We start from the raw sequence: 144,179 nt of genomic DNA, 5'->3' as shown, positions 1-144,179 counted from the left end.
GCAGGCACAGCACAAGAATGCAGACCAGCATGCTCCGAGACCTACCTCCGTTCGGCGAGAACCTGTCAGTGTGGTTCTGGCATGGGAAGAAATGGGACAATGCCGTCATAACCCAAGTAGGCCCAGAGCCACGGAGGTACACATTCACAGCAGCCAATGGTCAAGCGTACCTGCGCAACCGACATCATCTCCGAGTGCGACGCCACTCAATGGATCCCTTGGAAACATCTGCAGACTACTATCCCGTTGAACGAATAGAAGAAAGTGAGCCCCACCATTCCTCACGCCAAATTCTTCCGCCTGACCGATCCTCAGACCTGAAAATGGTGCCACCGCAAGCATTCTCGAAAAAGACGTGCTCGGGAAGACCAGTGAGAATTCCTTCAAGGTTTCTCCTGTGAAGGACAGCAGGCTGGCGCATATGATTGAGTCCAAACAGGCTATAGTACACAGATGGAAAATGCAAAGACTTAACAGGAGGCAGGGAAGAAATATCGCAATTATAACAGAGAAATTCATGATCACTCAAACACCCTCGCGAAGCAAGAGTGGGATGAAATTTGTAACTCGGCCGATGGTTGACTCAAACATGGACGTAGTTGGAACTTCCTCACGCATTTGCTTAACGAGAATGGAACAAGGACAAGCGAGAGAAACTACAGCTAAGTTGGTTGATCAAGAAAGCCAGGATAAAACATAGGGGAAAATCATGGATGGACTCACAGCCAAATATCTCCCACTTAAGGAATCAAACGAAGAAGACGAGAGCCCTCAATATATGGGAGGTGTATGTGAAGAACTTGACCGGGAGTTCACCCAAAGTGAAATCAAGGCTGCTCTTCACAGTCTTAATGGTAGATCGGCGGCGGGACCTCACGGAATAACTAATAAGACAATAAGAAATCTAGACGATGGATCAAATTCTTTTCCAACTGAACATTTCAAGCATGTTGGGGAAAAAAGAGATGTACTCAGAGGAATGGACGGTGGTCAATAGTATCCTCGTACCAAAACCAGGCAAACAACTCGAGCTGGACAACATCCGTCCTATTTCCTTAACGTCATGTCTAGGCAAAGCTATGGAACGTCTCATCCTAAATTGTCTCACGAAATGCGTCGACCAGAACGATATCCCGTACAACTTGACCTGCTTTTGTCCCGAGCTGTCAACTCAGGATGCTGTGCTACTGACCAAACACCAACTTATACAGGCCCGCACGGCACATACAAAAGCTTTTTGGGATTGGATGTGGAAAAAGCTTTTGACCGTATAAAGCATAGGACAACAGACGTTCTGTCGGAGATGGGGTTGTGCAAAAGACTTTTTAGCATGAAGAAGAACTTCCTTTGTTTATGTTGTAGAGAACACACTGAAAACATCTGGTTAAAGTGCTTGGCAGCTAAATGAGAACTCTTGATCATTGAACATCACGGAAAAGGTTGTAAACCAAGAGCTTACATTCCGGAAGATAAGCAGAGAATGTGCTTATACGATCACGAAAGATCCCCAACAAGACTAGTTGTAGAAATGAAGGTTCTTGGGTATCACACCGAAGGAAAATCTGCTAACTATAGAATAATACAACATATCTCGAATAAAACAGATGAAGTAATTAGGTTACTAACAATTACCAACAGACACAGAGGCCTAGGGGAAGACAACGCTTTGAGGCTACTACACGCCTTTGCTCTCTGTCAATTCACATATGTGGCTGGATTATTTCCATGGAAGCAGCCAGGACGTAACAAACTTAATGTGATGCTCAGGAAAGTTGTTAAAATAGTCCTAGGCATACTGAGTAATGCTGTAACGGACAAATCCTTGAGTAGAGGGGTGCACAACACAATGGATCAAGTCGCGGAGGCCTGACAGCTAGCGCAACAAGAAAGATTCACAAAAAGATGATGATGTGTGGTGTTTTGTGGCGCAAGGGCCAGGTTTGGCCAAAGAGCGTCATGACAAATGGTGGTGTTAACGATGTAGTATGAAATATGTGACTTTGCTGTAAAGTGGCCTAAAAATAGTCGCTGTAAAGTGCGTAAAATCTACGTGCTATAAAATTATGGCGATGACTAATGACGAAGACTGTGAAGATTAAAATCCGTCGTAAAAGAATGATGCATTGTTTAAAATATGCGAGACGTTAAATTGCTTACAGCACTATTGCCTCGCCAGAGCCCTTGAACCACAAGAGCCTAGAGGCATGTGCTATTCAAAATAATTATCGCAGCGGCATCCTCTGAAGAGAGGAAGCGCTACGAACGTGTGGGGCTAATCACATGCAACACAACATCTTTCAAAAAACCTAAGATGGCGTTGGTGTCAAAGAGTGGTTCTGGACCAAGTAACATAACAGGATGAAGGGGGATGTGGTGCCTGTATGCTAAGAGAAAATGTTTTTTTCTTTCGGGTTCGGCTTCCCGACACTCCAGTAGGACGTGGAGGACGGTCAGCCTCTCCCCGCATCTACCACAGGTTGGAGGCTCGTTTCCCGTGAGTAAGAAGTTGTGTGTGCCAAAAGTGTGTCCTATTATTAGACGGCAGAATAGGACATCTGTCCGGCGGGATTTTGTTACAGGAGGCCAGAAACCTAATTGTGGCTTTATTACATGCAGTTTATTATTTTTTTCCATGTCCCACGAGCGTTGCCAGTAGTTCCGCAGTTTTCTGCGCAAGGAGGGCCTCAGATCTGTGACAGGGACTGCTGCGGTAGGATTTACAGAATACGATGCAATTGATGTGGCCATCTGGTCCGCCAGAACATTGCCTTCGATGCCCCTATGACCGGGCACCCAGCATATGATGACATGCTGGTTACATATATACGTTTTACATAGGACGGAATAGAGTTCGTTGATGACTGGGTTTTTGTGCTTAGAAAATGACATTAAGGCCTTCACAGCACTTAGGGAGTCCGTATATATAACTGATTTCTTTATATACTTTACAGCCGACAGCAGTGCGTAGGCCTCAGCCGTAAAGATGCTTGTTTCCGGATGCAGTACATCGGATTCCGAGAAGGATGGGCCGACGGCTGCATAGGACACCCCCTCGCGTGACTTCGATGCGTCTGTATAGAACTCCGCGCAGGAGTGTTTGTATTGGAGTTCCCGGAAATGCATTTGTATTTCAATCTCTGGAGCGTGTTTTGTGACTTGCATGAAAGATATATCGCATTGTATCATCTGCCACTCCCAAGGAGGTAGCAGCTTAGCTGGAGGCATTAGGCGAAGCTCGAGGAGTGGAACATGCATTTCATGACTAAGCTCCTTAACACGCAGCAAGAAAGGCTGTCTTATGGAGGGACGATTATGAAAGAGTGTAGCATATGTCATGTCATTAACCGTATTATAACACGGATGTTGAGGATTAGAGTGCACTTTCAGAAAATATGTGGGGCTGATGTATGTTCTCTGGAGATGAAGTGACCACTCGTTCGATTCTGCGTATAAACTTTCAACGGGACTTGTCCTGAAAGCGCCCGTGGCTAAGCGGATACCTAGATGCTGGACAGGGTCTAGCATCTTTAACGCACTCGGGGCGGCAGAATGATAGACCGCGGCGCCATAGTCTAATCGTGATCGAATGAGGCTTTTATAGAGTTTCATTAAACAATTCCTGTCACAAAAAGAGGAGCTGCTAGGAACATATTACAGACAATAGGTGTAGAACTTGGTAAATAAGGCATCCCACTAGAGGTTGAAGTAGAATTAAGGACTGAAGTCATGAATAAGATTAGAACCAACCCTTTCCACAGAATATCAAAAGGAGAAAGAAAATAGTTAAGCATTCTTGCAGGAAATAGAGCAGCAGAACCAACTGGTAGCTATAGTTGATGCTACCTGGATGGAAGATGAAGAAGCACATACGGCCATTGTATCAAATTCTCAAGGGGAGGTCCAAGATGCAATCACTCTTTTTAGCAAGGACCCCATGGTGGCGGAACAAGCAGCAATTGCTCTAGACATCAGGAGTAATAAGTAAGACTGGATTTAGAGTGATTGAAATGCCACTTTAAAGGGTTTGATAAAGGCTAGTTAGCTGGAGCTGCAGCTAAACGTTTTGGAAGCATTGGGAATATGAGAACTGAAATCCGATCGTTTCCTGAGCATTTGGGGAAAGTGGAGGACACTTGGGTCAACCTCAATGAAGTCGCTCATGACTTGGCACGAGGACTTGCTAACCGTGAGAGTTATAACGGAGCCGATCACCATCAAGCCAAATAATAAAGAGATCATTTAACAACTTACAATGGCATTAACAAACAATACTATCTAGGACGCCGGCAATTCCTATTGCCCCATACAAAACTGAACAAGGCTTAGCAAGTCTCACTGCACTTATTGCAAACAGGTTCATATCCCACGCCGCACCACATTAATATAATATATCGAATGAGGGAGATAAGATGCACTGCAACGAATGCAATGGCATCATAGGAAGAAGACATATGCTGCCGGGGTGTCCCGCGACTTTCCGCTACATCAAGATGGCAAGTTCGGACGGTTGGTTAGGATTCATTGTAAAATTAATTACAGGGCAACACAAGACACGGACAACCATGTCTAACATGTATATAGGTGCCAGTTCATAACCATTACATGCTCGAGACACAGAGATACATCGAGGCAACTGTGACCAACTGATGCATAATCAAAAATACCTTCGTTTTGTCTGTGTCTTGTGTTGCACTGTATCGAACCTTGCAATTAATTCTCCCCAACCTCGTTGAAGAATGCACACAGTTGGAAAAAAGATTCAAAGCCCATTTTTTCAACACCAACTAAGGGCTGTCCAGAGGGCCCATGATGTCGCTGAAGACCTTGGATTGACAGTGCCAACGTGGGAGGCTTGGCTTAAAAAGTCGAGCCTCTGGACCTCATTTTAATAAAAGCTTTCACACACAGACACAGAGCTCAGCTGCTACCATAAGAGAAGCAGAAAACTCACGCGACATGACGGTATGCTAGGCGAAGAAGTCTTGGATTTAAATTTCACTACAATTTCTATTTCTGCCATTGTTAAAAGCTACAAACTATCTGCTAAAAAATCGCCGTGACGAGGAGAACTAGCCGATCACTTTGCTATGCTAGGCCGTTACGTGCCAAGAATAAAAGAGCTTGATATTCTCGTAGTCTTGTAAACTAAGCAAACGTACGTGGACATACGCTAAGAAATCACACTGATTACCAAGCTATAGCAACTCAGGCCTCCAAATGGTTCCAAAGCCAAAATACGAGCTAGCAGTGGATTAGAATATGCTGGAAACCTTATAGTTATTTCTCTAGCCATCTTGAAGGTTTGCTTCGCGCTTGATTACTACGCATTTTTGATACGTGGATGCTGACTTACGTGGCATGCGCGAAACTGCTCAGGCTGACAGGAAGGACGGAAAAAGTGGAGAAGGAAAGGCAGGGAGGTTAACCAGTTTAGCTTAACCGGTTTGCTACCCTACACATGGGAGCGGGATGGGGGGGATGAAAGATGGGGAAAGGAGAGAGAGAGAGAGCACATAGCACAGCACACACATCGTCAGTTGGAGTCCATCACTTTTGCGTGGTATGTGATATCACCGTCACAGCAGCTGACAGAATTGGAGGCATGTCTATGAGCAAGCACGCAGTTCACTTCAAGTTTTATAAAAACCTACCAAAAATCCTATAGGCTAATGTTGTACCTGTATTGGTAGGCTCTCATATGGGTAGCAGGGGGAAGAATCTTCACCGTGCAGTAAGGCGTTCTTGTGTGGTCTTTGCCGCGCATATTGTTGTTCATATCTACGTACGAGGTCTACCGACATTTTCTCCCCTCGTGGTAGAAACCTATCTCAACAGCATTGACAGATCACGAGGTAAGCGTGTTGATAAAGCCTTACTGAAGAACAGCTGCGTATAGGAGTATAGTGTTCACGTATAGTATAGTATTCACTGATCACTGTTCGCGAGGCCCCGACAGTGTCGCCGGGGCAGCCGCGCCATGTTTCGGTTACGGTCACGTCGGCCGTGTAGCGACGGAAAAATTCCAGCAGTGTTTCTCACGTGAACAACTTATTCCCATCTTTGGGCCCGCTTATCCTGTTTTGGACTTAACCGCTCGCTGATATTTGAGCACGGTCGTCTCAGTGTTTATTTGTTTATTGCACAGGTCTACCTGCAGTGTTTACGTATCCGGGCAGACTACGCGCCCTGGCCGTGCGTCAAGTGAGCTTCGCCCTCACGGTGAACTGGGCTTTGTTTGGCTGCAGCCATCCCACAAGAGAGAAGCCCGGCGATATGAATGTTGCCCAGATTGTGTTCTTCTCGATACATGCTTATCTCTTCTTCACAACAGCCTCAATGTAAAAGAGCACAGGAAATATGAGCGAGCATGCCTCTGCAAGGCCTGCCGTGCAGGTGAAGCGTGAAGCCAGCACCTAGGCGTGTAATTTCACGAGAAGCCATTGTGGGAGTGGCGTTTCCTTGAATGGTTGTCACTCACGAACACGGGAGGGCCAAAAGAAGCTGTTCTTGAAAGACCAGCACAATTGACGCAACATGAAATATCACGAAGGCTGTGGAATCACAGTGTTTAGTTCTCGGTTCTCTTTTTTTTTTCAGTGAAGCAACGTTAAACATACCTTTAAGACGCAAGTGGACAGTACGCAGTGAATTCTGCAATGAAGGCGATCACGTTACGCGAATACTTTGAGGCATGGCTAGTAGACCGAGCCGCTCGCCAGAAAACTGCAACCTTCCATCGCCTTGTCGGCGTTGAATTGCTCACGCGTCACAAAGCTCGATTCATTCACAAAGTAACCCTTGATATCTCCGAGATCCACGCGAGGCAGTAGTTCGACATCGCGCAAAAGCTAATCGTCTGCTAGTTCGAGCGGGTCGACACAATCCCACAAGGGTACTCAGTTTTCATAGCTGTATTTATCTGGTTCGCGCAACTAACGCACGTGCGCGCTTAAGCGCATCATACACTGGCGACACACCACTCGATAGCCGAGTCACAAAAAATACTTTTCGTCAGAGAAAATAGGGCTCGTGCGTATTGCTGGCTGCTTGACGACTCAGGCCTGCTCCCGTAGGCAGCGCGAACTGACGACCCAAGTAATGGCGTACGCCGCTAACCCTCCTAGTGGATGACGTCATGTGCATACCTCCTATTCGTTAACGCTGCTGTAATATCGTGAGCAGTATGAGAGGGAACACGCTAACGCGTGGCAAACAGCCTAGAAACCGAGTTAGAGCGGTACGTGTATGGCGCTGTCGAAGGCAGAGGGGAAAGAGGGACGCTCTTCCGCTAACTGCTAGCCGCGCCTGCGTTTGTCGAAAACGGAAACTTACGGCATTTAACTGGCCGCCGATTGCCGATAAGGTGGTTACATGCACAGTAACTTACAGCGAGTCATTATTTTTCCGCCATGTTCTCTTTCTTTTTCTTTTCTTTTTGAGAGCTTGTGTGTCTAAAGCGCCCGTTCGTCAGTTTAGCGTGAGGTATCTTCAGATACACCCCCATAAGACCTGAGGTTTATATTATGCAGAGCACCGTGTGACGCATTCCAGACAGAGGGACAGATTTCACAGGGAAGGAGCTCTCGAATGTGTACGCTTCAAAACAGTGCTGCTATTGGCTACGCTTTGGTGCACAGAGTTATCAGTAACCGGAATATCAAATTACTTTATCAATGGGGGCTGGCGATGTGAAGGTCCGCACTTTGTATAAAGAGACGCGTGGTGGGAGTGCCAACGGTGATCAAAACGGTGGCCTCCTTTCCACCCTGTTTCCGACGGCGGCCGCCACATATCGCCCATAGCAGGGTTCGAGGCTATGCGACACATGCACCTCTGTTCCCGCCCATATTGCTCCCGATAGCGCACCACTTCATACTATTTGCAGGTCTTGCTGAACTGCGTTTACGTGGCAGCACTCCGTTTCGCCATCCAGTGGACTGTTGAATCATGTCTAAGGCACCTCATGCAGGCCACGCCGTCGACGCCAGCTATGGGCTCGACAACAGCAGCAACGAATGGAGCGCGCAGAACATTCCATGCACCAAGGGGGACGGTGCGAGCTGTAAGTTACTGGAGCACCATGCGGTAATTAATAGGGTACTTCTAGGCGCTGCCCTGGAACTTCGGGAAGACAGGCGAGGAGAGAGCAGAGGTGATGCCCTTATTGCGGCTGTCGAGGCAAGCACTTGCCGGTACGCCTCGTACAGCTCTCAGGAAAACTCGTGCAAAGCGAGAGCACTGGACCTTGTTGAGCTTCTACTCGCCGAGCACCACTGCATCACGGCGATGGAATTCAACCGCAACCTGATGCTTCGCCCGTCGTTGCTCTCGGCAGTAAAACGACACCCCTGTTTGAAAAGCTTTACTGTATGCGGAAGATTCATTGCATCTGACGGCGCAGCAGTGGTGTTCGACGTGATAAGATCTTTGCCGCAGCTCAAGAATCTAACTTTCAAGTCTTACGAGTTCGAGCAGGAATCCTCGACTACGAGCTGCATCATTGACTACTCAATTGACCTTCGTATAAGTTGTCTGTCGACCCTTGACCTCGCAGAACTGCGAATTCCCAGCACTGAGGCGGGTTGGCTCGTCCGGGCACTCATTGAAAACGAAAGCATCACCGACCTCTGCGTAGGAGAGTCCGTATTCTCGTACGGAGATGAAGACTCCTATCCAAGGTTCCCGACGTACCTCGCCAAGAAAAATTGCCCGCTGCGAAAATTGACGCTGAAATCGAACATCTATTTCACCATCGGGTCACTCATGGGGAAACTCGTCGACGCGTTCTGCGAGATGAATTTTTTGGAGGAACTGAACGTGGACATCGCCACGACAACAATGTTGTAAGTAGGATTGAAATTGTATTTTGCTTAGGCTCTGCAATTGTAAAATATCGCAACGCTCCTTAAGCGACCTTAGCTTTCTTTACACTGTGACGCCCAGCCAACCACAAGTACAGTCGCAATCTTTTTGAGCGTGAACACGGGAGCGCGTGGCTTATGATACTACCACCGAAGTTTAGTGGCGCCTCACAATTTCCGTGCGCATGCGCGGCAAGAGTAGCGTCCCTTCGCGCGCATCACGTCATCGGAGCGCTCGCTTGTCATCTGCTAGCTGCTTTGTTTCCTCGGCGATGAGCGAATTATCACTGTAAGCGAAATCGAGATGTTCCCATTATAAATGGTGTGCTTCTTATTCATAGCGTTACCCTAATTGCCTGGAAATCGTTACCTACTTTTCTATAGGCGCACAACGTTTTTGTAGGCACACAATGCAGAAAACAAGCTAACAAACGCAAACGTCAGAACTTTTATTTTGTCCATTTTTCACAAAATAATGAAAGACTCGGAAAAGTAACAGCTGCAACCTGGAGTTAATCGCTGTTTCACTTTCTTTAATGTTTTGCCATATTCCCTTTTGCAGCGACAACTGCCGCCATTCTAGACGGTAGGGAAGAGTGCAGGGCAGGAACAAAGTTACTTGCTCTAAGATGCTCCCACTCTTGGGAAACAGCTACCCACAGCTCGTCCGCAGTCGCCGAACGAATAGGGTGTCGCACCATGGCTGCTTTTATGCGGCCCCATACGTTTTCACAGATGTTCATGTCAGCGCCCTTGGCCGGCCAGGAGAGCAGATGGACCCCACGAGTTTGTGGGTGCTCTTTCACAATTTTCGCGGTGTGCACCGGCGCAAGGTCATGCTGGAACACAAAATCAGCATCGGGGAAAGTGGCGTGGGCGTAAGGCAGGAGCACGTTGTCCAATATTTCGCTGCAATAGCGCTGCGAAGTAAGAGTGCCCTCGATGCGGCATAGAGGCCCGAGGCCATGTCTTGACACCGCGCCCCACACGTTCACGCAGGTGCGTCCGCTCGCCGCGGCTCCCTGCAGATTTGGCTGGCTCGTAACTGCGTGGAAATTGTATTAAATTCAGTTCTTCCCACAAAATAAAGTCCGTTAAGAAACATTTTCTTACCGTGTTCCTCTTGTGCGCCACAGCCGCACGCGTTGGTCTTGGCGTGTTGAAAAAGTCGACTCGTCCGAGAAGATTACTCGGCCCCAGTCATAGGAAGTCCACAAGGCGTGAGCTTCGGCAAATTGCAGGCGCGACACCTTGTTCGAAGCGGTGAGAGCCGGCTTCTGTGCAGCCACATAACTTCCCAATCCAGCGTTCCTGAGGCGTCGCCGTATGGTAACAACGGAAGCGTCCACATCGAGCAGCTCCCGCACTTCGCTCACCGACTGAAAGGGATTCTGCACTACCGCAGCTACCATAAGTGCATCTACTTCATCTGTCGTTACCCTTGCCCGACGCCTATCTGAGGCGTCAGAAATGCGGCCTTCCTTCCTGAACGCTTGGATGATCCTATTGACAGTCTTCAACGGCCTCGCCACCAATGCGCCGATGGAGCGCTGAGAATATTCCTTCAACGAAAGTTCTACTATTTTCCACCTCTCGTCTTCAGGAACACGGGCCATGCTGACGTTAAGCAGTTGCTGTGATCAATGCGGTAATGTGAACGAATATATACCTTCCTCGAACACAGGAGTGGTAACGGTTACGCCCACCAGTATAATGCGTCGCAAAAGCTTAACTACAGTCCAAAAATGATCTTAGGAACGTTGGCAAAAGATAATATAGTTTCAAGTTTATTCACACATCGTGCGGTATGTAATTTCAAGCTCAACATTGTTACCGCTCTTGAAGCGGTGCGCGTGTAGCAGACGACACGCGCGTGCTTGCGTGACGCAATGCGCGCGAAGATAGAATTCTCACACGCGAGACGCACTGCGCATGCGCACTGCTTCTCGCTGCCGCCGCTAAACTGCGCTGGTAGTACGGAAAGCCACGCGCTCCCGTGTTCACGCTCAAAAAGATCGCGACTGTACACGCTACTCCGAGTGTTATCCCTAAACTTTCTGATTTAGGCACGTAAAATTTAACGCGTACACTATGGTAGCGCAGTTTTTAAGCTGTAGCCAGCATTCAATTGCGGAGAGTTCCGCAAAAAAATTGCTCTTTTACTGTATTAGCTTTTTATTCGTATAAATGACATTTCATGTTCTTTTTCGTGTCTTTAGAAAATGTCTGTAGCCTTCATGGTAGGCATAAAAGTGCACAAATCGTATTAGCTTTCCCTGAGTGCGAAGTTTGTTTGGGTAATATAGGAATAATAATGGCACATACAATCCTGCAGGTTGTGCTCTTTTGGTTAGACTATGCAATGTCCGGTGTTAGCATGTGCCGTCCTTATCGTCGTTACAAGTACCTGTTCTGCTACACAAAACAAGGAAATGAAGCAGGTAATTCTTTAAAATATGCTTTCTTCCAGAGGGTCTCGTAGTCAATTCAAAAACAGTTTAGTCGGTGTCGCACTGTTTTGTACGGTTATCGTCCCTATATTTGACGGGAAATTTCTTGTGACTGCCGCTGAAACGATCATCTTTTTTCGCACTTTTGCAAATTTGCGCCACACGCTCAGATCGACCTGTCGATGCGACGTCATGCATGTGCGTGTTTCCATTTATTTGCATGGTTGCGACGCTGCAACTGTTGTCGCCACCCTGTGGATGCCTTAAAATGCAACACGGTCTTTCTTTATTAAACAAATACTTATGGGCCAGAGTAGACGACGTAAAAACTCATGAGAGCGAGAACCTTCAAGGTGGCGTCGCCTCCGCTTGTCTCTTTTCGAGTCTTTTCTGCCTTACCAGGGCCCCGCTCGCAATACCAGTGAAATATTTCCCTTTTGTTCTTGCTGCACTTTTATACACTTGGTCTCGGCGACTGCCTGGTGATCGCGGCACAATCTCGCGCGCCATATTTGGAGGAAATTGTGGGGCGGCAGCGGTGCTGGGTGGTCCTTGACTCTGCAAACAAGTGCTTACTTTGCGCGGTCTCGTGCGCCGCATCTTGAAAGGTATCTGCAAACGTCTCATACCTTTGTGCGCGCTGTGTTCTAGCCGCTCTTGCATTGAAGCGATAAATGGCACGAAGGTTACTTCGCTCGCTGCTGCTGCCGCACATGCTCACATCAGCGCTATGGAAGCTAGTGCCCGCGCCCATCGAGTGTGATGTGTTCATGTTTGCTTGTGTGTCCTGGCACCATGCTTGTTAATTCAGTAATAAGCGAATTTTTCCACTTTTATACGGCAGATAAATCTACTATCCTTTCTTTGTATGAAGAACAAGCGCACCCCAGGAGGTGCTATTGTAGTTTGAGTGGGTAACTAAAATATGTTGACACCATCCGGTAGGGAGGCCAAGAGGATCGCACGACATTTAACAATGACGAATGCGCGCCTTTATCAATGTTTGTTGAGCCCGATGCACTCAGCCAGGTTTTTTCCATGGGCATGCGGGTTGGGAGACAAGAAGCACGCTGGAGACAAGGCAGTGGGGGAATATGGCATAGACATTAGGAATAGCATGGAAGAGCTATTACTTAAGTTTGCGGAACAGAATAATATGCGGGTAATTAATACCTTCTTCCGCAAGCGGGATCGCCGAAAGTGGACGTGGAGGAGCCCGAACGGCGAGACTAGAAATGAAATAGACTTCATACTCTGCGCTAACCCTGGCATCATACAAGATGTGGACGTGCTCAGCAACGTGCGCTGCAGTGACCATAGTATGGTAAGAACTCGAATTAGCCTAGACCTGAGGAGGGAACGGAAGAAACTGGTACATAAGAAGCCGTTAAATGAGTTAGCGGTAAGAGGCAAGTAGAGGAATTCCAGATCAAGCTACAGAACAGGTATTCGGCTTTAACTCAGGAAGAAGACCTTAGTGTTGAAGGAATGAACGACAATCTTGTGGGCATCATTAAGGGGTGTGCAATGGAAGTCGGTGGTAACTCCGTTAGGCAGGATACCAGTAAACTATCGCAGGAGACGAAAGATCTGATCAAGAAACGCCAATGTATGAAAGCCTCTAACCCTACAGCTAGAATAGAACTGGCAGAACTTTCGAAGTTAATCAACGAGCGTAAGACAGCTGACATAAGGAAGTATAATATGGATAGAATTGAACATGCTCTCAGGAACGGAGGAACCCTAAAAGCAGTAAAGAAGAAACTAGGAACTGGCAAGAATCGGATGTATGCGTTAAGAGACAAAGCCGGCAATATCATTACTAATATGGATGAGATAGTTCAAGTGGCTGAGGAGTTCTATAGATATTTTTACAGTACCAGTGGCACCCACGACGATAATTGAAGAGAGAATAGTCTAGAGGAATTCGAAATCCCACAGGTAACGCCGGAAGAAGTAAAGAAAGGCTTGGGAGCTATGCAAAGGGGGAAGGCAGATGGGGAGGATCAGGTAACAGCAGATTTGTTGAAGCATGGTGGGCAAAGTGTTCTAGAAATCTGGCCACCCTGTATACGCAATGACTCATGACTTCGAGCGTGCCGGAATCTTGGAAAAACGCTAACGTAATCCTAATCCATAAGAAAGGGGACGCCAAAGACTTGAAAAATTATAGACCGATCAGCTTACTGTCCGTTGCCTAGAAAGTATTTACCAAGGTAATTGCAAATAGAATCAGGAACACCTTAGACTTCCGTCAACCAAAGGACCAGGCAGGATTCCGTAAAGGCTACTCAACAATAGACCATATTCACACAATCAATCAGGTGATAGAAAAATGTGCGGAGTATAACCAACCTTTATATATAGCTTTCATTGATTATGAGAAAGCGTTTGATTCAGTCGAAACCTCAGCAGTCATGGAGGCATTGCGGAATCAGGGTGTAGAGGAGCCGTATGTAAAAATACTGAAAGATATCTATAGCGGCTCCACAGCCACCGTAGTCCTCCATAAAGAAAGCAACAAAATCCCAATAAAGAAAGGCGTCAGGCAGGGAGATACGATCTCTTCAATGCTATTCACAGCGTGTTTACAGGAGGTATTCAGAGACCTCGATTGGGAAGAATTGGGGATAAAAGTTAATGAAGAATACCTTAGTAACTTGCGATTCGGTGATGATATTGCCTTGCTTAGTAACTCAGGTGACCAATTGCAATGCATGCTCACTGACCTGGAGAAGCAAAGCCGACGGGTGGGTCTAAAAATTAATCTGCAGAAAACTAATGTTTAACAGTCTCGGAAGAGAACAGCAGTTTGCGATAGGTAGTGAGGCACTGGAAGTGGTAAGGGAATACATCTACTTAGGACAGATAGTGACGGCGGATCCGGATCATGAGACTGAAATAATCAGAAGAAGAAGAATGGGCTGGGGTGCGTTTGGCAGGCATTCCCAGACCATGAACAGCATGTTACCATTATCCCTCAAGGGAAAAGTTTATAACAGGTGTGTCTTACCAGTACTCTCCTACGGGGCAGAAACCTGGAGGCTTACGAAAAGGGTTATACTTAAATTGAGGACGACGCAACGAGCTATGGAAAGAAGAATGATAGATGTAACGTTAAGAGATAAGAAAAGAGCAGATTGGGTGAGGGAACAAACGGGAGTTAATGATATCTTAGTTGAAGTCAAGCAAAAGAAATGGGGCATGGGCCGGACACGTAATGAGGAGGGAAGATAACCGATGGTCATTAAGAGTTACAGAACGGATTCCAAGGGAAGGGAAGCGTAGCAGAGGGCGGCAGGAAGTCAGGTGGGCGGATGAGATTAAGAAGTTTGCAGGGACAACATGGCCACAATTAGTACATGACCGGGGTTGTTGGAGAAGTATGGGAGAGGGCTTTGCTCTGCAGTGGGCTTAACGACGACGACCACGACGATGATGATGATGATGATGATGATGATGATGATGATGATGATGCGGGTTGGGAGGAGTGCATGCGCTGTTGCGTTCTAGTACGTCGGTCCTAAGACAGATCATTTGCTCGACGCATGTGCTTCAATGTGAACGGCAAATATGGCGATGCAAAATCGTATGTTCTAGTGTAAACTGCGCCCACTGCTCGCTAGGCTGTACGTTACGGCGCTGCCCTGGACGCGCAAAATTTCCGCAGTGGTTGCCCATAGCTGTTTACTAATTTCTAACGCAATCAATGCTTCGCTTTCCGGCTGAAGCGCAGCCTTTTCTTCTCACCTTATCGTCAGCCGATGCGAAAATATTGGGGCGCCCGAATGCCTATACAACGCCTGAATAGGAGATCATTCCCCGCTATACCGACACTCTCCGTGCGAATGGCAGCGCCCAATTAGACCTTCGCTAGCGTGCAATCTTGGGGCGATGGGCACGCAGCCTAACTGCGCCAGAGTAACCATTGGTGTCGCTGAATGTTGGTCCGCTGCGGCCCCTCCAACTGCTCCTTCGCTAAGCCACCGCAAGAGCGGTACCTGCAAGGAACCGGCGCTTTTGTGAGTGCAGAAGGTCATGGTGCATGACATTAAGACGCATCATCAGGGTTAAACAATACCGGAAGACTAACTAGGTCCAAGAGGACGGCTGATGTTCACTCGTCAAGGTTAATCAACACGCATTGAGACCTCCAGAGCCGTGGACCTCCGACATAGCGGATGGCTCAGGCTCCTGAAATAACCGTAATAGATAGTGTTGGGTGCAGGTCACTTTATTTATTTATTTATTTATTTATTTATTTATTTATTTATTTATTTATTTATTTATTTATTTATTTATTCCTCAAATGCCCCTGGAGAGGGGTATTACGTGAGGGGTGGGCAGCTTTAAAAGGTGTTCGATGGCAGTCTTGAACTCGGTCGCACTGGATTGGTCCGTCGCTTGTTCTGGCAGATCATTCCAGCCTCTCGCTGACGTTGTACGTTGGAAAAACGAATGCAGATGGGATGATGTGCGCGCATGCGGGGGCATACTGACTTTCAATTATTTGTCCGGGATGAATTATTCCGTTATGAGACTACAATTTCAGTTTTTAGCACGAGTTTATATTGGAGTCCAAATATTCATCAGTTCTCGCGTTTGTTTACTTGAGGTCAATGTTCATTCAACTCATGTCTTTTCTGTACGTGTTTCCAGCGTACCTACGTTCGCCCTCTTCGCCGAAGTGGCCACTCGGAGCGCCAAACTACGCATCCTGAAGTTGCCTTGGACGTTAAGATATCCCCGTCTCGGTGCCCACATTACAAGTCCTGAAGCCACGCAATGCATGAAGTCCTGGCAAACAGCCTTGCAAGGATCGAAGTCACCGCTCAAGCAGCTGCGCGTCGACTTGAAGGGCTTCGGTGAAGCCGAATGCGACATTTTCTTCGACGCAATCGCCAACAATGAATCTCCGCGGTCGGTGGAAGTCGACACTTTGCCATTCATCGATGGGCTCGACAGGGTCTCCAAAACTATACTGGAGCGAGGTCTGAACGATCGAGTGGTCATCAAAGGACACTACGAGCACAGCAACGCCAACCAGCTGCTGAAATGCCCACAAATCAGCAGCGTGGCCGTAAGGGTGGGGCGGTTCGTTTCCCGCCAACGTGTCGACCTGCAGTCAGTTATCTCGACTCTCGAAGTGGTCGGTAGCTCCAGGAACGTAACGTCACTGCTGGTTGAGTGGACTAGATTCAATCGCGACGCATTATCTGCCTTGGCGGCATGCCTAAGAAACGCGGCTGTGCTCACTGATGTCGACATAAACCTGAGGGGCGTTCTGGCTGTCTTATCGGAAAAGGATCGTACGGATGTGCGGGCGGAACTAGTGTCAGCGCTGGCCTCCAACCTCAAACTTGTCAAAGTCAGCATCAAAGGCGTGCTGCTGTCCAATGACGACTTGAGCGTCCTCGCACATGGTGCCAACAAGAGTCTCAGCCTAACCGAATTCACCATGACCCCTGTCTGTTGTGGCAATACCGCGACTAGCAAGCATTGTGAAGAGCTGCAAACTTCTGACCAAAGGCCCGGTGCGTTGAAGGAAGCATTCAACTTCAAGAACATCGCACTTGCAGACATCCTGGTATGGCACAGTGATAACGTCTGTCTCCTTCGTTTCTGAGCCCAAAAAGAAATGTTATGTTACTGAAAACAGCGAACAAATATATTTTGCAGAAGAGTTGGGAGGATTACCAGAGGGTTCTTTGATGCTAGTGCCCTAACGAACCGCGGCCTGTTCGAACGTTTTATGTCTTCGCCAATACATAACTTTAGACACCAGAATGCGTCATAAGCGATATCAATCGGACTAATATGCGCAGGCTTTGCGTCTTTTAGGAAATGAGTGAAATAACGTCGTGGAAGGCATCACAAAACCATTCGAGGATTCAAGTAAGTCGTGCGAAACAAGGCACAGAAGCTGCAGTGAACACTCAAGGCGATTAGGCGAGATATACCAATGGAGCACGGTGAAACAAATGGAGGTGAAGTGAAAAAAGCTCCGCCTTAAAAAGAACAGAGAGCATAGCTGTTGCATTAGCAGATTGCAATTTCTCCACCAGTATTTATTTGCGCGCAGAAAACAGAGGTTGTCCGCGATTTTGCTCTGCATGCATATTTCGGCAGTTTCAATCTTTTTTCTACTCCGAATGCTTCACTCGCGTTGCTATGACTTCTTTTCGACAGTTTCCGAGATCACCTCAGCTACAAAATAAGCAAAGCTATGATGTCGAAGTTATGTTGGCTGTTTGAAACAGCGCTATTTCCTTATTAGGAAGCGTCGTTCGCTTCCGTTTGCGCGCACACCATCAAACACTTCAGAAATATTGACCGGTTCAGGCTTATCGTAAGTTTTTTTTTTCTGCTTTAACCATCATGTGCTTTCTTTTTTCATGCAGCAAGCGACCATACGGAATGCCTCCACCGTCACGGCCGCTTCACAATTCGTGCTAGGTCAGCAAAATACCTTGGACGGTGCGGATGCCTTCGAGCTTATGCACCACCATCCACGTCTCCTCGAAATGGTGATGGAAGGAGCTGACGTCACAAAGGCCCAAGCTAAAGAGAAGATCAGCAGTGCTCTTCTGCGTGTGTACCACTGTAGCCTTGATGAGTTTATGAGAATCGCAGGCGTCGTCAAGGAGAGGGTGGAGTGCCTGCGTCATCCCGGTGCCAGGCGGCAGCTCGCCGACATTGACCACAACTCTTGGCTACACATTCGCCGTTTCCTGAAGATAAGGGACGTTGTCAAAATTGAGCCAGTGTCGGTTAATCAAAACGACGCATGGGCTTTTGAATGCGATTAACACGCCATAGATAAAACTCGTAGGAATCTCCTACGTGGAAATTCGCTTAGTCTGCAGTACGAGTGGCACCGAAGGAATAAAATTGTGCAATATTTAGTGACCTTATACTCTGTTAAAAGGCTAACCACCGAAGCTGTACTGAGATGACTACATTGACAATTATATTGATTCGTATGATTATTGCTATATTGGTTGAAAAAAAAAACGCCCGCTACTTCGTGGTTCTTCTGGTCTTTATTTCCTCATTCGTTACCACAGTGACCGCAGCTTCGAGGTCACTGTGGTACACCGCGATCGGTTGTACGGCCAAGCAAGATACGTTCTTGCCAAGGGTTAAGTCTACATACGGCCGGTGACACGCTGTCGGCACATTGGCCGCCGTGTAGCACTCAATTCCAAACCGTTCCAACCAGTAGGATACAATCCATTCTCTGTCGTCGGGGAATCGGCTAGGAAAGGACGCCTGCCCAAGTACATGCGCCCTTTCCCAGGCCTTCCCGCGACTAACAAGCCAGCTAAATAATAATCGACAGTGCCTGTGCCCCTCGTTATTTTATTGCGAAGCAATACTACTTTAGGTCTCACTTCAGCCCGTTCCGTGGCGAGGCGGTGGTAGGCATCATTGACCTTTAGCGTGACCTCGCTGCGTGACGTCACACCACGTGACCTAGAGTGACGTCACACCAGCTGTATAAAAACGGGGCCCCATCTCACGCCGTCGCGAGGCGAGGCGGTAGCCACCAACGGCGGCCTAACTCCCGCTCCTCTCACCAGGGGCGCTACGGTCGGTGTGGCGTCACACCAGCTGTGTAAAAACATGGCCCCATCTCACGCCGTCGCGAGCCGAGGCGGTAGCCACCAACGGCCATCGCCAATCTTGGTTAAGAGAGTTGAGAAGACTGCGTCGCTTTGGCGGACAACTTGGGTTAGGGGGAAGTATTCCAGGTGATGCCACGGTAGAACATCTGTGTTATACACGGCTCCACACGACTTTGGCCGCTTGTACACCTCGGATGCTCTAACGGGCGGTAGCTGCCTCATGTCTCCACATAGAATGATATCGAAGCCCCCAAAGGGTTCCAACATCCTGTCCGGCCTTATTTCACGAAGCCGCCGGTCCACTTGTCGAAGCAGGTCCGAAGATAACATGCTGACCTCGTCGATAATGATACATTTCACTCCTCTGAACAGGGATAATTGTCTGAACAGGGATAGTGTACACTCCTCTGTGTACACTATTGCTTCGCAATCACCAGCCTTAACCAAGCTAAGCCACGGCCGTTTTTTTTATTTTATTGAAACGCTGATGAAAGTGTTCAGAGATTTCTTAGCAACGGACGCCTCCGAATGGGTAACAGTCAAAAGAGCTCTGCCAAGGACAGCAACCACGAGCTCATACCGGTGGCGACGGTAACGAAGACGAGTACTTCTTTACGAAAGAAATGTGTAGTCACCCTATAACTTCTCGTTTTTCTCCCTCTCCCCTTGTCTGCCCGATGAAAGACACATTGAGAGCGACCGCCGCGACTGATAACATCACGGGGAAACAGTTTTACGACTTATCGCTCTCATCTCAGACACATTTTTTTTTTTTGCCATATCTTAGCCATGGACAGCTTAGCTGTAAAAATGTGTTTTTAGTGAGTGAGTTTGCCGTTTCTTTTGCCGACTTGTGGCTGAAAGATAGATCTCTATTGAGCGATAGATCGTGTTTCAGGAGGCAGGTATAAACGGGCATGAGTGCAGCTGAGTTCGAATGCATTTGTCATTTCTTTGTGCCTTACTTCAAAAGAGCTTGAAGTGTCTGCATCTACGACACTGCAGAGCAAACGACCACCTCATTGAATTGGCGCGCCGGCGCAACAGGCATCTATATGTTCTCCCGAGAATGCTGCACGCTCTCTAAATATTCGCTTATCCACGCCGTTTCTGGTAACAATATATCGTCGAGCCAACATGTTGTGTTCAAGCTAAAGAAGGAGAAATCGGCACTATAGCAGCCCTCCGTATGGCACGGCTTTGAGTCCGCTGTTTTCTAAAAAAGCCCAGAGCCTCATGTAGTAGCTGGTCTCAGTAGGATGCGACACTGTTTAAAGGCGCAACTTGCTATGTTTTCCAGTATTTTGGCCTCAGTTCATGTCTGAGCTTACGATATACACTGTATTTCAACGTTGGGGCTTCTTTCTGAATCTTCAAAGCAGCATTCCTGCACTGCAAAAATTTGTGAATGGCAGGGAAACCCCTTTTAAGTTTTCCTAGTAAGGGAAAACTGCCTGTAGGTTTTGCAAATAGTCTAAATTTTCGTTATGCACAGTGCTCAGCGATCGGACAGCTATACTGGGACCGCATCAATGTCACTTGTTTTCCTAGCGCATTTGCATGGATGCGATGACCTAAAACTGCTTTGCGATGCAATGAGTCACTTCTCACATTCAACTTTAGAAGCCAGCGTCCTTTGCCACTCATAGATGGATGCGCACGTGCCTCGGCCAATGGGCGCGCACTCTAGGCCGACGTCATGAGCTGGACGACTGGTGGTCCCGCTACCAGATGGCGCTCGCATCCGCGGCAGCGGATTACTGACACCACTCATTGCTGAATTACCGCGAATTCGGGCGCTATTCTTGAGATTCAGCCATTTTCTCCGATGCGTGACGTAGACGCGACGCGAATAAAATCGCACTGATGGCCCCATTTAGCACTCCCAATGTGAAGCCAACTTGACGTTTTCCCTAAGAAGCTGAAATGAAGGCACTGAATGTAAGGTTCTCGGTAAAGCAAAACAGTTTCACTCCGCAGTAAAAATAAAGCACCTAGCTCAGAGCGCATGATTATTCCGTCGAAAACGCTTCTCGCTTCTGTCGTCTGCTGCGCACAAGCCGTCGTCTGCTTCATTAGCAGATAAGTGTCCCCGGGAAATGGAATGAGTCATCGTATGTTAGCGCCAATGCGCTTGTTTTCTGCCTTCGTACAACATACACGACCTACCAGTGGTGATGCGCACACGTTCTAGGCCACGTTATCGCCGTCTCGTGAAACGCAAGTGACTCAACCCTACTCGGCTGGCTGAGAAAGGCTGAATATCACCGATAGCGTTGCGCGCGCCAGAGATATCTGCTTGGGCGACGCAAGCGCCGGCGCTGCCATCTCTTGTTCAATTTGCTGGTTACTCACACTGCGGGAGCAATCTTCAAGACGCCTCGTTAGGTACATTCCTTTTTATAAATTAAGAAGACGCCGGTGTCATAACTTTTGATCATGCCAGAAAGCATCAATAATGATTACAATACAAACGCAGCAGGGAAAAGTGGACAACGTTGCAGAAAGCTTGCTATCTTAAAACGCTATTATTGCGTATAAACGCGTTCTTTTAAGAAATGATGGCCCAAAACACAAATGCCAATACCACCCGAGAGCGATGCAAATACTATGAGCACGCGTTGTGAACAAAAGATTTTCATGGCGCCAAATGACGGGGGAAATGTGGTGATACGCATTCCTCTCGGCCGCCATTGCATATGGCTGCTCGTTAGCATAATTCGCGTGGCTCGTCGCACCACAAATTATGGCGGAAAATCTCTGCAATTGCGGCCCAGCGCAACGTCACGCAACGTCAAATTGACGTTTACGAAACGGTTCTTGCTGTGTCGCTCCCCAAAGCATATTCCTTCCGTCAATAAGCAAGCCGATATGGCGCCCATCTTGGATCTCCACCGCATATTCGCGAAATTGAAGATGCATTGCACTGGCTTCTGTACGTTATCGCTCACTTTCTTTTTGAAGCGCTAACATCGCAATATAGCTGCCAAGAACCAAAAGAATGTATTAATCGATAAAATTTGCAGTTCCACGATACGTTTCGCCTTGATGAAAACGCAAAATTTCATTTTGCAAAACTTCCGTTTCCCGGCAAAAATTTCAAAGCACTTGAGCTCTCCACAGCCAATGAGAGAGTCAAAATAGCGGATAATGGCGGCCGACCGACAGCGTCGCCCGCGACCTTACAGACCGGGCCGCTTCTACATATGGTTTTGATTCTGCTGGATTGGAGAACTTACAGAGAGATACCCTCATTACATACAATGAAATTACAAAACATTACTACATGGGAAGGAGGGAGTTTCCACCCCCTCACTATAGACTAAACAGAGCACAAGCAGTTACACTTAGGCAGTTACAAACAGAGTCTTATTATTCACCTGCACAAATAAAGGAATGGTATGACATTGCAGACATGAATATTATATGCAAAGCATGCAAAAAGGAGATATGCACGCTTGAACATATGCTCTGGGAGTGTGGGTCGCTCGGCCCTGGCATTTCCCGGAATCGGTTTTTAGGAATGATAAGATCTCCAGATCATATCCCTCAAGTCCTGGCTGTCCAGTGCGCCCGTGATAGGGCTAGGAGGCTTGACCTCCCTGTCCCAACATGGGACTAGCCAGGCGGGTGGCAACACCTTGTACAGGACAAGAATAAAGTTTTTTCCTCCTCCTCCTCCTCCTCCTCCTCCTCCTCCGTGCAGCCGCCATGCGTATCGAGAATAGCGCCCTTACTGACAAAAGTTGGCGCACGTACCAAGGTTTTCAGACGCCTGACAAAGCGAGTGCCTGAAAAACAAGGGTTGCTGAAGAGTTTCAAGTGAAATGGGAAAGAACAATAAATATCCACCTTACTGAGAAAAAAGAAAGCTTATTTAACGTAACTGGAGGCTCAAATTTCAAAACAATTAAATGTGGTTGGAAAAATTAGTTCCCACTTGCATGGCTCTCGAAGTGCCAGACAGTTTCATACATGCGGATAGCGCAACCGCAGACACGAACCGAATAAAAGAATACGAGTGCTAGCACCGCCATGAATCGTTACAACGAGCTCGTATTTCGGTCAGTAAAGATTTCACAATCCCGATTTCATCACGTGTCTTCATGTCCTGGAGTTCTGCCGTCTGCGCCTCGTCCGTGCATCGTACAGAGAGAAAATCTGGGCTTTTTATCACATCTGTATTCCGGTGCTCGAGCATGACACATACTGATGACACACATTGCAAGGGCTTTGTCCGCAAGCTTCAACATGCCGACGAGTGCCCAAAACCATTCGGCCGGCTCGTGGGACAACAGGAAACACAAGATCTTCGAAAGGGGAGATGGCAACGTCCCATGCATGGAGAAGGGAACCAGACCATCGACATAGAGTAGGGGCGCTTTCTGGCGGCTTCGTCTGCATAGCCTGAACTTTGTGTGGATAGCTTCAGCTAGCCTTCCTTGAGTTTTCGTTGCATTCTTGGTGATGAGGAATTGTTGTTATTGAGGCGGAAGGGAACATGCTTCGCGGCCATTACCGTAACTTAATCGCACAAGTCGGACGTTTGAACTATTCTACTGCAGGCAAAGCTATGATCAGTCAGCGTTGCTGGAAGTGATCTCTCTCTCTCTCTCTCTCTCTTATGTACTAGCTAAGATCAACGCTGCTTAACTTCGGCGATTGCAGGAGCCGGCACTTTGCACCGTCTGGAACATGGCCGTCTGGAACATGAAGCACGTCTGGCGTTTCATGTTTTTTAAGAGCTGTAAGATTTCTTTTTGAGAGTTGTCGTCAAGTCCAAGATTGGTTTCAATGTCACCACAGCAAAGAAATTGGCATATTACGAAAACTCATTCGCCACTCAAACCACACACCAGTTGGGGGCACGGGAGTAGCAGAAGACACCAATTGCTAGAACGGTTAGTCTAAAGGGAAGCGTAACAAGAAACCTGTATGAAGTGGAAGGAAGGAATGTCAGCCATAGTGGCTGTAGTGCCACACCTGTGCCCACTGAAGAAAGCCGTACTTTAGGGCGGGGCCTTTTAAAAGTTCGGTTGGAATTGGAGTTCCTGTCGATAGAGCTGTCCTAGTTTGCCAGAGAAGAGTGCCTCCAGCACCATTGGCGATCACCGAGAGGCGGACCACTTTAGGCACAAGCAAGCAGAGGGCAGGGCCACTCGCAGACCAGACACCCTGGCCCAGGAATAGCGCGAACCAAGCCACGGCATATATGAAGTGGAAGGAAATAATGTCAGCCATGTTGGCTGCAGTGCCATTCCTTAGCCCGCATTTAATTCTCACGGCAGCCCCTGACACAGTTGACCAAATTGTGTCTATCAATGGTTTTAGCGATCATTCCTTACTGCAAGTAACTCTTAACGTACCCTCATCTTTTACAGGTTTTGCTACTAAAAGATACCTGATTACACTAACGTCAATTGCGACGTTATGAATTCCGAATTAGATATATTCTTTTCCCACGTAATGTTACCTTCATATTCTTTCGGTGGAAGAGAATTTGATCCTCTTCAGAAAAAAGATTTCTGCCTTGGCTAACCAATACGTCCCCCTCATTAACATCCCCAATGGTAAATCTAACCCATCGCATCGTTCACCAGATACCTACGCGTACTGAGAAACAGGGAGAAGCGCCACCAGTATAGTGCTAAACGCTTGCGCACGCGAGTAGCTTGGGACACCATACAAGGCAAGCCTGAAAATTAACTGTTCTGCGCTGTCTTCAGCTAAAGATAAATACTTTGCTCATGACTAAGCAGCTCTTCAAAAATCTAATCCCAGAAAGTTCTGCGATTACTGTGCTTCACTGTGCTTCTACCTTCAGTACTTACTTTTCTTCTATATTCCCCACAGACCAACGTGATCCGCGGGATATATATCTGAACTAAACTACCAATATATGTCACCTATAAGAACAGTGGACGGTGTCCCACGCGTGATAAATAACCGCAAGCTAACGACATCATGCGGCGTTGACGACATTATTTTTGAAATTGTGTAAAACACCATCATAGTAACTAGTAAAGGTCTGTCTTACATCGTTAGGGAATCGTTAGAGACTGGAGTGCTGCCCTCAGACTGGAAGATAGCAAAGGTCATGGCCATATTTAATTCAGGTAATAAATACACACCGGAAAACTACCGTCCGCTATCATTAACATATATACGCTAAAAAATGGTATAACATGTTTTGCATCAAATGTCTACAGCCATGTGGAATCCGACAATTTTTTTTTTCTAATCAACACGGATTTTGGAGAAACTTCTCGTGTGAGACGCAATGATTCGAGTTAAGAATTGATTTACATACTAACATGGAAGAGGATCTCATAACTGATTGTGCTTTTCTAGACATTTCAAAAGCGTTCGACCTTGTTGCAAATTGGCGTTTAATTTTGAAATTATCTGCTTTTAAATTAGATTCTATTATACACTATGAAGCGTTCACAATTTTCTATCTACTTATTAGCAATTGTTCCTCTCCTCAATCGCACGTTACTTGAGGTGCACCCCAAGGCAGCGTTCTTATGCCGTTACTATTTCTAATATACATTAATGACTTACCGAATAACATTTCCTCACATTTGCTGCTTTTTTTAACAGCACATTTTTCAACTCTACATAAACAAACGTATTATTTTTGTCGCTCCCTTTCACTTTATTAGTTTGCAACCAGGCGTTCAATACTGTTTTGTTATAGCCTAGTTTTACCCCTCTCGCTCTGAAATTCTATGGATTATACTTCGCTGAAATATTATTGATGAATGAGCTGTCACGTTCAAAAGCGTTCGTTTTGTTCCTTGTTGATATTGTAAAATTATATTACTGTATATTAGCGCATTTGTTACCCTGTATCTATTGTACAAGTATTCACATATGGATTCTAAATATTGTGTGTTTTATACTTTCATTGTACTCTTCCCTCTTACACAATGCGTACAGAAGCCTGTAAAGTGTCTTTAAATAAATAAATAAATAAATAACTTTCAGGGTATTACGCTTTTTTTTTCAAACCCCCTTAATACCTTTGTTTCGTACCACAGCGAGTGTCCGTAGATGTGACATTAGCTTGGTTATATTTATTTTCCTTTCGCCATAACTTACAGGGTGTCTCGTTTTCTTCCTTGTCTTCTTCCTCAGCTTGCCGCAATTCAATATGTACTTTCGCCTTGTTGAGAAATAGAAATAGAAACTTTATTGCAATGGAAAAGATTTGAAGGAGGGGTGGTCGGAGCCCCTCAGTCCAGGGCCCCACTGGCCTCTGCCGCCTGCCCGACCTGGCTAATTAAGGACTTTTGTCCTGCCAGGTCGGAGCGGGCCATCTGTGCATACCACTGCTCCATTGTGTTACTGGTATTTGGCCTATGAGGGTGCTTAGTGCACTCCCAGGTTATATGTATTAGGGTAGGTATGCCACCGCACCGAGGACAGTTGGCCCTATAACGAGTGGGATACATGGCGTTTAGCAAGTTTAAATGGGGGAATACCCCAGTCTGTATTTTACGAAGTTTCTGTAGGTTGACTGCGATTGATGCACATGGCACCATGTAGCTGTGCAGCCGCTATTCTGCGGGGGGGAGGGGGGGGAACCCTGTGGCTTCGTCAGCCAGGCTATGGCCAAGATGCTTGCGTTTCACAATGGCACCCCCTTATGCAAAGCTGTGTAAAAGTTGCAGTTAGTGTTACCGCTAGGTGCATTCTCCTGACCGCCGTATTTTTAACGACCCGATTCTGTGGCAATGTTACCGAAAAAGGCCTCTCACCCCGCGAAGACCGCTGCTGTGTCAAACTCAGAGCCCACTCTGCCCGCAGTAAATTTTGACTTCCAGATATCTTGCGAACAATGCCGGTACCATAAGGCGGTGCTGAGCCTACTTACAAGCCCTCCGGAATTTCGGTGAGTAACCACACTCGAGGAACTATATGCTTTATCCCGAAGCTGTGTTCTCGAACGTCGTGCCTCGATAACCTTGCATAATAAAGCGGCCATGGACGCAGTAATACTTGAGTTGATAATATTTGATGGCCTCTGGCATTCGGCGTGCGCTGTTCCCCCAGTCATTTGCTCGCTATTCTCGATGGCCGGGGCGTCGTGTTTCCGCAGCTGCGCATGGTTTTCTGCGCTGCATCTGCGCATTTCATTCGTCGAACTGCGCCAGGGTTGCGAACTTCTCACCGACAGCGGGAGGGCGACTTTCAGAAATGTTCGCGGCAGTATTTCCCGTCTCTTGCGTAGGTGACGTTCGCGTCGTTCCTGATTAACGGAGCAACTCCGAGCTAATTTCATACATGGCCACTAATGCTGTCTTAAAGAATATCCCCCCCCCCCACCCCAATTTGACGAGCCGTGTGTGACGCCGACGATGCCGATGGCAACATGTCCCACGTGTGAAATGCGGAGCGCAGCTAAATGACGAGATATGTGACGCTGTGGCCACGTGACTCCGTCAGCCAATGAGATTCGATTGCCAGCAGAAGTTCGAAAACGTATTTCTCCCGGCTACCGGCAGACTAGCCATCCCCCCCCCCCCCCCCAAAAAAAAAAAAACCGCCGTGTTTGTTTCGTAACATTTGAGAAAAAAAATATAGCGGAGGAAAGGTGATGAAAACACCCGACACTGAAAGGATTAAAAAGGCCGTGTTCGGTCCCACCATGCTGCCTACCGGCCTCTTTCCTCTCTCTCTCTCTCTCTCTCTCTCACACACACGCGATTTCAAAGGGGCGTGGCGTAATGCTAGCGCTATCTCTCGCATTCCCCGCTAAATCGCCACTGAACTTCATTTCGCGCGCGTGACTCCGAGAAAAATGATTTTGAACCCCAAAACACCTATAACAAAACTTCGGACCACTCCTGAAGTATGTGTGGACGAGTGGTTGGTGATGACGAAGCTAGACGTTCAATATTTGCGGTTTATATCATATACTTAAGCATATGTCGTGTGCACAGCTTGTTTTCTTTTTCGACATCAGGACGGCTAGCTTCTTTCATACAGTAAAAGAAAAACTTGATGGAAACTGTAAAAAAAAGACAGAGGCCCCTATCCGATGACCATTATCGCTCTGTCTCTCAAAGTTGGTGTAGAATAGTTTTGAAGTGCGCATGTACTTTATCTCTATCAGGTGTTAAGTGTGTTCAGGTTGTTCCGCGGATTGGGCACTCTATTGCATGCCCCGAGAACTACATTACCTAAAGTCAACTTCTCAAGTTCACTTCCACAGGCCAAATAAACTGTTTTACGGAGCGTCTCTTCACAGACCTTTGTTCACATCATGTATCCACAAGGGAATAAGCGAACTTGAGAATCTAATAATCACCTTCTTCGTGTTAGTAATTTACTAGTGTTAACGACGTACACTAATGCAAGACGCGCACGCTTTTCACCGTAGCGATTCACGGACGGCACAACATTAATCGCTGTGGGGCTTTTTTTAGCGGTGTTTCTCTGTTAACTGCCCCAGTATGGAAATGTCGACCGTTGAAGAGCTCGGTATTTCGCAATCGCATCTGAAAAAACAAGCGCTAGAGTAGCGGCATTAGATATAACAATTGGATTCAGTAATTTCTTTGCCGCATTTGCTGCCTAAACGATGCGCAACCATTCTCTCTATTTGCAATTTCTCAACTGAGCAAGCAGGCTCAGCAGTCATGGACGTTTGCGCTGAGATAAAAAACGACTGAGCAAACTGTTTCTTCTTTTTTGCTCACGTAATACATTTGACGTGCCTGCGCACAGTTTTCATCGCACCACTGGAGAGTTTTGGCCAACGTGGCTGTGATTTCTGTTCCACGTGAGCTTCGAAGCATTCTTTTCCAGGACGAGAATCACGTCAAGGCCTGCACTGAGGCAAACTCGCGCACACTGTCGGCGCACCACTGCTGGCACGTGTTCAACTTCTACAGACGCCTACGTAGCACTGCTATGTTGCCCTTATAGTCCCTCCATTGACCCTCCGCCACTCTTTAGTTTACATTATCTAGTCTAGCTTGGCACCGTCACGTGATGTTTTTGTCGCGCTGCAGGCGCTCGCGGCAGCCGAACACGTGAGACGCCATTACGCACGATTTTTCAAAGTGAAAAAAAAAAGAACACCTAAAAGAACTACGCACTATCACCTGGGTAGGAGGACTTATCCTCCCCCTCACTGCAAACTGGCTAGACCTCTGGCGTCCATTTTCCGCATGCTTCAGACGCAGTGCTATCCAAACCTGGCCCTTTTCCACACAATCACTCCAGAGGCTTTCAGCTCTACTTGCCCTAGGGCAGCTCTGCCCTAGGGCAAAGCTTCTCAGGACCTTGTTATTAACGTTCTTTGTCCGTCTGTCCCTCTTGGTTTTATCACTCGACCATTCTACTTACGAGAGCGCTTAAGAGCAGTGGCGTCAATAGGCTTCCCGGCACCTGGTAAGGCTGCTCGGCGTGTCGCACCCCTCTTCTCTCTCTCTTACCATTCTCTACCATTTCCTAACGCATATTTTGGATAGTAATTGTGTTAGTGATTTGTGATAGTGAGTGCATCGCATGAAAGCGTGCAATGCCCCTATTTTTGCCTCTAATTCGGCATTTCTTTTTGTAAAAAAACATTTAAAAAAGACAACATGGTGGTAGTGTGGCAGATTATGTTTTGTAAGCGTTCTAGAAATCGGGCAGCAAGACATGGCGAATTCGGAGCCTCCACTTAGAAGCCAGCATATCTTGCATTAAAATGATGTAAAGCTAACACTAGACCGGCATGTTGGATGCAAGCATAATTATATAAAAATATAATTACTGTTCTTCGTAACCAGAGCCGCCGCTCAGCGAGCTGCAGCCAGTGCACCTCAACACATATTCTGGTGGTACGGGGTAAGAAGGTTGTCTTTGGCTCTTGTTTAGTGGACCTGAGCGCCACTCGTACCGCAATATGGCACAGTATTGGAGTAGAATCGTTACCTTAGACGAGGTCTTGGCGTGCGGGTAAACGTAATACCGTTGCCGGCAATACCGGGTTCCCGGCGAGGCATAGCACATGGTGGCGCAAACGCTATCGGCGGCATCTGGTGATGTAGTGTCTCGTCACTGAGCGTACAAGACTGACATTGCGGTAACTTCTACTTCACTGCTGGCGTAGAGCGTTGGCGGCGACATAATCGTACTTTGACGATTTTATTTTTTCGCAGATAACAATGACGCGACATGAAATAATTTTCAGATATAACGCAGTTGGAGACAACGCCACAAGGCGTCGGCACCAGCTTTGCTACAGTATGCTACTCCTTTCTACGAATACGACTGCCCATTGTTCCGAAAACGTTAAGAAACTTGCGGAAAAATTAAGGCTCTCTGTCATAGAGTGCCTGGGCTGTGTTCCCAATTATCTTTCTGTTAGAATATTTCCGATGCAAATCACATCAACAGGCGGTTGCTTCCTTGCCCGTACAGGATTCAGAAGCGAAGTGCCCCTTCGGCCGCTCTTTGGCCACATCAGCACTTGAGCCATTAAAATATATGCATCAATATTATTTCACGTATAAATCCCTATATAAGTCCCCAAATAGTGCGTGTCATTGTGTCGCAAATTAACAAAAAGAAATCTCAGCGCCATTCCACTCTGTGATAATAATAATAATATTTGGGGTTTTACGTGCCAAAACCACTTTCTGATTATGAGGCACGCCGTAGTGGAGGACTCCGGAAATTTTGACCACCTGGGGTTCTTTAACGTGCACCTAAATCTAAGCACACGGGTGTTTTCGCATTTCGCCCCCATCGAAATGCGGCCGCCGTGGCCAGGATTCGATCCCGCGACCTCGTGCTCAGCAGCCCAACTCCACTCTGTGAAGAAATATGACCAGCGAACCTGTGTGTGTTGGCCCCTTTATTGCGAACTGCACCTCCGCCGCGGGTCGGCTCGGTATTGCACTACCTTAGGGATCGGTCCACTTATAGGGAGTGCCTAACGCCTGCTTCACCTCCGCCGCGGGTAGGCCTGGTATCTCACTATGTTCGGGATCGGCCCAAACATGGGGAGTGCTTAACGCCTGCGTCACCTTCGCCGCGGGTCGGCCCGGCATTGCACTATCTTCAGTATCGGCCCACGTATCGGGAGTGCTTAACGCCTGCTTCACCTCAGCTGTGGGTCGGGCCGGCATTGCACTATCTTCGGCATCGGCCCAAGTATGGGGAGTATTTTGGTTACTACAACGACACGAAAAGAGAGAGAGAGAGAGAGAAAGAATGAAGAGGAAAGGCAGGGAGGTTAACCAGATAGGAGTCTCCGGTTTGCTACCCTACACTGGGGATGGGGGATAGGGGTTAGAAAAATGACAGAGAGGAAAACGCAAAAAAAAAAAACGAACGCGCACACATGGAGGCACACACACAAAAGGCGTTCCAGTTAAAGTCGTTCACACAGGCCGGTAGATCGCAAGAAGCGCAAAAGCGCTTGCACGGCCTTCTTCTGTGACGGTAGGTCCTTTCGATGTTGCAGAATTCTTTTTTCGGATAGCGGTTGGTCGATTTCCTTCTGCGGTGCAGGTATACAGCTTCACTGCGAAAAATCAGTTTCGCCGAAAAGGCGAAGCACCGATTGTAAACGCAGACAGCTATACGAAGGATAATAGTTTTATTAGCAGTATAAACTTGTAAACGCTCGCTTGCTAGCTAAATTAACAAGCGTGGTGTCACACGCGCACAGCATGAACACATTTCACTCGATGACTGAGGAAACTCGCTGTGAGAACGCTGTGGGGTAGAAGCGTGGCAGCAGCAGCAAGCGCAAGCCTGACACAAGCTATACTATGAGAGGCTCGCAACTTACCTCGCATCGTCGTGTGGAGGACGTTGGTCTCCCTCCCAATTCGATGAATCCTTTGTCTTCACCCGGCGCGCTTACCGCACGCAATCGAGAAGAGCTCCTTGCCTTTCCGAAACTATTTTGGCATCCGAAGGCGAAGCAGGTCATGGTGATGGAAACTGCCGTGAAGCGACGCCGCACTTACGGGGAAACTGAGTTCAACGCGTTTTGAAACCAAAACAACGCGAAAGAGCGTCAACCTGTGCTTTTCGACCGTCGGTAGACGCTTCTCAAGGGAAAGTGATGGCAGAGCGCGACGCTAAACAGACAAAGCATGCGTGAGTGCACACGTGATGTCACTAGACCAATAGCGATGCGGCGTAGGCCTCGGCCAGGGCGCGCGAGGAGGAGGCGGCAATCTTCAAAGCGTGTCGCTCTCTTACGATGTTTGAGGTGCTTTAGTATTCGATAACACGGTATTTCACAAATTACACGTACCTGTACCATTTTAGGAATCAAACTTGTACTAGCAGTAAATCCCTATGGATTTAGCACGAGTAACTATAGAACAGATGGCAAACACTCACTCATCAGTTTTATTCCCCGTAAAAGCATACTAACAGCGCGAGAGTAGTTATTCCTTTCCCGTGCACGGCGTGGCCTTCCGTTGTGTTGATGTCTTCGAGAATTTCCCATGCATTTCAAGGAAACATTATTGGTGCCTCCACCCCACTTAATCGTTATAACGGCTATGTGAAGCATTCACGCCAAAACAATGCTGAGCCACACGTCCGCTGTTTGGCGTAGTCCTGTGTGATAAGTGTGATAAGTTTCAGCCCCTACTGCTTTCAAATCATGTTTCGTGTGACCTTACTCGCGTTTTCCCTGCGTTATATTCCGCATTTGTTCTTTTCAAGTTTTTTGTCGTTTTTTTTACTGCTTTATGCCCGCATATATCTCCAGTAAATGTGAATAAAAATTTCAGCAGTGCAGACGCGGAAGCATTGGCTGTTTTTTTTTTTTCCATGCTCCGCTGGCCAATTTTGAGAGTACAACACAAAGAAGCCTATCACTGAATGCGCGAAGCGGTGGCGAATCGATCGGTACCAAGTCTCGAGGTGAGGCTTGCATTTTCAAGATTTTCACGGAACTTTTTCAGCTAGAACATGCCGAGTTAAGCTTATCGGAGCTAAGCCTAGTGAGGAGTAGGGCCTTCGTTGAGCCCACTACACCCATATGCCTGCAGGCATGGCAGATACATACAGTTAATATGAATATTTTGCGGGAAACGGAAGTAAATAACGCTGAAGACGACTTCAGTTAGCAAGTAGTGGCTGGCCGAAGATCACGAACTACCACGAAGGCTGGGTATGAGGAGAGCACATTGCCACGTAATCAACGAGAGCACGGTGTCAAGGGAACCACCGTACGCGGAATGCTTAGAAGTTGGGTTATCAAACATTCCAGAATGCCTCAACTGCCTGACGAGCGCAGTAAGATCATTAAACGACATTGAGGAGGACTCAAATTGAACAATGTGAGCCCCACCACGACTGTTCCCTCAGTTATCGAGGCGTCCGGCCAAACGGAAGAGCAAGCCTATGAAGATGTCTGCCCAAGCTTCACTCAAGATATCATCGTAGTCAGCACACCTAAGCCCGACAATGCGGCGAAGTACGTTAGAATCATGTCCTTCCAGATTATGGAAGCGGAATGCGGGGTAAATGCATATGAAGCGGTACCACATGCCGCGTGCAAAGGTGTCATCCGAAGAGTAGCCATTAGAGACTCGCAAGCTGTGATAGCTAGAAATATTGTGCATGGCTTGAATCCACTTGCGCTGGCTGCCAAGCGCATCAAGACGTCCGGATAGGTCATTGTACTTTTCGGTGGACTCAAAGTGCCCAAGTTTGTTAGGTATGGATCCGCACTAGTGAGATGCCACCTTTACAGGAAGCAATTCGACCTCTTCTTTACCTGAGGTAGGGCCGGGCACCGCTCTGATCAGTGTTGAACCCCTGACTTTGTTCGGTGCAGGGGATGTGGTGGAACTCGCAATCCATCAGACGAACATGTGCGTGTACCTAAGCGTAAATTTTGTGAAGGCGATCACCCTACTGGCGACAAGTTTGGCAAGCTAAGATTTCAAATCCCTTACGTCGTACGACTCCATGGAAGAGAGCGCCACAAGGACACGGTAAACTCACGCTCCAGGAGTCGCTCCAGATCCAGGCATCGTTCACTATCCAGGGAGAGACGCCGCTACAAGTCAAGGGAAGCGCACGTGCTCTTCGTGGAAAGGGGCTCAACACCTCGCGAGTCGGAGACGCCGGGAAACGCCTGGGCTGAGAAAGTGAAAGGTAGGTGACTACGCGGCGTGGCCGTACGTCAAGTCAGCTTCGCCCTCACGGTGAACTGCGCTCTGTTTGGCTGCAGCAATCGCACAACAGAGAAGCCCGGCGATAGGAATGTTGCCCAGATTGTGTTCTTCTCGATACCTGGTTATCTCTTCGTCACAACAGCCTCAATGTAAAAGAGCATAGCAAATTTGGGCGAGCATGCCTCTGCAAGGCCTGTCGTGCAGGTGAAGCGGGAAGCCAGCGTCTAGGTGTGTAATTTTACGAGAAGCCATTGTGGGAGTGGCGTTTCGTTGAATGGTTGTCATTTACGAACACGGGAGCCCCCCCCCCCCCCCCCTCTAAGAAGAACAGTTTTGGAAAGACCAGCACAATTGACGCAACATAAAATATCACGAAGGCTGCGGAATCACAGTCTTTAGCTCTCGGTTTTCTTTTTTTTTTTCGGTGATGCAACGTTAAGTCTACCTTTAAGACGCAAGGGGACAGTACGCAGTAAATTCTGTAATGAAGGCGATCACGTTACGCGAGCACTTTGAGGCACGGCTATAGTGGACCGAGCCGCTCGCCAGATAACTGCAACCTTCCATTGGCTTGTCGGCTGTGAATTGCTCGTGCGTCACGAAGCTCGATTCATTCACAAAGTAACCCTTGATATCTCCGAGATCCACGCGAGGCAGTATTTCGACATCGCGCAAAAGCTCATCATCTGCTAGTTCGAGCGGGTCGACACAATCCCACAAGGCCACTTAGTTTTCATAGCGTGATTTAGTATCTGGTTCGCTCATCCAGAGCACGGGCGCGCGTAAGCGCAACGTACACTTATGACACACCGCTAGATAGCCAAGTCCCAAAAATACTTTCGGTCTGAAAAAATAGGGCTCGTGCGTATTGCTGGCTGCTTGGCGACTCAGGCGTGCTCGCGTAGGCAGCGCGAACTGACAACCCAAGTAATGGCGTACGCCGCCAGCGCTCCTAGCGGATGACGTCATGTGCATACCCCCTATTCATTAACACTGTTGTAGTATCGTGAGCAGTATGAGCGGGAACACGCTAACGCGTGACAAACAGCCCCGAAATCGAGTCAGAGCGGTACGTGGGTGGCGCTGTCGAAAGCAAAGGGGAAAGGGGAACGCCCTTCCGCGAACTGTTGGCACTACCACCGTGCCTGCGTTTGTCGAAAGCGGCAACCTCCGGCATTTCACTGGCCGCCGACAGCCGATAACGCGGTTACCTGCACAATAAATTGGAGCGAGTCATTATTTTTCGGTCATGTTTTCTTTTTTCTTTTTTTTGAAAGATGTGTCTGCTACTATTGTGCTGCTACAGTGCTGCTACTGGCTACGCTTTGGTGCACAGAGTTATCAGAAACCACAATATCAAATAGCTTTATCAATCTGCGCTGGCGATGGGAAGCTCCGCATTTTGTATAAATAAACGCATGGTGGGAGTGCCCACCGTTTGTTTCCAACGGCAGCCACCAGGTATCGCCTATAGCAAGGTTCGAGGCTATCTGACACGCGCGCCTCCGTTCCCGCCCATATTACACACGACAGTGCAGTACTTCTCTCTATTTGCACGTCTTACTGCATTGAGTTTACGTGGCAGCACTCCGTTTCGCCATCCAGTGGACTGTTGAATCATGTCTACGGCACCTCATGCAGGCCATGCCGTCGACGCCAGGTGTGCCCTCGACTGCAGCAGCAACGAATGGAGCGCGCAGAACATTCCATGCACCAATGGGGGCGGGGCGAACTGTCAACTACTGCAGCACCGTCCGGAAATTAATAGGATTCTTCTAGGCGCTGCCCTAGAACTTCGGGAAGACAGGCGAGGACAGAGCAGAGGTGATGCCCTTATTGCGGCTGTCGAGGCAAGCACTTGCTGGTACGCCTCGTACAGTTCTCATGAAAACTCGTGCAAAGCGAGAGCACTGCACCTTGTTGAGCTTCTACTCGCCGAGCACCACTGCATCACGGCGATGGAATTCAACAGCAACCTGATGTTTCGCCCATCGTTGCTCTCGGCAGTAAAACGACACCCCTGTTTGAAAAGCTTTACTGTATGCGGAAGAATCATTGCATCCGACGGCGCAGCAGTGGTGTTCGACGTGATACGATCTTTGGCGCAGCTCAAGAATCTAGCTTTCAAGTTTTACGAGTTCGAGAAGGAATACTCGCCTACGAGCTGCATCATTGACTACTCAATTGACCTTCGCATAAGTTGTCTGTCGACTCTTGACCTCGCAGAGCTGCGAATTCCCAGCACTCAGGCGGGTTGGCTCGTCCGGGCACTCATTGAAAACGAAAGCATCACCGAACTCTGCGTCAGAGATTCCGTATTCTCGTACGGAGATGAAGACTCCTATCCAAGGTTCCCGACATACCTCGCCAAGAAAAATTGCCCACTGCGAAAATTGACACTGAAATCGGACGCCTATTGCAACAGCAGCTCACTCATGGGGAAACTCGTCGACGCGTTCTGCGAGATGAATTTTTTGGAGGAACTGAACGTGGACATCGTCATGACAACAATGTTGTAAGTAGAATTGAAATTGTATTTTGCATAGGCTCTGCAATAGTAAAATATCGCAACGCTCTTTAAGCGACCTTAGCTTTCTTTACACTGTGACGCCCAGTCAACCACAAGTACACGCTGCTCCGAGTGTTATCCCTCAACTTTCTCATTTAGGCCCGTAAAATTTAACGTGTACACTATGGTAGTGCATTCTTTAAGCTGTAGCAAGCATTCAATTGTGGAGAGTTCGGCAAAAGAAATTACTAATTGCTTTTTTACTGTATTAGCTTTTAATTCGAACAAATGACATTTCATGTTCTTTTTCGTTTCTTTAGAAAACTTATGTAGTCTAAATCGTTTTAACTTTCCCTGATTTCGAACTATGTTTCGGTAATGGAGGAATAATAATGGCACATACAATCCGGCAGGTTCTGCTCTTTTTGTTAGACTATGTAATGTCCGGTGTTACCCGTTGTGGTTGCTCAGTGGCTATGGTGTTGGACTGATGAGCACGAGGTCGCGGGATCCAATCCCGGCTACGGCGGCCGCATTTCGATGGGGGCAAAATGCAAAAACACCCGTGTATTTAGATTTAGGTGCCGATTAAAGATCCCCAGGTGGTCGAAATTTCCGGAGTCCTCCACTAAGGCGTGCCTCATAATAAGAAAGTGGTTTTGGCACGTTAAACCCCATAATATTTTTGTCCGGTGTTAGCATGTGCCGTCCTTATCGTCCCTACAAATAGCTGTTCTGCGACACAAAACAAGAAAATTAAGCAGGTAATTCTTTAAAATATGCTTTCTTCCAGAGGGTCTCGTAGTCAGTACAAAACAGTTTAGTCCGTGTTGCACTGTTTAGCACGGTTATCGTCCCGATATTTGAGGGGAAATTTCTTGTGACTGCCGCTGAAACGACCATTTATCTTAGCACTTTTGCAAATTTGCGCCACACGCTCAGATCGACCTGTCGATTTGACGTCATGCCTGTCCGTGTTTCCATTTATTTGCACCGTTACGTTGCTGCAAGTGTTGCCGCTACCATCTGGCTCCCTCAAAATTCAACACGGTCTTTCTTTATCAAAAAAAAGAAAGATTTATGGACCAGCGCAGACGACGCAAAAATTCATGAGAGCGAGAACCTTCAAGGTGGCGTCGCCTCCGCTTTTTTTCTTTTTGAGTCTTTTCTGCCTTACGAGGGGCCCGCTCGCAATAACAGTGAAAGTTTTCGATTTTTTTTTTTTTTTTTTTTTTGCTGCGCTTGTATACACTTGGGCTCGGCGACTGCCTGGCGATCGCGGCACGATCTCGCGCGCCATACATGGAGGAAATTGTGGGGTGGCAGCGGCTTTGACTCTGCAAACAAGTGCTTACTTTGCGGGGTCTCGTGCGCCGTGTCTTGAAAGGTGTCCGCAGACGGCTCCTACCTTTGTGCGCGCTGTGTTCTAGCCGCTCTTGCATTGAAGCGATAGGCGGCACGAAGGTCACTTCGCTCGCTGCTGCTGCCGCGCTTCCTCGCACCGGCGCCATGAAATCAAGTGCCCGCGCCATCGAGTCTGATGTGTTCATGTTTGCTTGTGTGTGCTGGCACCATGCTTGTTAATTCAGTATTAAGCGAATTTTTCCACTTTTATATGGCAGATAAATCTACTATCCTTACCTTGTCTGGGGAACAAGCACTGACCAGGAGGAGCTATGGCAGTTTGAGGGGGTAACCAAAATGTGTTGACACCATCCGCTAGGGAGGCGACGAGGATGGCACGACATATTTAACAACGAATGCGCGCCTTTATCAATGTTGAGCCCGATGCGCCCGCCCAAGTTCTTTCCACGGCCATGCGGGTGTCGAGGAGCGCATGCGCTGTTGCGTTCTAGCACGTCGGTGCCAAGACGGATCAGTTGCTGTGCTTCAATATGAGCGGTGAATTTGGCGATACAAAATCGTAGTATGTTCTAGCGTAAACTGCGCCCACTGCTCGCTAGGCTGTGCGTTACGGCGCTGCCGTGGATGCACGAAATTTCCGCGCTGGTTGCCCATAGCTGTTTACTAATTTCTATCGCAATCAACGCTTCGCTTTCCGGCTGAATCGCAGCCTTTTGTTCTCACCTTATCAAGTCATCAGCCGATGCGAAAATATCGGGGCGCCCGAATGCCTATACAACTCCTGAATAGGAGATCATTCCCCGCTATACCGACACTCTCCGTGCGAATGGCAGTGCCCAATTAGACCTTCCCTAGCGTGCAATCTTCGTGCGATGTGCACACAGCCTAACTGCGCCAAGAATAGCCATTGGTGTTGCTGAATGTTGGTCAGCTGCGGCCCCTCCAACTGCTGCTTCGCTAAACAACCGCAAGAGCGGTACCTGCAAGGAACCGGCGCTTTTCTGAGTGCAGAAGGTCATGGTGCATGACATTAAGACGCATCATCAGGGTTAAACAATACCGGAAGACTAACTAGGTCCAAGAGGACGGCTGATGTTGTCTCGTCAATGTTAATTAGCGTGCATTGAGACCTCCAGAAACGTGGACCTCAGATATAGCGGATGGCTGAGGCTCTTGAAATAACCGTAGAAGATAGAGTTGGATGCAGGTCATTTCATTCATTCATTCATTCATTCATTCATTCATTCATTCATTCATTCATTCATTCATTCATTCATCAAATGCCCCTTAGAGAGGGGTTTTACATGAGGGGTGGGCAGCTTCACAGAAGGTGTTCGATGGCAGTCTTGAACTCAGTCGCACTGGATTGGCCCGTCGCTTGTTCAGACAGATAATTCCAGTCTCTCGCTGTACGTTGTACGTGGGAAAAACGAATGCAGATGGGGATGATGTGCGCGCATGCGGGGAGTATACTGACTTTGGACGATTAGTCCGGGATGAATTAGTCCGTTAAGAGACTTCAATTTCAGTTTTTAACACGAGCTTATATTGGAGTCGAAATGTTCATCAATTCTCGCGTTTGCTTACTAGGGGTCAATGTTCATTCAACTCATGTCTTTTCTGTACGTGTTTCCAGCGTACCTACGTTCGCCCTCTTCGCCGATGTGGCCACTCGGAGCGCCAAACTACGCAGCCTGAAGTTGCCATGGGCACACACATATTCTTACATCGACGCCCCAATTGCAAGTCCTGAAGCCACTCAGTGCATGAAGTCCTGGCACAGAGCCTTGCAAGGATCGAAGTCACCGCTCAAGCAGCTGCGCGTCGACTTGAAGGGCTTCGGCGAAGCCGAATGCGACACTTTCTTCCACGCAATCGCCAGCAATGAATCTCTCCGGTCGGTGGAAGTCGACACTTTGCCATTCATCGATGGGCTCGACAGGGTCTCGAAAACTATTCTGGAGCGAGGGCTGAACGATCGAGTGGTCATCAAAGGACACTATCGGCACAGCAACGCAAACCAGCTGCTGAAATGCCCACAAATCAGCAGCGTAGACGTACCACTGGGGTGGTTCGTTTCCGGCGAACCTGTCGACACGCAGTCAGTGATCTCGACTCTGGAACTGGTCGCCAGCTCCGGTAACGTAACGTCACTGGTGGTTACGTGCAATAGATTCAATCGCGACGAATTATCTGCCTTGGCGGCATGCCTGAGAAACGCGGCTGTGCTCACTGATGTCGACATAAACCTAAGGGGCGTTTTGGCTGTCTTATCAGAAAAGGATCGTACGGATGTTCGGGCGGAACTTGTGTCGGCGCTGGCCTCCAACCTCAAACTTGTCAAAGTCAGCATCAAAGGCGTGCTGCTGTCCAATTACGACTTGAACGTTCTCGCGCATGGTGCTAGCAAGAGTCTCAACCTCACCGAATTCACCATGACTCCTGCCTGTTGTTACATTATCCCAGATGCCAAGCGTTGTGAAGCCCAGCAAAGTGGTTTTCAGCACAAGCACAGTGCCTTAATGGAAACATTCAGCTTCAAGAACATCGAACTTGCAGACGTCCTGGTATGTCAGAGTGATAACAGCTGTTTTCTTCGTTTATGAGCACAAAAAGAATGATTCTGTGACTGAACACAGCGAAGGAATGTAATTTGCTGAAGAGTTTCCTGTGAAAAGTGCCAGAGAATTCTTGTATGATAGCGTGCACACGAGCAGCGGCCTTTCGAAACAATTTCTGACTTTCCAAATAGATCATTTTCGATAGCAGACTGCATCATAAGCGGCACAAATCACAGTAATATGCGCAGACTCTGCGGCTTTTAGGAATTGAGATACATAACGTCGTGAAGGCATCGCAAAACCATTCGAGGATATAGGTAAGTCGTGCGAAACAAGCCACCGAAGCAGCGGTGAGCACGCAAGGCTATTATGCGTGATATACCAATGGAGCAGGGCGAAACAAATGGTGATGAACCAAAAAAAGCCTCGCCTTATAAAGAACCGCGAGCAAAGCTGTTGCGTTAACAGAGTGCAGTTTCTCCACCAGTACATATTATTTGTCCGCAGAAAATATACGTTGCCTTTGATTTTGCTCTGCATGCGTATTTCTGCATTTTCAATCTTAGTTCTACTCAGAATGCTTCACTCCCGTTGCTTTGACTTCTCTTTGACAATTTTCGAGGTCACTTCAGCTACAAAATAAGTAAAGCTATGATGTAGACGGTACGTCGGCTTTTTGAAACAGAGTTATTTCTTTATTATTCGGGAACGGTGGTGTGCGGCCTTCCTCCTGCACGCACTATCAAACACTTCAGAAATTTAGACCGCTTCAGGCTTATCGCAGGTTTTGTCTACTTTAACCATGACGTGTTTTCTTTTTTCATGCAGCAAGCGACCAGAAGCAATGCCTCCGCCCTCTCGGCCGCTTCACAATTCGTGCTAGGTCAGCAAAATACCTTGGACGGTGCGGATGCCTTCGAACTGATGCACAACCATCCACGTCTCCTCGAAATGGTGATGGAAGGTGCTGACGTCACAAAGACCGAAGCCAAAGAGAAGATCAGGAGTGCTCTTCGGCGTGTGCGCCACTGTAGCCTTGAGGAGGTTATGAGAATGGCACGCGTCGTCAAGGAGAGGGTGGAACGCCTTAATCCCGATGACAGGCGGAAGTTCATCGACACTGACCACAAATGTTGGCTGCGCCTTCGCCGTTTCCTGAGGAAAAGGGACGTAGTCAACATTGAGCCGGTGTCGGTTAATCAAAACGGTGCATGGGCTTTTGAATGCGATTAGCACAGCATAGATAAAAGACCTAGCAATCTCCTGAGCAGAAATTTGCTGAGTCTGAGTACGAGTGGCACCCAAGAAATAAAATTTGGAAAGAAATAGTGCCCTTAAACATGGTAAAAGGATAACCAGCGAAGCTGTAGGGATGACTGCATTGACGACTGTGTTGATAACTGAGTAATACTTGTTGGGGGGGCTAGTTGGTGCATGTTTCCAGAAGAGGGTTATAGCGCCGAAAACACAACACACAGCAAGCGAGACGGGACAGGACAGGCGCAACTTCCAACTGTTTATTCACCGCTTATGCGAATGAGTATAAGAACAAAAAAAAGATGGGTAGCCAGAACCACACATGCGCGCGAGGTTTTTACAAAAAGCGGATAAAGATAGGTGAGGTACATACGTATCTCACGCACGTGTATCTAAAGAAGCAGTTTCATTCTTATAAATGGAGATGGATGGGGCGCTAACACAATCGCTACAGTTTCTTTCAATATAGAAGGCCTCCAACAGTTCACGGGCTGTCTGGTCCTTACTTCTGTTTAAAACCATTGCTTCTTTCAGCCTTGCCATTCACTTAATCTTCCTTTCTTCTCCGCAGGCTTCACAATAATGCGGCAGATGAGAACCAGTGCCATTTTTTTTTAAATCCCGATTATGTTCCGCTAATCGTTCGTTAATCCGCTTTTAGTTTATCCGCTTTTTGTAGAAACCTCGTGCGCATGTGTGGTTCTTGCCACCCATCTTCTTTTTTTTGTCCTTATATTCATTCGTATGCGCGGTGAATAAACAGTTGGAAGTTGCGCCTGTCTCGTCTCGCTTGCTGTGTGTTGTTTTTTCGGCGCTATAACCCTCTTCTGGAAACGACTGTATTGATTCACACGGTTATTGCTATATTGGTTGAAGAAAGACGCACGTAAATTCGTGGCTTTTCTGGTCTTTATTTTCGCATTCGTTACCACAGTGAGCATGGCTTCGCGGTCACTGTGGTACACAGCGATCGGTTGCACCGCTATGCGAGATATGTTCTTGCGAAAGGTTGTCTATACACGGCCGGTGACACGCGGTCGGCACATTGACGGCGGTGTAACGCTCAATTCTAAACAATTCCAACCAGAAGGACAGAATCCACTCGCCGTCATCGGGGAAGGGCCTGTGAAGGGGCGCTTGCCCAAGTGCACGCGCCCTTTCTCAGGTCTTCCCGCGACAAACAAGCGAGCGAGATAACAATCGACAGTGCCTCTGCGCCTCCTTTTTTTATTGAAATGAAGATAAATGTTCCGACATTTATTAGCAACGGACGCCTGCGAATGGGTAGAAGTCGGGTGCGTTCTGCCGAGGACAGCAACCACGAACTCGTACCAGTGGCGATGCTGTTCAGCCGCAGGCTACTCTTCTTCGTTACAAATGAAAAATGCAGTCACCCTATGACCCCTTCTCTACTCTCTCCACTTGCCTGCTCGAAAAAAGAACGTATTCAGAGCCTCACAACATCACGCGGAAACAGTTCGACGACTGATCGCTCGGGCAGATTGTTTTTGTCAACATCTCGGACAATTTTTTTTCCGAGATCTTGACCATGGACTGCTTAGCTGTAAAAATATGTTTTTAATGACTTTGAGATTACCGTTTCTTTTGCCGACTTGTGACCGAAAGATAGAGCGCTATTCAGCGTTTGAGCCTGTTTCGGGAGGCGGGTATGAACGGGCATGACTGCTGCTGAGTTAGAATGCATTTGTCAGTCATTTCATTGCGCCTTATTTCAAAAAAGCTTAAAAATTGTCTTCGTCACATTCCGTCGTCGTCATAGGAAGGCGGGAGAGACAGTCCGCATCTGCGTGGCGACGCCCGGACTTGTAGGAAATAACGAAGTCGTACTCCTGCAGTCGAAGAGCCCAACGTGCCAGTCGTCCACTCGGGTCACGGAGATTCACCAACCAGCATAACGCGTGGCGGTCAGTAACGATGGTGAACGGGCGTCCGTAGATATAAGGCCGAAATTTGTGGACAGCGAAAACAGCTGCCAAGCATTCTTGCTCGGTCACAGTGTAATTGCGTTCCGCCTTGGTCAAAGAGCGACTAGCATAAGCCACAACGTGTTCAGCTCCTTGATGACGTTGCACTAGTGCGGCACCAATGCCGATGCCACTGGCATTGGCGTGCACTTCCTTAGGTGCGGATGCATCGAAGTGACGCAATATGAGCCCCTGATGTTAGCAGAAATTTTAGCTGGCGGAATGCGTCGTCGCAAGCCGATGTCAAGTCGAAAGGGACGGCTTTTTGGAGAGGACATGTTAGGGGGTGCACCACGTCGGCGAATCTTGTGACGAAGCGACGAAAATACGAGCACAGGCCCAAGAAACTCCTTAACTCCCGCGCTGACTTCGGTGCTTCGAAGGAGCTGACTGCCTCAATCTTCCGTGGATCTGGCCTCACACCGTTTTTGTCGACCAGATGCCCAAGTACTAACGTCTCGGTTTCTCCAAAACGACATTTCTTGGAATTTAGGATCAAGCCGGCTTGTTTGACACAATCCAGAACAAGACTGAGACGGCTGTTATGCTCACTCAATGTGCTGCCAAAAATCACCACATCATCGAGGTAGCACAAATTTCCCATCTAAGTCATCGGAGGATAGTATCCATGAATGGTTCGAATGTTGCTGGCGCATTACAAAGGCCGAACGGCATAACGTTAAATTCATAAAGACCGTCTGGTGTCACGAAGGTCGTCTTCTCCTTATCGTCTGGGTGCATAGGTATCTGCCAATACCCTGATCGCAAATCCAGTGATGAAAAGTAGGCAGCGGAAAGTAGACAATCGATGACATCATCAATTCTAGGAAGCGGATACACATCCTTTTTGGTGACCGCATTCAGTTTCCTGTAATCAACGCAAAACCGCCACGATTCATCCTTCTTCTTTACTAAGATTACTGGTGCTGCCCACGGACTAGAGGACTCTTGAACAAAACTTTTCCGCAGCATGTATTTCAGCTGTTCAGCAATAACTGTCCTCTGTGTTGAAGAAACGCGGTAAGGCTTTTGCCGAATGGGGTGCGCAGATCCGGTGTCAATTCTGTGGCGAGCACGCGAACGCGGGAGTGAAGCCTGCTTGTCGCCTTGCGTAAAATCAAACACAGAAAGGTGTGCCCACAAAGCTTGTGCGAGAGCGTGACGCTCATGTGAGGGTAGCGCCTTGTTGATCATCCGTAGCATCTGCTTTTCAGAAGTGCTTCGGTGGGGATCGCTAGTATGAGACTGCTCCTCCTCGCTTAGAACTGTAATGGAGCTGTAAGTAATCTCGTCGAATTCAGCGAGCTTCATATGGCGCGGGAGAACAGCAGGGACGCACGAACAATTGAAAGCCCACAAATTTGAGGCGCCATTCACTACTCTCACGACAGAGCGTGGTACAAGTACATCTTTCTTTGCGCCGCTCGACGTAAGTGGCTGTACTTGCACGTCAAACGATGAAAGGTCGGTAGCAGCGAAATTGACCGGGATACGTGACAGCGACCAAGGCGGTAGCAGCAAATCGTTCGAAACAACACGATAGTTTTTCACTGGTAAGGATGCGTCGGCAAGGGTGGCGAGAAGCGCGCTATTCAAAGTAATTTCGCCTGTGCCACAGTTAACGGATGCACAACAATCCTGAAGAAAGTCAATCCCGAGAATCACATCATGAGTACACCGCGGTAGTACGAGAAATTCTGTTTTAACATCTTCTCCTCCGAATAAAACACTTGCAACACAAATACCAAGGGGGACTAGGCACTCTCCACTGACACCACGAAACGTCACACCATCATTCCACGGGAACATAACTTTCCGACCCAGCCTCTCTTTGAAAGTCACACTCATGACGGAAACGGTAGCACCAGTATCCACTAATGCTGTTGCAGGTATACTATCAATTAACACACGCACTTTGTTCTTCACCATCATAATAGGCAGAGGAGTATTTCGCAGAGACGCAGACTGTCCGGCGACCTTACCTCCATCGGCCGCGCCGGCTAGTTTCCCGACGGCGGTGGAGACGTAGCACGTCGCCGTACTTTTTCCGTCGCCGTCGCCGGAAAAAGTACGTCGGTGCTGTCGCAGCTTTTTGACTCGACAGTCTGCAACGCCTGGCATGGCAGACAATGCGGACACAGCAGATGCATGTTCTTGAGGTTGGTTGGAAGCGCAACCAAGCTGTTCGACAACCGCCCCTTTGGTGTGTCGTTCAAGTTCTTCGCGGACAATTTGCCTTATAGTTGCCGCAAGGTCAAATTGAAAACCGTAGTTGTCGCTTGCGTCAACGCTTGCCACCGTTGTGACATTTGCTAACCTGCCGAACTTTGGCGTGATACGGCGCAGCTTCAAGGCCTCAAATGTGCGGCAATGCTTGATGAGGTCGGCGACCGAGGCGAGACTCTCCTTTCCGATTAAATAATTATAAACATCCTCGGCTACACCTTTGAGAAGGTGTCCAACCTTGTCCTCTTCGGACATTCGAGGATTGACCGTTCTGCAAAGCTTCAGGATTGCCTCTATGTACGTAGTACAGGTCTCACCTGGTACTTGAGCGCGCTGAAGCAATGTCTGCTCCGCCTGCTTCCTTTTCGTGCTGGAATCGCCGAAGCACTCTGTGAGGTGAGTAACGAAGCTGTCCCACGTTGTGCAGGTATCTTCATGGTTCTCGAACCACACTAGCGCAGTGTCTGTGAGGAACAGGACCACATTGTCGAGCTGAGCCGTGGAGTTCCAGCCGTTGTACTCGCTCACACGTTTGTAGTGGGCGAGCCATTCCTCCCCGTCCTCACCGAATTTTCCTGAGAAAGGGCGGGGCTCCATCTGATGCATCCAGGCGCCGGTTGTTCGCACTGGAGCAGCCAGAGAAGGCTGTTGGTCGCCGCTGTGGGACATCGGGATCTCAAGCGGTGTTGGAGGCGGTCGAGCGAGGCGTCGGCTCCGGCGTGGCACTTGCTGCAGCAGCTCCGTCGTCTTGGTCGAAGTACCCAGCACCTCCACCACAAAACTGTTACGGTTAACATTAAACCGGCTTTATTTAAGGGACGAGATTGATGGTGAAGTCAAGATGGCGTCCCGAGGCTGCACCAGCTAACCTCTTCTTCGTCTTCTCTTCGCCCGGCTCATGCCGTAGCAATGTAAATATCAAGCGTTTCAGGTTGCTAAGTGTATGATTTACAGTGCCTTGGGAAAACCAGCTGGGCAGTTTCGTACCAAAATTAAATCACTTAATAGAGCATTGCGAATAAAACAAGGTCTCCAATGACGGGAGGGCCTTTTTGAAACTACCCGGAGCAGACGAAAAATGTGAATTGCATTTTTTGCCCATGTCCACAGCCGTGCGATAGTACCCCCCTTCACGAGAGATAAAAAAAAACAGTAAATGAAGACGGTGGTCGCCCCGCTTATTCAGAAGTTGCAGATTGAAGGTGTATTAGGTATTCGCAAAAGTCCGGCTGAAAAGTACTTCTCGCCAACCAGCGGGTAATCAGTGGTAAATATTAAGCAGTCGCATCACACGGGTGAACATTCCTGTTTTAACACAGCAAGGAAGCCCTATTGGTGGAGCGTCCCGCCGGTTGATTTTATCGAAGCCTGAGGCAAGAAATGAACTGGAGAAATTTTTCTTCGACAAAAGCAACCCACGTTTGCGAACCGATATGCATCTTAAAGAGGTTTCTTATCAGATTTTCATCGTGTAATCACAAATTCGGCTTAATACCGTGCGTATTCCGCTGCCAGCTATGCTGGAGACGCGCCTTCTTGCCTCTAGCAATATGGCCGCAGCGACTTCACTTGCTCTCGTAAATCAGGAACTGCCACTCCAGAAGTTCTATATAATCTCCTTGCCGGTGCCTTGCGCACGATGGAAGAAGGCGCGCTTCCTCCTTGCGTGGGCGAGATCGCGCCGCCATCCTCGCCTCACCTTCGTTAGCTTTCACTCACACCCACAGCCTACGGCGGTCATGTTGCTATCGCATTTGGACATTATGTGGAACATTACGGCGACGGCGACGGCGGAAGTGCACTTGGAGCGTCCATATAGTTGCAATCGCAAGAAAATAACTGTAAAAGTAGTAGTACACTGAGTGAAAATGTTTCGACGAAAAGGGCAGTATAGCGCCTAACGACAAGCCAGGGCCTTAGATACATCAAGTGAAAACGGCCCACGCAAGTACTAGTGACACAGATGCTTGTATGCCATTATTTTCTTTTAATAACCGGTGAGTAACGGGAGGGTAACCAATCTGTTAAGTCATTCACAGTACCTTTGCTACTAGGTCCAATACCCTCGTTAATCTCGGCTTCCTTACGTCGTGTGTAAAGCTAGTAGAGAACTTGATTTGAGGAATATCGCTTGAGGCCTAAGATTGTCTTTTTCCCACGTGGGAATGATAGTTCTTCCGCGTCTCTGGAAGAACCGCCGTTGCAATACTAGTTCCAAAATACCAATCACTTTGCTGCTTTATATTTGTTGTTTACCACGCTTGTTAACGCGGCTGTTATTTGTCGAGGCCACGCTTTTCTTTGGCGAGGAGCGAAGTGGATCGAAGTCGCCTAAAACACTCGGCAGCTATTGTTGATATATTTACTTGTGTGGCAGCCTCCGACGCCTCTAAGGCCCAGTCAAAGGCACTAACTGTCGTTCAAAATAAAAGCCTGTTCGGTGGCCCTTTTTCGTTTCGCGACCGTCATACAGCTTTAGAGGAATTTCTATGAAGAGAACGAGGAGGTCTACTTGCGATAATCTGACTGCGCCATTACTACTGTAGTCCGCTGTCCGCAATAAAGCGTACTTGTACTCTTACGCGAGTTCTTGTAGCGTTACCGGAACGCTAAAGAAAGACCAGTGAAGTGTGTCATGAATGCGCACGCGTGACAAGTGTTTATAAGTTGAGGCTGGTGCTACGTGAAGGCTGTTTAGAAAGCTGTGCAATAAACACAACCTTTAGCTACAGCATAGCGGGACTATTTCAGAGTGCTCCGTCTAGAGCTCGTGCGACTGTTACGGTATTGCCGGTTTTAAAGTGTGCTAAGGTCCGTCGTAAAGACAATAATTAGAGTAATTCTGTAATTGTTAGTGTGTCGTTATCATGCGTCTAACGCTACGCGCAGTCGCCGACCACATAACTTAAAGTCGATCGTAGCGATCGTGCCTGGTATTTTTTTGTCGAACCACAGCAAAGGTTGCTAACCTTAAGTCTTTCGACCTCGCACAAGAAACGACTTACCTTTATTCTGCACAATAATATACGTACATTGCGCCACGTATTCTGGTGCCAAGCATGAGGTGAACAATTCGTTAGTATGTCATCATTGATGACTTTGTATTTCTTGCGCCGATCATGCAGCGCATGACGATACTTTAATAAACAATGCGCACACGTTAAATTGCATCGCCGTCTCTTTCGTTCAGGTCCATCCGAACGTCAATATCGCTTGCCGCGCGACAGCGACAGCATCTTCCATTGCTTGTATGTCGAGTGGGATACTTCGCTGTATCTCCTGGAGGCACTCCTAAAGATGAGAAATATAGCACGCCTGAATGTGCATTGGCAATGAAATAATCTGGCACAAAAATGACATTATCGGGCATGCTGCCAAGATCGCGAGAAAAGATTGTCTCGCGAGCAAGCGAAGATTCTAAAGCTGTCACCTTGTAGCGCACCGAGTACAAATGAGTATAACCAATTATCTCGATGGGCACACCAGTCTCTGTCATCCTTAGAAGGATAAGATAAACTGAGCGAGTTGCTCAGTGTGCATTATTAACTTTTCAGCGTGAAAATAGCACAAGACCACACGACCCGGGCTGTGACTATCAACTGAACGCCTATTTTGAAAGGAGGTGTCAGATAAACGGGATCAGCAATTTGGTCCCCCCACTTCGCTTTCAGATATGGTAACTATGTTGACCTCAAGTATTTCCCTGCAGTTTATTGGTCTGTCTCAACTAGTCTATGTGATGTAGACGCACAGTTCCATTGGTTCAGCGAGATCGTTCTGAATGGCATGCATGACTAAATACCCCAGTGCAAGCCCAAGCGATGTAAATTTCTTTATTAGTTTTCTACCGACCACAGAACTGTTCTAAAGCGTAAAGAGCGTGTTCACAGAAAAGCCAGAAGTTCCGAGCTAAACAAATGGATAGAAGATGTGGAATCAGGTACGCGTGATTGCGAAATAAAATAACCAAAACGTGCGTCTTTATCTATGAAGTCGCTTCATATATAAACGATGACGGACAGTCTTAATCGAAACGATGGAAATTTGCCACCTCTGTACCCTAGGTCTCGCGGACACGCCACACGGCCGACTGTTTTATAGCTTTCAGTCTCATTTGTCAACAAGGTCCCCTTGTGGGAGTCAGAATGTTAGCCTTACTAAATGTGTTGTGGTCGGTTTCCTGTTTTACTTCATCATGTTTCATCACGACCCGACGGGAATCTGTCACGCTCTCAATTTATTCCAAGAATTTGGCCTCTTGTGCTCCTTTTGTAATCACGTGCATAATAGGGATCACAATTTTCACACTGAGTCGCTGGGTAAGAGCGCTTCTAGCTAGCCGGCGGACATTTGGAGACAGTTTCGTATTCGCTCCCGTAAACTTGGGAATCGTATCCGTCTGCTCGACTCCTGCGGTAGATAAGCGCAGGCAGTCCCTGATTATTTCGCTCTTCATTTTTCCTCTCTATATAAACCGTCACATGAAATCACTGTCCATGAACCTCGCTCTTCTGCTGTAACTCCTTGCTTGGTACTCTCTGGCGCGAATCTAATCACGGAAGGCCTCAGGCGTCTGAGGCTATCTTTGTCCTGCGGCCTAGATGGCATACCGGCCACCATTGTCAAATCCTACGGCAGTATGCTTGTGCCTGTCCAGTCACCAATCTTTAATAACTGTCTGAAAAATTGCCCTTGCCCGCATGCATGGAGAAGCGCTCGCGTTTTTCCCGTCTTTAAATCCGGCCCCAATACGGATGTCCCAATCTATCGGCCAATTTCTGTGCTATCTGCAATATAATGTAAATAGCTTTTCAAATTAGCTATTTACATTGCGTTGCTGTTCAGTGCAAAAAAAAATTATTGTAAATCAGCATAGATTTCTTTCTCGCAGCTCAATGACTACCAGCCTTGTCAGTATAGGATGTAGGCTTGCACGCTCCTCACGTACAGAGGGGGCAAGTTCATGCTGTGTACTTCGACTTCAGCAAAGTCTTTGACGTAGTGAGCCATCCCCTACAGCTAACGAAGCTTGCGCACGCTAGTCTCGAACCTGATATCGTAGCTCTACTACACAGCTATATTTTCGATAGCCTAACGATAGGCCCTGTTTCGTGAGTGTCAATGATCGACCTTCTTTTGCCTATACGGTATAGAATGGCTTAAGGAGGATTTAAGGACTGGTTTTTGGTTTAAGGAAAATATTTAAGGAGACATACGGTATTGAGGATTGCCACGCCTTGCAGTCCGACCTATCTCGATGCTCCGAATCAGGCTGGTTAAATGAACCCACTCTAAATTATTCGAAAACCAGAATTTTCTCATACTCGCGTGAAACCTATATCGTCTTCCCTTATTTTTTTGATCACGCAGTGTTGGCGAGAGTTGTTGAAGTAGGCCACCTCGGTGTGCTTTTTGATAGTGCGTTAAGCTTCTCCACCAACTCTAAGCGCGTTGTATCACGAGGCCTGTGCGCGCTGGTTTCCGCCTGCAGTCACAAACAACTTCCGTACCCCGCATCCCTTCCTCAGATTCTTTAAATCTATCGCTGTCCCATTGCTTGAATATGCCTAAGAAGTGTTAAATGGCGCAAGCAATTCTAATAGCAATTTAATTGAGCCTGTGCAGACAAAGCTCATTAGCTTATTAAGCATCGTTTTCTGACTTCATGCACCAATAACTTTTCAGGCCTGAATAATCATGCTACACTTCTGTCACTTAGCTGCAGGCATAGCCATAGCAACGTCCTCTTTTTATTCAAAATCCATCAGGAAAATATTACATCTTCGGAACTACTGGCTTCCGTTTCACTGTGGATTCCGCAGAAGACTACCCGGGAACGGAGGAAGGAAAAGGATGGAAGGAGCATACCGCAGCGCGACTGAAGCCGAACCTGGTGGCCCAACACGTGATCGCACGTCAAAGTGCGGGGTTGGTTTTAGTGTTCCCGCTCAGCAGGCAGAGCCACGGTGGGACAGCCGAACAAGCACGCACCGAATAAAAACTACTGGCACAGCTACTGGGAACCAAACGTCTCGGCAAATCTCGATTCTTGATCCGTGATATCGAAGCAAGAGGTCACGTGTTGGGCCAGCACTGCGGCTCCACGGAGCGTTCGCTTGCCAAGGCTGGCTGCGGGACTCCTCCTGTATTTTTCCTTCCGTCGTGGAACATGGGCCCGTGCACGTTCCTGCCTCTTTCAGCAGACACTCACCTTTCCGCAGACTCTCTACAACTGTCTGTTTGGTATCTTCCAGAGCACGATGTCTTTCATCTGTCCCGAGCTTCGCTCCTTCTCTTGAGGCTTGTTTCTAGCTGCGCTTCTGACTTCCCACAGTTTCTCGCCTCCTCCAGTACATCTTCTCCGTCTCTCAATTGTATGTTATTACTGTATTGTTGTTCATTATGTAGCAGTTTATCCAGTGCATTATTGTTTTTGTTTTGGTAGTGACTACAGTGACGGGGCCCGGTACTTTAACATCTGCACTACAGTGACGGGGCCCGGCACTTTGCCATCTGCACTACAGTGACGGGGCCCGGCACTTTAACATCCGTACTACAGTGACGGGGCCGGCACTTTAACATCTGTACTACAGTGACGGGGCCCGGCACTTTAACATCCGTACTACAGTGACGGGGCCGGCACTTTAACATCTGCACTACAGTGACGGGGCGCGGCACTTTAACATCCGTACTACAGTGACGGGGCCGGCACTTTAACATCTGCACTACAGTGACGGGGCGCGGCACTTTAACATCCGTACTACAGTGACGGGGCCGGCACTTTAACATCTGCACTACAGTGACGGGGCCCGGCACTTTAACATCCGTACTACAGTGACGGGGCCGGCACTTTAACATCTGCACTACAGTGACGGGGCCCGGCACTTTAACATCCGTACTACACTGACGGGGCCGGCACTTTAACATCTGCACTACAGTGACGGGGCGCGGCACTTTAACATCCGTACTACAGTGACGGGGCCGGCACTTTAACATCTGCACTACAGTGACGGGGCGCGGCACTTTAACATCCGTACTACAGTGACGGGGCCGGCACTTTAACATCTGCACTACAGTGACGGGGCGCGGCACTTTAACATCCGTACTACAGTGACGGGGCCGGCACTTTAACATCTGCACTACAGTGACGGGGCGCGGCACTTTAACATCCGTACTACAGTGACGGGGCCGACACTTTAACATCTGCACTACAGTGAGGGGGCGCGGCACTTTAACATCCGTACTACAGTGACGGGGCCGGCACTTTACCATCTGCACTACAGTGACGGGGCCCGGCACTTTAACATCCGTACTACAGTGACGGGGCCGGCACTTTAACATCTGCACTGCAGTGACGGGGCCCGGCACTTTAACATCCGTACTACACTGACGGGGCCGGCACTTTAACATCTGCACTACAGTGACGGGGCGCGGCACTTTAACATCCGTACTACAGTGACGGGGCCGGCACTTTAACATCTGCACTACAGTGACGGGGCGCGGCACTTTAACATCCGTACTACAGTGACGGGGCCGGCACTTTAACATCTGCACTACAGTGACGGGGCGCGGCACTTTAACATCTACACTACAGAGACGGGGTCCGGCTCTTCAACCACATTGACATATGACAAAAATACGAACGCATATATGTACAGGTGCCCCCAGAATAATTCGGAACGTCGGACACGCAGCTGCTCGTCGGCGGAGCGCGCCGGCGGATAAATACAGGCAAGGTCTGCGCATGCGCAGTCTCCCTAGCGAGCAAGTTTCGCTCCCTAGTGTTTCTAGATTGCCGTTGTCTTGCTCCAAAAAGGTAGCGCTAGGTGCCCTTTAGCATTGTGCAGGGGGGGGGGGGCTGGGCGAATGAATGTCTGTAGCGCAGCATGCACCATAATCTATAAATAAAGGCTTGTGGACGCCGTGCAGCGTATTCTCGCCATGGTCTGCATCCCGTGTGGGAGATAATAGCAATGCTTTGCGTGATTACGTGCTAGTCAGGCGGCTTGGCTACAACGAACTCGCTGCCCTATTTTTTCAACCGTGTTAGCCTGTCCTGCGAAGTATTAGTTCTTAATAAATTATCTCCCTCTCCGTGGTACTAATGGCTTCGTAAAACGAGGACAATTTCCACTTATAGATGACCCCTCTTAAAGGGTGTGTCTGCGATAGTGGCAATAAAAGAGTTTACAAAATGAAATAACGCGGCACGTTCCTCAAGGCCAGTTTCATGCACAGGAGGCCACCTCATTCCTTTTCCTCGTGGGAAGCCGCTCTTCGGGCCACTTGCTCGCATGACCAGCTCTGGCTGGTGGACCGTGCTTGCCTAGAGATGTCCGCCAGGGGGCTCCCGGACGTCTAGGGGCCCAACCACATTTAAATAGATCCAGTAAAGTTTTATCCATCCATCCATCCATTCGAAGGGCACTTTAATGAACTCTTCACCACTCCAGTCATTTATTGGCGCACCACATTACGTGGTTCGCATATATTGTGCGCCAATCAATCACGGGAACTGGATCATTGGAAGCGAGTATTCTTATGTATTGATCGCGTGTCGGCGTTTGTTGGTGTAGATATTCATTTTCATACTCATTTTCATTTGCTCAGAGGGGATATACAATGATAATCAAGGGTAGGCTGTGTGAGCTGAATGAAAAAATATAGTAAGGAGAACATAGCAAATATAAATAACAGGAAGAACACTGGGTTCATTTTTTCCACAGAAAACAAAAAGAATCGAAACGTAACTTTGTTTCGTCTAAAGCGCTTGTCATGTTCTGCTATCAACATCTCGCGATGTCCACGCGAAGCGCAGCTTGTAGGCAGCGTGGAATTGACTCGCAGAACACATCTACGAAGTCCCTCCTGTCACCAAAGCCCTTCCACTCGCGCGTTATGGCGAGCCAGAGCTCGTCGGCACTTGCCCCTCCAAGATTCAGCTTGGATAAACTTTCCTTCATCGTGCCCCACACGTTCATAACATTGAAGTCTGCACCTTTCGGAGGCAAGTAAAGAACGCGAACACCACATTTTTAAGAAGTTTTTCCACAGCTCTGGCCATGTGCACCGGCTCAGGTCTTGGTGGAACAAGTAGCAGCCATCTTTAAATGGCCCGTCAAGAGCGTATGGCAATAGGTGGAAGTCCTGAATTTCGCTGTAAATTTCAACTGTGAACAATGGGGACAGCCGGATTATCGGACCGAGGCCCTCTTTGCTAATTGCTCCCCAAACGTTGAGGGCAGAGTGGCCGCTGTTGTAGATCTCGGAAACATACTCAGGCTCATATCTACACGAAAAGGAGGCAATGGATAATGGTCTTTTCAGATGAAAGACCTCTTCCGCGTCCAAAGAATTTGTGCTTAAAAGGTCAGAATGAAAAGGAAAATACCTGCAGTTGTATGGTCTCCATACCCGGCGCTCTTAATCCCATCTAGATGAAAATGTCGATTCATCTGAGAATATGACTTCCTTCCATTCTTCACAGTCGTCCAGCGCTCATATGCCCTGCCAAACTCAAGGCGCCGGCGTTTTTGGCACTCCGTAATGTGTGGCTTTTGTGCCGCGACAAATCCACGAAGATTAGCCTCTCGCATGGGCCTTCTAATTGTTTCCTCACTGGCTTGCAGGTTGAGGGCTGTCTTGATCTGGCGGGTGCTCTAAAAAGGATCGGCAACGGCTGCAGCAACAATCAGAAGGTCGGACATGCATCGGTGTCGTCCCGATCGTGCTGCATCTTTGAGTCGGCCATCTTCATCCCTGTATGCTTGGATTATTCGGTTGACCGCACTTATAGGCTTTCCTGTGAGGCGGCATATCTCACGTTGAGGTATATCTTGTGAACTGAGCTTAATTATATTTCTCCGCACATTCATCGGCACTTTTTTCGGCATGTTGCCTCGATTGTAATAGGGCGGAATTCGCGTAACTGTCATTGTTTGAATATGTTCGTATCTCTTTATCAATCGAGCCGCCGATATCATCACGGTTGCATCAGACGCAAACGCCGCCCTTTGCCAGCGCTAGTCACGGTCACCTACCATAAATATTTTGAGCAAATGATAAATACGGCCCACATGAAAAATGAAAAACAAAGGCGCCCAAGCACCCGACCATGCAGACACGAGCGCTTATGCTCCAACGCGAGTGCATGCGCAGACACAGCATGTCACGGACACCATCGGCCCAGCCCCCTTGACAAAACGTTAAGGGGCACCTAGGGCTACCGTTTTGGAGCAACACAACCCAAACTAGATGCACTAGGGAGCCAACCCTGCTCGCTAGGGAGAAGGCGCACGCGCAGACCATGGTACTACTTTTTCCACGGGCGCGCTCCGTCGGCGAGCGGCCGCGTGTGTTGCGTTCCGAATTATTCTGAGAGCGCCTATACATGTTGATATAAGAACGGTAATCGAGGTCCTATGACCAGGATCGTATATGACAAAAGGTGAAGAATAGCGCTTTTGTTATTTCGCTAAGTTCCATGTTTAGGGCCCTCCTGAATACACGATACATTTTTGTTGCGTATGAATATTTTCTCAGCGATCAAATCTCTATATATCTTGCGTGAAGGTTGCGCTGAAAAGTGGCTTCTTCGTAGCGCGTAGCTCATGGAGAAATGTTTAGGATATTTTCCAGAATAAGAAGACAACAAAAGAAATATTGCTTAGTGTTTGAAACAATACAAGTTGTTGGGCTTACATGAGAAAACACTCAAGCATGACAAAAAAATTGTGCATGCAGGAGGACCCCTGACTTGGAACTTTGCGAAATCGCAAAAATAGCATGCTCCATTTCTCGTCACATAAAACGTTTTCTCAACAAAACTAGAGCGTTTCATGCAGAGCTAAGGGTTATTCCTTTGCGTCAACATATTCGCCCATCACATATAACAGTTCTATAGAAAACAAAAGAAATTGTAATGGGACTTTGATTAGCGTAATCTGAACACGCCCATATTGAGAAAACTTTGCATAATTTGGAAAATTTCACACAATTCCGACAAAACCACGCCTTACTTTTTGGCGTAGATGTGACACACACACTTAAAGTGCAGCCACTTCAGGCACGCGTCACACCCAATGGCGTTATCATGAACCCTTTGCCGACCTGCACTACATGTCCACAAACTATGATTACGCTTGTGAGTAATTGTTGCAGTGAGCGCGGCCCACCCATCTACGGTGAAATAGTTCCGGATTTCACCTATCTCAACTCTATCGTCCAGAACTGCTGAAGGAACTTTCTCAGGGGCGACTTCAATTTCTTTTTCACCAATCTTGTGTCTCCTGATAGCCTTTGGAGACATGGAACAACATATCCTCCAAAAAAAAGCACAAAATTTCGGCAAAGCACTACAATCATATTTATTAGCTATAAACCACTGATTTGGCGCCTGTATTCTAGCTTGGCGTTCTCTTTCTTGCGGTTTGATAATTTATGTAACTGGTGATACTTTTTATGCATGCTGTAAAAAAATTCATTTTTCCTGTTTTGAATGGGCTAATGTGTTGCATTCATCATGTGCGTTGATCCCCCTATGTTTGTACCGAATGTGTATTATATTTGGCATCCGGACCCATCCACTAGCCTGTAGCTATTGGTTCCAACAGTCTTTTGCGTATGCACTGTTACACCTATGATGATGATAATAAAGAAAGAAAGAAAGTTTACTGGAATGGAAAGGGAACGGTACAAAGCGCATTAAAAAAAGGCATGGCATATGTCGACGCTTGTGTAGCACCAGCCAATGAATACTGTACTGGATTAAGAAAAAGAAGCAGCGGGTAATTGCTCGCTTAGAAGACCAATAAGCATCCAGTGCGATGCAACTTGAGAAATAATGATATCGAAGCTTCGAAGATTTTAGAAGAAAAGAAAAAGAAAACACTTAATCATCGCGACGGCACAGAACAAGTCGCCGTATAGACGTCGAAGTCCCTAGCTATAGCGAAATTATTTTTGAACAGCTCTGATAGTGTAGATGCAACAATGGTTGCTTGCGTGCGGTCAAATGCTCATATACTGCGGCATAAAGCTCACGGCACGGTGCGAAAACGGGCTCGCAGCGAAAGCAAAACATTGTGCGCGGACATGCATGCAGACGCGCAGTCGGTCACCGCAAACCCGTGCGATCACTGCATTGAAGCTTCATTCTGTGATGCTCCATTTGGCTAAACAGACGGCTCACTATAAGAACATATTTTCACACAGTTTTCTCTCAGTGATTGCTGCCTTTAACGCAAGAAACCTGTTCGGGGGAATCGATCGCGGCGACCGCGCGCAGTGTCCCAGCTTATCCGTACGTAGTAGGTAACGAGATAGCTTCTGTAAACCATTCCGTGCCTTCTGTTTGTCCAAGATTATTATTTTAAAGGCAAGATGATTCTGTCATTTCGAGAGTACTTGCAGAAATGTCCAGGAGGGCTCCCGCTTAGTATGTTTATTTAGCGCCGATATATCCAAACCCACGCGGAGCGCGCCGCGTTATCCCTCAGACTGCACTGTAAAAATTTTAACACCCTTAAGGGTGTAAATGACTTGTCCCATGGGTGACACCCTTTTTGGGTGTATTGCTACACCCCAAGCAAAGGGGCAAATTAACACCCCACAACAGAAGGGGTGTTAATATGACGTCACCTCGCCTATGGGTGTAAAACAAACAACACCCTTTCTATATGGGGTGTAACACAGACACCACCCTTTCAATATGGGTGTAGCATGGACAACACCCTTCCAAAAGGGTGTTATCCCTGCAAGTATTTTAGTGTTCACTACAGCCATGTAGTTAATGGGCAGAGTAGCTGTTGTGAATGCTGCCTAGCCTTAGCTATGGTACTACCTTGTTCAGTATGAGCCAGAATCTGTGAGGCGTCGTCATATTGCGCTTCTGGTCCGTCATGTGGTAGCATAACGTGCGACCCTTTCAGGCAAACAATTTAAGGTTTCGCCATTGCAGCAAGGCACACACGCCATGCTTTTTGTAATCTTCCTCTGCAGTGATAGTACACTGCCGGCAGGATGCAGAGCGCAATAACAATGCGCGCTGCACTAAGGACACAGGATCTCCCGCACCTTGGTGCACCAGTACTTATAACCCCGTGCAAACAGCACACAGCCAAAAGCATGGTTACATGCATTCCAGAAATAATTAAAAACCTCCACTTTTCTTGGTCAAAAATTTTCGCACCAGCTCGAACAGGAGGGAAAGACACCATAGCTCGTTGTTGTAGCTCATATTGAATGCAATAGAGCGCAAGCAATGCATAGATTGGCGACGGTAACAAGTGCAGTACTACAGAAGCATACGTTTGCCTATCAAGCAGTTTTTTGCCGTTTTAAGCACACACTTTATACCTCTATTCATCAAAGCTGTCATTTATCTCCACGGGATGCTTCTACTAGTACTTTCACACATGACTTAAAGGTAGCACTGAAAGGCAAAGAACAAAGTGCTTCCACGTCGAATAATGTTTCAGCATTTACGAACAAAACAGCATGTGTAGCTGTGTGTGCTGTTCAATATATAAACATGCACTATTTCCTGAAATATATGTATGCTCCATTTACTGCCAGTGACCTGCTTATACCCAATAATTTAGTTTATTTTTCACCATGTGTTTGCATTGAATATTCCACAGGCATGGTAAGTTAAGCTACCAGAATAACAATCAACTAGTCTAAGGTTACCTAATCGAACAAAATCATTGTAAAATTTGTGACAAAATGTCAGAAGTATTTATTTCATTAATGAGAAATGGTTACATAATAATATTTGCACATTTTAAAAGTAAAAAGGAAGATAAGGAGTAAAACCATACCAATACAAAGACATAAGCACCGGATTATGGCACAGGCTTGCTCAATTAAATTTTAAGCAGAACAGTTTTTTTAAATAACCTCACTACGAACTATCACATGTTTTCATTCGAAAAGCACTGCATCTTATTATAAAGCACAAAAATAACCGGTCACATAAGTAAGAACAAGTCTGAGTGTGTCTTTAAGAGGAAGCTTTAGCTCGGGCCCAACTCCGACGCGGCCTATTCAAATACATGTAAAACGCAAAAACGTTTTTATGAGATAACCCCTGGACCGATTTTGATTAAATTTGTTGCATTTGAAAGAGAAAGTTAAATTCTAGTGACTGTTGGAAGCAGAATTTCGATTTAGGGCTTGAATTTTCTTAAAACTATTTTCAAATATTTGACGGTTTGAAAAAAATAGAAGCACGAAGTTTACAAATTCATAGCTCTGCATCAAAAACTGATATCGCGGTTCTGTAAACGGCATCTATTTGATCATTCAAAGCGGACAAATTCAATATGTCATTTTACATCTTACGTGAATTTGTTACGTTGGTTACAACGGTTTTGCAAAAGTTGTATTTTCCTATGATTAAATTTTTTTATATTCATGTGTAACATATCAATTTTGTCCGCTTTAGATGTACTATTAGATGCAATTCACAGAATTGTATTATCATTTTTAGTGGTTGAGTTACAGAGTTGTAAACTTGATAGTTTCGTTTTTTGGAAATGTTCGATTTTTGCCAATTTTTAATAAAACATTTACGACCTAACTCAAAAATTCGAAACCAACAGTCACTAGAGTTTAGGTTTGTCTTTTAAGTGCAACAAACCTAGTCAAATTTGGTGCAGTGGTTGCCGAGAAAAACGAATTCTCCTTTTACATGTATTTAGATAGGAGCACCCGAGCTAAAGCTTCCTCTTAACACAAGGATATAAAGTTGGGCGAGTTGGTACAGTAACATGATCTTGGATTGTAGCGCGAAGTGACACGGACACAGACTAGAAGCAGACAGGATGAGCGCTAACTCTCAACTAAATATTTATTGCAACGAACATATATATATATAGGTGACTGCAAGAAACCGCAGCACATCTAAATGAATATTGAATACATAGTAGTAACATGAAGACGACAACAGCCATCAGCCATCAACTGCGTGGCAAATCTGAGTGCAAGCTATTCTCTTATCAAGTATACCTGTAGGCATTGCAACCAATGTGCTCCCAAGATGCATGAGGCATTAGTCATTGCAGAGTTGTAAGGACATGACAATCCTAGGATGATTATGTTCTTGAGGCTTTTTCCCCACTTTCCATCTTTTGAAACTAGTATACTTCAGTCATGAAAACAAAAATGCTACAACTGGCGTGTGATAAGTTTTGCGTCTTATTTCCTAGCAGCTCATTGAAAAGAGCCACGATGAGAAATTCAAATGCTGTTACCTCATCAGACATTCAAATTTCTTAAACACAAACAAAACCAGATAGGCATTAGAGCGAGCATCACTTAAATACATTACACTGGTTTAAAGTTATTGCACCACTTTGTGCCAGGTAAAAATCTTAGAAACATCAAAAATGTTAAGATTCTACAGCCAACCGTGAAAACTAAATAAAAAAAAAGCATTAAGCTCTCTTAAACGGGTACGGGAGCTTTACAACTGGCCGTCTTGGTGATGGACACGCAGATAGATGAGCAGCCATTCCACTGAGACGAGAATGTTGAGGGCTTCGCATGGAAGTCTGTGAGACACTGCAGAGTAGTTCTTGGTCTACGTGAAGGAGGTTGCTTGCATACACATCTGGGCCACCATACTGAATGCATGGTGTTACCGGAACCTTTTCCCCCTGCACTGTGGTAAAAAAGCATGGTTAAGTTTATACGATATTTAATATGCAAAAGAAGAGGTGAGGCATGCAGACAGGACAAGAGAGTAGAGAAGTGAACACGAACGCGAAAAACATGAAAAATTTCATTAAATTGTTTTATTAGATTTATACTATGTGTCATTCATTATGAGGGTTCATAACCGCAACATATTTAATATATAATCAGGTAGAATTATCTGCTTGGTCAGTTTGTACAAGCTCGTTTGAGGCAAGAAATCAAGTTGTACAAACACAACCTCAACATTCTTGATTGAAAAAGGAACACCTCAGATGACATGCAGTCCTGTGAGTGGGAATTGCACAGTTCAAGAAAAACAAATTAAAACTCACAGACCGATCTTGAAAAAGGAATAAGCAGCTGCTACTGCAAAAAGCGAATTAATTGACAGGTTTTAGTAGCACAAGGGCATCTTTAGCCAATGAGCCCCAAGTCTATACTGCAAAAGATAAACTTAGTGCATCTTTACAAAGCAAATATATAAAGATGACTAATGCCTCTCTGCACTACAGTTGCTTTGCTCTAGCGTGAAGTCATTTTAATGCATGCACACGTACATAGACACGCTACACCCAAGTGTAACAGCTGCAGAATTAAAATTGGGCAGCAACAAAGTCGCAACCTTTAACCATTGATCCCAAGCTCTAGTAGTGACTGGAGGTAGTACCAATATCGCCAATGATGAGTCGCAATCTTTCTGCCCAATGTTATGCTGCTCTGATTGTCAGAGATGAGTTACAGTCGGCATTGAGGGAAAGCTGCCCTCAAGAGCAGCTCTTATTTATGTGTTATTTCTAACCAGAGACCAATGAAGTAATATATTTTTAGAATGAGAATGACACCGAAAAATTGAGTACGTAAGAAATTTGGAAAATTTGGTACATTTTTCCGGAATTAACTTGGGGTTTAACGGCTAAAGCGACAATCCAGAAACTAGAACAAGTTTTGACATGTTTGCTACCAGTGAATGCTAGAAAATATGTTGGCATTCTGTAGTTTTGTCCAACAATGCAAAAGGGATTCTTAATAACTGAGGAAATAAATGGAAAAGTATCATGAAGTATATTTCGTGAATGTAATGCAGTATCACTCAACTTCTGTTACTATATAATCTCCACTTGATTAACCTGCACTTTCTGAACTAGTTCAGGACGTGCTGCATTTCACTACTCATTCCACCAGTTCAACGTGGCAGCAACTGCACGTTGTGATTTGTTTTACTTAGTGCAGGCTTTGTACAGGGCGAGTTCACAGCATTCCCTGCACTTGGCCGAAAGGTAGTGCATGTTTACGCAGCAGGTGTGGTGCCGCTGCTGCACGAGCGAGGTGCGGAAATCAGAGTTTCATACAATTGCTAGAGGGAACTCTGACGTTAGTGTCCACAGGAGATCAAACAAGAACGGCTGTACCAGCATGGAAATTATGGAAAGTACATGGATTTGCCTAAACTTCGTCTGTTTCGATTCAAACGGCTTTGCGACTTTGTAAACTAGTGATTTTCAACAATATACTGTGTAACAAATTAATAAGCATTAAAATCGTCCGACGACAAGATTCAAACACAGGAACTCTAGAACAGAACATGAGAGTGGCCTGTTGGGCTAGTTGGTACATGGTTATGCTAGAAGAATGCCAGCAAACTTGAGAGTAGGAAAAAATCGAGAGGCAGACATAGACAAAGAGACAGGAAGGTGGCTGGACTAACAACTGAACTTTATTCATGAAAACGACGTCCCCCAAGTCCGTCCCCCAACAGAAGTCTGATATTGAAACCATTAAGCCACGGAGGCATGTAACGACAAGCGAGTGCAACGCCCTGATGAATTTATCGCGGGCATACCAGTGCCTTGAGACTCTTGGCGCCTTTCGATTTGGCCACCTGGACAAGCTCAATCGTTGCAATTAATAGCAATTGTGCGTGTTGGCGCCGTCTTCTGCACTTCGAAGAGTATAGACTGCGCTGAAATTGACGACAATAAGATTTATATAGCGTATAATATACGAAGCCACAAGAACGTCTGAATTCACAAGCACGAATATCAGACAAATCCATGTGCTTCCCGTCATTCCCATGGTGGTACGACTGCAGCGCCAGAGCTCCCTCTAGTAATTACTGTAAGAAACTCTATGGCAGAAATAACCGAAGTGCCTCGCATTTTGTTCTGGAGTAATAAACTAAGTTTTGCTGGTCCCATAAATCATACTGGTCATTAATTCCAAGTTTTAGTGCAGTCACATGTCTAGTAGACAATTGTGGTATTTTGCATAAACATTGCAAAGCCAACTGTGATGAATGTTCACTCTGGTAAATTGTTTATGATCGAGTAGCATAGACTACTGAAGCAATCTCTGGAAGGCAAATAAAGTAATTTTCTTATTAGCAGCCTTTAAACAGCATTCGAGCATATGGCACATGCACCTCAGATATGCAGATATTTCCTTTGACTCAGCAAGAAGCGATGCTTCATGTTCCACGAGGCTACTTCTATCAAAGCAGTATTGGTGCTCTCTAAAAACAATGCCAATGCAGATGATTCAAATATTTTTCAGGGGCAACAGTTATGGCTGAAATCATGCTAGATTAGTTTTTTTAAACACATGCTCAGACCATGTTAGAAGTGCTTCTTAAAATCCTCCTATTTATTAGACTAGTCATATATCTGTACACAAAGGCTACTAATTAGGTCCCATGCTATATCATCATCTTAAAACTTCACTTCGTAATACATATGCTGTGATAAGATTTGAGACCACATTGAGATGCTGTACAAGGTGAATTCATTATTTTAAAATGAAGCTCCTGTTCTTCCAAACGAGAAGAAAGGCTACTGAGGGTCAAAATTTTTCTGAATCACAGCTGGAGGGTGCCAGGGAAGGCACGTGGAAACTTATTTGTAATTTTCTATTTAAATGTAGAAATGATAAAGGGAAATGAAAATGGTCAAAAACAACCAGGCATGGGGGGAGAACGAACCTACAGCCTTTGCATTAGGCATGCGATGCACTAACCACTGTGCCACCGAGGCAGCATTCAACCGTCCACAATGGCCCCTCAGATTGTCGACGCTCGAACACGGCCGTAGTACCCCAGTGGTTAGTATATCACATGCGTAATGTGAAGGTTATGGGTCCGTTCCCCACCCACAGCTGGATATCTTTTAATCCACTTTCACTTACCTAGAATTTATCACTTCTGTACTTCATATAAAAAACTTAAAACATGTTCCTGTATGCTTTCCTTGGCCTCATTATCTGCTGGCTTCTTCCAGTTCTGTTACTTCCAACACTTATACAATGTCATATTCTAATCTGGTAAGTAAACAGTTTTGCATGATGCTGGAATGCAATATAATACATTATTGCGGGGCCGTGTTATGTAGAATGCCTTACATTGCCCAGGCAAGGTGTATTAATGTCAATCTGAAAAAAAAAACAATTCCCACTCCAGGCAGAAATGCTGTGTACTGCTGTGTGCAACAGGGTTTAACGAAAACAACTTGTTCAGAAATAAAGCCACCAAACAACGAGGAAATATGAAAACTAGATGAAAATTTGTGTAGTTGCATGTTAAAAATTTAGCACAGCAACAGATGAAGACATAATGAAGGAAGCGCGAGGATGGTTTATTTTGGACACACGAGGCAATATACTTGAAAGATGCATATGAGCTTACACGTGGAGAAATATTGTTTATGTAGCAGCTAAACTACGAACAGGCCTAGAACACACTGATACAAGGTGTCGAGCATGTAAATCTTATCATGCCCTTAAGTCAAAGAAACATGGCTGTTTCTCATGATTCGCTACACATGGCTGGCTCACACAACTTAGCCACTTCTATATATGCCTTGTAATTAGCAGGTGGTCTGTATGACATGTGCAAGCTTTAAATATGTACAAGTGCCACGTAGCTGGACAGCACCAAGGTAATGTCGTTTGCCATCGTTTTGAGGAAGTGAAACCAATTCTTGCATTTTTCCTAATTAGGTAATTAGTTATAAAGATTATTTAACTGCTGAATTATATTCAAAGCAAAAGTGTCAGTGCGAAAATTGTAGAGCATCCTGAAAAATTCCCAATCCAGCTTTCTACTGCTCAATAGGTGCAACAAATTTTTTTTTTTCAAGCTTGAAAGAAGCCTGTGAATGCATGTAAGAAATGCCGTGCAACTAACCGCTCGTGCACCTGAACACCATTTGGCTCCTCCTTTTATGCTTGAAAAAAACTTTTTGAAAATAATATTTTAGAAATTCATTAATTATTATTGACTATGTTTTAGGCAAAATGCATGAAATAGTGTGACTGCCACCTCCATTTCGGCGACATGAATTGACTCCATTTGCATGTCCAAATCCAGCATACATGGTGCGTGTTTTGAGCTGGTTCTGTAATTTAGGCTGGTTTTGACTACTTGAAGCTTCGCACTCTAATAATGGAGTCTACAGTCTAAAAAGAAATGGGTACATAAGCGGTCGCTGTCAGTACTCCATACTCCTTTAACTTAGTGCAAAGTGCTTGTGAGCCAAGAAGTTGGTAGTTCTAAGCAGTATTTCTCATTTTGACCTGGTGTTATAGCCCACTTACTATGATGCCATGCTGCTCAGTCATGCTGGTCCCAGCTTCAATCTAGGCCATGGCAGCTGCCCTCCAATGAGGGTAAAATGCAATAACGCTTATGCACTTAGATTCAGGTGTACATTAAAGAAGGCCAGGTTCCCAAAACTTCAGGTTGTGACTTTGGAATGTAAAAGCACATAATTTAATTTTAAAATCTAAAGGTGCTTTATTAGGAGCAGGGGCATCATTTTGAGCTTTTACTGCACTGCCATGGCACCAAGAAGCTCCAAGTAAATAAAAATAATTTCTTAGACAATGTACATATCTTGCAAATATTTACAAACACTTCTCTGCATGCACCTCTATTGCTGCTATATTTAGATCCGTATGCCAAGGCGGGTTATGATGTTAGAACATGTTTCAAACTTGTTTTTTTTACCGCTTTAAAGTTGTTGGTTATTTTGCATCTCATTGTGTGTCGAACGCACATTTCAATGCATCAATTTCTTCTGAAAGTGCACTCCTTTTTATTTATTTGTGCATGCAAAAAGGGTTCAGAAGAACTGCTTTCTGAAAGTCTGTATAACAAGCAAAAAACAATTCTATGTAGGCTGCACAAAGAGAAAGGATTGGTTTGTAAATATGTTATTTAGTTCTTAAAAAAAGAGGCATCTGTCAGTATTCTGTTCCAAAGTGAAGATTGCCCCTACCTGGCTCTGCTTCATTTTCCGATGTTGATGGTCCATTCGGGGGCACTCAACTGATAGGCTGCACTTTGGCAATGTCGGGTGTGCTGTCACCAGGCCCAAGGTCGATCGACATCCTCACCAAAAGTCGAGTCCAAACGCTATAAAAGAAATATCTCATCATTTTGCTATCAGTCTTGTCATCTTGCGTGTTTCACACACAGTCGTCAGTGAAATATTTCGTCACTTGGATACTGAAAGAAATTCAAGCATTTTCTGGCAGCCAAGCTGATGATGATGATGTGTGGTGTTTTATGGCGCAAGGGCCAGGTTTGGCCAAAGAGCGCCATGACAAGTGGTAATGTTGACGATGTATTATGGAAGATGTGACTTGGCTGTAAACTGGCCTAAAAATTGTCGCTGTAAAGTGCGTAAAATCTACGTGCTATAATATTATGGCGATGACTAATGACGAATACTATCAACATTAAAATCCATCGTGGAAGAATGATGCAAAATATAAAATATATAGGATGGTAAAATTACTTGGAGCACTGCTGCCTCGCCAGAGCCCTTGAAACACAAGGACCTAGAAGCATGTGCTATACGAATGAGCTATCACAGCGGCATCCTCTGAAGAGAGGACGGCAGCCAAGCTGAATACACAGTAAATGGAGAACATTAAAGAGCAAATGCAGTTGTCACATTAGATTGATCAAGTACAGCAGAAATGGAAAATAAATCAGCGATACTGTGTCTGTTGGCTTTGAATGCAAGAAACGTAAAAACAGGAAATTGCAGCCACGCCACTTTGAATTTCCCGCGTTAGCTACACCTCACAAGTTTGGCATCGTCCGGTACTCGGGGATAGTAACCGCTTAAAATCAAGATGAACGAGCGTCGGCATAAATAAACAGGATACATAACCGGGCAATATTGGCGCATAAAACAACTCACGTAGCGAAGCTACTGTCAATTACCCGATGACGCATCTCCGGGCGGTGCGGTTTGGGCGAACAATTCAACAAGGAATGAGAGTTTCACTTGTTTCACGCCTACTAAGCTAAGACAGAATTTGAGTTTCTTACTAAACTATACTGGATATTTGCGCTCCGAATAAAACGCTGGAAATTTTGTTACGTCACATTGCATACGAATGAAAGTGAGGGAATTGCTTTTATTGTATTCTGCCCAGAGGGCATGTAGCAGCTACCACTCTCATGCAACAAAAGCATGAAAGTGGTACTCGTGACACCGAAAACAAACATAAACAGCGCCAATGTTACGCCCTTTGGAGTTGGAACTAAGCACGATCAAGCCAGTTAGTTTTCTAGCTTTCATAACGCCATGAACACGACCAAACATCGAGCGAAACAACTCTCTGCTCTCGAAAATTGTTACCACTTGTATTTATATACCTATCGCTGCCACAAGAAAAAGTCAATGGGCTAGCTGTCCACAAGCCGCAGATTAGACTGACAGCAACATATTACGGTAACGTAAAACAATTTCCACGCTGACTTAGCAGCCGCGGTGTGCTCTAAGTGCCAAAGTTCTCGTTTGGCGCTCGAAATTCACACCATGATGACGGGCGCTGCATCTTTCCCATGAAATATTGCACGCTTTGCTCCGGAGCTCAATAGGAGGGCGAAACGCATTTGCACGTACCTGAAATCCGCATGCCGGAAACCCGTCGACGCTGCCGAGAACGGGGCACACCGCCTTAGCACCCATATGGCCGCTTCACTTGGACGTGAGGCACTTCTATCAAACATTTCACATGCGACATGTCTCACACCGATTGCGCGAACACGAGAAAATGACGCAGGCCGCATTGCGACGCCGAGCAGACGTGCATCCACCGATGAGTTATGTGCGCGGATTGCAGAGAACAAAACCATACAAAACGTTAGGCGCGAGAAGATGGCGGCTCTCGTAGCGGAGACGAAGCGGACGAAGCAATGACGCGCGAATGAACGTTGCCAACCGTTGGTTCCGCGTTATGCCGGCGGTGGCGGCTTTAGTGGCGTGTGTTGCGGCTGTCTAATTTTTTATTCCTTTTCCCCAAACAGTATAGCTAAGATCAGTTCTTTGAATTTTTAACTGTGTCGTTTGGCATTATCTTTGTTTTTTATGTTATTAAGCGGCCAATTATGGCCTCCCAGGTTCGCGCGCGCCAGCTTCGCGCGCAAATCTCGGAGGCCATAAGACAGCTCAGGAAATGCCGTTCTTGTCGTTGTTAACGTTTCATCATCGTTTCTTCAACTGAGATAGAGAGGTAGTGTCCCTTTTCCCGGGGTCGGGAGGGGGCGATCAAGACGGCATCGCTCAGCGGGGGGCGGGGGAGTGGGGTTGGTGTTGGTACTTATCGCGAAATTCGCGAACCTTGCGAGTTTTTTTATAACGTAAGCATTTCTATACTTACCCAACAAGAAAAACCATCCGTCCATCAGTCCGTACCGCACGATATCTTTCAAAATAGAACCGGCAGCAGCGAGTGAATTCACCTACGTGCTAGCTCTCGCTTCAACGCGACCGAAGCGGCGAAAACACTGCGCTCACGAAGCTTTCAGCTTATGCCGCACTATGCGCTTTTCGCAGATCACTTTCAAGATAGGTGTACGCGCGTCTGTTTTCAAAGCGAAGTAAACGGTGAGAACACAGCGCGTGAAGTTTTCAGCAGTGGGCACACTCTGTCCACAATGCAGTTCGCTTTCAAGATACGGTTCACACGGCCGTGCTACAAGCAGCCGGCGCCGGAGAACGGTTGATAATGGTTCGACGCGGATGAGGAGGGCTAAAGAGCGATACCGGCTCAAAACGAACGGAACGTCACCAGCGCGCCTGGCCCCGTCACCTGCAGTACTTTGCTTGCGCCGCCGACCAGAGCAGCTCGTGTCGCCGCAGCGCTGTCGCTTATACTTGTCGGATCAAGTCTCATAACATTAATAACGACATGGACTGCGTGTAGATGAAGAAGAGTCACAATGCTCACGCGCACTTAGACAAATGCGAGAGGAGGTCCTGTGTGATTTTTTTTTACCGGAAATGTGCAGTTAGCGGTGGGACCCAGAGTTGACAATGCCTGTAAGAGGGGTGCCAAACTTTCTTTTTTGTGAGAGTCTTGCCCAGCTCCCAAAGATCGGCTCAAGCTAAGACTTGCTGATGGCTGTATGTGTGTTTTTTTTTGTTGTTGTCGCATGCCCTCGAACCGCCACGAATCCTACAGTGTAATGACATTAGAACAGTATTCACGTCCAAAGGGAAATGCAGCCGGTAATTGGGCTGCCTAAGGTTTGCGGCCCGGCGGCAGCTGCCCTCCCGTCCCCCGTTTCCGTTGACAAGTTAGGGGGAGGGGTCTAGAGCGATCTTACACCTCCCTCCCCACAGTGGCGTAGCCAGAAAATTTTTTCGCGTGAGGGGGGGGGGGGGTCACAATTGACCGTGGAGGGGGAAGGAGCGGGGCCATTGCCATAGCAGCAAAAATTTTACTGTTAGTGAGCGTTACAAGTTCCCGGCGTGCCCCACTTGGCTGCGCCGCTACTAGCCCCCCCCCCCCCCGAAATCGACGCAAATCGAGCTATCAGAACGTGCATGACACGTATGCATGACATAACATGAATGACATGCCGCGAAGCAAGCATGGATGTCGTCACATCATCAACATCATCATCATCAGCTTATTTTGACGTCCATCGCAGGATGAAAGCTTCTCCAGCGATCTCCAATACCCCTGTCTTGTGCTAACTGGTTCCACGTGTCTTCAAGTTTCCCAATTCCATCACGTCCACATTATTCTCTGCCGTCCTCGACTGTGCTTCCCTTCCCTTAGCACCCATTCTGCAACTCCAATAGACCAGCAGTTCTCGCCCTTACGCATTGCAATGTCTGCCCAGCACGACTTTTTCCTCTTAATGTCAACCACAATATCAGCTATCCCCGTCCGCTCTCTAATCCACATCGCTGTCTTCCAGTCCATTATCGTCATGCCTAATAATTTTCATTCCATCGCTCGTTGCGCGGTCCTCAACGTGTTCCCAAGCTTCTTTGGTAACTTCCAAGTTTCGGCCCCATACGTTAGTAACGGTAGAAAGCAATGGTTAGCAGTAAGCTCCCTGGTCATGATTTAGTAATGCCTGCCGTAAGCTCTCCAGCTAATTTTTTTATTTTTGTTAATTTCGTTGATCAGAGGCCCCTGCGAGTAATTAACCTCAATAAACGTATTTCTGCGCAGGTTCTAGAGGCTGACTGCCGACCATGACATTCGTTCTCTCGCCAGGCTGCGGAACATTACTTTTCTCTTCTGCATACTAACTTTCAATCAGACTCTTACGCTTTCTTCGACAAGGTCCTCAAACGTTTGTTGCAAATAGTCTGCAGCGTTGCTGAGTATGCCAATGTCATCTACAAACCGTAAGTTGGTGAGCTATTTACCGTTAGCCCTCACTCCTAACCATTCCCAGTCGAACTGGTTGCACACCTTTAAGTATCAGTGATAGCATTGTAAATATTTTGCCATTGATCATATGAAGCCTTTTGCAGATATCTGGCTATGCAAAGTCTGCGCGTTAGTATCATCCGTTCGATATCAACATTCGTGGGTAACTTCATTTTTGACCACTGTTCGGAGCCAGTGCGCTGCTGCCTAGATGTCCCGATCCAATCATTCCAGCTACCTAATTCAAGCGCAGGTAGCGCGCGTTTCATGTATAGCCAATATCAACGCCTTAACTGGCAATGTTCATTTATCATATACTGTAAGCTTGTTCACTTACTCCCTTATAATTAGGGTGTAAATTAGAAAGACTGGGGTGTTCCAAGGGTGTTTTCTTGTTGAAGACCCTTTTCCGTTAAAAAAGGGTGTTTCAAGGGTGTTTACAAGGGTGAAAAGATGAATACACCCGCATTACACCCATAAGGGTGTGAAAATTTTAAGAGTGTGCGCAAGTGAGGCGCTTCCGACAGATGGCGACTCCGTAATCCTCGCCCCCGATACCGACATCGTTATAGTGGCGGCCCCGTCGCTACAGTGTTGTTGTTAAAGCGACGGGCCCCGTCACTGTAGTGCTGATGTTAAAGTGCCGGGCCCCGTCACTGTAGTCACTACCTTTTGTTTTTCTGTGCACCAGCAAAATACCTTAGTGTTGTTCCTGGGAATATTGGTAAATTACTGACTGACTTATTGATTGTTATTGTTATTATCATAATTACTAATAATATATTCATTAAATTATGTTCTAATTCTATAGTTTTTACCCTCTTATATAATCATTTTTGTGTCTATGCTTTCTTAAACGTATATTGAGCTTGACTAGAATCAATTTGATGTCCCGTGCGGCATTTTTACTTGAGACGTTTTATATGTGATTCATTTGTGTTTAATTAACACAAGTAAACCGCAAGTATACGAAGCGATAGTGTGACTGACGCAGTAGACTTGCATTATACAGATTCATGCAGGTACATTTTACATAAATCAAAACGTCTCCTTTTTTTCTGGTGTCGTTATGACCAAAACACTTATGCAATACTCTTCTAGAACCCCCATGTGGTCAAATAATGGACCAACCAGCACCAGCGCTTTCTCTAACTGACCTCTTCTCTGCATATTTAATACTTTGTTTTTCCTCTAGAGTGATACTTTTACTACAAGGCTCCACAGGTGAATGAAGGCACCCCAAGGCGTGGTGAAATATTTTGAAAAGAAAAAAATATAAAGAAGCAATTAGGGGAAACGTTCACTGGTTCGTTCTCTCAATCTCTCGTTAGTCCGTTAGTTTGTTTGTTTTAGTTGGGTTTAGTTAGTTTGTTTGCTAATTAGTTAGTTAGTTAGTTAGTTAGTTAGTTAGTTAGTTAGTTAGTTAGTTAGTTAGTTAGTTAGTTAGTTAGTTAGTTAGTTAGTTAGTTAGTTAGTTAGTTAGTTCATTTGACGCTTTAAAGAACGCAATGGCAATACTGAAACGAGTCGCTCAGTGCTTTGCATTGCGTGGATGCCAACTGCAGTGGAGTGTGTCGAATGTTTCCTTTATTCCAAGTCTCCAACGTTGCCCGAACGAGCGTGGCGTCTATTCCACGTGACTATCACGCAAGCGGCTCGCACAACAAACGCGATGGAGGCTACGCACACCCCGCGGCCACAGAAATAGCTGCCTCATTTGTTAACCAATAACGTCTCTTCGACACAAAATGCGTGGAAACGCGCATTTGTTCTTGTTTATTACATACTTCTGCAGTAAAGGTAGCTTTCCGAGCGAAGGTCGACTAGTTCACTTACCAGAGCCTCTCGTGAAGTTTCGTTGTAAGCTTCGGAAATGTGCAGGCGCGTTAAATGCGAACTCTGGCAGGAAAAAAAAGTCGTTAAGAAGCTTGAATACTACTGTGGAACACTGGAAGCGCAAATGAGAAAGTCACACGAGCGTTCTTATTATTATTGTTCTCATTTCTATGTTAAATTGCCGCATATGAAGACATGAGGCTACAGGCAGCAGGTGCCTGGCAGGGCCTTGCCGCCATCGGCTTGCCATAAGCGCAACACATAACTATGCGCAAAACTCAGAATAAAATTTAGTAGTTATTGCGCAGTTTATTGTAAGTGACGCTTGAGATGACTCTTAGCGGTGAGAACAAATATATTAAATGAGATATATTTTATGCAGCACAGCAATAAACGAACCCAGTAAACTTCTTAAAATTTTGTGACTGGGACCCCAACGGTAAGCTGCTCAGAAATTTACGAAAAGGTTCCGCCAGACATCTGTCCGGTTATTCTGCAAAGCAAAACACTGGCATCATAACGTTGCTTATTGTTATTCCTTTCTTTATTCATGTGCGTAACTGACATTCTCGATTTGTTCTTTATGATGACGCATAATGTTTTTCTTGTGCCTTGTAACTATGCTCATGAATTTTTATTGTGATTAGGTATACCTACTGCTGCCTTAATCCTGTGTCAATTCTTCATTTCCCTGTATTAATTGTGGATATATTACTTTGCTGTCGGCGCCCTTGTAACAGGTGGTTGGGAGCTTGCCAGACTGCTTCAAAGCAACTTTACTTCTCGTCATCTCTCATGAACCGTGTGTGAAATCAAAGACAAATTCAAAACTGAAAACTATTGCACAATAATTGAGAGACAGAAAACAAGTGTTTATGAGAATGAACTTATTCTCCTCTTTTACGTGCAAAACTATTTGATTATGAAGCACGCCGAAATGGGGTACTCTGGATTAATTTTGACCACTTGGGGATCATTAACACGCCCCCACTGAATGGGTCAGGGGCTCTTTTTGTTTTGTATTTTGCCCCGATGAAAATGCGGCCACCGCGGTCGGGATTTGATCCCCCGACCTCGCGCTTAGAAGCACAACACTATAGCCGCTAAGCCAACACGGCGGGTACGTTGTGCAACAGAAGCTCACGAAAAGTGGACCTCCGCTATGGCAAAGCGGTATGTTAACAGGGAGCGAGAGCTCTGGTTTTCCTTCTTTGGTTGCTGCACGTTCTCGCGTTGCATTGACCAAAAACGTCAGTCAAGTCTTGCCCAACCGCAACTCCAAAAATTACGTACATTTTACCGTCGGTAACGACTTAAAAGTACACTGCAGAGAAACATAATCTCAGCTGTAGTAGTAAATTACTCTTCTGTAATGCCAACAAAGCCACAGTCATCGTGACTGGAACCTTCATAAGTCAGAGAAGGCGCAAAAACGAAAGACTGGTGGTTGACCGCACCAGCCCGCCATGATGTCATCAATTCTGGCGGGGACGCTGAGGTGTAGTTAATTTGGTATCTGAAGATGTTGACTGCGTCGTATATTAAAGGAGCCAGCTACTAAACTCATCAAGTTTCGAGGAGATTTATTGAGTCACAACGTCCTAAAGACTAGGATACTTTGAAATCTGCGACGTCCTACTAGCGTTAACGGCGCTGACGTTTCGGACAAACTTCAAATAATTCTAAGTTTGATCATCGTTTCTTTCTTCTCATAATCAACCGCTTAGCGTTAAATGAGCGCAAATAATCCCAAAATACTTCATCAGTCTAAATTCATTAAGTGTTCTTCTTTAGCGCCCCTTTGAAGTCGCAAACACGAACCACCGCTGCACGCCACCATGGCTTCGCGGCTGTGGTGTTGCACTGCTAAACGTGAGGTCGCGGGAACGAATCCCGGCTGCGGCGGCCGCATTTCATCATCATCATCATCATCAGCCTGGTTACGCCCACTGCAGGGCAAAGGCCTCTCCCATACTTCTCCAACAACCCCGGTCATGTACTAATTGTGGCCATGCCGTCCCTGCAAACTTCTTAATCTCATCCGCCCACCTAACTTTCTGCCGCCCCCTGCTACGCTTCCCTTCCCTTGGGATCCAGTCCGTAACCCTTAATGACCATCGGTTATCTTCCCTCCTCATTACATGTCCTGCCCATGCCCATTTCTTTTTCTTGATTTCAACTAAGATGTCATTAACTCGCGTTTGTTCGCATTTCAATGGGGGCGAAATGTGAGGAGGAGGAGGAGGAGGAGGAGGAGGAGGAGGAGGAGGAGGAGGAGGAGCTTTATTATTGCAGAAACCGTTGCGCGGTTTATTCCTGGGTGGTTCCCTCTGACAGGGCTCCACTGGCGATCGCCGGGCCTGCTCGAGGGTCGCCAGTTGGCTTCCCAGGTCCAGTTCGGAGAGTCTCGCCTCCCAACACCACGTAGTGAGTGTGTGTGTTGTGACTCGCCCGGACGGTCGGTGCATTCGTGTGTTATGTGCGCGAGTGCCGCTGTGTGGTTGCTACACCAGGGACATGTCCGGGACGTATAAGTGTCTGGGCAGATTGCGAAATGAGAAAACGCCCTGGTCCCGTGCATTGCGGGCATGTTAAAGATGCCTTGCCGGTCAAAATTAATCCTGAGTCCCCCAACTACGGCGTGCACCATAATGAGTGGTTCTGACACGTAAAACGCCAGAATTCGATTTTATTCAAGCAAACCGCCGCTTTGCCGCTTTCACAAACTACAAGTCCATGTTGCGACAACTGCGGCTCTACGGGGTCGGCTGAGCGGTGCATTCTGCGACGCGGAAAACACTCTATCAAGTGTCCGGTGATTTAGATGGCTCGGAACAAGAAGGCATTGGCCGCACCGTTGACCGTAAATCGTTCAATCGTAATTCATTTTGCTGACAAGACGCCCTGTCTTCTCTACCTAATGCGGTGCAGTAGTCCCGCCATTGATCATGTAACAGCTTCTTCCGGTGGCATTTCTGGTGACATCTAAACTTATCTAGTGGTTTAGCAACGGTCGTCTGTGCCCACGGATGGGCACCAGGAGTGGGCGTCACTGTTTTCAATTCCTACGTGGGATATCAATTTGTGGACCAACACTGCTGCCGCTGCCTCCTTTCGCGCCTGTTTGATGTGTCAACGGAGGATTGAACGCGCTAAATAATTCGAATGTTTTGATACTACAGCTATGGCGCCTTTAGTTAGAAAACTAGAGGCACCATAGTGTATCCAATGTGAGCAGAAAAAGGGAAAAGAGCCCAGTGTTTATTTACTCCGGCCCCTGAAATTGCAGTACAGCACTTTCGGAGCCTTTGCAGCGCGTAGTTTCGCGTTACTGTGTGAATTATCTCTTTTTTTCCATTTTTTTCCCTCTTCTTCTTTCTCCTTTTATTCCCTTTACCCCTTTCCCCAGCACAGGGTAGCCAGCCGGTACTTACACTGGCTAACCTCCCTGTCTTTCCTCTCCTTTGTCTCCTCCTCCTTGCTGCGCATTGTGCAGGACAATAAAGTTTTGGCTCGATGCAACACTCTCCCGTTTTAGGCCTGATCCATTGGACTTATACAAGTGTTATAAGTAGGAATGTCGCTGAACTCAACGCTTATAAAGTCCTCGCGTCGAAATGTTGGGTCCAACGAGATTGCTTATCCTTCCAAGTGTTTTTCACTTCATGCCTCTATCTTTCTGTGAACCTGTCTCTCGTTGTGGATACAAACCTGCCGACTTTCGGAAACAATGTGGAAGCGAACTATAGTAGCGTGATGCAGCAAGCCCTGCACATTCCTTCTCTTAAGGGTCATGTGACCCGAGTACCATAGGTGGACAAAATAAACAGACGTCCCTCAGTTTTAGTGATGTCAGACTTTACCGGACTCGCAAGGACTGCGCGCTCAGATTCACCTTGCCTCACTTACGCACCTACGTGCACTCAGCTTGACTCGCTCACACTCACGCCTACTAAAATTAACTTCGGCTCAGTCAGACTCAGAGTTACATTCCCCGCAAGAGTCAGTCGAGCTCACTAAGACTCGCGTATCGGTGGGAGTGGGAGTCATTCTGAGTCCTCGCATGAGTGAGCTCGTCGACTTGTTCCCGAGCATGTATAGATAGAGTCCACCGCAACGCAAGTGTCTTCAGTGGAATGCAGTTGCGAACACCCCCAAACTAACCAATAAAAACCCAATTATTCTCTTGTACACTTCACTCTGTCGTACAGCAGGTCTCTTACCTGTTTATCAAGTGCCTTCAGGATGCAGTCGTACATCTGTAAAAATTGCGGCAGAATCCATCCCACAATCCAAGTCGGCGTTAATGCGATTAACATGAAGCAATGTAGCGATACACCTATTGCCATGCCGTCGAAACGCGTCATGTACGACACGTCTGCTCATCAGGCTCCTCTCTCGCAGTTCCCTCTGGGCAAGCTGCGCCATCAGGCCGCGAGAGAGAGAGAGAGAAAGGCAAGAGGGGAGAAAGACAGGGAGGTTAGCCAGTGTAAAGATGGAGGCGCCTATAGAGCTAAAATAGCTTAAGCACAGGGCAAAATGTTATCAGCGTATGTGTCCAAGCTGCGTTTGAGGACACATGTGTCAAAACCGGTGATAGATAATGGATGATGGTTCGATGCATTGCGATCTACGCAAACAAGAACAGCGCGGCCGTTTCGCCCTATGCCTTACGGTTGAGAGCCTTGCCGTGTAATGTACCGCCGTGTGCACCGAACAAACTGGGGACGGAATCGTTGTGGCCACCGTGCGCGTTCATCCCGGAACAAAGAGGAACCTTGAAGGCTTGATGACCGACACATATGGGTGGATCCTCCCGGTGGACCACAATCCCATTGTCGTTATGGGTGACTTTAACGTTGACGTGTCTCGTCCCGACGGAAAGTGGTTCTTGGCGTTTCTCTCGGAGAGTTCGGTCTTCACAATGTTTTACGCCAACACGAACGTCTCAAGGCAAAGCAGAAGGCAGCAGGCAAAGCAGAAGAGTGGGTCTAAAAATTAATCTGCAGAAAACTAAAGTAAGGCTTAACAGTCTCGGAAGAGAACAGCAATTTACAATAGGCAGCGAGGCACTGGAAGTCGTGAGGGAATACATCTACTTAGGGCAGGTAGTGACGGCGGATCCGGATCATGAGACGGAAATAATCAGAAGAATAAGAATGGGCTGGGGTGCGTTTGGCAGGCATTCTCAGATCATGAACAGCAGGTTGCCATTATCCCTCAAGAGAAAAGTATATAATAGCTGTGTCTTACCAGCACTCACCTACGGGGCAGAAACCTGGAGGCTTACGAAAAGGGTTCTACTCAAATTGAGGACGGCGCAACGAGCTATGGAAAGAAGAATGATAGGTGTAACGTTAAGGGATAAGAAAAGAGCAGATTGGGTGAGGGAACAAACGCGAGTTAATGACATCTTAGTTGAAATCAAGAAAAAGAAATGGGCATGGGCAGGACATGTAATGAGGAGGGAAGATAACCGATGGTCATTAAGGGTTACGGACTGGATCCCTAGGGAAGGGAAGCGTAGCAGGGGGCGGCAGAAAGTTAGGTGGGCGGATGAGATTAAGAAGTTTGCAGGCATGGCATGGCCACAATTAGTACATGACCGGGGTTGTTGGAGAAGTATGGGAGAGGCCTTTGCCCTGTGGTGGGCGTAACCAGGCTGATGATGATGATGATGATGAACGTCTCCATGACGCGCCATCGGTCGTGCATAGACCTAACGCTCGCTGAGAATATCTCCAGTGCCGTCACAGAGCCCGTGGCCGTCCATCATAGTGACCATAAAGCCATAATTACTGTAGCCACAAGATAAACGTAAATACAAATAAACATACCAGTGTCCATATTTGTATTATATTGTCTTGTTGCTTTATTTTATTTAGAGTTATATACAGCTCCGCTGGTCATCCGCCTTCGAAGAGAGGAAAGGCTCAGACTTTTTGCTCAAATGATCTTTTTTTGTGTGTGATTGAACAGTGCCACATGCCCTGGGGCCCATAGGCAATTTCCCGTACCCAGCAACCCAAGTTTGTCAGACGGTTCGTTTCAAAATGTGTACTCTCAGCACAGCCGCCCGATGCTCTACCCAGTAGGCTATGACTCAAGTTGGCGTAGGTCAGGAAAAATGGATAGATAGATAGATAGATAGATAGATAGATAGATAGATAGATAGATAGATAGATAGATAGATAGATAGATAGATAGATAGATAGATAGATAGATAGATAGATAGATAGATAGATAGATAGATAGATAGATAGATAGATAGATAGATAGATAGATAGATAGATAGATAGATAGATAGATAGATAGATAGATAGATAGATAGATAGATAGATAGATAGATAGATAGATAGATAGATAGATAGATAGATAGATAGATAGATAGATAGATAGATAGATAGATAGATAGATAGATAGATAGATAGATAGATAGATAGATAGATAGATAGATAGATAGATAGATAGATAGATAGATAGATAGATAGATAGATAGATAGATAGATAGATAGTGCATGTACAGTAATTTTATTCTTCCAATAGCACTGCCGAGCGACATCAAAGCCTTTCACTGCTTTTTAAAGTCCAGGCGCTGTAGTTTAACACGTGCTCGCAGATCCTGCAAAATGTTTTCCTTGCCTGCGCTTACGTAATCGAAAACAGGCGGACTTCACAAATGGTGTTTTTCATGACGGTCCACGTTGTGAGCCACAAACCGTTGCGCACACGCTAACTAATCGCGTGTGTATTCGTTTTCGTTTTCTAACGTTATTTTATTTCGCGCTATCTGTTCATGGCACATCTTTTCTTTTTCAGCATTGTGACAACGGTTTTTAAGAAATGGACACTGCAAACATCTGAAGTAGCATCCTTATACTTATCGCATCCATCATTCTGTTCGCTAAGATATGACGCAGGTATACATAAATTGTTCCGTGCAGGTGAGACCATTTATTTATTTCATAATGCCCCTAAAGGCCCCGAAGGGGCATTTGATAAGGCTAAATGAATGAGTAATGATTCAGCTAAACGCCAAACTTTACTTCTTTGTTCAAATACATGAGTAACAATGAATTTTTTTAATTCGTACTATTCAAAGCCATCTCTTCAAGCCATTCGAATGAAATTCGCTGCAGTCATAAAAAGAGAACTATAAATTCTGTCGTCTGTCGAAAGCGGTATTTTGGTCTAGGGCATGTTCACAAGGCATACGTACAGAACATTATCTACGAATAGCAGGCAAGTGTGCAGTTTTTTCGCTGCCTAGGGAAAACGAAAGGGCGCAGTTGTTAGCACATCAGCTTTCGTCATGGAATGTTGGCCCTCATTGCATTTCGCTAGGCGGCGCAATGACCGCGCAAGGACCACGCACTTCATTCCTCGCGTTTCTATTGACGAATGCAGTACCTGCAATGTCCTGTTTTTCGCTGCAGACAGCCTTATTAGGCGTTCGCCTGAATGCGTTAATTCATTACGCATGCGGTGCACTTCGTAGGACAATGTCATCACAGGGTTGGAAAACAGAGCTGTGTAAAATAGATATTGCTGCGGATGATACACAGAATGACAAAGCAAAAATTTCGAGCTGTTCCACTAAATGCAACATTTGAATGTTTTTTTTTGTTTTGTTTATGAAACATACTTAAGACGTGCATACGTACAGGTTTTGGCACTCCCTTTCGTGCGAAGGCCTTGCATACTTTGTAATTGTCACAAACCATGTGAAGGATCTGCGAATAAACAGACGCAGGTGCTTGGTATATTTCCGTCAAAAACACATTGGTTAAGGTTAACAAACGGTACTTTCGCACTTTCTTAAACCACGAAAGTAAGACCCGCAGCAATTGAGACTTATGATGGGCATAATGCTTTACTTTTGTGCGGATTGCTCACCGGTCTACTAGGTGTAACTGCACGGAGGAAGAAAAAAGAACACATGCTTCGCGTGACAGTCTTGAAGCCTAGTAAAAACATAGCACACTTGTCTGACCTTGCAGAATCACAGCCCACTTTTCAGAGAAGCTGCTCCATTTCGAGCATTTGCATTAAGTAATTTTGTTATTTGAAATAAACCACATGTTTAAAACAGGTTGACTGTGTCTGATTGACCCGTTGGAAGCCTCATCCGCATGTAATATGCTTTCAAGCAGATTCTCAAGTAATTTATTAGAGATGCTGTATGCAGGATGTCCCAACTATCGTGCAGCAAGATTTAAATATATGCAAATACCACGTAGCTGGACGGAACCAGGGTAATGTTGTTTGCTGTCGCTTGAAGGCACTGAGATAATTTTTGCATTCCGTCTAAATGCATAATTGCTCATAATTAATTAACCAACTTCTCAAGTATTATAATTAATGGGAAAGTGTCAGTGGGAAAATTGTTGAGCAACACGAAAAACTCTCAATGCAGCTTTCTGCTGCTCAATACATGCTGCACGAATGTGTTTTTCCGAGCGTGAAAGCAGCCCGCGATTACACGCAAAATTGCCACGCGACTGGCCGCTCGAGGCATAGTGCGTGTCCTCGCAGGCTTCTTGTTCACCTAGGACATCTGCGAAACAATATACTATGAACCTCGTATAATTCACGAAAGAAAATCGAGAAAAGAATACAACGGTTCAGCAGTTTTTCACGACTTCTCATTCGGCCAGATACGATAAGTTTCGCCGTATTACGCATAAATATCTCCCCCCCCCCTCTTTCCGCCAAATATAAGTAGCTCGCTGTAACGCAGAATTTTTTCCAGCGCACTGGGAATCAACAACGCAAAATGCCCGTTTAATGATTTCGAGCACTCGTTCAAGTACTTTTTTACTAATGGTGTATTGGATCCACGCACAGTTCCTTTCGCACGCCTTATTGCTTTAATGGTCCCCCCTTCCCCACCGTTCCTATTCACTAAATGTTATCCTAGTGGCATTTTAATGCGATAGCAATTAAACGTACGCTCCAGGCGCATTCACGCCGTCTCTGTCGTCGTGGTCGCCGTTCTCGGGCTGTCCCGGTACACTAAAAAAATGTACGCCCTATAAAGGAATAAGGGTGTTGATCGATCTATAACTCGACTGTTACCCCCAAAAAGGTTGTACGGGTGGGAGTTATAGATAGATTTATACCCTTGTTCAGTTATAAGGTTGTAAATGATTTTACACTGTATCGAAGGGCACGCTAGGATATCTCGGGGAAGCTTAGAAGGTCTCCAGAGACAATTTGCACTTTGCCTTAACAGCATCCATAAAGCGCCCCCTTGTTTTTACTAAATCTAAACTTAGTGTATAGTGGAGTTCCCTGGCGCACTGATAAACACAGCATACAACTGCCATATAACGGTTTTGACCCCATGCTAAGGAAGTTCTTTTACAAAGATTGTATTTATTGCAAACACGCCTATATAAGGGTCTCCCTGTGTTGCCCAATCTAATCTAGGTGAAGAAAACGAACGTTTAGGCATAAAACAATACTTAGTAATTATTGTCAAATCTCCTAATTACCCACAAACGTAAAGCATTATATTCCCATCACCTCTGGCATGACACTCATTTCTATCGAGTGTTGTTAGATACGGGACCGTTTCCTGAGCCTCCTTCGAGTTCACCAGACCACATCGAATCGCGTTACAGCTAATTAAGGAGCGCAGGAGCACATCTACCCCGTTCCCGAGGCGCGGCACGTGCAAACGAGTTGGAGTCCCCCACCTCGTGCGCCGCAGGTGGAGCTATTCACTGCTTGACTCTTCCCGAAAGTGTAGCGAGCGCCTGGCATTGTTCCAGGTAACGTGGGTTCCGAGGCAAGACTGCTGTAATGCACCGTGAAGCCCTAGCAGCAATCCCCCCATCCGCCTTTGTGACGGCGCTTGCAAGCCAGGACGGCAATACCGCAGAGAGCAGTAAGCCCTCGGACAATTCGGGCCCAAGGAACGACCCTCTGCGCCGGGTGTGACATAATCGCACGGGCGCCTACCAGTGGCCGAAAATGACGCCACCTGAGCGCTCTCTCCGATTGGCCAAAAAAAATATGCCACCTGAGCGGGCTCGCCGATTGGCCGAACGTGACGTGACTTCGAGACACCGAAAGGGTTAAAAGCCAGAGACCGGGAGCAGCAAAAGAGCATTCCTAGAGCATTCCTTCATTCATCTTTTTCGAGCTTCTTACTGATCCGAGTTACTGCCGGCCCGTAATGACTGTATGACTGTTAATTTCTTTGTACTCTCACTGTAAATAATGTAAATAAACCTCCAGTTTTCATCTCAAAGTCCTCCTCAACTTCGGCCAACTCCCGCACTCAACGGCAGGGTCCAAAATCTGAGGGACAGCAATTGGGATCCATCAGTGTCAACTCAGTGTCGCGTACAGTTCTCCTGATATGTCAATGTAGAATATTTCGTATAACGGTAATCGGACGCTTTCCAAAACTCTTATGGTTTACTTATTTTCTAAAACTCTAATTCATTCATGCCCGTTCAAGTGCATGCATTGCGCATAATGTCTCTTAATTTTCATAAATTTTCTCTTGGTGCCACTTATAGTTCTCTCAGAACTCGCTGGGCTAAATTCTGCACCGTTCGTAAAACAGGCAACGCTGCGGAACGCTTCAATACGTAATTTACTGCAAACGCCTTAATTAACCTCCACGCTTTGAACTTTGGGTACAAATAACCCGTAACTTTGTCCTAATTTTCGTCAAATATAAAAAAGTTAACTCACATAGTTCGCTAAGTAAACCGAGGAAACTTGCTACGGACCACAAAGGCTATGCTTAATTCTATCGCAGCCACTTTTGCATGAAAGTGTGAACAAAAGTGAGCGCCTCCTTGATTTCAGCAGTATATATAGGTCTGTTACCCCTGGACGACTACTTACGGTCACCAGTTTCAAATGCTCATGGGTGTATTATTAACATGCCTGCCTCCAGGAGCGACGCGTTAAGAACCGCAATTATTGTTCTACTGCTTCAAAAATGATAGCAATAATTTAGAAGCTATCCAGGTACAAGCACAGGTAAAAAATACATGGATGAAAAGCTCCAGAAGAGAAGGTGGCCAACCTGAACTAAAAACCGTTATGTCTTTTTTCGGTGTCCATCCGGAGTTGAAAAACGAAATGCGAGGTCCTGGTTCAGTTCCGGTTCGGGCTAAAAATAGTTTTTTCCCGGTTCTCTTTTAAGTTTCCATTTCATACTATGATAAATGGAAAGCAAGGATGCTGATTAGGTGGGGAATCCGTTAGTAAGGCGCTGAAGGGAAAGAGTGTTGTAACATATTCAACAACAGAGAAAAAGTAAAACAATGATGTAGCAAGTCTGATTTCATTATGCCACTGTTCCTTCAGACATAACTTATCTATCAGGAAAGAGAACATTCTCATCCATCCGAGTGTAGCGCAAACTTACAAAGATAAGCTAGACAGATTTCTCAGAAAACAAGCTTCGCAGTTAAAGAAAATTTTTTTCTTGGCGCGGGGATTGAACCCGGGACCAACGCCATTCCGGGATGGTCGCTCTAGCTTGTAGCGATCGTCTGTCATTGGGTTGTCCTCGCCGTGGAGGTCGTTGCCCCTTGCTCCGGAAAACCAGTTTGCCTCGCCGTGAGGGTCATTGCCGCCTGCTCGAACTGAAGCTGCTGCCTGATTGGGACGCCATCACTGCCACTCGGCAAACCTGCTTTTACTTTTGAATAAAGCCAGTTGACACTCCGTTGTCAAGCTGTCAAAACGTATATTCCTTGCCCACCGTTAAACCGAGCTCACTAGAAGCTTCTAGGCAAACCAGGACGCTGGCAGATTGCGGCGCGAACGTAAATTACTTGTAAACTCGAAACACATGAAGATTGAATGCGGCAAAGCAGATCTGCGGAACCCCGCAAGGTGGAAGAACGTTCACAAACCTTCCTCCACCTTGCGCTATACGCCGGAATGATTTGCTACATTCAATAACTTGCGGCGTTTTACACGGCTTTGATATGCATATAGAGGCGCAGAAGTTCAGGAACTTGGAACCTTAGGAAGTATCTGGACTGTGTCTAGTCCTATACTCACAGTGTGCAGCTTGTCATGCCGTATCGTCCTGGCGTACGCGAGAATTTCCTTGCTGCACACTTGCATGACTTTTCCGAAAAAGGCCTTCGCGCTGAGGAGACGAGGTCCAAGCGCTGGAGTCGTAGATGAGAACAATAAATATTAGTGCTAGCGTGACGAACAGCACGGCTAAGACTCGGAGGAGTGTTAAAAGAGAAGGAACTTCATTACACTTCAGACTTCATCATGCATCATTTCTTGCGGTGCATCACTTTGCTAATAAAGGTGGCATGGCACGTCGTCCAACTATTCACAGTTTACCAGTTGAACGAGAGCTACAGCGTCCAATATGGTTATTAACAACTGGTTACAATGCACTGCTTTGCCGTCCATTGCTTAAGCGGGTCAGTGTCCTGTAGATCGTTTACAGCGCGTAGCTTGCGGAGCGAAAAAGGGTTAGCGGTGCGGGCTCCGAAGCCATACGATGCCGTCTGAGTATAGCAGACTGTCTGAATCACCACAAAAAGTATCCTCAAACACAATTCGATATCAGCGTTCATGCAGTACAGAGAAACGCGTGTTGTACGGACAGTGTGTTTAAGCTAATTAAATGCTCTTTCATAGATTAGTTATCATTTTTACAGATTAGTATACTCAGTATTGAAACAAAAGCGATCAGTTTAGCTCCGATCTTTATGCTACATGAATAGTTAGGAAAGCGAGTGAGCTAGGAACGATTGAATGCCGTTTTGCACATTTTTCGCTGTAATCGCAGTGTCACGCTTCTTAACAAAGGTTTCGCGTCCAGTAATGCACATACTATTTACAGGAGAAGATGGTCATTCAGAGCTCGCGTGGTACCCGGAATCGCAGTGAAGTGTACATACGATTCATAAACACATTTTTCCATGTTGAGGCTAGTGCGGTAACTAAGAAGACGTTCTTTCACTGTAAACATTTTCCTTAACCGACTGCAAGTTCCTTGGAGGTCAAAACTCTTTGGACGCAAATGACTAATTATTTCTATCTTTTTTCTTGTTATTCTATAGCGAACACGAAGACCGCTGTAGCCACATCGCCATCGCTCCGCTTGTGGTGAAGCTCGCCTTCTGGAGCCCGGATCGGTTTTGAGTAAGCGCCGCCGCTGTTGTGGCCATTCATCATCTTGCCTTATAGTTTGGTGGACCCTGCTACGATTTTCGCCCCAGCCTCGAATCGCACCGCCAAACTTTCCCGTCTGACATGACTGGCGGCGCCAGCCATATTACGCCGCCGGCGTCGCCAGCCCTTGTTTGTGCGCGTGACCTCCGTCAGCGAGGTCCTGACAACCACGTCGAAGATTTGTTTTCGTCATATGAGAGACATATCACCCACAACAAATATAAGGACACCATGAATCTCAACTACGTCATCTTTCTTTAACGGGTGTCGCCAATGTACAGTTTAACACCACGAAGCCGACCTTCGCAAGTGGACCGGCTTCAAGTCAAGCTTGACTGAAGCTTGACGACCGGCCGTGCGCAAGCTTCGTGAACAACAACGCCTGCGAGTCCGGTCCTTGCAAACTGGTGAGACGTTCTTGAGCTATATAGAGGACCTCTGTTGACGCGTCAACTCGACGATGACAGTGGCGGACAAGGTGCGCCACATCATGAAAGGGATTTCGAACGATGCCTTTCGCATGCTTTTAAGAACCCTGACGCTATCGTTGAGGTCATCGAGCTTTGTCAAAGCCCAGCCATGCGCCCTTCGCCTACGCCGGGCCTCTTGCACGGCCACCACGTCAGACTTTCTCACCGTTGCCGATAACCGCACCACGGCATCCAGCTTCTGGCTTCATTCAGCCAAGGTATCCACCAAGCAGTGGGCGATGGCGCACCCTCGACAACGGGCATATAATTTGTTTTAGAGCGCAGCTCTTTGGCGTCCGTTCCTGGGTTTCGCGTCGTCGTCGGCCTCGTAACCAGCTCCGCCCCCCTTTCATCCCCCCAGCGCTAGCAGCGACGGACTGATACCGCTGGATGCCGCTGACGCCGCTAGAGAGTCAAGATAACGTGACTGCATAGAACACCGTCGCCGCCATGCAGAAAGAGGAGGAAAGGGTCCCCCCCCCTGTTCTTGTGTGGCGGATAGGGTGCTCTTCAGTTGCCGACGCGCCGGTTATTTCACGTAGGCCCCGGCACGTCGACGAATACGTGACCACCTTCCCACGGCTACACCTGGTTCTTAGCGCTGCGGAAGCGAGGGTATCATATTGTTTGTGTCGGCATCGGCGGCGTTGTCCCTGAAACCAACTCCGCAGCTGGGGTTGACTCACTATCGGCGTCAGCGGCATCAGTCAGTCGCTGCTATCTCTTCCCTCCTCCCTTTATCGTGTTGTCCGCTTGCTGCGCGCGCTTCTGCCCCCATCGTTTGCCGCTGGGTGTACACGCCGCCCCCCTCCCCCCTCTTCCTGCGAGTCTCCGGTTGTCAAAGCGCCGGCTCGAACTTAATTCCTTTCTTCGCTCCTCCTCCAATGCAACCCCTGTGCGGTGGCAATCAGAGAGCCAGATCGGTGGCGGCGGATCTGTATATGTGCACCGCCCGAGCCGAAATTGCCGCTGCCGTTCGCCCTGTGCGGTGGCAATCAGAGAGCCAGATCGGTGGCGGCGGATCTGTATATGTGCACCGCCCGAGCCGAAATTGCCGCTGCCGTTCGCCACTGCGAAATTATCTGCCAGTTCTTTCTGAGCCATGAGCGAGACGACCGATGGAAGTCCTCCGTCTGCTGCTGCTGCTGCTGCTGCTAAACGAGCTGCCAGAGCAGAGGCCCAGCGCCATCGCCGTCAGAATCCAGAGGTGCGTGCCGCCGAAGCAGAAGCTTACCGTCGCCGCCGTCGAGATGATCCAGGAGTACGGGAAATATAAAAAAAAAAATTCTGTGATGGCGCATACATGTGTTGCTCGATTTCTTTGCCTCAATCTATCGAAAAGGTGAAACAGCTTATTTGCTGCGCTCAAATTTCGCATTAGGAAGTAACGTAATCGTCGGTAATTTTTTCGTATGGTTTCACTGGCCACGATTATGCCGTTGGAGCGTGACGCCCTATAGGCAGAGCTTCCAGCCTAACCCGTACTCTTCACCCTACCCGCTGCCCTCTGCTCCGCGGGACCCTAACCAGACCTCCCTTTGGTCAGACTGCCTACCTCTCGCTGACTGCCGCTCGCAATCTCCTCAACGCCGCTCGCTTACGCTGACGCGTCATCGTCCCCCTAGGCCCGAACAGAAAAACTAATTGCCAGAGTTCCCGAGGCAAGAGCTGCGTTATCGACGAAAATACGAAGGCCCCTCTCCGACGAATGTGATCCACGCATACGTGGACGGCCTCGCTGCACGTGCCCTGGCGCAGCACTGGTGCAGCAGTCTGTGTCATTAGTGTCAAAGTTTGAAACGTGCTACAATATGTTACGGCACCATCGTCATATGTCTCAATTGACACTGTCAGCGCAGACTATCTTCCCCTCTTCTGTCCCCAAGGCCGCATGCACTGCCCTTGTTGTCAGTGGCGACCTACTCTACATCGTTAGGTTTTTGGTGCTGTGTTCCTGTTCCCATGGCCGACTTATTTTAGGCTGGGACCCCTCCTTCCGCTAGTCCGGCAGTCATTGATTGTTCGCGTGCTGAAGTAGAATTTGCTCCACTTTGCGACGATCCGTTTGTTGATGTTCAGAAAAGAGGTAATAAAGTACTCGTTGAGGAAGGCATCTCAATTCCACAGCATTCTTCTGCCGTTATCATGTTCTTCTGCAAGTTTGTTACTGTTAAAAGCATCCTTGTTACACCTTCTGCCATGTGCATTCACTGCAAATGTTCCCCGCTGCCTTTTGCTCTCTTCGAAGTTCGCGACGGCCTCGCCAGACTACTCGTCAGCAAGCACCTCTTCGTTGGCAGCGGAGCTCGTGCATCTGGAGCCCTGATTAGATTTTAGTAAGCACTTCTACTGTTGCTGTGGCCAGTCATTCTCTTCCCTTATATTTCGTATTACTGATTCAGCGACCAGCGAGCTAATATAATAATAACTTAGTTATGTGGGCAGCTTTGAATGTTCTCGTTGCTTATGGATCGCCGTTGAGGCGGTGACTATTAGCATCTTGCTCGGTAAGAAAAACAGATGGCGGCGAGAGGACGTGAAAGCAACTCAACTTTTTAATGGCACAGAAAAAAGCATTATTATCAACAGCCTTCTCGCACATACCGACTGTCACAACGAATTAACAAGTACCGAGGGGGTAAAAGTTACCCACTGCTACGAAATATCTGAAGAAAGAATGCGTGCATTCGCCTATCACTTCAATGGAAGACGCACACGTGGCAACTTTGAGTGTTCGCTCACCATAATCAGGTTAAATAGTGCGACATGTAAATTATTAACAGTGATAACGTTCCTTTTGCGCTTTTAGTTGAAAGCACTGCCGTGCATTAGTGGCGAATAATACTCTTTTTACTAGTCGAATGAAGAAAGAGAAGGTCATATTGTAACGGTTAAGGATAAGCAGTGTTTATTTACAGGACAAATGTAGACAATCGATCACATCGTCAACGCTAGGAAGCGGATGCACATCCTTTTTGGTGACCGCGTTTAGTATCCTGTAATCAACACAGAACCACCACGATCCATTTTTCTTCATTACTAAGATTACTGGTGCGGCCCACGGACTAGAGGACTCTTGAACAACACTTTTTCGTCGCATGTCGTTCACCTGTTCAGTGATAACTGTCCTCTCTGTCGAAGACACGCGGTAAGGCTTTTGCCGAATGGGGTGTGCAGATGTGGTGTCAATTAATGGTGCGCACAATAATGCGGCAGTGAAACCTGCTTGTCACCTAGTGTGAAATCGAACACAGAAAGACGTGGCAGCAAAATCGGGGATCTCTAGTCGCGTCGGAGGCAGTCGAGCGATGGGTCGGCTTCGACGTGGGACTTGCTGCAGCAGCTCTGTCGTTTTGGCCGAAGTACCCAACACCTCCACCACAAAACTGTCACGGTTAAGGTTGAACAGCGTTTATTTATAGGACCAGGTTGGATGGTCAAGCAAAGATGGCGTCAATAGGCTGCGACAGCTAACGCCTTCTTCCTCTTCTCCTTGCCCGGCCTAAGCCGTAGCAATATGTAACAGCATATATTGTCTAATATATGGTAGCATGCCGACTATCATTAGCAGAGCTCACCCCTTCAGCAGACCTTTAAAAATATACTTGCTAACAGGCGCGGAAGACCTCGTCGATCGCCCGCATTTGACAGCAGGCTCCTGCGGTGCATTTCGGGATGGGTCGTTAGAAAAAGAGTGGGAGAACAAGGCAACATTAGAAAAACGTTGACTCGCAGTTCATTAAACGTGCAAATGTGGCACACTTCAAGGCGTGCGCCGGTAAGGCAGAGCCGGAGGGGTATCGGATCCGTGAACTGGTTGTGGAAATGCCGCTGTTTTAACGACTCAGAACGAGCACCTCAACGCGTGGGCATTCCCGCGTGCTCCGCTCAAGGGAGTGTGGATGAAAATGGCAGTGAGACAGTGAGCGCCGCGAAGCTCTGATAGCGCGTGCGTGCAGTTGTGGCTTCCTCGATAGCTGCCGCTTGCGAGACGCTTGAGCTTGCATGGTCAGTGTTGTCCTCCAGCGTGAAAATGACGACAAAGGAAGGATCAGTTGACGGTGTGGTGGGTGTTATCATTTTACCAAGAGAGCATAAAGATAGCAAGTGGCTGAAGACATTTAACATAATTCAGCTGAATGCCAATGCCACCTACGCAACCCATGAAACAACCGTAAGAGCAATACCGGAACCCGGAAAATGACCTTCGGACCTTCCTCGGAGGCTCCGACGGCAGCCTGAGCCCAGACGTGGTACCTACGTAACGTAATAAACAAGTTGTCGACGATCAGACTTCCCGACTGTTCTTCGCTCCCCAACCTATAATGTATAAAAGTAAGGACAGTGGATGGCGTATGTAGAAAAGCAATTATATTCAATCGACACGTGATGGCGATAAAGCCGATGAGGCAGTGCGTTACGAAGACCAGGCGCTTGGGCCCTGTGCTGCCGTGCCTACTGTCCGCTGTGGTGCCTGCTTTTTCGGGATGTGCCGCTACGTTTGCCGCGCTTTTGTAGTCGTGTTAAGCTAAGGGGAGGGGGGGTACATACGTGTTTGCAGTCGTGTGACCGTAAGCACACGGACAGGCCGGCTCAAGGGCTCGACGGTACGCATTGATAAGTGTGGCGATGTTAGAGACATGAAGCAAGGTTGGTGAAGACTCAAGAGACGTGGCAATTGGCAATGACTTAACGGGGACGCAGTCTGCACTAACTTGCGTCTTGGAAGGCTCGACCAGGTAAATAGTAGCCGCCACCATCAGGAAAACGGTGGCCGGGACTTCAACGCGACTGAGGTGGCGGACTACAAGTAACTGTTGTTGGGGAAGAGCTCGACGCGCCTAGCTCCGTAGCGAACGAAAATGTGCGGAGTGCTCGCTTCGCGGCAGTGATAAAATGACATGGCACTGCCGGTTCTGGTAGGACAAGCAGGAAGGTCCGGAGTCCGTCATAAGCCGGTGACCCTGGAGGCAGAACGTTACGGTGTAGAGCAAGAGGAAGCATAGCTACCGTGATGTGGTGCCGGTCTTGCTGTGGCGTGATGCCACGGAGCTGAAAGCCTGCCTCCTGCTTGAGTAGCCAGGTTGTCGGGTTTCCCAGCCGGAGCTCACGGAAGGTTGGCGACTGGAGAATGCTCCTCAACACTGTCTTCAGGCTAGAGTGATATGCTGCCGACGTCCGTGGTTACCCAATTTGGAGACGGCGTGGTCGGTGAGACCGTCTCTATTTATTCGGAGGATCCGAGGCAGAGCATGTTCCACGAGGAGAAATGAAGGCGATGGTGCCTGGGTTGCGGCCGCATTGTTCCGGAGCTCACTTAGTTCTCCTGCGTGGGCCCCGCGTTCACTCCGAGCCGATTGTTGGGGGCTGCCACAAAACACTTCACTGTGCAGTACTTATCATACGAGCAACTGATGACGCACGTGTACAAATACGAACGCAGTTCGCAAGAACTTTCACTGTTCATTCCATGTCCTCAGGATTTTATGATTTCATGCGTTTCCAAAAACAAATAATACATCACCAAAAGACAAAGCGATACAACCATATCGAATAAACGCGACTATAGACTGGATGCCAGCGCCCCAGTTGCTCGCTCAGGTATCTTGCCCGACAATTTATAGATGTGTTTGTCTTCAAATAAATTGACATATTACTTCGACACCACAGTAATACAAATTTGGTAGCCAGAAACAATTCAAACTTTTTTAGAGCGCAGCTCTTTGGCGTCCGTTCCTGGGTTTCGCGTCGTCGTCGGCGTTGTCATCGGCGTTGTCGTCGGCCTCGTAACCAGCTCCGCCCCCCTTTCATCCCCCCAGCGCTAGCAGCGACCGACTGATACCGCTGGATGCCGCTGACGCCGCTAGAGAGTCAAGATAACGTGACTGCATAGAACACCGTCGCCGCCATGCAGAAAGAGGAGGAAAGGGTCGCTGCTATCTCTTCCCTCCTCCCTTTATCGTGTTGTCCGCTTGCTGCGCGCGCTTCTGCCCCCATCGTTTGCCGCTGGGTGTACACGCCGCCCCCCTCCGCTTCCGCTTACTGCTGGTTGCTCTCGACGGCGGCGATGAGCCTCCGCTTCGGCGGCGCGAACTGCAGGGTCTTCTCGGCGGCGGCGATGAGCTTCTGCTTCAGCCTCGCTTACTGCTGGTTGCTCTCGACGGCGGCGATGAGCCTCCGCTTCGGCGGCGCGAACGGCAGGGTCTTCTCGGCGGCGGCGCTTAGCCTCTGCTTCCCCCACGGCTGTGACAACCTCGCGAGCCACTTGTATAGATCTCGTCTTTGAAAATCAAGCATTGGTGTACCAAGTCGAACATATATCAGTCTATTTCTCCGACCACAAAGCTTCCTTCATGACTGTCAAGAACTGTTAGTGGAGTCTTTGTTAAAGGAATACGTGTGAAAAAAAAAAAAATTCTGTGATAGCGCATACATGTGTTGCTCGATTTCTTTGCCTCAATCTATCCAAAAGGTGAAACAGCTTATTTGCTGCGCTCAAATTTCGCATTAGGAAGTAACGTAATCGTCGGTAATTTTTTTCATTACACCACAGCCTAAGTTCTTCGCAATATATTGAAACAAGCCGGCTGGTTTATGCAAGTATAAGAAATTAGAGGGCGTTCCTTACGTGGAAGCTGCGTGTTGCACGAAGAACTTGTTCCAAGCAAAGAAGACCCCAGCAGAAAGGTGACACCTAGCCATGTGGCTATGCCCATGTGCCATTGAGCCATCATAGAGTGCTACCACTGAATCAGGAAGGGGAAGATGAGAGAAAAGTGTTTAAAGAAAGTCAGTTCCGCCCGACACGCGAAGCGTTGATTGCGATCCCAAATTTTAAGACAGCTATATAAATTAAGGTCCCTCGTTTTATCAGCTGCATAAACTGTAAACATTCGCTCACCAAATAAATTAACAAGCACTTTGTCACGAGCACACAGGCAAAGACGAGCACATCTCACTCGATGACCGCGGAGACTCGCTGTCAGAATCCTGGCGTGATGAAGAGCGGCAGCAGCGGTGAGCGAATTTGCCTTGTTGCAGCCTCCCACTTCAACGTGAACTAGGCCGGCGAGAACATAGCGGACACGAAGCCATAGGCTAGAAGCGTTCAACGAAGTGAAACGAACAATGCATACATTCATAGCCAATCACCCATACAACACACAGAACAGCAAACATTTCAATAAAGACCAAGCTAAATACAACCATCCGAACCATCAGTCAGGTATTGCACACACCCCTCAGCAGTTGTAGGGGTGTTTTGCAACAGCTTCGCTGGCCATTCACTTTCGCAGGACTGCGATGGCGAGTCATCTTTTTTTACCTTCTCATCACTTGTCGGCATATTCAAAACTAAGTTGCGCCGCCGGAGACACCGTGACAGGAAGGACTAACGAACAGTTCATCGGGCTGCTACGGTGGAGAACGATGGTTGAAATACCACCATCGGACGCGTGATTTTCTTTTCTGAAGGGGCCCTAAACGAGGTGAGAGAGACCTACGTACCGCATATTGTCTTCTAGGAGACAAACAATGCCTCGCATAAAAAGTGTGTTCAAAAAGCGAGAATTATCGTGCACAATGTTCTCAATTTGGTGCTCGTAAATAGTGGGTAAGAAAATGTAGTGTGCCGCAGAATGACGAACCTTTTTTTCTCTCCTGGCCGGCAGAGGATTCACAGTTGTTCGCCCCGCTCAGGTAGCCCCTCGTCGAGTACGACTGAGCTTCACATAGGGCCTTGCAGGGGTCGCTTCTGCTTTCTGTCTAAAATAAACGCCATGTCCCATTTATCAATTAAGGCTAGGGCAGGCTTTGTGCAAAAAAATCGACCTGGTGAATACATACGTGAAGCTCTCATTAATTTTAGTTTGGATGCCACCGTCAGTCCATGAAGAAGATAATGAGAAAGCAAACACTGCAAGTGTGCATTGGCGGCTGCAACAGCGGCACATCCTGCCTGCTTTTGGAGCTGGTATCCTCGATATGCCACACCTTGGTCGTGTCCTTTCCTTCCTTTCCCTCTCTCCCACATTTGATGCCTGGGTAAACAGGCGCTGCTTATTATCTACGGAGTTAGATAAGCACTGCCGCGTGCCCCCTTAATTTCTCATTCGCACAATTATAATCACGCGTGTACACTGACCGTTATGTTCATAGTACGTGCAGTCAACGAATCTATCCACTCACTACAGCGATGAGTCCGAAAAAAACCTTGAGTGAAGCTTTATGGGAGGCGTGGGCATATAAAAAAGGAACACCTCCAATCAAGGAGGGTGGATGCCATTATTGAAAGTAATATGAATAAAAAAGTAATTAATAAATGCAACGTCTCTACCTAGGAAAGAATGGTAGGGCATAAGGTCCACAGTCACAGCTCTGGCTAGAACCAGTGCCTTTTAGGTCGCAGTTGTGTCAGACGTTGGCTTGCTGTCTGAATATGATTCAGTGCAACTTAAAAAATTTCTTTAGTCGACTGACACCTAAATGAGTATCCGCTGATCTAGCAAGGTTGGCGTTGGCGTCAGACAACGAATTACGAACTTGCGTTTTTAGTTATGCGTGTGTGGTTGTGGCGCAGTTCCATAGCACGAATCGTCTAGTAATGCGAGGCTTCCTTTGCCTATTTTCCCGGGTTTGGCGCGGCAACCAAGCTGCTGCTGGCTCAGCCACTATTTCGAAGGATATATTTGCTCATTTATATACAAAGACTGTATGCGCGCCGAATAAAAGTACCAGCGAACGGGCTCGATGGCACGAACCTCATCTGGCAGCGGCTTAATAGTTGATATGCTCTCCAAGTCGACCTTTCGTCACGTTGATCCCGACCCCATGGCTTCTAAGGCGCGAGAACAGTACTCTGAGATGCTGCATGTGCTCGTAAGGAGAGCAAGTTTGAATGAGCAGGTCCTCGCAGTAAGCAAATACACAAGGGAGACCGCGATTGACCGAGTCTGTAAACATTTGGAAAGACTGGCCGGCGTTGCCCGAAGGTCAAAAGACATACCACCACATTCGAAGAGGCCAAATGGGGTGGCTAACACCGTCTTCAGTATATCGTCTTCCGCGACGGGTCGCTGACGGTAGGCACTTTCCAGATCCATCTTCGAGAAAACTGTTACTCCGCGAAGGGCAGCCACTGACGTCCAGGATGTTTGGGAGAGGATACCTGTAGGGAACTGGTACTCTATTTAGTGCTCCTTAGTCGCCGCAAGGTTGCCAGACGCCAGTTTTTTTTAGGAACCATGTGCAGCGGAGACACCCCGTCGCTAGAAGAAGGTCGCACGATGGCCGATCTGGAGCATGCGCTAGAACTCTGCTCGCGCCATTTTTAGTTTTTCATGCGCCAAGCTACGCGCAAGTAAATTGTAGGCTTATGCCTCAGGCGCGAAAGAAAGAGACAGCTCACGTGAATCGACGCCGAAATAGAGCTGCGAGCTGTGGCTTCGCGTGTCAAGGCCAGGCGCCATCTTTATTTTCCTTTGATGCGGGCGCGTGCTATCCGGGTTCTAGGCGCCGACCAAGGAAGGGCGCTGCAAAAAGTATTGCGCGATCGGCCGCTTCCGATGATATGGTGTCGTACATTCTGTTGCACAGGTTGCGTCCAATCAGGTAATTGAGGGAGGCTCGGAAAGGCTCGAAGCAGCGCGGCGAAAGGACCGTCGGGGACAGTGGTCAGTCGTGCAAAGAGTAGCACATGAGTAGAGGCTACGCTTGTTACTGACATGTGAGTCACGCTGTCGAGAAGTCGTCGACGCATGACATCGACCAGCAGGCCATGACTTGTCAGGAAGTCAGCCCCGATGCTTACATGGCTGACGTCGGTAACAAGAAATACCCAACGAAATGCTCGGCGTAAGCCAAAGTTCAGGGTGAGCGATCACTGTGTGTAGGCAGGAATTCTAGTGTCGTTTACCTCCTGAAGGTAGAAAGCTGGTGGCCGTTTACGATCTTTGTGCTGCACTGGGGCGATGCCGACTTCAGCGCCCGGGTCGACCAGAAACTATTGACGTGTGGCATGGTCGCGGGCGTAGAACAGGCGACTGGCACCTTGGACTGGACTGCTCGTCGCCTCTAGAGGCCTAGCGGACGGTTTCCCTGCCAGGATCTATAGTATAGACACTGGCACGTGCGTTCTCCGAAACGTCTATTGTACCAACAAACTCCAACTGGTGTAGGGTAGCGTGCGCAGGAGGTAGGTGTGCGTCGATAAATACTGGTGCGCCGTCGACGATTATCAGAACGCTAAGAGCGCCGATGTTCTGCGACGCTGACGATGCACTCAAGGCTATCGCAAAGGCTGTCAAGCGATGACAGAGTGGTGGAGGAGCTCAAGCATGACTGTCTGCTCACGGGAATTGGTGAGGTGAGAGCCGGGACTGATGATGGCGCGACTTTGTTCACGTTGTCGACCAAAAAACAAGGTCTGTCAGGCTGACGTTATCGGGAGCGGCAAGGGCCATCTGTGCGTTCGTTGGCAGGCGCCACAGGAACCATTTCCTTAAAAGTGCATCGTATCCAGTGGCGTAGCTAGGTCGTCTGGCACCCGGGGCCCATAGGTCTTCTGTCACCCCCACCCCCCGGCTGTAGTTGAGGAAGGCGAGGATATCGACAATTTCCGGGTTTCAGCAACCAGTACAGCCGCCTCGGATACCGCGCACGTCCCCCGGGTCCCCCTATTCTTCGCTTTCTTTCCCAGAGATCACCAATGCGGCAGGTATCGGCGCCTCGCTGGCGTAGTATGAGGGATCACGCGGCGTGCTCCTCATAGGTTTTGCTGTCAGCGCTCACTGAAAAAACCACGCGGGAGCTCTCCCGGACATTTCTGTAAGTACTTTCGAAACGGAAGAAGGTTTTTACTGTCTAAATTATAGTCCTGGGCAAACTGAAAGCACAGAATCGTTTACAGACGCCATCTCTTTACCGAATACGTACAGTGAACGCCACTGTGCGCGGTCGCCGCGATGGAGTCTCCCGAACCGGCTTCTTGCGTGAAAGGTAGGCAAACGCTGAGAGTAAACTATGTGAAATATGTTGTTAGAGTGGGCTGTCTGTATATCCAAATGAGGCATAACAGAATGAAGCCTCAATGCAGCGATCGCACAGCTTCGCAGCGACCGACTGCGCGTCTGCATGCTTGTCCGCGCACTGTTTCGCTTTCGCCGCGTGCGCGTTTTCGCACCGTGCCATGAGCTTTAGGCCGCAGAATATGAGCATTTCACAGTATGCGAGCAACCATTGTTGCGTGGGCGCTATCAGAGTTGTTCAAAAATAATTTCATTTTAGAGACTTCGACGCCTACGGGGACTGTGAAGTGCCGACGCGACGATTCAATCTTTTTTTCTTCTAAATTCTTGGACGTTTCAATATTATTTCTCGAGTTGCGTCGCACTATATGTTTATCGGTTTTCTCAGCGTGCGATTTCCCGCTGCTTCTTTCTTTGTAATCCAGTGCATTATTTCATAACACAAACATGACCATATGCCATGTTTTTTTTTAATGTGCTTCTTACCGCTCCCTTTCCACTCCAGTGAACTTGCCAGTATCTATAGCATCGACAAGTTCATAGACCAAACCGTCATGCCATTAGTCGGGCAGCGGACTCGGGCGAGAGTCTCAGTGGGCGTTTTTCGAACATTGCAGACCCGGCGCCGTAGCAGAAATCTTCCTCGCGTCTGTGCTTGCTGCATACCCGAGTTGTAGCCGATGACTGTTTGCCGGTTTTATGTTTCGCGAGCCAAGCTTCACGCAGCATCTTGTCCTGCGGCTACGTATGAATAAGGCTGACACCGGGCTCCGTTGCGTACGTCCTGCATTGCGGCACCGAGCAGTAGCCTACCATGTTGCGCGCCTGCAAAGGCAGCCACTACGTATTGTAGTGCTTTCAATCGTGTTAAAGGAGATACTCGAACCGGGAAAAGCTCGCCACTAAATGAGGACCGCAGCGTACGAGGGAACTTGAACTCTCATCTCCAGCTCGCTGCGGCGCTCCCGAAGCAGCCGACGCGGCCGCTATGTCCACGTGATCCATCCTAGCACGTCACGCCGACGGTGGCGCCAGCTTTTCCCATGGTGGAGCTCGAGGCCAATACACGCTGTTTTTTCTGCGCCAAATAACACAGGGTGCTGCACTGATAACTTGTGATAAGCGCATGTGCACATCTTCTGTCAGACTGTAAGGCTTGGCAACCAATACAAATGCGGCATCGTGGCAAATACGGCTGACGTCACAAGTAAAAAAAATTTTTTTATAAAGTTTTAATTACCAATTTTAGCGGCAACATTGCATTTGCAAAATTGAAGGCCGACATTCATATCTTGCCCAACAACAACTTCACAAAAATCGTCGTGGATACTACTGCCCGCAGTATTTTGGTTGTGCGCAGCCCTAAACGAAAATGAAATTGTGTCTCAGTGACGCTGATCTCCCCACCAAATTAGAAAAACGGAAAACGCCACCTGCCTCCCTGCTGCGCGGGCGCCAATGCTATGACGATTACGAGTTCTCTTCATTCTAATCAATAAAGTCTTGTTTTTATTTGCTGCTATACGGTCAAACGTGATTATTCGAGCTGCGGTACCACCAAAAGATTGGGAACAGAATAGAGCACGCTTCGCGTCGATTCTTGGCGTCACCATAAAAAAAAAAGAAGAAGAAGACCGCGATGAAGCCCGTGCCAGCGAAACCTGTTGGTCTGCACTCGCAATGGAGAGGGTTGAGGGATCAATCTCACTGGTCCACTATTTCATATTTCTTTCGCTACTCCCATACTGGGCGCCGCCCGCCGTGCCAAAGTACCGTAGGTTGTAGCACCCAAAACGATTTTGTTTAAGAAGTTTTTGTTCAGTTAATAATATTACTTTGAGTCCTCAATTCTTGGAATTGAAGTGCTTCCTCTATAAGTACTAATTAAGGAATTATTAAGAATATGGTTATTACTTATCTGCCATATTTTTCACGCTACCGAGTTCCTAGCAATCACAAAGACACGTAACTTCATAGAATATCGGGAAGTATACTTACAAAATTCATGTTTTCTTTTGTAAAATTCTGTGCAGCTGACACAGACACTGTACTTGTGACATGAAGTCACACAATAATAACAGTTTTCTGAAACTTTCGAGGGTAGGAAGGAAAACGTGAAACATACCGCCATGTTTCGCAGCGGCTTCTCGGAGCGAGCGGGAGAGGGGAAGTAAAAGCGAGCTGAACATCGCAACACCCGCGACTATATGCAGCCTGTCGAGTCATACGCCGCCAAACTCTTCGGCCACACCTAGTCTGAAGACGATCCAGAGAATCCGATTCGCTCCGTGAATTCGCGACTTTTGACGGTCGCACTTACGCAACGTCGCTCAACGAACGCTTCGCCGTAAACGCGAGCGCCGGGTGCGCTGGTTGAACGCCCTCTTTCTGCTGTCTTTGTTCGTCTTCGCTGCGCGTTCTGAAGGGAAGAGGGACTCAAGAGCCTCAACGCCTTACTACGCCTCACTGCATGTTTAGCGACTCCTGCTCCCAGCATCAACACACGGTACGAGCGCACCCCACATGAAACGTTCCGCTAAGGCGAGTAGATTAGCGACCATTTCGCGAAATAAATTTTTTAGCCCGCACATTCGTGCAATTATTTAGTAGGGTGTTTATAGAGCTGCAGCCGACAATTCTGCAGCGCAACGCATCGGGTACATGAGCTCGGGCTTCTGGAGCATTCTTTGCCATTTGCGGCCAGTCAAGCCGGCGGAAAGAGGGGTGTCTTCAGGCGTATGACACCCCCCCCCCTCCTCTGACCCCTTGCACCCGGGGCCCACGGCCCCCTGGCCCCCCCCGTTACTACATCATCATCATCATCATCATCATCATCAGCCTGGTTACGCCCACTGCAGGGCAAAGGCCTCTCCCATACTTCTCCAACAACCCCGGTCATGTACTAATTGTGGCCATGCCGTCCCTGCAAACTTCTTAATCTCATCCACATCACCTAACTTTCTGCCGCCCCCTGCTACGCTTCCCTTCCCTTGGGATCCAGATTGGGTGAGGGAACAAACGCGAGTTAATGACATCTTAGTTGAAATCAAGAAAAAGAAATGGGCATGGGCAGGACATGTAATGAGGAGGGAAGATAACCGATGGTCATTAAGGGTTACGGACTGGATCCCTGTTGCTACGCCACTGCACAAACATTAGCGTTTCCGCTGAGCAGCTGTTGCTGGGTGCGTTCAACGCCACCAGGGTCAACGACGGGATAAATTTACGTAATCCTTCAATCTATGGACGCCCACCAATGCCAGCGGCTTTCCTTCGGTCTGCAACGCCGCTGGCGATGCTCGTCCCGCCGGCGTTCCGAGGCCCCTTCAGCACTCCACGCTAAACCTTGCTACTGGTTTCAATGCTCCGGGCGAAACCGGCAATATGTTTAGGCAGGTGTTGACTGCACAACTACGGTGCGAAGCCTCCATTCCTCGACGAAGCCGCAATTATATACAGCCCCTTTTACGCGACCCTATTCGAAACCCGCGCCAAGTGCAACGCGGCTTCAGAGGTGAAAAAAAAAAAAAGGTGTCTCGTTACGTCACCAAAAACAAAGGTGGCTATCGCGTGGAATCACAAGCTCAAAAGCGCGCCAGTCAGCCCGGTGCAGTAGTTGAAAGCAAAATAAATATTACGTTGCCAAATTGGACATTCTAATTGCGATGTTTCCCTGGAAACGCTCGGGAGGCGCTGACCCCTCTTGTTCAGTCGCGTGTCCTGAACAGACTACGCACGGTGTGTGTGTGTGTGCGTGTACAGTTGAATGCAAAAGTCTAGATACCACCCGGCACATGCAAATAAAAACTAAAAATTCTAGCACAGCCAGGCAACGTGAAACTGCATGAAAGCACGGCGCTGGTAAAGCAGGCGCACGTTGGCAGTACACTTGATTTCAGCCGTGATGCCTACGCTGAGAAGAAAAAAGAAATGTAGCGGCAACGCCGGTCCTTAAACTTCTGCATGCGATTGTACGTGTGTGTGCACATCAGGGTTTGATGACATGAACAGTCACCTCCTTCGCGCCCGAAACTGCGCAGCACTTTGATTTAGGACCTGGACTTATCGACAAGAACTCCGAAAAGCTGGTTTTCCAAATAGTTGAAGCAGTAAGTTTACAAATCTGCAACTCTGCACCAAAACAGATGTTGCAGTTCTGTAAATTGCATCAGTTTCATATCTAGCGGATAAATCTCAAAAAATTTTGAAGGCTTACATAAAATTGTTACGTTTTCAAGTATTTTGCAAAAGGTCTGCTCATCGATCCACTCATAATTAAGCAGCATACAATACATCAATTTTGTCTGCTTTAGATGGCATGTCTGGCATAATTTGCATGATTGCAAAAATTTTCACTGCCAAGTTAGAGCTGTAAACTTGACACTTGAATTTCTTCAAATTTCAAAATTTTAAAAACTGTACTTCTTGATTTGCAGCTTAAATAACGAGTACCTCCCCGAGAGTCATTAGAACGAAACTTTATTTTGAATTCAACAAACCCCATTAAAATCGGCGTAAAGGTTGCTGAAAAGAAAACCATTTCCACATCCATGAATTTAGGTAGAAGCTACCGAGCTAAATTTTCCTAAAATGAAATGCTGACGGAACCACGTTATCACACTTAGGGATGACTACCTCTGCAATATGCAACAGTGCAAATCGCATTCAGTACTCTAAGGTGGGTGATCAAACAATACATTAAAAGGCCAAACAAGTGCATTTTGGCCAACAAACAAAAATTTTCTTTATTCTCTATAAACAAAACATCTCCCAACACGTTATATTGCAAAAAGTGGCTTTAATTTTTCATAGCAAAACTTTCTGTACTCAAAAGTCACAATAAAAATATAATTGCTTTGAAATTTGCTCCCAGCATATCACCATAAGGGCACACATTGTGCGAAAAAAGGTGTGTAGGGGGCGAGTGGGGGTGATGACAGGTAAATCAAGCCGACAACCGATGACGGCGCTGAAGTGCTGTCCTATGTGAAAGCCTTCATCAATGAACCGCAATCACTTGAGCTTCTCGCGGAGAATGTTCTCAAGCTTGACAGCGTCGGCAGCGAACTTGCGGATGCCATCCGACAGCTTGTCAGTTGCCATCTGGTCTTCATTCAGCTCCCAGCGGAAGGTTGGCTCGTTTACTTCGACCTTCTTCAAGTCCAACTTCTTGGCTGCAATTCAGAAAGCAGGCTACTGAGCAAATAGAGTGTAATGATCATTAATTAAAATTATTCAACTAAGACCGTGTCCAAACAAGCGAGTCCGTTTGAATATGTACCACATTCAGTAACGAATGTGGGGCAGCGTGCGATACTGTCGGAGAATGATAATTGGAGGTTTGGTCGGGGGCGACTACCTAAAACTCAGAATGGACAGATTACGAAATGAAGAATTCGTCAGAAAACAAGTCTTTATTCCATAAGTTGCTAAAAAAGCTGTTCAATACGTCACTGCACACATACATGCTTGCATGCGACCTGGCCAGTCTGTATCCTGATCATTGCTGGTTGTCTCTACAGATACACCAAAGTACGGTCAATGCAAGCACCAAAGCCCTATTCCCAGCTATTAAAACAAACCGACCATGCTCTGATAGACTTATAAATGCATGTTTCTTCACAACAGTGATTTTCCGGTAGTTCACTCACTGAATCGCTGTTCTCGTTAACAGACACACTGAGTGTAGAATTGGCACTGTTTGAAGTTGCTTGATGATTGCGACCGACCAAAAATTTTAATAGAAGTCAAGGAAGTCGCCTAACAACATGTTGCAATTGAGTATGCAAAAGAACAAATCTGCGGAACTCATGACAAACTGCAAATGCAGTTTTTTTACTTAGCGGCCTTACTTGGCTTGTGCCATAGGTTTCGGCAAAGATAAATATGACTCGACTGGCTAGGCAACTAGGCTTTGCTACTTTCGGTTTCGAGGAGCTACCAGATGTACCAAAACAAAAATGTTACTGATCTGCTTGACACGGTCAACCCAGTTGCCGAATTGGCACACGGTTGTGCAGGCAGAGCTGAACAGAGTCCAGATTAATAAATGATGTGCTGTAAGGAGTCCAAAATTTCCACGGAGCTGCCCTAATGATCAGTTAGCAACTGTACTGTATCACTGAGCGCAACTGACTTGCCATGCATTTCTGGAAGAACTGTCTTGGGGAATTACGGATTACCGAGAAAGTGCAGCTAATTTGAGCTGGGAATGCAAAGAGAAGGATAATCGCAACGGCGTGCCCCCCAAATTAAGTGCCTATCATATGGCGTCACAGCATTTAGCACTGGTTTAGGCTTCTAAGGCGACGCAGAGCGCCTTAGAAGCCTAATTCTTCACAGCACTGTTAATTTGCCTATCTGCTAAAGCATGCAATGTGATGGCATTATGCTAAAACATTGATAGTGCGGCATTTTACCTCCATGCCATGGAGAAGTACTGCATGCACTGGGGACAATGCATCATGATCCCAAAAGCTAAAACGCTCAATTCTCGTTAGATTTGAACTCAAATTAGATCATTCCCATTTGCTAAAGTCCTCACGGTGGGCTCAGCTTGAGTGTGTAATGCCAGTAATTTCAATGCGACAATACCGCTGCAATGGCATTACGCGTCGCTGCAGTGGCTGGCGTTGCATCGGACTTCGGTCTTTGGCTTAGGTTTTTCAGAAAGGGGGTTTGTAGGAGTGAGCAATTTTGCTCAAAATAACGATTGCACAGGTTTTGGAGTTCTAATTCAGGGAATTTTTTTCCCTATTCAAATATTTGCAACCCTGCCGGGACCAACTGATCCCTTTGAATGACCTGTTAAATTGAATTAAGAGATTTCAAATTACCGGCACTGCGCACTCAAGCGAGGCCAAACCTTGAAGGTTTGCTCTGGGAATGATCAAACTTGAGTTCAAATCTAACAAGGAGTACACATCAAAAAGAATGAAATGAAATAGTACAAGAAGCTTGATCCAAACAATGGCTGAAAATCACTTCAGAAAGCATGAAGTTGGCCGAATTTTGCCCATCATGGTCTATGCTTGGTAAAGCAGCAGGCTGAAAGCTGCAATATTTGAACCAGGAAATTGTTATCAAGTGACAAACAGTGGGTGTCAAACAAGGAATATCACTGAAGCCATCTTCGTCTGTTGGGCTAGTTTGTCTAGGATTGTGCATTTTTTTACGCTGCATTTGGAATTTACATACACATAAATAAGACACGACAGATGCGGACGCGTGCTTGTCCGTGTCTGTCCCGTCTTCTTTATGTGTATGTAATAATGTGTATATTATACACTGTATTTGGAATTTACTGAAGCCATCGTTCTGTCAAAGGGACTGGTCTTCATCAGAGCAACTACTTCAGCGATGAAAACGACTGAAAGTGATCTGCAATATAATGTACAAGGGGTCTCTGGCACTTTTGCCATATTTTTTTTTATGCATGTGGCTAAAGCCAGACAAAAGAAAGTTGCTAAACTTAGTGCCAAATTCTGTCACTAAGTTGCTAAAAATGTCACTAATATGTTTATGTTAACTTTGAATACCGTATCCATTTTGGAACATAATAATACAAGTTAACGTGGTGTAAATGACTTGCCTAAATGTTTGATATTTGTCTAGGGCCCATGCGGGTGAGGGAGAAACAGTGAATTCACCGGCCGTGTGGAGGGCTTTTTTCACTAATATTGATATGCATACTTATTTATCCCACTAGCCACTTAATGTTATCGCTCAGCACAAGTCGTGCCTGCATGACTGTATCTTACTGGAATGTTATATCTTACTTATATCTTACTGGCATTGTGTAGTACTTTCTGGAAGACACGCTGGCACATGAGATTATTTTGGAACCTTCGACGACTTGTGTATAAAAGCCGACGCGCTTGACGAACAGTTCAGATTTTCGATCATCGCCAACTGTGTTCGCCACTGTTGTTGCACTTTGAGTGCAGCCCATTTTATTGCGCGAACCTGTGCCCAGGAAAGAGTTAATTTTGCCATTCACAGTGTTGTTACTGTGTTCTTCACCGTCACTCCCACGCGACAATATACAGTTAAACCGCAATACAACAAACTTCAATATAACAAAATTCTCAATATAATGAAGTACAGTACTTAACTTTTCATAACTCTTGTCCATAAAACACCATGCATTTAGAACCTCGATATAACAAAGTTTTTACAAACGATTTCAACGTGACGAAATTTCACAGCCACCACAAACGAATACCGGGACAATAGATGGAAACTCCCATGGACGCAGATGGTCCAACGGTTGAATTTCAAGTGGCTGCTTGCGAAAACACCTCCCAAATCACGCACCGCGCAACCAAGAGCGACAGCGAAAGTGGAGCAGCAGTCACATTCCGATAAAATCCAAGTCCGATAGGATCCTATCGCATTCCGTGCACTGTAGGCTTTGGGTGCAAGCGAAAGCATGCGAGGGTGAGCTGAGGAGGATGGTAGCTTGACGAGCTTCATCTTGCGGCACTAACGAGGGGAAAGTGTGGGAAGGGAGCGAGCTCTTGGTAATGCAAACAAGCGTGACCGAGAGGTAGAGCACAAGCCCGGGCCGACCCTTGAGGTGCTTCTTTGAGGTTTCAGATTTGAATTCTGAACAACTGCCTGAGCAATTACCGTATTTACTCGCATAATGATCGCACTCACCTAATGATCACAACCCTGAATTCTGTTGTCAAAAGTTGATTTTTTTTCTTTCCCGTGTAATGATCGCACCCTGAACTTGTCGCAGCGATATGTCGTGTGCCAAGTCTAGCTAATGATGACCCCGCTTACCATCTGTCGAACGCTATGTGACCGACTCTTGAAGACATACCAAGCGGTTTGCATGCATCAAACATTCTTAAAGGGACACTAAAGGTTACCAGAAACTCAAGTTAAAGTGGTAGAGCAATGTTCTAGAACATCTAAGGCGTCAATATAATTGCGAACAGAGCTTTAGTAACAGAGAAATCGAGGTAAATGCATGACACGATTTGAGACCCCCCAGCGACATTCCGGTACTAGCCCGATGACGAAAGGACTCCTCATAATTTGTGTTACTAATACTCAACTACTCGTATTAAAAATATCATTTCATTCGATTATAAGACGGAAAAAAATGCTACTTGTCTACGTCTATTCGATTCTAAGAAAAAATAAAATTTTAACGTTGCCCTTCAGTAATATGGGTGTTCGAAAGGTTTCGTTTTCGCTCGACTCTGCGCGCTCGACTCTGCGCCGCGCACGCTTTGGAGTTTCAGTAGTTTCATTATCGTGTCGTGCTGTGAGGGTTCTGCTGGCTCGCGAAACTTGCATTTGGAACAAGCAGCGAGAATGCCACGTCCATGTGATGTCGTGGGAAGCCCTCGTTGCTTTCCCGCTCCGGAGAGCCGGTGTCGAGGCCGCCGTCTTAGTACGCAACGACGCCGGCAGTGCGAGCCCTCAGCAGCAGGTCGCGCTCGTCGGTGCTCAAATCGCTGAAGTTGAGCCCACCATCGCGAGCCAATCTGTCGTTGTCAGGGTCCATTGCGACGAGCGTCAAAGTTAGCGTCATAGAATGAAGTACCAGCTTATGGGCGTCTTGCGCTGGAGTTTGAGGTATAGTAGCGGCGCCTGGTGGCGGTGCGGGATACGACATCTGGGTCGTGCCAGCTTGGGTCGTATTGAGCCCTGGCTGTGGCGAAGCACGTTTCTAGGCCGAGTTTTGCGTCGATTCACACATTTTTATGCCCTGTTGCGAGTGCGAAAAGGCTCGTCGCTTCTCATAGACCACGCTGCGAGCTCGCCGCACCCTATATTTTAACGAAAACGGACTCTCCGTGTGCCGTGGGACGTAATGTGGGACGTAATTCGTTTCTCCTTCCGCTAGCCACCATACTCCCGCTTTCGCTCTGCTGTCGGCTCTCTCTTGGCTCCGTTTCTGGCCGCGCGTTCGAGTTTTGCGCAGAAAAGCCGTAGCGCCGTCTGCGGACGCCGTTCTACTCACCGATGGCGCAACGTCACTATGAGACCATGATGTCAGTACTCCTCGATCGGAGGGCGGGCGATTTGAACTGCGCTAGAGGTACGCAGACGCTTCAGAACGCATTTTCTCTTAAAATAAGTCTCTCCTTGGCACGAAACAAGCGTTTCGAGGTTTCTGTGATGGTATTTCAACAGTCCACATTGACTTAATAGTAACCTTTAGTGTCCCTTTAAGCAGATGCCCCATTTCATTCCTTTTATCACTCTCCACGCTTTCATGAAAAAACAAAAGCTACAACCAAACTTGCCTCAGCTTTATTACTTGTAGGCATCATAATGGTCTTCGTCAACAACAAAAAGGCGCCTTTCGATTCCTCTCGCCTGCACTCATGGGCACGCCACAAATCATGAGCGACAACAACAGTGGCCACGTTTACACCGATACGTTAGAAGTGTACCCTATTTATACGCCGACGCTTGTAACACAGCTAAGATATTCCCCCACCCTTAGCGGAAACGTACCGTATTAGAATAGCAGTGAAGACAAATACCGCAATTTCTGCAGCATGTCCGCCATGTGTTTCTATGTCACTGCCAGCTAAGCGCGCCCATCTCCATTTCTGTCGCTCGAAGTGGACATTGCTACGTTATCGTTGCAAACTTGCCGATATTAACAATATTATTCATTAGTGATACGGAAGAAACTGTTTCAATGTGCGTAATGTGCTCACGAGAAGAAAAATAATCGCGTTCGGCGGGTTCGGCTCGCTCCGCCGGCCGCCATTTTTGTTTTGGTGTCCCGCACTGACAGCGGCAGCTGCCTGCTTGTTAACCCGTTGTCATCCCGCTGCAAACGTGGGATGAAAAAAAGAATGTTTCTTTTTGCGGAAAATTTAACCCACCTAATGATTGCACCCCTGAATTTGCATCAATTTCTTCGACAAAAAAGTGCGATCATTATGCGAGTAAATACGGTATTACTGCTTTACATCTACTCTAAACACCAGTGATCAGGCTATAATGATGTGTGTTGCGGTATACGACTGAACTATAATACATCTTGAAATAAGATGTTAAAATATAGAAGCACCAGAAATGACCACATTTCTAGCGGTAAGAACAGAGCGTAAACAAAGCGAAGTTGTGTGAATGTTATCACCTTTGTAAAAAATTTATTACTGTAGTTTATCCGTGAATTCAAGATGAAACTATGTGTAAAAGTGCACACATTTAAATAGAATGTCGCTTTACTGCTACCTGAAACTTCCTTTAAATTAGCTTTTTTTTTTCTGAAAATAAGTCACTGAAGAATTTGAATTGGCAATAAAAGCATCTGATGCTGGGATGATTGTCTTCAGAAAAGAATGCGACCCTCAAAGGGTTAACATGCAGAAAAGGTTGCTTTCAGGAAATGCACCAGGTTCCGCACCCCATCATATATAAGTATGGCAGCACAGCACGACCCTCTCAAGCAGCAAACTTTAATTCCACGTTTTTCAGCACACATGATTGTGCAGCACATGGCGCGCTCACTTCGGATTTCACTTGGCTGGCCTAGTTAAGCGCTCAACAGGAAGCATTAGTCGATAAATCAGATTTTATTTAGACATTAAAAAATGCCAAGCAGGACCAGACCTCAACCCCTTTCTCTTCTGTTTCTTTATTGAGCATCGTTTTACTTCAATGCAATATGAATATCCATTCCAGCCAGACAAGGTACCATTCCATCATCAATTGCTGTACTTGCAAATGAGCAAAATAAAAAAAAATTTGTAAGAATATCGCAACACAAGCAATGGAGAGGGGGAGGTAAGACACTTTTTTTAAAGTATGCCCCAAGCACAATCTTCTTGTGGGATACTCACACACATTTATTAACGACATTACATTGAGATGCAGCCCACAAGCAGCTGCAACCTTCAAACTGCAAAAAGCGACAAGCAACATCATTTTATGATCATTTTCAGCGACTGGTGTTGCCGATGTGGCCTGCTTCCAGAACTTGCCTGAATAAACCTGTTTGAAGGATGCACCCTTCTAGGGTCACATTTTGCACTACCACAAAAGAAGGTAGAGGTACCACTACAGTTTCTTTTTTGGGTGCATTTTTTGCAATAGTGCGGTGCTTGATCTTACAACCCTTCTAAATCTTTTTTTTTTTTTTGTGCGAACAGAATTTCTTTTCACAAAGGCTGCCACAATAATTGTAAAATGGTAGAATGAGCCCTAATTCATAGACTTGATGAAAAATTCGGGAAAGCTGGAAGGCTATGAAGTCTCTCACCCTTAGCTTCAGACAGGTGGTGGACAATGGGCTCGGTAGAGTTAGCCAACTCAGACAGGAGTCCGGGGCTGCAAGGAACAGGAGAACAACTTCTTGGTCAGTACAGTACAAGTGCGCACACACACGCACAGTGCCAAACCAAAAACTTTTTTTCGTTCTGGTTTGGTGAATATGGTCAGATTCTCGTTCAACCCCGAAATGAAGAATAATGGTTCATACTGTTTTGAATTTGTTTATGTTTGTTTGCATAACCAAACAACTGCAAGAGAACAACACAAATTGACGTTAAAAACTGAATTTCGACAATGTGAAACAATGTTCACAATAAAAGCATTTTGTTGCGAACAAGGCTCTCGTAAAGGAGCTGAGACATGAAATTTCGGTACTTCATTTTGCTCTGTTTCACTTCGCGTTTTTTTCTATATGTACTACACTTTGCCACAAAATTTTACGGAACACAAAAAAAAGAAAAAGCTGTAACTCTGCAGCCTCACAACACACCCTAGTATTCACATTTACAGCCTCTACCAGTATCTGAACAACATTGTGGTGTTTGGTTTTACCGACTACTGTTACAGGCTGCTTGAGAATTGCTTTTCCCAAGATGCCGTGGTCCGTAAACTTTTGTGGTTGACTGCAATTTCCCGACCAGGTGGGTCGCCATCAAGCTTTGAATTTCAGAATAATCATGATAACGTAAAACCTACCCTGACCCATTACATACCCATCATAGGATAGATAGCTAATCGCATTAACGTCACCAATCATATCCAAAAAATGGATGTGCCACTATTTTTTTCCTCTTGTGAAGGATTATGATAGTCATGGAATCACGGACTCTGGTATCTCTGGTATCTCTGCTGAATTCAACATCTCTTTATAACCAATGAAAGCCATATAACAAGGGCTTGTATTCCTCAAACTTCTAAAATTACCTGACTGATGAAATGAGTGTGGTCCATTGTGGAATGTATCTCTTTCTAAGCGCAGCCCTGTCTCTGGGTTCTTACGCATAATTGCCACCATGTGCTATGCACTGTGCCATTCATAAAGGGACGGAATGCCACTGCCACTCCAATGCCCCACCGCAATTGCTGCATTTAGTTACCCTTCAGCTCACAAGATGGAGCCACAGATGGCCCCTTTGTTTTCACGTGGTGCCTTACAAGTTAGGCTTTCGCTCAGTTAAACTGGTGTGCAAGCTGTACGTGGCTTGCGTAGGTGCACTATTCTCATTAGCAAACACACTGATCATGTGGATTTGCGATCAATAAGGTTCATTACCTTTCTTGTCTTCAGCAGCTAGATTTACTCCTTCAGGCACCAATTGGTTCACCCATTGAAAATCTAGTTTCACCGAAATTCTTGCACGTTTAGAACCATGAAAAGTACACAGCTGCACAATGGATTAAGAGTTTTCAATTCTTCTGTGAGGTTTCTCAAGTTTACAAAACGTGGCCACTATGCAAGATCGCTACAGGAACGTCAGGCATGAAATCAAATAATTTATGGCTAGCATACTTGAAAAGCCCTCATACAGCCACTTCAAAAACATGCCAGATGCAAAACATTGTGAAACAACTAAACAAGTGAAGCCCCTACAAAATGACGTCAAAAGCAAATACCGAGCAGTGTGCCGCCTTCCAACTCGTTTCACAACACACCACAATTAATATCTAAACATGAAACGCAGGTCCGATCTGGAGTCTTATTCAAGATGAGACACATTTTAAATATTTTTATCGGCGCTTTTGCCTTTCGTGCCCTATCATGGCATGGTGAATTATGCACGCAGTGACTGAAGCGGTTATGCTGGAACCTTGACAGCAGTCATCTTTTAAGGCAAGTTTATTTTGTTCGACCTTTCTGAAAAGGTCATGCAGGGAGGTATCTTTCGGAAATTTCGAACCAGGGTGGCCAATTCCCCATTCCGAGGCACAAATACCAGCACAGAGACCCACCCATCCTGGAAAGATGCAGCTGTGTAGTTATTGCTTCTTCCCACCAGGTGCAAGCAAAAGAGCAACCATTCCAAGCTGTAAGCTGCTTTCAGGCTGGCATGTAATGCCCGGCGAGCTTCATCCCTTTAGCATGTGTAGCACATGTTTAGCACGCGTTTTTCATACTTTGAAGCGAGAATGTCGATAGCAAAGGTGCAGCATGCGACAAATTTGGTGATGAATGTCTTGGAAGATAAGCCTGCTAGTGAAACCAAACGAAATTAACTTTCCTTAAGATGCAACTGTCGTCAAGTTTCTAATGCAAGTGCTGACTCCATTAAATGTAAATGAAATTTATATTTCATTATTTCAGGTAATTGGACTTTTTACTATAATTTCCCATGCAGAGTGTCAGCCAATGAGCCTAGATTACCTGTGCAAGCTGCATTTGTGCAGCCAGTACAGCGTTTTAATAAGGTTTCTGAAAGTTCCAATTTCGAATGCATGACACAATTTTATTGCAAGTAAACTCTGTAGTCCTGTTCCTAGTCCTATATGTTCTACCTGCATTTTTATTTGCTTACATTGCAAATTTTTTTATGGACCTCAACTACCCCCCCGAGCCTGGAATCCAGATCCCTTTTTTTTTTTTCAGTTTTCACTGCGCATCGTAACAAAGAATGCAAGAGTCAACTCAAACACATCTTGCTCGGCAACTGCCCGGGCTGCCTTCTACAATAGGCCGAGTGAGCGCGATACCCCACACAATAGTTGACAACAGCCTAGCTAGCGCACGTCCAACAAACACACCTCGGCACGCACACACAGACAGCTGCCAGCGCCCTGGCCGCACACACTTGCCTGATGGTGAGCAGGTCGCAGCCGGCCAGGGCGCGCACCTGTCCCACATTGCGGAACGACGCCCCCATGACGACGGTCGCGTAGCCGTGCCGCTTGTAGTACTCATAGATGCGTGTGACGCTCTTCACACCTGGGTCCTGCAGGGGCTCGAAACTCTTCTGGTTGGTGTTGGCCACGTGCCAGTCCAGGATGCGCCCCACAAAGGGCGAGATGAGCGTCACGCCCGCCTCCGCACATGCCACCGCCTGCAGACGTCACCAAGGAGACTGGCTTCACCAGAGTGACGGATCTCGATCCATCGCCAACGTGCCCCCCACAAATCAAGACGATAGCTTCAACTACCTTCTTTTTGTTTTCGTAAATGTCGAATAAAATGGTCGTTGCACTCGACTGAAGTATGCCCAACAATGCAGCAGGAAGTAAAGGTTGTCTGTGTAGCTCAGAAAACCAATTACAATTAATTACACTTACTAAATATTTACTCCGTTACATGTACTTTTCTTTTTTCCAAATGCAGTACTTTCCCACTGCTAGAAGAAAAGGCGAGTACGTTTTTCTTTTTTTTTTTCAGTTTTCTTTAACGTGGAACTGTGTTTGATTTTTGGGGGGCTAAAAGAAATAAAGCCCTCTGGTGAATTCATACCAAAAATCAAGCGATAGTCACTTTTTCTTTCCCTCGCTCCCATGGCGGGCCGCCTAACTTGACAAAAAGGCAAAGTCACATCGCTAGCTACCCTAACATTGTGTCCTGGAAAAAATGGAGCATTTCACCTTCGCATAACTATTATGATGTGTCAGGCCCAGGGCACAAGCAGCATGCTCTCCAGTGAATCTAATGCGCATACAGCTTTTATAGGGTTCAAACGAGAATATTAACCTAGAAATAACCATTGTATTTTTATGCTACTAAAACAGTTCTGTTGGACAGCCCCACGATGTCCTCCCTTCATAAAAACCAGACATTAGAGTTCCTAAACACACAAGAGAAATGTAGCACGACTGATTCTGGCATTACTTGTTACCACTAGTTCAACATGTAAAATAACTTACAACTTGAATGTGCTTTTGTAGTCACGCCATACGTCACGCTATGTGTGAACTAGTTCTGTCACCATCCATGGTTGCCATCGTGCGATGGCAGTGATACTGGCTAGGCTCACTTGACTGTAGGCTCTTGTGAACGCCACCAATGCTGTTTTAGTTTCCTATCGGATTGCACCACCCAAGCAATTTTCGGATAAGTTTGCTTGGAAAAAGGAGGTGGCATCATAAGTAAACACTAATAATTCATTATGATCTACCATTTTCACTTTCAAATCTTCCAGAGGCAGACGGAAAATAGCTGTTTTCAGTGAGAGATAACGCATGTTCAATACATTTGCTGAACCTTAAGCGCTATTGGAAAAAAAAAATTGTGGTGTTTTACGTGCCAAAACCACTTTCCGATTATGAGGCTCGCCATAGTGGGGACTCCGGAAATTTCGACCACCTGGGGTTCTTTAATGTGCACCTAAATCTACGTACACGGGTGTTTTCGCATTTCGCCCCCATCGAAATGCGGCCGCCGTGGCCGGGATTCGATCCCGCAACCTCGTGCTCAGCAGCCCAACACCATAGCCACTGAGCAACCACGGCGCGTAAGCGCTATTGGCGTCACCACTGTAGTCACCATCGAAGTCGGGCAAATGCATGATGTCCAGCCAAGTTCTAATTATCCGACGAAGGCTAATTTCAGGATCGAAATCGCGAAGGTTTGGTCGCTGGAAATTTGTGGGCACTGGCCGGGACCTTTGGTCGAGATCAAATTAACAAAAAAAAAATCGAATTAACGGAAGCCTACTCTATTAGTGAAGCTTACAGCACAAGTCCAGTTCCACCACCAATGTATACGGCCTGTCTTAAACGTTTTCATCTGTGTTTTTGCTTTTGATGCATTATGTTGGTGAGCACTTATGCACACAGTGCCAGAAAGGGATAAGCACCAAGTTTCATTGTAGTTCCCACATGTCACGAGAACAGGTCGTGGCGCTAGATGGCGTCAGATGCCTTTGCACCACAAAACACTTTTTGATCATACCACATGCTCTTATTCAACTGTTGCAATGAAAAGTGTCTCAATTATTACGGTTTTTGAAAAAGAAGAAAAGCAAACGAGCTTAATGGAGGCTGTGTGGAAGTTAACAGAACAGGGTGCAGAAGCCAGTCACATTTCAGCAATAGTGACACAGCAAACTTCTCTGCCACCCACCTGCGTGAAGTTGAACAGCAGGGTCATGTTGCAGTGAATACCATGTTGAGACTCCAGAACTCTGTGTGTGGAAGAGAAAAAGAACAATGTGACTAAACCACTACTAAATCAAAGCTATTTAAAGAAAATAATCGGATTTATTGTCCCGACACCGCACAGCGGGTACGGATGCACTATTGGTAGGCTCTACGTTAATTTTTGCTTACATTGGAGACAAATCTTTGCTGTTGCGCAATGATAAAACCAGACGGTAGCTTCATCCCCCTAATGACTCCATGTTTAGTTGATCACACAAATGATGAAGCGCTTACAGTTATGATAGGGCGACTGATATCACACAGCTAGCTTAACAGCGCCGAATTAGTCGGGAAAAGACACTGGAGACAGCAGGGCGGCCTGAGTGTATAGGTTTTGGAGCCAATTTTACGGCAAGTATCAAACAGCATGCAGCACTTCAGTGGCGACTCATCGCTAAAGAGGCAAAAAGTAGTCACCATGCTGCTTTCTCAACGAACTGATAACACTGTGTTGTTTCAAATGTAGAGTAAAGGCGTAAAATGTTTGTCAAGCCATTTCTGTGGACACTGCAAGGAAGCAGTTGGCGCGTATAAACAGCAACCACGGCCGACGATGAGAATGCAACCTTCACTGCACGGCGAGCGCAACCCGATGGTGCTGGCGCCCTGTAGCAGACGACACGGCTGAGGTCACGCCTATGGCTGCCACTGTGCCTGTGCGTTAATTACCCAGGCGCCCACAAGCGGCGCTGCGTAGAGCGCCAGCTGCCCGGAGCCGTGTTCAAATTGGAACAGGACGACCGTGTATAAAGGTGCTGTTGTAGATATGGACGCGCATTCCCGGACGGTTGCTTTCGGCTATATCACTTTCAGTCCACGCCTACTGGTTTATTGAGCACTAAATCATCTGAAAGCGATAGTATCGCCGAAAGTGATCATTCAAGAAGATGCCCCGTCCCTAATTCTATTGTTTCTCTTGCAAGCACAGAAGCCGGTTTTTATAACAAAGTCCAAAGTTGCTCAAGAAAAAAAAAAAAGAAACAAAGCAAGGCACACTAAAGAAATGTGAAATAATACACAAACTATAGAGACCTCGGTGGTGAATACGTGTACCCAATCTTGCTGTTATATCTAGTTCTATGAAGTACCAATGAAACTCCACTAAAGTTCAATGTTCTCTCAAAGAGAGAGCAACACTAAATCATGCATTCTTATGCTGTTCTTCCAAAGCACTCTTTCCCTCAGCGTCACCTGTGCCACCACCACATTCAGATGGTACAGAGATACCATTGCTTCCATCGAGCAAGCAAAAAACATGTACCAAAGGCATCGGAGCAGAGCCACAATGCTGCTGCTGCCTAGAAATAAAAGCAACAAGGATTGATAATACCACTGAGGACTTTTCCGAAGTGACTAACTCGGTCCTACAGCAGAGAAAAAAAAAAGGCATGCCCAGCAGTTCCAAGTCAAAGACTATGTTCAGCAGCTCCATTGCAATGTACCCTTAGCAAAAGTGGCCATACAACTGAACAAACGTTTACATAAGTAATGCTCAAGACTGGTCTTCAATTTAACACTGCTGTGCACCAATGTCACTTTATGCCCTTACAAGCAGGCAAATTCATAATAGCTTTATTTTCATTTCCACAGCTTCGAATGAGATTTTACAAAGGGCTGTGATGGCTACAATGATGTCCTGATACCTAGCTTGCAACTGCTTAGCCATGTCAAAAATCGAAGTGGTGGTTGTCAGTGCCAATTGCTACTTAATGCTCTGCACAGGACAACAGCGATGATGGATTAGCATTGATAGCATAATTTTAGAAAGTAGTAATCTCGCCAGAGAGGACATGCAACAAGCTGTTGCAGTTATTCAATGGAGCACTGAAGGGTTATGCATCAGCTTCAGCTTATTCTGTGGTAACTAACTGTAAGCCCTCATGTCTGCTAGCCTCCCGATTCAGTCAAGTGGCAGAACGACTACTGCGGAAAGGTGGTGGTGCACTGTGCGGTACCCGAGTTAAGACAAGTTTTTCTTTAACAGCAAGCTTTCTACCTGGGGAACCTGTACGTCTTTCCTTCATAGCTTCGGGCTACTTTCAAATGGATGACAATTATTTTTTTTTCTCTCATAATTCAAGCCCTCGTGCAAGTGGCGAAGAAGCAGCTCACTTGGCAGCCTGAATTCCTTCCCAGGTGGAGGCCAGCTTGATGAGGATGCGCTTCTTGTCGATGCCGTGCTCTTTGTACAGGGCGATGAGGTGCAAAGCTTTGGCAATGGATGCCTCCTTGTTGAATGACAGCCTGCACCAGAAGAAATTGCAACCACATGGCTATTGCAGAGAGCTAAGTGAGGACTATCCAGTTTCAAAAGAGCCGCTAAACAAAACCTGCTATAAGTGAACAAGCATGGCATGAAGAGCATAGTCAATCACATCAGGAAATCGCACAAATCTATCGTTTCAATTTAGTGTTTGGCATGAGAGAGTAGACATCAGTGATGCCTCATAAGTGATGGAAACGACCCCTCTTGGTAGCCCGCCAGTTGCCAACACTGTTTTACAAACCATACCTTAACAAGGCTCCTCCTGGCACAAAGTGAAACAGATTACAAGGTGTTGATTTTGGCCACTATCAACAATGCGTTTCACTTGCGTATTTCCTTTTCGTCAATGACGCAGACAAGCGAGAGCTGCACCACCTATGCCCTACGCTTGTACACATGCGAGAGTTAGAAATTTGGGGACTGCGCATAGGTACTACAAAGGAGCACATGCTTTGGTCCAATTGGTCTCTAGCTGAGGGCAATGTGCACTACACGAGAACTGGCACTTAACTTCCGTTCAAAAGGAATCAGCAACCAATCCAGACAGCATGGTCAGTAAGCATACAACACAACAAATTCACATTAACGCATGTCATTATTCATCAGTCTGCAGCCGTGAAGGTGGCATCTACCTAAGCCCCCACCAGCACACTGGATTGCCTTGCTCCCTTTGGCAGGAACCCTCCGTGTTACACCTGGCTGTAAAGCATAGGTAAAAAACAGCTACTGCAGAAGTGAAAGGGGGAAATTATATAGTAATGAAGATTTTTTTTAAGCAGTTAGAACACGTTTGAACTACAGACTTCCAAATCACAAACTCAGTGCTGTGATCGGTACACCACGAAAGACGTATCGTAGGAAAGCTTATTCCGGAGTATTTATCTATGGTCACATAGTGTAGCTTGACTAGGGACAAATGGGCAAAAACGTGTCCATGTCTGTAGTACCTAGGCGCAGTGCCCAAATTTCCCTGTTGCAACTCGCACATGCACACATGAGTAAAGAAAATACACTGCATCTTTTGCATGTCTCTGCCCTTGAGAAAACGGAAACGTTTCCACTCAATACATGCTAGGTGGTGGTTAGACTCAAACAGACCCAAGCTTGGTCACAGTCAACATATCTTTAGCAGACTTTATGCTTAGGACTTTTGCCATTGAAGTATAAAAGTTTGTTTCACGATAACTATGCAGAAAACAAAAGTAATGTTTAACAGCCTGGCACGAGAATGAGAATTCGTGGGTAGCCGTCAGCCTCTAAACTCTGTACAAGATTATGTTTATCTAGGCGAATTTGTTTTGAGAGACCCTGATCAAGGACATTTACAAAAAAAGTTATAATGCCTGTTGCCTGCCACATACACAGGCTTTACCAAGCCATCCTTATCCACCCCATATGTAATAAATACCCTTTGCAGGGGTAACAAAGTGAAGTGAAATCATGGCTTGCCAACTACCACTACCCTTGAAAAGAAAACTACTATCACTGCATTCTACTAGTACTGACATAAGGGGCAGAAACTTGGATCTTAGTAAATAAGCTTGAGAAGTTTGGGATTATGCTACGAGTAATGGAATGAAAAATGACAGGCACAACATTAAGAGACAGGAAGACAGTGACGTGGATCAGAAAGCAAACAGGGGTAGCCAATATACCACATAGTAACAATTAAGCAAAATTTGGGCAGCCCATTTAATGCTTAGGGCAAAGAACATGTGGACTATTACAGTTACAGAATCAGTGCGAAGTGAAGAAAAGTGCCGTCGAGGATGGCCTAAGAGGCAAATGATGCAATAAAATTAGAAACGTTGGCCGACAGAATACTGGGGAAATTGAAGATCGCTGGGAAAGGCCTTCGTTCCCCAGTGGACATATCAGATGATGGCCAACATGCCTTAATTATTAATTTATGGATGTAATGAGCCTTATAACTGCCACTATAACGCATGATGCATGCACAGGGACTTCCAACAAGGCCGACTGGTTGACAGAGCGACCAACATTGTTTAACATAAGAAAGCAGTACGGTGCAAGACGCCGTAGTGGAGGACTTCAGATAAATTTTGACCACCAGCGGTTCTTCAATGGGACCCTAAAGAGATACAGTAAATCCATTTAGACTGATAAAATATCCTCTCAAAACTACTTTCATTGATTTGACAGTTATGTTTTAATTATTAGAAGAGAAAATGAAGGTCAAAGTCCCAGTTTATAAATTTTGCGTCAACACCCCAGAGCTGGTAGGTCAGTAGGGGTGTGCGAAAAGATTTTTGAAACCAAATCAGTTACGAATTAAACAGTGCCAAAAGCGAATTGAATATTGAATACTTCTCAAATAATAAATAGCCATTATAATATAAAACGAGGTTCACACCTCAGTATATTTGAAGTTATCAAAATTCTGTCATTGCACAATACTTTATGAAGCGTTGCTTATTAAAAGCACAAATTGAGCATTAGAAGCCAACAAGTTTCTTCGCGTGGACAGGGCTCTGCAATGAGTGCGAATGACCACTGTACAGCCTGTAAAGTAAGGCTAGCTAAATGACGTAGCCTGCTCCACTACACACATTCTCATTAAGTCCTTGTTATAACTGCGGGGGTGAAAGCTTACTGTACTTTCGTTCCAATTTTATGTTTATTTGGGTGCAGTTGAAACTGAAATATTTGAAAAGTATTCTAAACATACTTGCATTTACGAATAGTGACTATTTGATTCAAATACCAAATCGAATAGGACACTACTCAATTCGTTATTCGAAAGTTTCAAATATTTGCACACCCCTACACATCAGTACGACATCATGAATTTCAAGGTATTTTTTTTTTCAATTTGGGTTGTTGTGCCCGAGTAAAAGTGGCCGATGTCTGCATTTGCAGTGTATCTAGTAATAGCTAGCCTAATGGCCGAAGTGGGAGCTTCAGCAGAAACGGCGATTCTGCAGTGCCCCTGAAACATCGCTTCAGCCGTGGAACACAACTGGCACGGCGAAGTTCCTAAGTGCAAGTGTCTACCAAGGTGGCCGTATAGTTACCAGCCCATACCCATCGTCTACTCCCAATTCTAGCACATAATGCAACTAGTGAGTTGTAACAATGTTCTTACTAAGTGCAACGACTGATAAGCCATTATTTCGAAGAATCATGAGCGCCCGCTTGCACCCTATGTGATTGAACCGTTTAGCGCCGAACAGCTGACCATTACTTTTGTTGGTTTGGGGTCACTTCAGGTTCAGGCACATTCTAAGAGTATCTGTTCGGATTCAGTTCTGGCTGTAATTCCGGTTCTGGTACGGTTTTCGGTTCGGGGTTGGGCCAACACCCCCCTGGTTGAGACACTTGGCCATTTTTAGAGCGCAGCTCTTGGCCGCTTTTTCTGGGTCGAGCATCGGTGTCCCTCGGCGTAACCGCGGGAATGCGCTCGTGCTATTGCTTGCGCATTAGTCGTCGTCAGCAGCCGGCTCCGATGCCGCTCATCATGCCAGTGTTGCAATACTGCCCCTCCCTCTGCGAAGGTGCTGACAACACTGTCCCACTACCAGTTGGTGTGGTGATTTCGGTCTCAAGTCTTCAATATATGTATTGCGAAATGAAAACACCTATCGAGCTGCACTCAAATTTCGCATTAGGGCGTATCAAAATAGTCTGATCTGCAGTCGACAATTAACTTGTTCATGTCCTTTTACCTGGTAACCAGATTACATTTATTTTTATTTGAAAAAAAATTAAACTTGTCTTGCTGCACAATAACCAGATATTTAATAAACGTATAATGAGAACTGATTTAAGACATACAAAGCACCATCCTATTACCTTGAGTATATTTCTCTGAAGTCTATGGGCCTCAGAATAAAATTATGCGACTGACATATTTATGGCCAGTCAATCATAACTCATTTTTGAGGAGTGTAGTGTTGCAATGAGGCTTGTTGGTTTGCCAACTTGGAATACCAGTATAGTGCCTACAGAAGAGGACAACAGAAGGCACATTGACACACAGACACGGTGCCAAGTTCTAACAAAGTCCTGTTGATGTTGAACACATCTATGCATTCATTTGCCTGCTATTATCCTCATCTGTATACACTACACTAGTATTTCATGAAGTGTGCAAGTCTGTTTTATTAAGTCTGTATATGCTAGATACATTCAATGTAGCAACTCCGGCCCCTTTTGTAACACACTGTAGCCACTTGATGGTTTAAAGAAAGCAGTTTTCTCACCTGGCATCAACTTCAGTAGACACTCTGCCGGGGATGATCTTGAGAATCTCCGAGCCAAAGAGAACCACCAGCTTGTCCATGGCATGGACCACCTGTTCATCCACAGTCCTGAGGAACACAGAGAGAAAAAAAGTGTACTCAGTAGATGTTCCCCTTTCAATAACTGGAAAGTTCCTGCATAAAACTGCAAAGCCAGATTGGTATCACACCCCTTGCACAAACTTGTGACATCAAGTGCACAACAACTACAACAAATACTTACCCAGACAATTGTTTACCCCAACACAAGAAGACATTTCGGAAAAATGTGTAATGAGGGTCAAGGAGAGGGAGAAAGACAAGGACACGTTTCTTCTGAGCCTTGTGCTTTGTTACGCACACCTTTTGCAAAGTGAGCTAACTCACCGAGTTCGCTGCTATTCTAAACAAAAGAACACTTCACTATAAGCCGATCAGTGACCCCCTGCAATCTCCACAGCAAACAGATGTTGAAGAGACATTAAGAAGGTGCATTAAACTGGGTCAGCAAATGAACTTTCAGAATACTAGAATTGCCAGTCTTACCAGTACCAGTGTTTTGGTATGCGTTAAGCCAGCAAACACAAAAACAAAGGATGAGTTTAAGTTCCTACACTATGCCCTCATGAGATCTTGAGTTTTGAACAGTGTCTGCTCAGGACAAGGTAATAAATCATCTGTAAGCGTTTCATTGCACTGCAATTACACTGCATTCTAAGGGGACAAATGACTACCCAATGAGGACAGATTTTTCCTAGCGTAAGTGCTCTCAAACTGTGGTTTAATACAGGTACCTTGAAATATGTGACATCGTACTAAACATCAGCATTGCAGTTCAAGAGCTTACTTCCAGAAGAGAAACACTGCCCTTAAAGGAGTACTGACCATGCTACTTTTGACTCTACATTCTTGTGTCAAGTGAGGGTCCAGGGCGTCTGAACTCAAGAAAAAAATATTGCGAAGCCTCAGAGTGCCCCTAATAATTTAATATGTTGGCTTTAGTACAGCCAGTTGTGGTTTCATTTCTACTGTGCTGCGACGTCATGATTGTGACATTTTGACAGTCACTCCGGTTCGGTCATTTGCTGCGCTGCTACAATGGCCAGCAGAACAAGTAGCAGCATAACAGGCAATCAAGCAAGCCGGAACAAGCGTCAAAATGTTGCAATGACCTTCTCCCATGCGACTACCTTCTGCATCATGTCCCAACACCTAGTTGAAGAAGAAGAAAACTTAAAGATGGGGGGAGGGGGAAGCATTATGGGTGGGGCCCTATGTCTGAAGCCCACTGGCCTTAGCCGCCAACCAGATTTGATCCAGAAGCGCTAGTTGCACCTCTGGGTCCAAGCTGGCAAGTTGTGGCTCCCGCTGTTTTGTGTTAGAATTTATCTTATTCCCTAAGAAGTATGCTAGGTTTTCTAGTTTTTTAGTGCATCCTTACGAGACGTGTAATGTCGGTCTATTGCCACACTACAGGCAAGTATCTGGTATAGCATCTGATAAATTTTCTTTTTAGCCTTAATAAATTTGGATAACCACGTGTTTGAATTTTTCGGAGGTCTGCGGCCTCCCCACCTTTGAAGAATTTATGGGCAGTTCCACATCTTTTGCGTGCGAGAAAAGGTATAAGGGAAAAAGATACCATTCAGGACATACAACCACTCGTAATGACCAGGGCAAAGTACGGACTACCATCCCACATGCTGGACAGGGGAGAGCAGGGCAGGGTGGACTCCCTCATTAGGAGCACCTATAAAACAGCACTTGGCCTGCCCCTAGGAACATCGACAGCGCGACTTTTGGCTCTGGGCATACCCAACACTTGTGACGAGTTGAGCGCAGCAGTCCTGATCGCTCAGAGGGACAGACTAAACCAGAGCTCTGCTGGTAGGGCACTCCTGATCAGAAATGGGCTCCCAACCTACCCTCAGCACCTCCATGAGGAGCTGGCAGATGTAATCCATGAAATTTGAAGGTTGCAGTAGCACCTATCCCCAAAAACGAACTACAATTGTCATGCAAACAGACGCAAGCAAAGAATGAAGTGGCTCCGGAAAAAAATCGGGCCCGACGCGAGCGTAAGATATGTTGACGCAGCGAGCTATGACAGACTGAGCCACGTAGTTACAACAGTCGATAACATGAAACTGCTTACAAGAGCTTCTCTACAGACAACTTCGACTACAAAGACTGAAGCTTCAACCATAGCCTTAGCCATAAGATACCAAGAACATAGAGGAGAACCGTCAGAGATTTTGTTGTACTCGCAGGAGGCATGCAGCAACCCATTACAACTCTGAAGTTAATGGGACAAAGACTTGCGCATAACCACAGGTTGATCTGGTGCCCGGGACATGCCAGGCTTGAGGGGAACGTGAGGGCCGACGCTCCAGCTTGAGAATTTAGTAACCAAGCAGAGCTCTCAGCTCCCTCGAGCCAAATGGCAATATCGACAACAGCCAGAGATGTTCTAGCTCACCAACACAGTTTAAATTCAACCAAAACTAGCTGTAGAAAAGCTATTACAGTTAAAACTCTATAACGAAGTCGGTAAAATCTGCAATTTGCTTCATTATATCGAAATTTCGTTGCATTGAAATTCGACCTTTTATGCAAATAAGTACAGTCATCAATCGATTTATCTTACATGAAAAGGGGCCACAAAATTTTCCTACTTATCAGGCCATTGAAAAAAAAAACAAATTTGATGAGAATACAATTCATTTTGTCCAATTTGGGAGTCTGCAACAAATGATACAATTTCATGCCACGTCGACGTTATCTTCCTATCAGCGGTGCGAATTAAGCGCAGCCGCACATTGCTTTCACATCCACTCTGCCCCCGCAGCTGATACGGTCATGGGGGTTAAGTTGGTGCACGTCTCATTTTCTGGTGCAGCTGTGGCTGTGCGCATGGCTGTAAGCACGAATGAGTACATATGCAGCCCATGCACCCTGCTTCAGAGGCAATCTGCCACGTGTGCAAAGAGAGGGCGTGCCAAGATGGCGTGGCATCATGTAGACTGTCTTGCCGCGAGTTTAGTACTGGAGGCTGCGTAATCTTGAGTCGAGTTGAAGCCAGAGCCAGACGAAGCATTCACTTGCCCCTTCCGGCACTTTTCATGATAGCGTCGCCCAGTGCGGCCAATGATTTCAGCATTTCTGGCCCTCACTTCTCAATGGTTCAATGCTACTGCAACGTCACTCGCAACCTCTCCGCTACCACAAGGGCCTTTCTGCACTGTTTTTATCGACAAGAGCATTGCCCAAGCTATTTTAGCCCCGACAGGTAGTAAATATTCCCCTAGGTCAGCCTCAAAGCTAGGTATAGTCATGTGTAGTTGTACTTAATTACTTTCTAAATCGTGTCATGGCTAAGAAAACGAAAAGTATTATTAGTTATGAAAGAAATATGTTTGGGTGGACCGATTTTGCCATAAAGAGCAACATTCAAACACTAGAGGTTGCTTTGGCGATTAATGAAATAATGTTGTGCTGCAGTGCTTCCAAGTACATGGCCGTAAACTTTCGTTTGTCATTTCTCCGTTTGAATGCAGGTTGTTTTTTGACAAGGTGCTGCTTTTTTTATTTCTTTCAGTGTCTCCTATGGGCTCTCGCTCTTCAGTGTTTTCGGATGAAGGCATTTCAAGCAGTGAAGTCTCTTCACTTTATCACGCTGCTTTCGACATTTTTTGTCAGTGTGGCATGTGCCGTTATCAAGTAAAATAAAATGGCTTTGTGTGCATCTACGTTTTCATTTGTTATGGCCATATACTGGGCCTGCTGCAACAGGGCTCAAAAGTCTCAATGGTCCACTAATATCCAGCGGACATCTGGATAATGTATGAATGCAGACGTCCAGCACAGAACATTCACGGGTATCCGCTGAACATACAGATGACATCCAAACATTTGAGTCCCATATAGAATGCTCTGTGGACAAACAAGGGTCCCATATAGAATGCTCTGTGGACAAACAAGGTTATGAAGACCCGATCAGTTTTATCCAGTCAATATCCTATGGACGTTGTTACTATAAGATATTTGACACAAGGCATTGCTGCGAGCTATACTTTTTTCGGCCTCAGAGAAACACCTAAATGTTGGTATACGATATGTAGCGTTTTCATCTCTTCTTCCCAATGGTATGGCACACAGTAATCGTTTCACACTATGCAAATACAGCTCCCTAATCATGCTAGTACAAGCAACTCGTAGCACAGCAAATGCTTTTGGTGGTGATGCAGCTCATGCTTTGTCGTTTAACATAATGCCAAAAACTTATTTCTTCAGACCCCACCAAAAATATGGCAGCCAGTCTTCGTGTGCTGTTCTTGTGTTCGGAGTTGCCGCACCCCACCTCCGCACTGCTGAACTACACCCCTGCATTGCGTAGGTGCACAGCCAAGTAGTCCGAACTTCGATGCTGGCAAAACAATGAGCTGTCGGCAGCGTAGGCCATTTGTCTAGTGCTCGCACGTTTTGGTACAGCCATTCGTGTCTGCCAAAATTGAACCACGAGAATGAACGAGAAGTGAAGCAATCGTAATGAATTTTGCATGCTCTATACATTTGATCATGTGTTGTCAGGGGGCTTGCTGTAACAGCTGGCCGTCACAACAGAAGCGACATGACATCCATGACTGATGAATTGTTGTGACGAAGTCGGACACATTCACAGATTCTTGTCACGTTCGAAGTGATCCGGCACAAAATTTTTTTTATATAGCGGAGATGCTGCCATGCATGCAGATAGAGCGCTTTTCCTTGCCTCTCGATACAGAAGTGAGCTTGATCACCGTCATGGGAATGAGGCGGCCAGCAGTGGCGTAGCCAGAAATTTCGTTCGGGGGGTGGGGGGCTCACATTGCAGCTCGGCCTCTTCGTTATGGAATTTGTCGAGGGATTAAATACATGAATAATAACTGCATTGCATTGACAAATATGCTGCAAACAAATTTGAAAGCTATGCACTGTGAAGACAAGTAAAATATGAATTTTTTTCATGAAAGGATATAGTGCTCGCATGTCCCAAACATTGTACCCGAAATAACCGATATCGATGCTTCCATATTTCTTTGTTTATTAAATAAGTAAAGAAAATATCACATGAACTTTAGAAATATATCATTTTGAAACCAGCAAAGCAGTGCATGCCGCTGATATGAAAAATGTCAAGGCCATTAAATGACCTAGTTGAGGACAAATATTTTAATGAAACTTTGTCATTCAAGAACCTTGTTTACATTTTTGTACAACTGCAACGGCAAGGGAAAAATGTAAATGACTATATTCTTTATTCCAATGTATTGCACAGGAGCAGCTGTCACCAGTCGTGTATTGCGAGTAATTGCACAGAAATTAGTCACAGACTTGCACAGACTTGCAGGGGAGGTTGCGCTCAATCGAGTGCGTTGCAAGCTGTCGAGTCCCCACAGTGATGGCGGCGAGCAACTATTGTTTCTTTTTCTCGTATGCTAGCCGGAAAGTGTCTAAAATTCTGCCAGGTGAAAATCCACGCGGCAAGAAAAAAATGCATGCGCTCTTGCTGGCTCTGGCAGCCCTCAGGTAGTGAGGACAAGAAAATTGAAGAGGCTCAATGTGTCCGCGGGAACAAAAGTTTAATTACAAAAAAAATAAGAACATAGTTACCTTTGCTGGTTTTAGTGTTTTGACATGGATGCTTTGAAGTAGGTGAAAAAAATTGATATTCTTTTCTGTGACACGACGGCACAAATGAACCACCACAATGCTTCGTCTCATCGGACCTTGCTGTGTGCCTTGTCAACTTGTCTGATAGTGTGTTGATTTGGCTCGGCTCATTGCATGGTCCAATGTACAAATTTAGAAAACTCAATGCACCTTTGGCGTGAAATGTTTATAACAACATGAAACGTGCAAAGTTCCGGAATTGAAAATCTAAAGCACGACTTTGGAAATATTAATGCACCTTTCACATCAAAATTTTATGAGAACTTCATACCCATAAAGTTTCGGAATTGAAATCCACGCACTCCACAGATTCCACGGCCTCCGCAAGATGCCACAACAAGCCCGCTCGATATCAAAATGCCCTTGAAACTTTGTGCTTGGTGGAGCTCCTGGCGTTATGCGACTCCAGGTGCATGATCGCTGCCACAAAATCCAGCCTGAGTTCGCAATGTTTGTGCTGAAATGTCTGTCCTTCCGAGTGTGAAAAAGACCATACTAGACAAAATCCAGAATGATTTCCAGTGCCGGGGTTGTTTTAGTCTGCAGTACATGACAGCATGAAAAAATTTCGGGAGGGGAGGGGCTGAAGCCCCATAAGCTCCCCCGAACTGGCTACGTCCCTGGCGGCCAGCTATTTGCTACAGCCGTGCTGCCTACATGCAGTCAAAAGTCATTGCTGTGTCTAAAAATTGAAATGCACAGGGTAAAACACTATGAATAGTGTCAAGCTGTTATAATTGTTATTTAGCAAAGCATCACACAAGACACTGCAATCATGTATGAGAAGTTTGAACAAAGCCAGACAAATTAGGCTTGTGCATCTGTCATTTGGGTATTTATTTAGTTCTGTTCAATTATTGTATACCAACTAAGGCTTGGCTGGAATTATGGGTGGTTACATTTTTCTGCTTTGTGTTGAAATATGTATTTGCAAGCTGTTAAAAAAAGGTTTTGCTTGTTTGCTTCAGTTAGCTCCAACATGTGCGATTGCGTGATTCATTAGATGCACTTTCTTGAAATTGGCAACCCTCAAGATGACATCTATATACCTGATGTTTCAGATAGATTGAAACATCACCGAAAAAGAAAACCACTTGTTGAAGACAGCCATACAGCATTGTCCACAGACCACCAGCCTATAAAAGATGCCAGTTTGCTGACCTTTTCATATACGTCACATAACCTGAACAGAAGCTGAGGCCTACTCAATAGAATGTTTATGTGAAGATTGCCCACAGTTGCTTATGAGTGCTGTGGCCTCCAGCTTGCAGCCCGACATCTGGAATCATGTGCGTCGACTGTTGTGTGTTGCTTTTTCATTCCAAAAAATTTTAAATGCGCAGTAAAAGTGTCCGTTCCTTCCTAGCTGTGCACCAGTAAGATGGGTCTCCATTAACATCAGTGCCATAATTGTGTGTTGCAGCACTTGTATTGCAGTAAAAAAAAACATGCATGTGAATGTTGCAATAGCACTGACATGGCAGCGACCTCAGTGGCGGAAGACCACCTCTGGTGCCGGTACATATGCAATGAAATAAAAAAAATTGCCGCCGCTCGGACATTCCATATTTGCAAAATATGTATCCTATGGATGTCCTGTGGACATCCTGAAAGAGTAAATAGCGTCTTGTATACATCCCTGGGACGTTTGAATATCTGGCTTTGACGTGCACGGGACATCTGCTGGACAACCCTCTTGGTTGCGCCTTAAGCTCCTAGACGTCCATAGTACAGCCGGCAGATATGTGCCGATATCTACAGGACATCCACATGTCCACCAAATGTTGTCCTCTGGATATCTGGTGGACATTCATTGTCCATTGGAGTACACTCTGTCAAGCAGCAAGTGCATTCTGTAGTTTTCAGCCTGAATTTCTTCCTTTGTGGGCAGAAAAAAGGTCACTTCAGTTTTTAAGACAACGAATCTTCACTCAGCCAGTGGATGCCTAGGTCTTTTAAATGTGCTGAACATGCACTGAAAAGATCCGCAAACGCTCCTCCAAGGACGTACCGAATCCAAACAAATGGACTTTATGGAAATATTTTGAGGCTCATGTGGGGCGTCCCGAAGACATCCAAACGTACTTAATTGTACATCCCGAGGATGTCATCGTGTTTTCTAGGCAATGACCGGAGCAAACATGCTTCTGCTCAAATTACTTTACTTTCTTACGGTGCTGGTGCGTTTTTGTTGTTCAGAATATACGAAAGCACACCAACACGAAAGCACATAACCAGAAAGGAGTAGTCAGATCATCTGTTGCCAGGTGCACCACTGCTGCATAACATTTATTCATGTAGCACATGTTACACAGTTGAATTTCGTCAAAAATGTTGCTCAATGAGGCGAACTTCATCTGCACAATTAATAAGTGTTGCCCGAGCCTCATTAAAATACAAGAAATTTTTTATTCTTTTGCAGCTCGTTAACCTGGCTCCTGCAAGCACGAAGAGCGGCTTTCCCACACAGCACAGGACCGTAAGAAGGCGGAACATTGCGCAACTGGACTCTCTTTGGGAGCACTCGCAGGAAGGGAGAGTAGATTCGAACGCCACTAGCACAACTGTGACGTCACTGGCAACACGATGCAGCCGCGAAGCGAGAGGCACCCGCTGAAAGCGCGCGTCGAGCACTGTCCGCCATTTTCCGTCCCCGCACACTGCGCTAGCCGTCACGACAGTGTCCACTTTGTGAGCTCAAGAACCGAGCGAAGCGCTAAGCATCATGGTACCGACCAATGACCTTACGGCGTGCGCACGGCGTTGCAAGATAGGTTGAAAGATAAATAACAGACACGCAAGATATACGGTGCAGCGTTACTGGGCTACACCATCGTTGACATTGGAAGGCAGTGCTCAATTTGCCAGACCCAGACTCGTGAAGGTCAAAGCGCCGCCGAAAGTGAGACCGGCCGTGTCGACGCCCGACTGAAGCCAAAAAACGTAAAAGCGGCCAAGGTCCTCCTCTCGCTCGATCCACCGGCCACGGCTGCTTCCAGCAAGAGACGAAAGCTGCCAAACGCATACTCAGGACAGAAAACAAGATGAAAAAAAAAAATACGAGGCCTAGCAGGAAACAATGCAGGGCAGGGCAAGGGAAAAAAAAAAGCTACAAAGACGAAGGGAAAAAAAATCACGTGCGCGTTTAACCGTCAAGAACACCACGCAACGGCAACCGCACTAGAAATAGGCGTCCCGAGCCGAGGAAGTAAAGAAAGATAAAAATAATGAAATAAAAGAGGGTTACAAAGTTGTAGACGAACGATTCAGCACGCACGAAAGACAAGGTGAGGAACGCGGGCGCAGACAAGGGCCGCGCCGACCTGCGCGTACCGTATTTGCCCGCGCATAACCCAAATCGACCATCCTGCACCAAGATCTTCAAGGCTCACTGCTGCACCCAGCAACTACCGAATTCTTTTTCTTTTTAAACGAAGCTCTCTAGGCGAACTTTCCAGGGCTTTCCAGGCCGTGGCTGCTCGGTGTTGCTTTGCCGAACAGCTCACTATAAAAAAAAGAATGTAATGACGCGCCCGGTGGTGGGATCGAAGTTCGATCGGTCTCCCAGCTCGGCGATCTAAACGTTATTAGCCCACAATCGCACGTATACTTAGTATAACGCCAACTATACGGCATGTTGAGATGATCACCGAGTGTACCACGTGGCGTAGCACGGGTGCACGAGAGCTACATGCGCCAGTTCCATTTACGCCAAAGATGCAGGAACGAAATTTGCACATTCACAGCGTTTCATTAACCACTTCGCGAAATCTTCGCTTGACATTCCAAGATGTGCGTGGCATCGTTCAGCCTTTATTTTTCCTTTGCCTAGAGTTCCAGCTTTTCCCATTGCCGCCTCGCCGCGCGCATGATGCAATTAAATGTCGTTCTCTCGCAAGTACGTTAATATTAGTTGAGGGCTAACAAAAGAAAAAAGAAGTGGAATGCAAGAAATTAAAAGAAGGTGCATGCACCCACTTGGGCACCAACGCCTGCTTTAATTTCAATCGCAGACGTTCGTACAAACACCGCGCAGGCGTAAAAGCGCGGAGGTTCCCGGCACTCTTGCGAATTCGTCGCAGTCTTGACGCTTCCCAACACGATGAAAGAAAAAAAAAATAAGCTACATCACGAGAATGCTCGACGTGCAAAATGTGTTCAGACAATGACGCCACTGCCTGTCGGCGCGTTCAGAGGTTGGCTTGTATCCGGGAAAACCCGGCATATGTCCGTCAAGGTCTCAAGAGGCCGGTGCGCGCGCCGACCGACTCACGACAAGCGCCTGCGGTTTCGTCAGTCGGAGTTGGTCAAACCCGAGCGGCGCGCGGAAAGCGGAACCGCGGCCGTTCCGCCTTCCTTGTTCTTGCGTGATGAAACGAACAAAGAAAGCGAAAAGCGCCCGCGCAACGGCTCTGCAAGGTCTCGTACGGTCCGAAAAAGGAAAGCAAAAAAGCACCGCCCAAGCACTCCGTACAGACGCTTGACCACCGAAGCTGAAGCGTGCGGCCCCGGTGTTTATCAGTGGGTTAATCCCGACGGTTCATTAAACGACGGCTCGGTAGGCTGCCGGATCCTCTATGCGCAGTTGCTGCTTGAGCTCGGCTGCACGAGCCTGTTCTTGTGCGCGGGCTGCGGCATCGGCACGGCGTGGACGAGCTCGTTCCCGGTTCTCTCTTTCTTATTTTAATGCGAGGGTAAATGCCTCAGGGCATACAGGGGTATGGGATGGGGGTGAGTAAGGATGATTAAATGAATGAAAAAAAAAAAAAGATTTGCTGACCTAATGAAATCCGAGGGATCGATAATGTGGTCCCTGCGTCGGCGCAGTGTAATCGCTCGGATTATGCGGAGAGAGTCCCGCTGCCGCGAGGTGCCGGAGCCTCGTCGGTTTCAGTGCAGTAGGGCAAACCCACAGCAGGTGGTGGGCGTCGGCTTCAGCATTTCGCGACTTGCAGTGCGGACACCCAGGGCGAGGATATAAGTGGCGAAAGTACGGCCACTTCCGAGTCACGGCAGGAGTGAGGGCAACCCCCGACCCGGACCCTCCGAAGCGCAACCTCCTCTGCACGGCTAAGACCGCGGCGGCGCTTTACCGCACACGGAGGTATGAGAGCACGTGTGTTGCGCCGGAGGTGTTCCTCTCTTGTTAAAGGGAGGGTAGCATCATCTAGATGAAAGCTGAGGCAGTGACGATGGAGAGGTCGCTAGACGGGTCGCAGAATCCGCACGGCTTTGGAAGCTTAGAAGGTCGCGTGGGATCCGCTCGATAGATATTGGCTGCGGGATGCGTGCCGCCAGAAGATGGATCGGTTGACATATTTCAGGGCTGCAACTGACGCGTCGCCTGGAGGGCATCAGTGCGTTCCCAGTTCTGCTCGTGGCATTGCTGATCGAAAGCTGTCTGCTCCTCAGGAGCATGTTTGACGTGTAGCCTACTGTTCCCGGAGCCGAGGGAAACTGCTGTACGCGCGCCTCTCTTTCGCGCATGCGACGGAGGATTTTCCGGGGTACCGGCGCCAGACGGACGGACTGACGGGCGAATCGGCTATCCCACATACAGCTTCTCTCTTAAAAACACGCACCGAGTCCAGGATATCTTGACAGCGCGGCCTTTGGTTATCATTATGCTGACAGATTCTGGTAACAGACTGTTAAAGACTCTGCCACGGGTCGATAAACGCTAAGGCTAAACAGTATATCAGGCTAGATTGATCAAGTACTCATTCGAAACCACGTGTAGTATCGGTAATTCCACAGTGAAAGTTATTACTAAATGAAAATAAAGGCCAAACATCCATTCCGCGAATTTTGCGCCAAAACCGCCGCGCCCATACATCAGTGTGACGTTACGGATTTCAAAGAATTTCGCGCATTTGGGCCTTTGTGGCAGAGTAATAATTCTGGAATATTCCTGCGCTCAGTCTTTGGCTATGTTAAAATGTGATGTGCATCTAAACATAGGCCCGTGCAGACGCTGTACGTCAAAATTCAATGACGTCACAGCGAGGAGGGGTGGGAACTTCCAAGGTGGGGCGTCGCCACCTTGAAGTTTACAATATAGTGTTCCTTTAGGCAGCCACAGCATTTACCATTGCTTGTAGCTTTTAATAATAATTAGGCAAGGTGTATCGTTTGTATATTCTTGAACTAGCACTGCATTTTCCAGAATGGCGTCTATCGGAAATCGTCCACGAAGGAAGTCTTCCATCAAGATGAGCTAAGCAACAGGTGTAACCTAAATCTGTTAGAGGGTCTCTCAAACGGTTCAGACAAATTTTGTAGACACATAAGGTATAGCTACAGTTAATCATTCGCACCAAAATTTGCGTGAAGCGTCTCATATTAAGAGCTACGGACGATTACAAGTTACCCTTCTCCATAACCATGCATTTTCTCCTCAACTCGTTCGCCGAGTGATCGGGGCTAAGCTCCGCCTTCACTGGCTCTGCGTCGTGATGGCACGTCGTGCCATCGACTTCCGGTTGACTAGGAGAGAGCGCGCGATAGCCTCTCGGGGGACGGGGGGGGGGGGGACCTCTCCGCCAGCAGCTTGGCAGTCGACCCCAAGCGAGAGCTATCGCAGCAGCGAAGCGCTGCGAGCATTTCGTCGCAGCGCCGAGCGTGTCCAACATTCCGGTAATCACAGGCGAGCTCGGCGTTTAGGCGGATGGATGGAGGCATTAACTCAAGCTGGTGAAGGAGCTTTAGCGTAGACGTACGTAAGCGGCCTGATCGGTCTGCACGGTCCAGCCACCTGGTGGCGCAGAGCTTAACCAGCCAAACAAGGAGCTGACATTGCTTTAAAGGGGTGAAGACATCAAAATTTTCGTTCATGCGTTTGTTGATTCAAACGTTGCGTCATGCTTCAGGGAGCACGATACACACAGCGGGATTCATATATATCAGATAAATAATTTAATAATAGCATTATTATACCGAGCGATTTCGGTTTCGGTTTCTGGGCTCCGGGGGATGCTATGACGTCACAGAGGAGGAAACGCAACATGGCTTGCTCACGTGGGCCACAAAAAAATAGTGGCGTAAAACTATGCTGCGTCGTCTGCTCGCGCATACGCGTGCTCTGCTAGCAGAGTTCAACAATTGGTGATTCGAAGTGCATGTCACGATTATTATAATTATTGCGAAGAGCGACAACAACGGTAAGAAATTATTGCGGCTTGTGAGAGTCGGTGATTCATTCCGAAGCGCCGTTTAGCTTTGAGTGAACCGGAAAAGGCCTAGCGACGATATCGGCGGCGCTGAACGATGAGAGGCGGTGAAGCTGCCTTCGGTGTCAGATTGACCACTCCTCGGTCGCTGATTGGCCGCTTCGCCGTACGGCTGCCGCACAAATGGGTCCCGGGCCCGTCCTCTCTACGGCAAGGAAATCTCGCCGTTCGCGAACAAAACCGCCGTCGCACGGGCGCCCGCGAACGGCAAACGGCGTGCGGAGAGTTTCCGTGCCGGCAACGTGGACGGGCCCTCACATCGAGAAAGGCCAAGTGAACGAGAGACCGCTCCGAGCTGCCGAACTATGCGACTATGCGAGGAGAGAAGCGGACAACACGAACGCCGCGCTGGTCGCTTTCGGAGTCGGCCGGATAGTGTTACACTCACGCACGGCAACTCGCCGCACGCAGTTTGCCATTCGCGGGCCGCCGTGCGGCGTTCGTGTTGTCCACTTCTCTCCTCTTGTGTCCTTGTCTGCACGCTTTCTTTGATTTAAGAAAGGATTTCTATATGCCTGTAGCTCGGTCATAGTGGAGGCTATGCTCGGTCGCTCGGCTCAGCAGGCTCCGTAATCGGCATTTCATCGCTACTCATCATACGTCACGTTTTTGTGCTAGTGTGCTATGACGTCAATATTTTCGTTCCTCCTCTGTGACGTAATAACTGCCGCGCTAGCGATGGGTCTCGACTACGAGAAGGTGTTTTTAACGACTTTTTTGGAGCTGAATTAAAATTATTTTGAAATGTTTGCAGAGTCCAATACCTCGTTCTGGGTGTCCTTGCATACGGAAGCAGCCTACAACATGCTTTTTATAGCCTCAAAATTTGGTGTCCCAACCCCTTTAACCAACAGTAAAACACTTAAATATTTACAAAAACCGTGTTCACGATTACGCTCCTGCGGAAAATATACACCAGCAGCAAATTAGAATACACTTCGTTACTGCTACTATGTTTGATTCAGCTCTGTGCCACCAGGTTGCTGCACCGTGCAGACCATTCCTGTTTGCGCCATTTGCGCCTCTACTCCTCCCGCAAAATGGCAAGGTGAAAGGGTCAGGCCCAAACCGCTTACGCTTACCCGAATACCGGACACACGAAGCACTATTGTGGTAGTAATCCTCCGGCGTAAAGCGACGGCCGCAAAGGAGCAAATCGTGACGCCGATCGGTTAACGACAGTCCGAGTCCACTCCGTTCGTCTGCTGCCTTGCAGAGGGACGTGATGCGGCAGCTTGACATATTGCCAGTCGTTACGTTTGCTACCCACAACGTAACAAGAGCGAACCATGGTGCTTGCGAAATGATCGAGATCAACACGGAGCACGTTGTAACGCAAGCAGACGGCAACTGCTTTGTGCCGGAGGTGCTTAAGTGTAGCGAGAAAGTGTCCTTGTGCATTGTCTTTCTGTTACTTTTTTTTGATAGAAACAAATTGGAGAGCTTTAGGTTAGGGGACGCAAGCGGCCACGGTACTGCACATGTGCATATACCTCTACGTCTGGGTCTGCGCAGTACCGTCGCCCTATAGTTATTGCGTACGCAAGCCGCTTGCGTCCCCTAACCAAAAACTCCATTAACTAACATTCCAATTACAGTTAAACCTCGACATATAGAAGTCCGTAAAATCGGCAATTTGCTTCGCTATATCGAAATTTCGTTCTACTGAAATACGACCTTTTAAGCAAATAGAGGCGCCGATCGATTTTTCTTACACTGGAAAGGGCCCCGAAATTTACCGAATTATCGGGCAATCGAAAAAAAATCCAATTTCAATAAAAATAATTAGTTTTGATAAAGTTGGGAGCCGGCGAAAAAGGATACTGTTTCATGCCACGTTCGTCGACGATATCTTCTCGGCGGTACGAATTAAGCGAAGCCAGCCACACTTTCACGTGCACTTCACCCCCGCGGCTGGTAGCATCGCCCGCACTGGGACGGCGCTACCAGGAAAAGCGCCTGCAGCAGGAAACGAATGCTTCGTCTGCCGCTCGCTCCAACGGGTCACCTAGACTCCAGATTACGCAACCTCCAATACTAAACACGCGGTAGGACAGCTTACATGGTGCCACGCCGTCTAGCAGGGTGCGCGGCTGCGTATGCGCTTAGCCGCGCTTACAGCCATGCGCAGCCACCGCCGAGACGCGCGCCAACTTACCCCCCCCCTCCCACCCTCGCGTGCGCTTGACTCCCTCTTTCCCTCTGCTCGCGCGGGGAGGCGGCACTCGTGCATGAGGCCACCATCTTTCTTTCTCACCCTCGCACACTTTCACTCGCACCTCAAGCACAAAGTGGGCGGGGCGCGACAGGATCTTATCGCACTTGGACTATACGGAACATGACGTGGCTCCACTTCGGTGGTCGCTCTTGTTGCGCCGCGCGCGATTTGAGATGTGTTTGGAAACAGCCGCTTGTAATTCAATCATACGACCATCTGCATCCGCGGATCTATTGTCTCGGCATTCCTATACGGCGCAGTGAAATTTTGTTATATTAAATGGCATACAAACGCATTTTGTCATATTGAGGTTCTAAATGCATGATGTTCGGTGGACAAGAGGTTATGAAAAGCTCAATACTTCGTTATATCGAGAATTTCGTTATGTTGAATTTCGTTATATCGAGGTTTAACTGTATTACGAACATTTGTTCACCACAAAGTTGCGAAAATTATCGGTGACGTGCCCTGGGCAGCCAATCAATAGCTCGCCCTACAAGCATCATTCGGGCAACTTGCATCAAATGGTCAGGGACGACTGAAAATTCACCAGAGTGGCGTGCTGCGATCGGTAGCGATGTACATTGTTTAAAACCTTATAATAAATTACAAGCCTTATGCGAAGCACATTGATGCATCAATTAATGATGAGAAGGACCTGCCCTATCAATTCAGTACATTCGTACAAAATCATCAAAATTGTTTCAGCGTGCCTTTCATGAGCAGGCACTTTTTCTGGCAGTTCAGAGGTCTGCACAGGAAAGGTGCATGCATACAGTGGACTCCTTCCAAGATGAAAAGGGGTCTTGAAAATCTGTTTGCCTTATCAAAAAGATGTATTAGCAGAACTGCAATGCATCTATGATACATGCTAATGTACTGTTGGACACACCAATTTGCTTAGTTACATCTACCTCAACAAACCTGTACTGTAAGTTGATGTGGAATGATTACAATGAAGGCACCAAATAAAACAACGGACTAAGGAAGGTGACACGGGACAACCACATAGGCGCCCACCAGGACGTGCTCAGTGATGTGGAATGAGAGAAACATTTTCTGAGCATCAGCAGCTCCTCAGATCTCTCGAAATTAGCAGACGTCTGACCAACTCTGTCCTGTTTACTTTCCCTGGAGAGTCTGATGAATAAATTGCAGTAATGGACAAGTTTCCCAAGAAAGGCCACAAACTGCAACAAATAGACTATCATGTGGCGAGAAGATTGCTTCCCCTGCCGACCCCATTTACGAGGTCCTATATCCAACATGGCTTAGAAATCTTGTTGACAAAACATCTGATCATGTTTTGCGCACACATTGTTAGGATCAGTTTTGCCCAGACACGCCTGGTCCCTGCACTTCCTGGGCATGGGACACTGTGCTACATCATATCAAACATCCACTATGATATCCTGCAAGCAGACGCACGTCAGATACCACTGGTGGGAAACCCGTGGATAGCGATGTGCGTGTTATTGCATGCATAAACAAGGACAAGCAAAACAGAAGGAAGAACTCACTTTCCTTTAGTCTTGCCATACTGGACAGCTTCGTCCACTAGATGAGCGTACTGGGGAAGCTTGGAGGCGGCCAGGATGAGCGATGGATTCGTTGTGGCGTCTGTTGGCTTGTACTGCTTCATCACTGCAGTAAACAGAAGCTCTTGTGGACAAGTGAACCAATTTGTGTAAAATAGGCGCTACACATATTAACTCTTACAGTTATGGATACCTCAGAGTAATGGACACCAAGGTGACATGGCATCCAAAGAAGGGAAAAAATAATTGCAGGGTAATGGCTTTCCATTGGCAAGTTGGTTTTGCCAAAATCCAGAAGGCAGAGAAAGTTTACCTGGAAAGGAAAAATATTCGTCCACCTAAACTCTAGCAGGAAGCTACACAGAAAACCCATACAGGTTTCTAATAAAGTTTCACAGCTGAAGAAAAATTTGCCCTTGTCCAGGGATTGGAACTAAGACCACTGCCTTCTTCCAGGGCAGTCAATGTTTTATCTGAACTAGCAAGGAGGCTTGTTTCTCTGCCAGGAACATTTGCTTGTGCTGCCTCAGAATACACCACACCAGAAGCATTTAATTGACAAATCTGAGTGCACACATTTACTGCCCGAGGATCATAGAACTCTCAATTTCCTTGATTGACCAGTGTTGCTAGTTTAAGCACATGGGCAAACATTCAATCATTTAGCGAAAATTAAAATTTTTATGCTTTCTCTATTGTAGCCACATTAAAATACTACAGGCAGCGTATACTTAAGAACCTTTCAAACATTAATTGAGAGCCCATCATAAAAGATATGCCATTCCAAAAGCCATAACATTTGTAGGTACACCATTTTTGCACATTCCATTTGACGTTGGAAATTGTTTACACTACGGAGGCATTTATTTGTACTCTGCCAACGTTTCAACGTTTCCATTTCGCGAAGTCACAGCAGTAACTTTGGCAGTTTCTTTTCACCGATATTGTGTGTTTTCCTGTAAATTAGTGTCATGTTATCGAATCAAAGTATTCGTAGGACAAATACATTCAATTATTCTACAAGTGACTGTGTAAGTGATACCTACCCTTCGTGAATTGGTTACTTGCAATTGTAATTTGCAGATTTTTTCAAGGTGATATTTCATACATAACTTTTTCCGTTACATTTCACGGACACATTTCATGGCCTCATAAAAATGCCTTTGAACCACTGTGCATTATTTAATTGTTCTATTTATATCCACTCCTGCAATGGCTCGACTGAGTAGGGCCTTCAGTATTTGAAGAAAAACTACTTGCACAACTGACCGTGCATGACCATAATCGAATGCTTTCTTCCATCAGCACGGGCGTGTTCAATGGTCACTGACCTGTACAGTCAACAGACATCTCTTCGGGGACTCATCCAATGTCCCCTTGCCATGCAGTGCTATTGTTATTACAGTTGTTTATGCAGTGAAACATGCAGGTTAAGGTGCAACAATTTTTAATCAAATGTTACACCTTTGTAGCATTCAGACTGATAGTTGCCAAAATTTTCCATGTGATAGTGACATTGCTAGATATTATGTTGCGGAGGCTTACAACGAATGCAACTGCCCCTGACTCCACCCCTACATTTGCTGACCGCCACACTGAATTCCATAGTATTATCTTCACCTATTCTTTTAGAGTAGCAACAGCGTTGTATTTTATATAACCCAAGTCATTCACTGCAGTAGTCCCTGCAGCCTCTAAAAAACCCAATTCGTGGGAACATCTCTTTTTTTTTAGCAAACAAATATGTCTGTTTTTGTGGCCAATTTCACTTTCTTTAGAACTCACTCTCTGGTAACTTTGGAAGCCTTAATGGAGTAATTAAACTTTTTGTAAAAGCGTGCACAAGCCGCCCAAATAGAATTAACTATGACGTCACAGACGTGGCACCACACAACTCGGGCATCAAGGGTGCACGATCTGCTCGTACATGTAAAAGAACATTAACCAATACGAAAAAACTTAGAAGGGTGCGTTAAAAGTGCAATATAATTAAACAATTTAAGACGCGTCTTTATTATGGACAAGTGTAGAAAAAGTAAAAACGGAACTGCGTTGCAGAAAAAATAAAAACGAAACTGCGTTCGCAAACATAGGCGTTGTGTAACGTGCAATGGAGCTTAAAGAGCACGAAAAGACTTCGCATGTGGACGTTCTCGGCGTCACAAGTTACAAACGAAAGTAAAGAAAGAAAAGACTGCGACCGCCGGGCTAGTTAGTCATGCCAGATAGGAAAAACTTGGCTGTTAAAAGTACGGTGCGAAAGAGAGGAGCCACGCCCACTCGAAAGCAAATAAGTGATAGCAAATCACCACCGCTTAAACGTCTCCTTTGGCGTTACAAAGCTAACTTGAAGGACAGCCGGCCGATAGGATTAGGATCTCTCTCGGCACCGCTGGACGGTCAACTGATCACAGCCGCTGATAAGTGCTGAAATTCCGCTCTCGACATCGCAGGTCGGCGACGAATAAAGAAGAAGCGCGACCACCTCCGGCAAACTCTGCCCAACAGCCGGCAAAAGTAGAGGTGGGAACGCCGCAACAGGAGACCGGCTTTTCCGCCAGTAATTTCCCGGCGGATGAAGAGAATCGCCCTGCAGCAGGAAACAGCGGAGTGCTGAGCGGTATTCGATCCGCTGACGACTGAAACGCAGTCGGGTGAATTTCACCGCTTTTAGCATGTCAGTGCATCGGACAATTAACGTATACAGCTGTTATGGAAACGAGAATTCCTTTCCGCTCCGAACGACCGGCCGGTCAACTGTAATCTTAGTGAAATTGAGGGCACGTGGTACAGTGGTGTCGTCATAACTTTTTTTTTTTTTTCCTTCAGTTTCTTTGGCGAAAGCATCACGCACCTTCGAAGTCTCCCGTGTCGGCGACAACGGTGGTGACCTCCTTCAGCTGATCCAGAGACGAGGCCATCTTCGCACGCTTGATACTGTCAGCACCAGTCATAGCAAGTTGCCGGGTTCCCGGGGTTTTTATACGGCCACAGCGACGCACGCGTGCGTACGGCTCCTACGGCTTCCTTCTTCCCCCTCCAAGCGTTTCTATGGTTGCGTAGCGTACAGAAACCTTAGTAGCCCCACTTCACGTAACCCTCATGGCACCAAAAGCGTACATTGCGATTGGTCAATGGCAGTGGTACGACCAGGCCCGACAGAAGTTCGAAAAATGTGATTGGCTGTCGGCGGTTTTTTTGGCTGTATGTGAAATATTACTATATCAATTTTGTCTATGGCACTTAAACTCCTCTTCAAGCGTCACTAGGATTGCTTAAATTACTTCAATACAACTTATAATGCAGCTGCTTAAGGTAATTGATTTATTTTAAGATTTACAGAATAAATTATTCTTTTATAAAAAAAACGAAACCGAAACTGCTGAGGTTTTTCGCTTAGTGGGATGAGTGGCAAGTCTAACGCATCGTTTCGGTTGAGGCATGCGACGACGAAATATGTCAAAAAATGACGTGGCGGCGCTGCGATCGAAGTAGCGTGCGCGTTTACTCGCCATCAGGAGGTTTTCTGCAGTGATCATATCGTGGACAATATGTTCCGTAGTGACTTACGTTTCCTTTCTTGAAAACACTGCGCTCGATATATCCCTGTCAAAAATAATACGTCACGCTGATGACGCACATATCGTTCATGGCGTGGACGTACCGGTCGCACAGCGTTAAAGAGAATTAAAGAAAGGCGACGCACGCGGTACAACGTTGGAGTCATTCCGAAAAAAAAAAAAACAGACTGCTGTTTGTTTATATCCTGCGATACTCAGAAAGTTAGAGGGAGGGGTGTGCACTGGGCATGTGCCGCTGAATTTGTTTTTACAACGGAGCTGTATATGGCTAGGGTCATAGAGTTACTATACTGGCTAGGGTATCAAAGAATTTTCGTGTCCGCACACAAAAACTATATAAAATCAAATAAAATCAGTTAATACATTCTTGGAAGCAATACATTGCCTTATATGCCCTGATGTTCTGTAGTAGTATTGTGATATAATAAGTCAAAATGTGCTCTGTTATTATATGGTTAATGTGTTTTTAATCAGCAGTGCTACTTCATTTTCTTTTTTCTTCTTTTTAGTGCATTGTTCAATCGCACTAATGCACTTCTCTGTTTATGTATGTTACATCCACTCCTGTAATAGCCCGCCATGGGCTGACAGTATCAATAAATAAATAAATAAATCATCAATGGCTCATACCACCGTAAGCAACCATAATATATGCAATGGCTCATAGCACCGTAAGACAGAGGCTACAATTAAGCACTCAGCAAAGTGAAGCGAACAGTGCTTACGTTCTTTCTAATCACACATACAACATGTCGAAAACTGTCGCCATCAATGTCTCATACCCCCGTGAGCAAGCAAAAATGCAATGGCTCATAGCCCGTGAGGTTCATGGCTACTCACTCTGCGTGGGTTAGTTGCGATGACACTATCCCTGTGGTCGATGATTTCAATGTGGATGTGTCAGCCGAAAAGGGAGTGGTTTACACGTTTCGTGATGCAGACATACACGCTTGCGATGCCCCACCGATCCGGCCCAACCGACCACCCAGTGTAAGTGCATCGGTTTGACATCATCAAAGAATGTGCTTGCAGTTGCGAGCATGCCGATCAGTGTATATCATAGTGAGCACAAAGTCATTGTGACCGTCGTTACTAAGTGACAATCGAGTCATGCCAATCAAGTATTTACCACAAGTTTTCTTACCACGATGTTTACAGTTCCACTTGGTCATCCACCTTCTCAGGGCGGAATGGCCTTGAATTTTTTTTCTAAGGCCTTCATTTAATGCAAAAAAATAAATAGTCGAATATGCCATGTCATATTACACCTTTCATATCCACGTTTATAGCCAATAATTTAAATATTCCCTAACCAGTCTTTCCCTCTGCCCCTATTTGCTAAGACCATCAAAAGTTGTTAGTCCCTTAGCATACGCTAAAGAGGATGAAGGCGAAAGCGTGCGTGCTCACGAGACATTCATTACATTACTTGGCATTTTCATTCGAATGAGTTACTTCCTATTATTTGTTTTCTCCCACTAAAGGTCGTGGGTTTGAGTGTCTAAATTAACTTCCAATTAACACCAAAGGTATATATAGTGGGTTCGACTCTCGACCGACCTTCACAATGCCAATTAGAATCCAACTTGGAGATATGGCCAGTTCGCCTATTTCTCCAAGTACGTGGGTTCGAATGAAGGCATTCATTCGAACCCGGCAAGTAAAACCCCAGAGTTCATGCATTCCAGGAATGCATGAACTCTGGGGTTTTACTTGCCGATATCACTATTTGATCACTTGATTACGAGGCACGCCATAGCGGGGGACTCCAGATTAATTTTGAACACCAGAGATCTTTAACGTGCCCCCAATTTGCACGGTACACGGGCGTTTTTGCATTTCGTCCCCGTCTAAATACGGCCGCCGAGGCCGGGATTTGATCCAGCGACCTCGTGCTTAGAAGCGCAACACCAGCAAGCCACCGCGGGGGGTAAGTGGGTTCGACTCCCGCCAAAGGGCATGTGTTCGAGTGCCTTAAGTGCACCATAATTCACTTCGCCTTAATTAAACAAAAGACTATAGTGGGTTCGACTCTTGACGTTCGCGATGGCAATTGAAATCCAACTTGGTTCGCCCATATCTCCAAGTGGGTTCGACTTCCTATGAACCTTGGCGCCATAACGCCGGACATTGGATTT

General features: G+C 46.6%; 3 protein-coding genes and 1 long non-coding RNA gene across 4 annotated transcripts; 1 reads left to right on the top strand and 3 right to left on the bottom strand.

The window, feature by feature from the left end:
- Nucleotides 1-7,826: 7,826 nt before the first annotated feature.
- LOC142564833 (uncharacterized) lies at nt 7,827-18,361 on the top strand. Its single transcript, XM_075676010.1, has 3 exons — nt 7,827-8,843; nt 15,971-16,898; nt 17,713-18,361. The coding sequence occupies exons 1-3, from the start codon at nt 7,948-7,950 to the stop codon at nt 18,118-18,120; spliced, it is 2,232 nt and encodes a 743-aa protein (XP_075532125.1). The 5' UTR covers nt 7,827-7,947; the 3' UTR covers nt 18,121-18,361.
- Nucleotides 18,362-49,137: 30,776 nt separating this feature from the next.
- Nucleotides 49,138-93,604, bottom strand: LOC142564832 (uncharacterized). The gene is made up of 6 exons (XM_075676009.1): nt 93,491-93,604; nt 85,253-85,365; nt 80,878-80,946; nt 77,437-77,472; nt 73,214-73,276; nt 49,138-49,288 (listed from the first exon to the last, which is right to left on the bottom strand). The coding sequence occupies exons 1-6, from the start codon at nt 93,594-93,596 to the stop codon at nt 49,184-49,186; spliced, it is 492 nt and encodes a 163-aa protein (XP_075532124.1). The 5' UTR covers nt 93,597-93,604; the 3' UTR covers nt 49,138-49,183.
- On the bottom strand, nt 61,276-69,017 carry LOC142563885 (uncharacterized). The gene is made up of 3 exons (XR_012824434.1): nt 68,608-69,017; nt 66,964-67,100; nt 61,276-61,661 (listed from the first exon to the last, which is right to left on the bottom strand). It is a non-coding gene; the product is annotated as an uncharacterized LOC142563885 (long non-coding RNA).
- An 8,997-nt stretch (nt 93,605-102,601) lies between the features above and the next one.
- On the bottom strand, nt 102,602-141,521 carry Taldo (transaldolase). The gene is made up of 8 exons (XM_075674568.1): nt 141,315-141,521; nt 138,443-138,566; nt 121,746-121,853; nt 117,369-117,500; nt 115,180-115,240; nt 112,932-113,176; nt 110,131-110,198; nt 102,602-103,060 (listed from the first exon to the last, which is right to left on the bottom strand). Exons 1-8 carry the CDS (start codon nt 141,412-141,414, stop codon nt 102,900-102,902), a joined length of 999 nt encoding a protein of 332 aa, XP_075530683.1. The 5' UTR covers nt 141,415-141,521; the 3' UTR covers nt 102,602-102,899.
- Between the last annotated feature and the right edge of the window lie 2,658 nt (nt 141,522-144,179).

Source organism: Dermacentor variabilis, chromosome 11 (genome assembly GCF_050947875.1).
Source record: "Dermacentor variabilis isolate Ectoservices chromosome 11, ASM5094787v1, whole genome shotgun sequence".
Lineage (NCBI taxonomy): Eukaryota > Metazoa > Arthropoda > Arachnida > Ixodida > Ixodidae > Dermacentor > Dermacentor variabilis.
The sequence above is the reverse complement of the archived record's forward strand: the minus strand, read 5'-3'. Positions and strand labels throughout refer to the sequence as shown.

Coding starts and splice junctions, on each gene's coding strand:
- LOC142564833 (XM_075676010.1), top strand. CDS start 7,948: ATGTCTAAGGCACCTCATGCAGGCCACGCCGTCGACGCCAGCTATGGG. Junction 8,844..15,970: donor ATCGCCACGACAACAATGTT/GTAAGTAGGATT, acceptor ACGTGTTTCCAG/CGTACCTACGTTCGCCCTCT. Junction 16,899..17,712: donor TCGCACTTGCAGACATCCTG/GTATGGCACAGT, acceptor TTTTTCATGCAG/CAAGCGACCATACGGAATGC.
- LOC142564832 (XM_075676009.1), bottom strand. CDS start 93,596: ATGATGGCTCAATGGCACATGGGCATAGCCACATGGCTAGGTGTCACC. Junction 85,366..93,490: donor GTGCAACACGCAGCTTCCAC/GTAAGGAACGCC, acceptor CTACGACTCCAG/CGCTTGGACCTCGTCTCCTC. Junction 73,277..77,436: donor TGAAGGCACTTGATAAACAG/GTAAGAGACCTG, acceptor TTTTCCTGCCAG/AGTTCGCATTTAACGCGCCT.
- Taldo (XM_075674568.1), bottom strand. CDS start 141,414: ATGACTGGTGCTGACAGTATCAAGCGTGCGAAGATGGCCTCGTCTCTG. Junction 113,177..115,179: donor TGCTGTTCAACTTCACGCAG/GTGGGTGGCAGA, acceptor TGACGTCTGCAG/GCGGTGGCATGTGCGGAGGC. Junction 110,199..112,931: donor TGCGACCTGCTCACCATCAG/GCAAGTGTGTGC, acceptor TGTTCCTTGCAG/CCCCGGACTCCTGTCTGAGT.